Below are 144179 nucleotides of genomic sequence, written 5' to 3' on the forward strand. Positions count from 1 at the left end.
GTGTCTCGAAGGGAAATGAGGCATGACAATTAATATCAATGATTACATAATGTACATCAAATAATGAGACCAAAACTATGCAGCTGACTTAATTTGACTGCAGATTACTTGTGTAAAGATATACTTCTAGGTTTATCCAACAGAGAGACGTACAAGACCATTGAAACACTTAAATTGAACTGGGGCCAATTCAGGAATAGCTCTCTGTGCATTCAGATGAGATTACGATACAATGAGGGAAAACACAAAAGTACACTACACACTACCAAATATATATTTTCTTACATACAATTTTTGGGACATGATTCAACCCTTCACCTTGCCTTATCCAGCCTTTTCTGTGACACCTGTGGAATATAAAATGTTTTTCTACTATAACAAATCAAAACAAAGATGAATAAATAGCAATTACCTGGATAGAAGTCTCGTAAATACCTGCTGTGTACGGGAAATAAAAAACTGCCTGAGTGATGAATCGGAAATGATTTTTTTTACAAAATAATTTAAGAACGTAAAGTTCACATTGAAATATCAATATATTACCTAATTTTGAAATAAAGATTTGCCATCTTGAACTGTATATATCTATATATAAACGTCTAAATATGTTTAACATCACCAGAAGATGGTAAAATTTACATTGAGTATTTCTTATAACTGATATCCTTCTTCAGCATAAAACTTATAAAATTCTATGAACATAAAGCTCATACAACTTTATGAGCATAAAACTCATAAAGGTCAAGATCAAAACAGATTCAGAAGCTGAATCACGTCCACTGTGAGTGATTGTACCTTTATCAAAGGCACATATAAACAAATGATAAGGAACCTGAATAAAAATAACAAAGGGGGTCTTTTTATCAAAATTAAAAATAAAAATTAACGGTGGAAAACAATTAAAAAGAAGTCAAAATAGAGAAGTACGGCGTATTGATGTATAGCATGTAGTGCTCTACCAGCCTTAGACCAAGACCTAAAAATGGATTATTTTTTTCTCGTTTATTCCATCTAAAGAACTTGTGTGTAATTTCTCCATCCAAAAGCTTTCCCAAGACACTCTTTTACATTTTGACCAGTTTTTTATTATGTTTTATGATCGTTACAAGAAAGTTGTGGAGATCCTCCTGGGTGTGTCCGCCGGATCTGAGATGGCGACTTAGAGGGAGGTCTGGTTTGCATTCGTAGTCAGTGCGATGACCAGTCATACGCCTGTTGGAAGGCTGTTCTGTTTCGCCTACGTACTGAATACCACATCGGCACTGAGAAGGTATATGGTATTTTCGGTTTTGCAAGTCACGTCGCAAAAAATGGCAAATTGCTTTCCAGTGCAGTAGCTTTTAAAAGTTTTGGTGTGCAGTATCTGGTTACATACGTATATATATTGCATAAATATTAAATTGGATAAAAAACGCCAACGGAACAATTTTCTATGAAACTAAGCACAAATCACTGTCACTACGATTAAATTGGTTAATTTATTAGGTATATGTATTCACCTACACTTCTAGGTACATTCTAGATAGAAAATATGTGAATATCGAATTATTATTCACTTGTCTTTGCGTGAATAATTGTAACAGTTATATTGAACTAAATTATATCTATATTGGCGGATGTAATGGTCATACTTACATTGTTGTTCAGACAGGATCAAGTAAGGAAACGGCTGCCGTGCATATAGTAGCTTACCATCTTTCAATTTGCGTCAGTAAAATGATATCATTTATGTTAACATACAAAAGAGAGACATAGTTGACCATTCAAACAAAAACGTTTAAGATATTCTCCTAAAAGAAGTCTTTGGTTTATTGTACAGTTATTAACAACAGAGAGAGTGTATACACATAAGTATTTAACCTAGTTTACATTTGTTCATGTACAATATTTGACATTTAACCATGTCCTTTGCCTTATCATAAGCATGACAGATTATATTACTATCATATTTTGGAAAAGTGTATGCAAGCGTAGTATGTCTAAATCATTAGATCTTAGATTTGCACTGAATTTTTTCCTCAATTATTCCCACCTAATACTTTTTTCTTGACTTACACTTAGAGATCGATGGTAAAGGTAAACTACTGACCAAACTTTACGACAAACGTGATCACTTTTCATTCAGAATTGTCAAATTTCCTTTCATCTGTGGCAACATCCCTTCGGCTCCTGCGTATGGAGTGTTCATATCACAACTCATACGTTATGCCAGAGCTTGCCGAAACTACGCAGACCTTTTTGTATCGAGCTAGAACTCTAACAAATAGGCTTCTGGAACAGGGTTAGTTGCTACAAGATTGAAGTCATCACTACAGAAGTTTTATGGTCGTTATCATGAACTCGTGGATCGTTATGGTGTATCCATCAGCACCATGAAAACTGATTTATTCAACGAGTCATAGTTTTCCTTCCCTCGTTTGTCTACCCCGGACTTGACTTTTTATGAGCAACTCGGCGGGTGTTTCTAAAGAAGCAGAGGACGCTTACCCTACCGGTGCACCTGGTCCATGCTCCCAGTTTTTAGTGGAGTCCGAGTTCCTCATTTACTTTTGTTTCTTTGTATGTATGATTTTAGTTACTTTATGTTCTTTGTTGTGTATGTCTGTTGTCTATGTCTGGTCTTTGTCCCTGGATTACATTCTTTTGATTACCGATATAATCTTGGTTCCCTTGATTACTCTTGATTGTCCCCGAGGGTATCATTAACCCAGTAATATAATTTTTAAAATAAATGGTTTTAACAAGAGTAATGAAAGAAAAACTGGCTCGGACGTCGCCCAGTATAAAAAGGTCCGAGCCTGACAGCAGATCGGACACTCTGTTGTCTTGTAAGTATGTGGTGTCCCCAGATAGGAATCTTAGCACACTCACATAATGTATGGAAAGTGCCCCGACCAATTCAACTAAAAGTACCCAATCACACGTTCAGTCTGCTGACCATCTATACCAGTACAAAAATTCTGACTATTTTAAAATTGTCAAACCATGTTCCATCACTTTAAACGATATATTTGACTACAACGATGACGAACCACATTGTACCATATCAAAATGTTGTATTAAAAATTGCAAGACATGCAACATTCTTATAACCGACCCTTACTTCTCCAGTTCCCTTACAAACAAAACCTTCCATACACGAAGTCACGATGACTTAAATTGCAAATCAACAAACTTAATATTATTATTAGAATGCAACTTATGTGGTTTAATATATGTCGGAGAAACGCAAGAATCAACACTTTAATCAGGAAGATCATTCAATCCTCTCCACGAAAGTTCGTATTTTAGAAAAAATTTACCATCCTACGAACATTCCCGTTCTAAGTAAAAACTATCGTAGGGAAAGAGAGGAGTACTGGATACGAGGACTAGGTACTGCAATACCTTACGGATGCAATGACAACATCAAAAGTATAAGAAACCTTTCAAGCTAATATACTAATAACATAAATGTGATGAATTTATTTGACAAAAATCCAAGACGGGAAAGGAGTCATGGCCATCGCCACTATACGTCACCTAAGTTACATGATGTCTCCATAGATGGTCTCCTTCCTTTCATACAAAAACCTCTTGGACTTCATCACATTAGAACCAAACTTTATTCTATACCTCTCACTCTACTACACTCCCTTTACAAAACATGTCTTGACACTCCTGTTTCTGACCCCACCTCTCATTATACAGACTTGTTGCCATCATTTTGGATATTGGTTTCCACAGACTCTTAAACCAGTTTATGTGAAAAGTCAAGATGAAGTAAAACGATCATTTCTTCCACTACCGTTTGTCAACAAAGGTATAGATGCAATTAATTTGGCTAACATACTCCATCACAAAAACGTTAGCAACAAAATTCCCCCATATTTCAAAGACAAATCCATACCAATTATTTCATATTCTCATACTTCACCCATCGCATCCAAAATTTTCAATTATAAAAGGCTATTGCAGAACCTCGAGATTTAGGACTTCAAGGCTAAACCACCTGACTGTTCTTGCAAAACCTCCATTCAAATATGGTCCTTCTGGTCACGTCGTTACGGGATATTTAACCATTATCGAAAACGAATCTCTGCGTAATATCCTTTCTAAAGGTCCCAAGTACCGTGAACCACGCTCCATAAATTGGAATTATAACTTTAAAGTTCTTATGGATGCCGTCGAGGACTATGCAAGAAAATAGATAAACGAGAACAAGAAGACATTGATTCTCTGTCAGAGTGGTTAAAGGCCGTGAGGTCTTTAATTTTGAAACGAATGAAAGTTTTAAGTAGGTCAATGAGTGCCAAGGCTACATCAGTTTCCAAAGACCCCGATGTAGCAAAAACATTGTCTACTATACATGACAAATATGGTGTCGTACCAGCAGACAAAGCCCAAAACAACATTGTTTTTGTCTGCAAAATGATTTATATCCAATGTTTATTATCAGAGGTAGACGTAGAAAATAATAGCAGTGATCAGACCTACACTGCAACCACTCTCTCCAAAGAAGAGATTGTGGAAAACCATAAATCTGTGCTATCCTCTTTTGGTCTCTCTACCAAGGACGATGATTGTGATTTACCGTCTATGTACTGGATTCCTAAACTTCACAAGAATCCATACAAACAACGTTTCATAGCTGGATCTGCAAAATGTACCACCAAACCTCTTTCAAAACTTTTAACTTCTATACTCACAGCTGTCAAAGAGGGTCTACAGTCCTACCACAACACTTGTTAATCCCATAGTGGTATTAATTCAATTTGGATCCTGAAAAATTCGAAAGATCTTTTGGAGACATTCAGTTCAAGACTATTATCTGAATATAATAGCATTAAAACCTATGATTTTTCTTCTATTCCCCATACTCAGTTAAAATCCCGACTTAAAAACATTATACATTGTTGTTTTTCCAAAAACAATGGTACACCTAGATACAAATAGATAGTTCTTGATAGAGATTCCTCATACTTTGTAAGAAATTATTCCAAATCATCTTCCAAATATACAGAGGAATATGTTTACAAAATGCTGGAATTTTGAATTGACAACATATTTGTCCAGTGTGGTGGACGTGTTTTTCAACAAACGGTCGGCATTCCAATGGGAACAAATTGTGCTCCTTTACTTGCTGACCTATTCCGTCACTTTAATGAGGCTGACTTTATAGCTGATCTGATCAGAAAGAAAGAATATCGTTTGACTAGATCCTTCGATCTCAGTTTCCGCTATATAGATGACGTATTACCTTTAAACAATCCTATTTTCGGGGATTTGATACATCGCATCTACCCAAAAGAACTCGAGATAAAGGATACTACAGACACTGTGAAGTCAGCCTCATATCTTGACCTACACTTAGAAATCGATGGTAAAGGAAAATTATTGACCAAACTTTACGACAAACGTGATGACTTTTCATTCAGAATTGTCAACTTTCCTTTCGTCTGTGGCAATATCCCTTCGGCTCCTGCGTATGGAGTGTTCATATCACAACTCATACGTTATGCCAGAGCTTGCCGAAACTACGCAGACTTTTAAACTACGCAGACTTTTTGTATCGAGCTAGAACTCTAACAAATAGGCTTCTGGAACAGAGTTAGTTGCTACAAGATTGAAGTCATCACTACAGAAGTTTTATGGTCGTTATCATGAACTCGTGGATCGTTATGGTGTATCCATCAGCACCATGAAAACTGATTAATTCAACAGGTCATAGTTTTCCTTCCCTCGTTTGTCTACCCCGGACTTGACTTTTTATGAGCAACTCGGCGGGTGTTTCTAAAGAAGCAGAGGACGCTTACCCTACCGGTGCACCTGGTTCATCGTGTCATAGTTTTCATTTTACTCATTTTATATTGTTACTTTGTATGTATTATTTTGGTTACTTTGTGTTCTGTATTTTTTTTTCTGTCTTTGTCCTTGGATTTATTCGTTTGAATTCCGCTAGAATCTTGGCTCCCTTGATTACTTTTCTATCCATAATAACTTGCATTACTCAGATTACAGGATTCAAGATGCTAATATTTTAGAGGTGTTTTTACGGGTATGTAGTTTTGTCAATATCATGAAATCGACTTGTGATTCTTTATCTGACTAATGATGCAACACAATATTACTAGGGTGACCCGAATGCGGGGTATTGAAGGTAATGAAGAATTCTCACGCGCCGGCAACTTCGAGATTGAAATTATCTTTTAATATACAAAAACAAAAAGTAGAAGCAAATGAGTACAATCATATTACAAAACATGTAATATTTTCGGTGTTGTTACTAGGCAAAGCAAGGGAGATACTCTTACTCTGACCGAGTAGGCTACAGCTGGCAATTTTCTGAATTTACGTATATATTGAGCATGTGCATGTATAACAAAAAAGACCAAAAACGCCAATGGGAATTACATTGCTATTGCTATTTCTAAAAAAACCATGACGGAATAAAACTCAAGGCCTTAATTCCCCCACTTTTCGAAATGTCCCATAAGCAATAATACATGACCAAAACGTCACACTTTTATCTTTTATTTTTCATAACGCAGTGCATTGAAATTATAGCTCATAATTCTATTCATTTTTCTTCATTCTTATATAACTACATGTATCTACATTTTGTAAAATATTTTACTTGATAAATTGTCACTAAACTGTATTAAGGCCAAGGCGACTGTGACGATATATATGTATTGTGTATCTAGTCTCATTTCGAGAAATTACTGTAAACATTTTTTTAAACTTAAACTTATAAGCAGTAATTTATGAGTATTTGAATACTTATTTACTTCATCATAATTTTCAAAAAAGTACAAAATACTCCAGCAAATAGAATATTTACCGAATATAAAAAAGAAACTGAATAACAATTTGAAGCACATCATCTAGCTTACATAACTAATATCAAAGATATTCTAATAAGAGACAACCATAATCGGGACACGTGTAAATGCAGAGATTGATACAATCCTGTGGTGTTTTTTGGCTGTGATTCTTTGACTCGAAAATAACCATATGAAAACTATAATAAAATTTAAATAAAGCTTCTATTATCAGCTTTAAATATGATTAAAATATATAAAGTTATGTTATAATTCCATTACAATGTAATGAAATTACTAGGACAAGTAAAGTGTGAAAATACCTGGACTATGAAAAATTACTGGCTCGCTGATCGTAAGATTTCGAATTACTACAATATTTACGGTAAAAACAAGAGTTATGGTTCCGCGTTAACATACTTTCGTTTCCGGCATACGAACAACAATAAATATGATGGTTGCAGACGAATATTGTCAAAAGCGCAGATTAGGGCATAATTAGGGGTTATCAAAGAATGATATACAGCCCAAAATACGTTATCTTAATAGGAATAAACATTGCCAACAAGCGAGATCCTTGGGCATAACAAGAAACGCTCATGAAAGACGTCAGTTGCACGAACAAATTCCTGGACAATAAATAATGCAGGAGATACTGAAAATGGCATCTGAACAAGTTATAACAATGAAATACATTTGCACTACAAATCCGTACACAAAACGATGGATGATATTTATAAGAAGCCAGCTAAATGAGTTCCATTTTTTTTTTTGCTAGAAATATTTGAGTAGCTTTATGCTTAAGAATTACGCAGATGATTCTGTGATAATTTTTATGTTTAAATTTCGTTCTTAAGAATACCTCAGAGTACCGATATCTAACTATAAACTCGTTATGCCTTTTTGAAATATTTGAAAAAATCAATGAAGACATTTTTTAAAGTTATTCAGGAAGGTTACTCTTTTTATACCAATGCATCCTTTTGTATATGCTACCTTAGATAACGTTAATAGAATGTTCCATGTCCATGTTCCATGTTTCATGATTCTGTATCAAAAAATAAATGGCTCCGAACTAACTTACGTCATAAATGTACATAGTAATATTTTCATTTAATTTGAATTTTGCACGAGTCTAAGATAGGTTATTTTTTCTCATTGCAAAACTGATATTCAATATTTAAATGAATTATTGGTGTCAAATGAATGGTGTTTTGTTATCTGTTACCAACACCGACACTTGCCTTTCAAGTTGAAAAGAAATAATATAGCATATTATTTGTTTATCTGTTTTCCATTGGCAATTACTAACAAGCACAATCGATTCGATTCTAATGTTCACATAAGATATTGACTATTTTGTACTCCAAAGAGATGACATGGGTTTCACAAGCATGGTATTTCAAATGACTACAGTTATATCAATTTGGTATATAAGTATAGAGTGCATTTCCGACAACTATGTCTAAGAGATATCGCTGTAGATTACCAAATGTTGTAGTACTTATTTCATTGGTATTTTGTAATTCTTTCATATCTAACCTATAAAATATAAACAATGTTGACAATAAAATCAGTGAAAATTTCAAATTCCTCAAGGCCTTTTGTCATAGCTTTGTTTTCAATCTGTGATGGTATCAATTTCAGAGGCAACAAAGTCCTATCCATTGACATAAACAAAGTGAAAAAAATACATCCCTTCGTCATGGGTGTTGCTAACTTTTATCACCATTCTGGTGTTTAAAGGCAGCAAGGCAATGGGTGGTGGGCCCGGAATGGGAGCTAATCACCCTGTTCATAATTTTGCATTGATTTGCAACGGTTTTAAAAATCGTGTCCTGGGGTAATTTTAGTTTTTTTGTTCTTTGTCTGAAATATTCTATATCAGTGACCGAAATCAAACCCATTCATTTGATAAGAACATAGTTCAGTTAAATATTGAATATATAAATAAATACCAAAAAATTACAAAAATCATAATGTCAATTCTTTGTCATGTAAAGCAATTTTCAAGGTAGTGTACTCGGTAATTAATTTATTATCAATTTTCAAAGTTGGTGTATATTTTGGTACAAAAATAACGAATAACGCCTACCAAACATACCACGTCTTAGATAGATAATATCACGTGAGGAATAAATTAATAATGCTAAGTAATTTTTCAACTCGGCAAAAATAATGGAAACATTCACTGAGGGCCCACTACAGTTTGATATATTATATATTTCGAACCAGGCGTCATTCTATAAATAAGATCAATATTCCTAAAACAAGAAAAATATTTGATTCAAAGAATGATACGCTACTAATTATGAAATAAAAAACGAATCCTGAAAATTACAGGAGATTGTCCTTGCCAGAGGACATATAATATGAATAGTTTTTTTTTATATTATAGGGCATCTCAATTAGATGTGATGTTTAACTACTTGATGTCACCATAGACTTCAAATTAAACTTGAATTCCCATATTTCAAATATTTGTAAAAAAAAAAACGTTTTAAGGCAATTGTATGCTTTGATGTGAATGAACAAACATTTGAATCACATTGGCAAACTAACCATTTATCAATCGTTTGTTATTTCTTATTTACGTCACTATCCGCTGACTTGATATCTCCGTGGAGAGCAAAAAACACAACAACATTCAGGAACATGTTTTTCGCTATGTTCATGATGATTATGGCAGCTCATATAAACAACTGTATAGGAAAATCAAAATTGCCATCATTAAAAACCCATCGATTGAGAACAATTGCTTTGGAGACTTTAAAAATAGTAAAGGAAGAAAGCCCTGCCTTACTACATGCCCTAGTTATAATTAAAGAAAATGTATATAATTTTAGATATAGTAAAAGAGTAATCAAGGGAACCAAGGTTATAGCGGTAATCAAAAGAATGTAAAACAGCTTATATCCCTAGCCGAAGAACGATCAGGTATATCAAGTTACACGTAAATTAGGAGCAAGGCTCAGGAAAGCCCTCTTAAGTTTTTATGTCCTACAATTCCAGTTGATGTGATGGGGAAAATTTTTGTGTAGTTCTTGTAAATACCAGGCCTTTGCTGCCAAGACCATGATCTCAATTGGTATGCTTTCTAATTAGGTCCCTAACCTCGCCGGCAAATCGTCATGTTTTAGTTGAAAGCCCTTCAAGTCAAATAAGCCAAAAGAGTGAAGATGAATCTTTGTTTTCATCTCGACAATCTCTGGGAAATGGGGAAGTTTTTTTTTAAAAGGGGGCGTCAAATGGCGTCAATATGAAAGAAAGGGTTAACAAATAATATTGAAAACTACAAATCTAAAATTTCCATTTTTTTATCATCCGGTCTCCGTTTAAAAAATATTTTAGCTTTAGTTCTCTTCGTAACTGATATTTCATAAATATTTCAAGCCTTATTATTATTGTTTGTGTATGGATACTGATATTGGGTGAAAAAAGTAGGATTCAAATCTTCAATCCTATGAATTTCTAGCATAAACCATAAGTTTCTTTGAACATCTAGAATTCATAAATACTTGAGTTTTTTAATAATCTCATCATAATAAACATAAAAATTGGGGTCCATTAATTTCATAAATACCATAAACTCATTTCCCAAAAATATCCAATCAATCTCAATTAGAAGTTCAACGCTATAGGTTATGTTTAAGTAATTAGGTAGGATTTAAAACCACGCTTTTAAACTATGCCTGTTGCAAAAAAAAATCTTAAAGGGAGTGCCTGTCTATGGTGTCCCGTTTTAATATACAAAGACGAGGAGTTTCGGTTAAGTGAAAATTTTGGGTGTTTTCGTTTAGATTTCTTTAATCCTGAGCTAGCGTTTTGCTTTTTGTAAACAAGCAGGAATGTGTTTCAATCACATCAACAATGGACGCTTTGATGACCTCTATATTTTGTATGAACTCAGTAGAACTTATCATAAATGTGTTTTTTAACTGTAGGTACAAGAAAAGTTTAATTAATCGGCCTATAAAGTCTGTGATGTATCCTCTTTGTGAGATGATTGACCTACCTGGTGGTGTTTACGCCAATCATTGCCGAATTCAATTTTGTAATTTTTAAAGAATGCGTCCTTAACCAGAGTTTAAAAAAAAATATTCTACGTTTCGTTGTCTAATGCATTGCTTTCAAATATATAAAACGATGTTCATTAATCTTGCATTAGAGTCAAATTAGTCAAGCATTCTGTAGTGATAAGAGTTCAGCTGTCTTTCTACTTCCGATACGTATATATTGTTATCCAATACGTGAACATTTTTGCTCTCATCAACCTACCCTTTTAATGATATTTGACCGGTTCCTAATGAGACTGTTTCTGATTGACCTTTTATGTAGCTCGGAATGTCTCTCAATATTCCGGTTTGCATTGATGGGAGCTCATGCCGTAATTTAAACATATAATTTTTAATTGATTGCAACTGTACGGTGGTTTATATCTGCTTCCACTTTAAAGAGATTGATGTTTTTCATTGAGAAATGATATGAATGTTTGCATTTAATTTTCTAGAGATTTCATCGAAAACTACGATTACCCCATTTTAAGCCCTCCTATTATAAGGGGTGGTTTGAATTTCAAACCTGTTGATAGAAGAAAAATCATTATCCGTAAGGAGTTTGCTGTAAAGGTTCAAAATATGACCTCATATTTCATCACAATATGTTTTCTAGAAATTTTATTTCCATGCCGTTCTTAAGCCTTTTTCGTTTTTTCATGTGTACATTGAATATATTCCTGAAAATTTCTGCAATTACAGAATAAAGCGCTGTGATACATTTGCCAACCATGAAGCTTCATTTGTCGTGTTTAAAAATTCCTGTGAAAAGATTTGCGTTGTTTTTTTACCATTAAAATTAATGCAATTATAAATACATTGGGTAAAAACAGTAAAGTATGTACTGCTTGCCAAGTATTTGGATTTAATCTTTGATAGCATTTTAGCAGAGCACGTTAGTTACAGTTCTACGAGTATAAAGTCACCACAAAATTACTGACCGTAATAAATTACCCAGTTTACAATTAAACTACGATGTCATAAATATGTCTTCCAACATTATTCTGCTCATTATTAATTATTAATACAAATATTTGGGTTTTGTATATATGGATATGCCGTTTTTTTTTGTTTTTTTTTTGGTGCAATTTGAATAAGAGAAAAACGAAGATCACCAAGGCAAAAAATCAATCATGGTCACTTACCATGGTCAAAAATGGTCATTTATGGTTGAACATGTTGACTTAAATTTGAAAATATAAGAATTATTTTAATTATGTTCGGAAAGATGTAACATCATCCAAGATATAAAAGAATCTGTTGAAACTAATGTAACAAACTGTAACTAACTAAACAATTCAATTAATTTGGTTGGAAGGCGAACTTGGATTTCCCTACGACAAATTATATGAGAAATTTCAGACAGACTGAGTGATAAGTATGATGGATGTCAAACATAATGCTTCAAGAAAGTCAATTCAAATATTTAATCAAGTGACTGCAGGGCTGACATACCAGTGTGCTACCATTACAGAATCCCCCTAATTTGATAGCATTTTCAAATTCCTCCTCGTACGATTTATCTAGGGCTGTAACTTAGTACACGACATCTGGTAGTACAGGACAGTTCATCTAGGTGTTACTATGTAGGATGGAGGATAAAATTAATGATACATGTCACAACATATACATATTATACAACGTCTCAGAATGTTATGACTCTGTTGGCTACATAATAACACCTAGATGAACTGTCCGGTACTACCATATACCGTGTACTAAGTTACAACCCTAGATTAATCCTACGATGAGGAATGACCCGGCCAGCGAAAGCTATATTTTTATAGAGAGAAGTCGAGAACTGAACAGCCGAATAGGTCGCTAAACTTATTTTTCAGAAAACTATTTGATTAAAGGGATGGTATCGTCACTAAATTCAACACTAACATTTTTATTTGTGTAGAGTAGGTCTAAATTATCAAACAATCTGAATTAACATACACTAAAACCTGCCTAAACAGATCCATGACTATAACCATGACATTAAATTCTAGATCCCCAATGTACCGTATTCCTGTGTGATACTAACTTAAAATATGATTTCTGACTGCATTTCTGTCTTTACAATGTACATATAAAACCAATTGCTCCTCATTCTACTGTTTTGCCAGTTTTAGATTTGATATGGGCCATGTTGTCGTATTACTACCATAGACTTACTCAATCTCCGAAACAGAGGTCCTTGTTAGTACAGGGACGAAGGAGCTATCAACCTCTGTTTCGGAGATTGAGATTTTCTTAGTTTTTTAAAGAACCTCAATATCTGGCTGCTACCTTAATTGATTAGACAGAGTGCCGCAAAACTACCAAAACCTGGCTACAAATGATAACTGCAAGCAATGAATTAGAAGTGGAAAGGCAGATAAAATTTATCTGAACGTTTCAATAGATAAATTCATCGTAGATTTTAAAATTGAACATCATGAAAAGAACTATGTATCCTTCGACACTCATCTGTAAGTTTTAAGAATAACAAAAAAGTAAACAGAAATAAAAAAAATCGTTTTCTATGATCTATAAAGATGTAAATATCGTAGTTATAATGTTAAGTAGATTTTATACAGAAGTATTTCGTGACAAAATAACTGACTCGATTTCTTACAAATTCACTGACGTTTAAAAGTATGAAGAAACTAAAAACATCATAAATCAGGTCTTTTGTTATTTAACAGCAGAAATTCGTATTTAGGTCGTCTGCGAGCAAATGTTTTCAAACATTTTTCCAATAATCATAAACCTCTGCTTAAACCACTATCAAACACTTTGTATTTAATTATGCAAATAATAGTGCAAACTACTTAAATGATTTAAATGTTAAAAATTAATTTGGGGAATTAGATTGACTTTTTAACCTTCATTAATATAACTTGATAGTCATGATGTTTCTACTATTTATACTGCAATATAAACTCATTTAAGAAAATTGTCATGTTAAATTATACTCGACGTTACATACAACACATTTTCGAATTGAAGCTCTACTTTTTAAACCGTCGGGACTTACCGCTAGAGTTGTCTCTCTTTTATTTAATATGAAGATAGTTCGCATATATGCATGACGTGTTCGTACCAACGAGTCGCTTATTAGCTTAAATCATGCGTAACAAATCCTTACGGGAAAATCCCATACTAATATCCGCCATGTTGGTTTCTACGGGACGATTTGTTTACAAACGACGTTCGTAAGTTCCCGTCGAACTCCGGTGACAATCGTCTGCTTGATCAACTTCTCAGTATTGTACGTTGTTCGCGTAAAACAAATCCGAGATATCCGAAATAACACCGAAATGCATTCTGGGTTCTTCGGTTTTTGGACAAACCATTTAAACGTAAACAACATCTCCTAGCAACCCGATCACTGTAAACATGACCGACTGTTTACAATATAAATATTGGCACCGAGAATTAAAATCTGACCGGAATTGAACGATTCAATGTTTAGGGAGACGCTGTTTAGCTAAACGAATGAACAAGTCATTTAAGACAATTTAAACGACGGTAGGTGTCAATAAAGTCGTAGAAAATATTTTTATTCAAATTTTAAAAGTATCTTATTTATGTGACGCCGAGTATAAGTGTTCATTTAATAACCCTGTCTTTAAATTTATTTTCTCTAATTACTACTAACTAAAATGTATTTCTCAGCGTTTTAAGACGGGATAAATGCTTTAATTGGGCATACTCATATTAAATATTATTAATGCTTTCAATTGTTCAAGTGAAAATAATATTTATATTCGACTTCGAAATTAATGCTCAATACAGACAGGCGGTCGGTATTACAGTTGTTACTTTTGCTCAGTTGCGTTTTTCGTGGCCTTTAAATAACATTTACGCCCACAAAATTGTCACAAAAAAGGATGTTTTCAAGAACTAGGAAGTTTTCTTAGAAATCATCTTTTTAGTTAAACTCAATACATCCTTCATCGATTCACCTGCAATATAATTTTTTAAATAACAACAAATAATCAAATCTTAATCATTTAAAACTAACAATGCTTAAATTATGATTAAGTATAGTTTCAGGTCAGTTTAGGCGTGTTTTTTGTCAAATAAGATTGCATACATTTTTAGTTTTGTGAGAGACATTGAGATCGCATCAAGCTTTGTTAAGATTTAAAAATGAAATTAGTAGTCATCTCCCTGCTACATAAATGCTAATTGCAGAATTCGTCATTGTTTTTTTTTTTTTTTTTAATTGATATTGTTTTTATAATTATTATCATTATTATTAGTATTATAATTATTATTATTGAATTCTCACTGCTACCAAGTGAGTACCAACCCAGGAACATCCTCTTTTTGTTTGTTTTGTTTTGTTTTTGTTTTGGTTTGCTTTGTTTATATTGCAAAATTTAGGCAAAAGCCAGTAAGTGATTAACATGAACACGCCCTCATTGAAACACCCCTTTTTGTCTCTGTACTATTACATTTATGGTCGACGAGAATAAATATCTGTATCAAAAGTTATGGGTCCTTCCTTAATTAACGAGTGCAATACTTTTAATGACCAATTAAAGAGATTGGGCTATCTGGGGAAAAGGAAGATTTTTTCCGTAATACTTTAACTGTAATGTTGGTGCCATAATTGCTGCTTCACTCCAATGCCCAATTCTTGATATACCGAATTATTCAATGTAAAACAGTAACAACTGACAATCACGTTATATTTCCCCGGGCAGTTAACTACAATTGTAAATAACAATAAAAAATACAATTAAAAATAAACATATTTCAGTTGTACAGATAAATTTTGCGATGCGCAAAACAACAAATATAGAGCGTGTATGTTTTATTTTTTTTCTACATTAAGAAAAGAAGCTAGGCACCGTAAGTTTTGTACATATGTGTTAGCTCAAAAATCATTCCTATATTTGGGAACATCCTGGTCATGGATATATATATATGTGGCTGCTGGGTTCAGTCTCTTTTGGTGGAAAGTATAAATAGATCCATAAATGTAAAAGTCAAGGTACCTCTCAGAATCACTTTAAAATCTACTACCTTACATGCAAATTACAGAAATATACCAACAAATATCCACAGAATCACAAACTGTCTCTTTCCTAACGTGACATGCAGACAATATGACATACTCAACTATAGAGGATAAAAAAAATAATATGCACTACATACGCCATTCATTCACCTTAAGTAGAATACCCCGAACATAAAGAAATGATTACAGTTCCAAAAATGCAATTTGCTTTAAAACTTCACTGAGCTAAGTGCAAAGTTTTTAAACAAGTTCTGAAATCCTATCATAACGTATACTAGGTTTCCATTATAGTCTGGATTTTATAAATCTCCAAACTAGACAGATGGTACAATGTCAAGGTCGGTAGGTAAGAAAGAATCTTTTTTTGAGTGAAGTATGGCAATTATTTGTAGAATTTGAAGCATCTCATCTGTGAATCTTTTGATTACAACTTCAGAGTTGACAGACTTGGTTAAAAGTGTAGATTCTGTTGACTTCACAAGTGCCAATCGTTTATGGTTTCTTTGCATTTCCTTTTCACGAAGTGCAATGCATTTGAAGGATAGGTAGAACGGAGTTTTCAGGCAAGCATCTTGCAGAAATTGTTGGCCAAACTGTTACTTTACATCTTTCCTATTTGTTTTCTATTGGTACCAATCAGTAGTTGAACATGTTTATTGTATTCACTGTATGATACTACAGAGTATAGACAAGGGTATGTTATGTAGGAGGATGTACCGGGAAACGGCTAGTCTGCTTCTATGTAGCCAAGATATGGTTGGGATTTTCCGACAACAAACTAATTGTTGAGTAAGCAGATACGCAACTCAAGTGGTGATGAAGGCTGATGCTGGTTGTAGAAGCTCTCGCAGACTTCTTATACCGTTAACTTGTATCTGACAATGCAATGATATTCATTCCATATATAGTAGCTGTAAATTCATTTGCTGATCCAAGAAGTCAAGGTGTCATCTTGGAGTTCAGGGCTCATTATACTTTCCTGTTGTCTAAACTGACATGACAGTTGACAGCAATGTGTCCATACTGTCGACATCGCCAACAGATCTTATATTTATCTTGCTGTCCGGTCCTACTATATTGTTGATGGAAAACTGTACAGCTGGTTGGAATGGTAGATAAGAATCACAAACTCTGCATTTTATGTTAATACATGTAGCATGCTGCTGATTCTTGTTATCTTTCAAAGCTCTTCCTTCCTGGGAAAACTGCTTGACCTGTGCAGTTAATTATTGAATCTGTTCATTCTCAGTGGTTGTCATTGATTGTGTGACTTCAATTGGTTTCTTTTTTGGTAATGGCTTTAAGTTGTGTTGACTCTCATTGTGTCTAACAGCTCGGAATAAAGCGTCAAACTCAGTGATAGTACACTTCTTGTAGCGAGCTATGTTCTTCAGTTCAGGTCGAAGTCCATCGAAGAATATGGAAGTAGGCATATGGTTGTTTGATTCAGTAGAGTTGATATTTTTCCAATCTTTGGCATTCCTTAAAATCTCTCCTAATGTCCATGTTCCTATAGCTTCATCGTCGTACTGTTTTGTCGTATAGAATTGTCCAGGCAAGGTTTCTGCTGAATAAACCATATAATAAATGCTGTCAACTTTATCAGTGATATCATCAATGTCAGCTGTTGGACCAAGGCGTAAAAGGACTCTGCTCCCATCATCACGTAATTATCGAATCATTCCCATTCTGACGGTGCTGTAGGTGTTACTAGATGTCACATGACACTCCATTTCATACCACCATCCATCGTATTGTGTTCCGTCTTTTTATCCCCGTGTATTGGTGAAATTCGGGGTAAGTATTCATCAAGTATATCATCATCGATCACCTTGTATTCCTCCATCCAAATCTTGAAATCATCAGCTGATTGTGCTGTAGGCATGAGATCAACATTTTGAACACTCTTACAATGCTGCTGCTCTCATCCTACGAAAAGTAACGTGACATGGTTCTGTGTAGTTAACAGGTGAAAAGGATCTCTATGGATCAATCAGAAGAACAGAAAAGCCTGCTACCTGAAACCAGGACATGTAAAGATCTCTAAATATAAGTAACAGAAAAATCTGCTGTGCATTAAAGTAAGATTCAAGTGGATCTCCAACAAGGTAGCATGTATGCCTACAATAGATCAGAAGTATAAACCAGGTTAGTAAAAACAGGTAAATCCCAAGAAGTAATTTACTGCGTTTTACCATGGTTGGGTTTACCAATATGTGTGTAGCCAATGCCGGTCGAACAATTATATTAATATATCATGAAAGTACTATTATAACAATGTATGTAAAAAAGTAGGATGCTTGTATAATGTTTTTACTAAAATACAATTCTATATATAATAATGTAATGTGCAATCTGCCATCAACAGCAAGAGAGACCAATTTGATTCAATGAAACTCCCAAACATAAACAGCAACAGAACTACCTATGTAATTCATAATATCAGCACCAGTTATTTGAATTTGCAATGACCAAGAATACTAAGATAGCACTATACTTACTATTCCACTTACACATCAGGACCTTATGATTAATCAGTGTTTCACGTATTTTAATGTTAGTTGGTACTCTTCCATGTCTAAACTGTATTAAAAGATACCGACCTTACCTGTTACCATAATATCACAAATGGGGGCAGGGACGGAAAGTTATGAATATATTTTATATACATGTACAAATACACAAAATATGACACAGACATAACACAACAATTCAGTATCAATGAACAAACAACATATATAAGACTATAGTAGCCCAATTCAATTAACCACAGAAAATTTTACCAAAGACTTGACTGGATCCAAAAAAGAACGAAATGCTGAAGGAAAAATAACTTATTTAGTGTAAAAACTATGATCAGTTAATCTAATTTAACAGCAAAGATAAAAGCTTAAAGGAGATGACAATGTTATTGTGCAAGTCATAAATATCGAAACTAATCTGGTAACTGTTCATAAAAATTGAATTGAAACAAAATAATTTCCCTTTTTTACCAATTAATTGTGATTTATAATTAATGATTTGAGTTTCCCGCGTCTGTGGGCGCCACCATGATTGGTTGAGCTATGACAACACGAAGTCGGTTTGTAAAGTTAAAATAAATAGGTAATTGTCTGAGGAAAATCTAATGGCAACATCCGAAGAGTGTTCGTGTTTCCGACCAATTAAATATTCCTTTTTTCGTCATTTTTACAATTGTATGCACACCAGGGTTTGGTGATCAGAACAACAGTATTGCAGAACCATTTATGGAATATTCTTTGTCAACATATTAGTATGTAGTACATGTATCTGTACCAAGTCGACTTAGTGACGTCACGAGCTAATCGGAAGCTTTCGTAAAAGTCATTAGTGTTTGCTTATGATCTTCCTTCAGATAAAGGAGGACTGCAAGATGGAGAACCACATATATTTCAAAGATTTCGCATAGCCTTGTGCATTTTACAAGAGCGCATTTTCCATTAAAGGTTATTTATTTTTTTGTTTTCATGGGTATAATTTTTCATATCAGCCTAATTTAATGCAAAGTTGGTCTTTACCTTTATTTAAATAAGATACTATAAGTTGACACAAAATGCTAAATCACAAGTACAGGTAAATGAAGTCAATTACAAAATCAATATCAAACTCTTCTATTCAAAATATAGATATCCAACATACATTCTATAAATGATCGTGATCACTTAACATGTGTTCCTTTAAATCCTTAAATAATGAATAACATTTTAGGTACATACTTTCTATGATTAAACACTCGAGTTTGACAACAAATGTAATCATCTGAATGTGAATTGCTACCGTTGCGTTAATCGTCAGAATCTTTGTATTGACATCCCGATCCACCAACAAAACACGCTAGGCGCCAAAGAAACCGTTTAGCTCGGGTGTAGAATAAAAGAACTTATCCCCTTGCTTCATACATTTATTCAGTTCTTTATAATTAAACCCTTTAAAATAAAACATTTCATGAATATCACAGAATTCATAGTCATGAAATACAAGTAATGAAATAAATACCAGTTATTATAAAGACCAGTTGGTGCACAAGATCAAATTAACAAGATACAGCATATGACCTTTAATTGTGTTATTCCTCATGAACTCGTGGATCGTTATGGTGTATCCATCTGCACCATGAAAACTGATTTATTCAACGGGTCATAGTTTTCCTTTCCTCGTTTGTCTACCCGGACTTGTCTTTTTATGAGCAACTCGGTGGGTGTTTCTAGAATAGCAGAGGACGCTTATCCTACTGGTGCACCTGGTCCGTGCGCCCAGTTTTTAGTGGAGTCCAAGTTGCTCATTTGCTTTTGTTACTTTGTATGTATGATTTTAGTTACTTTATGTTCTTTGTTGTGTGTTTTCCATGTCTTGTCTGTCCCTGGATTACATTCTTTTGATTACCGCTATAACATTGGTTCCATTGATTACTCTTCCAGAATTCAATCAGCTTGAATACATTACATCAATTAATTTATACTATTCTTAACAATATATGGAATTGGGTTTACAGAAAACATCCACTAATTCCATCAGAGGTACACTGAAATTATAATAAAAAGGACACAGACAAATATGAGCCTATACCTATTATTTGTAAATATCATATAAGATAAAATGCAACCTGGCAATATAAATTACACATTGAATATGCAAATCAGAATCTAAATACAACTTACTATGATTATATGACTTTAACATATAAATAGACCTAAAACTGAAAAGGTTAAGGTAACTATCAGAATGACTTTTCAATTTATCATTCTACAACAGATGTATACAAACATATATCAGCCGATTCAAAAACTATCTTTCTCATAACGTAATATACAGGCCAAGGGACATAATCGCCTATGGGGAGAGAAAAAAATAGCATGCATTCCATACGCAATGCATACGCCTCTAGTAAAGTAGAATACCTACCACATGAAGAAATGACTACAGTTCCAAAACCGCTCTATGCTCTAAAACTTCTCTTTGTTAAGCTTCTAACAAATTATGTTACAGCATATGCCAATTTTTCATTATAGTCTGAGTATTACAAATGTTCAAACCAATCACCATTAACTATTTCAAATATCTCCACAACGTGAGAGCTGACCAATAAGAACGAATCATAAAATATTACGCAAGTGTTACATTAACCTTCAATTGCTAAACTGAACAGGTAGAAAAAAAACTGCAACCCAGAATTAATCATCAACTTACAAATCGAAATGAAATACTTAGCATATGATAACATAATAAAGAATATGTTCTATCCGGCAGGTAATACGTAATAAAACAATAAACCATAAAACATATCAAAAATATACCCTGTCACAGTGTTATGCTAATTTTTGTGTGTATAGAATAAACAAAATTCGAAATTTAGGAACTAGCTCTGAAAATAAGAAGCCATTCTATAAATAAAATTATTATTCCTAAAACAAGAAAACATTTGATTTCATAGAATGATTCGCTACCAATAAAAATAAAAGCGAATCCAGAAAAAATAGGGGACTGCCCTTCGTTAGAAGACATATGATATGAAAATAGTTTTTGATTAAGATGGTATCTTAATTAAATATGATGATGAAGTAAAACTTCGCGGTGTCACCATTGACTTCAAATTTAATTTTAATTCCCATATTACAAAATTATTTTAAAAAAGTTGCAAGGCAATTGAATGTTTTGATGCAATTAGGCAAACATTTGAATCGCATAGGTAAATTAACTATTTATCATTCTTTTATTATGTCTTACTTTAGCAACTGTCCGCTTACCTGGCATTTCAGTGGAGAGCAAAACACAAAGGAAAAGGTAACAAATATTCAAGAACGTGCTCTACGCTACGTTTATGGGGATTATAGCATCTCATATAAACAACTTTTTAATAAAAAATAAAAATCACCATCATTAAAAACCCATCGAATGAGAACAACTACCTTGCAGAAAAAAAGCTCTTCCTCACTATGTGGCATAGTTATAATTTTAGATATAGTAAAACAGCTTATATCTCTAGACCAAGAACGACCAGGTATGTCAAGTCGTCTTTAGGTAACTAAGCAGCAAGGCTCAGGAACACTTTACCTAATGCGGTCAGGAATAAAAGCCCTTTTAATGTTTTTAGTCCTACATTTACAGTTGGTATGGTGGGGAAACATTTTCTGTAGCTACATAATGCGTGCTAATTTTGCTTTTATTTGCTATATATGTATGTTCCTTGATATTTTATTTTACTGTTTACCTTCATACTTTGTAATGTATGAATTGTTTTCATGTATGTCTGGTGACTTATGTGTTTATATGATTGATTGATTGTTTAACGCCCGAACAGCAATATTTCAGTTATATTCAGGCGATAAACATAGAATGGATGCTAAAATGAACATGAAATGATGATGAAATGAAAAATGGTATGGGACACAAGGATAATAGTTTTGACAAATTTTTATTGCCACTAGAAATAGGGAGAGGTGGGTAGGGTCGGACAATTTAGCCTTCTATTGTTCCTACTCCGGGAGAATACCACAGAAGTGTTCTTTAACCTGCGAGGAACGTGGCATCTTTTCCAACACAGTGTACCGTTATGGTTTGCGGTCAGATTTTCCGTATTATGGCCTGACGACCCCAGCATGTTACATGCCATGGTTACCACATTCAACCGCCTGGGGCACACAACCCAGTTGCTCAGTGGGCAAAGCGCCCTAGACTCCGGCTAGGGTTCTGATGACTATTTAGTCGCCTTTTACGACAAGCTTAGTGCTGCTGCTGGTCTACTCTTTTAACACGTGGCTATGTATATGTAGCGTATGAATGTAATGTATGACGGATTAAGACATAAGTTTAGTTTATTATTAATTGTACATACATGTATGTGCCGACCTTTTACTTACTTACCTCAGTAGCATCTATACATAGCAGGCAGTAGTGCAGGTCTCCATTTCAAATAATAACATACTTGAGTATACATAGCAGGCAGTAGTGCAGTCTCTATTTCAAATAATAACATACTTGAGTTTACGTCGTAACTGTTACTTCATAACTAGTTCTTCTTATCAGTGCTTTTGTGTATAGATATGCAAAACTGCTATTGGGTGAAAAATAGTAGGATTTAAGACTTCAATCCTTTGAATTTCTAGCATAATTCATAAGTCATAAACAATAATGTAGGATTTTGTTGTATGAAAACCCGGCTTTTAAACTATGTCTGCTTACAATAGTTCTTTAATGGGTTGCCGGTCAATACTGTCCCATGATGATATCCAAATTCGAGGAATTTTCGATATAAAAATTTGGGGAAGCTGTCTATTTTTTTTCACTTTTGGCTATGATTTTATAGTAAAAACTTTGAAACATACACTCACTCAAATGCTTGTGAAATGCGGACATTTTTTTTTCTTTATTGGAAATGTCAGTTTTTACTAATTTTCGTTACGGTCTTCACGATTTCTTTAATCCGGAGCAAGCGCTTCAATTTTTGTAAACAGACAGATATACGTTTTACAAACATCAACAATGAACGCTATATCTCAGGAATTGATGACCTCTAATTTTAGTATGATGTCAGTAGAACTTCTTATGAATGTGTTCTGCTTTTTAACTATAGGCACATTTTTTACTTATCGACCTATAAAATCTATGATGATTCCCATTTGTGAGATGACGGGTCTCCGTGGTAGTATTTTCTCCACTGACACTCGATTTCAATTTTGAAATTTTTGAAGAATGTTTATGTGTCCTGAGCCAAATTTTGAAAATGATATTCATTAACCTTACACCAAAGTCACATTTGTTAAGCATTCTGTAGTGATAACAGTTTAGCTCTCTTTCTGCTTCCGAAACCTGTATGTCGTTTTCCAATCCTTCAAAATTGTTGCTCTCATCAACCTTTTTAATGATATTTGAACGGTCTCTCATGAGACTGTATATGATTGACCTTTTATGTAGCTCAGATTATCTCTCAATATTCAGAATTGCATTGAAATGAACATATGATTTTTTATTGCTTTGTAACTGTACGGAGGTTTGTATTCGCTTTATCTTTAAAGGGGTTGATTCTTTCATGGAGGAATGATGTAAGCGTTTGCATTCAATTTTCTAGTGATTTCATCGAAAACTTCGATTAACTCATTTTAAGAACTCCTTGCAGAAGGGATGGTTTGAATTTCAAACCTTTTGATAGAGAAAAAAAATCATTATCCGTAAGAATTTTGCTGGAAATGTTAAAAAATATGACCTTATATTTCATCACACTATGTTTTCTAGCAATTGTATTTTCATGCCATTCTTACGCATTTTTCTCTTTTGATTTATACATGAAACATTTTCCTGAAAATTCCTGCAATTCCAGAGCATGTTAGTTACAGTTATATGAGTATAAAGTCACCGCAAAATTACTGACCGTAGTAAATTACCCAGTTCATTGTTAAACTACGATGTCATAAATATGTATTGAGAGTTTTCCAACTTTATTATGCTCATTATTAATTTATTAACACATTTTTCTTGTGTTTGGTATATGTGGTAAGGCCTTTTGTTTGGTGCAATTTGAATAAGAGAAAAACGAAGATCACCAAGGCGAAAAATCAATCATGATAACTTACCTTTGTCAAAAATCGTCATTCATTGGTGAACTTAGTGCCTGAAATTTGAAAATATAAGAATTATTTGATTGATGTTCGGAAAGATATAACATCATCCAAAATTCAAAAGAATCTACTGAACATAATGTAACAGACAGTGACTAAGTAACAATTCAATTACTTTGGTTGGAATGCGAACTTGGTTTACCCTACGACAAATTATAAGAAATTTCAGAAAGAGTGATAACTATGATGGATGGCAAATATAATACAGCTCTTTCAAGACAGTCAATTCAAATATTTAATCAAGTGACAGCAGGGCTGACATACCACTTTGCTCACCATTACAGAATCTCCCCTCATTTGATATCATTTTCAATCCCCGTCTTTTTTTTCTTCTTTCTTTTTTTATTTTGATGAAATAGAAAGCACACACTGTGTGACTTACCTGTATTTCGGGGAATTCTGAACGTTCAGAGCCCAGTCAAGCCCGGATGTAGTGATTTTCAATCAGGCCTGGCTTAATTTCGCCGCTTCCTAAGGCATTTAAAATTGTAGACGGACAATCTGTTGTTGTCGTTGATTGTACAAATTGTCACCATATAGCCCAATCAGACATTAGCGTTTTCGGTTGCCATCTATAATTTCGAATAAAACATTTTTTGGACAATTTTAATTTAAAAGTCAGCAACAAAAATATTCTATGAATTGTTAAACATTTCTGCATCGACATATATCTCAGTGTAAATGTTTCCTGCGAAACTAAACGTGCTTAAAATGTAACTAAACGTGCTTAAAATGTTTTAAAATGGCAAGCATACTTGCCGATACTCTCTACCGATGAAAGATTCAACAGGATCAGGATCAATTACGATATGAGTTAAAACTTCATACTTGCATCAGGGGAAAGCTAATTACTTTTTATTTGGGAGAGGATGTTTTTTTAAACATAACTGTCATTTGTAGCTCTTTCAAGTCATCTCATCTTTTATTCCATTTTCGTCCATTCCTATTTTCGCTCGTATTTCGGGAATTGGAAATGGGCGGGCCATATACCATTCACCAATCAATATCATTAATGAGGCTTTGTCTTTTTATAAACGGGAGATGAAGGGGCAGAATTCGTGCAAGGTGAGTTTTTTATCTGACATAATTCCAGTTCCATTTGCTCTGAAATTAACATTAAACAAATCGAAAGCACAATTGTTGGTTGACCATTGACAAAAATTGGTAGAACTATTTAACCATGATCAACCCTGATCAGTTCTTAGTTGATCTTGGTCAATTCTTTGGGTCTATGAATAAATTTCTCAATCACTTGGTGCACACTTACTTTCTTGCGAAGCAAATTATTTTCAAGTGTGCACCAGGGTTCTTAACGTTATTTCAAATAGACAGAAAAAGATAACAGTCATTACTTATAAAACAAACTAGTTTTGAAATTAGTGAGTAAGTCATTAGAAAGTTTGATGAAGTTGCACTCAAATTACAAAATTGGTTGACGACATGATGGACAAAATATTTTTCTCAATCAGAAAGCGCTATACATCAGAAGTTAAATTATTTAAAAGTGTCACGATATTCCATATTAACAAATATTTATTCGTCAAATATATACATATGTAGTCTGTCAGACATTTGTGAAGTAAGCTACAAAAATTAAAAATTGCTTCATTAATTTTTTTTTTTTTTTTTTGATAAATTCGGATTTTTAAGAAGCAGTCCGCCTAAGAATCGTACAGTGTGTTATTTATCGATGTCAGATATTTTATCAAAATGTACTTTAAATCAGTTGGATATATTGGAAAAACAATAAATAATATGAAATGATGAAAAATATGTCCACCGTTACCATGGCAACGGCCACTTCTTAACAACCAATTTAGGGCCAATTTATCCCATAAACATCACAATTTGAATGTAACTTTTAATATCTAATGGTGGAAATTTGTCAAACTACATAATTATATTACTGAAGTGTGTCTTCAGGAAATCAATTTACAATAAAATACAAAGCAATCTGTATGGTTTAGATCTGCTTACCATAGCAACCAAATTTCTTATTTTTTTACATTTTGAAATATACGAAAAATGTTCAGACCCATTTTGCCAGCCCTAGAAAAGAGATATTATCCAAATGTATGCATGGATGTGTAGCAAGGTTTCTCCACGAAAATATATCCAAATAAAAAAATGTAAACTATTTTTGTATTTTGCTCATCTGGACCCGAAATCACCACCCATAACGACTTTTCTTGTTCTTAACGCTTTTCATACAAACATTGTCCAGACCATAATTTGTTGTCTTTTAACCTAGACTTCTAATATGTGGTATGTTAGTATATATGTATGTCAGAGCAGAATGTTGCGTACCAGAGTAGATGACCTTTGACCTTGACCTTTAACCTTAAGGTCAAATCACATATAAATTTTGGCATAATACTGTATATAATTTTGTCTGTGCCATCACTTTTTGGTCTTTTTACTTCGAAATCTGATCTTTGGCATTGAAGTATATCACACCAAGGCAGACAGTAATATTTTAGGTAGATGACCTTTGACCTTGACATCTGACTCAAAGGTCTAATATTAAAAAATGGAAAAATACTATACAAAACTGTCTTGGCCATAACGTTTTATTTTATTTTTTTTATTTTATTTTATTTTTTTTTGTCTTTTTACCCAGATATCTGATATTTAGTATGTAAGTAAATCACAGTAAGATAGAGTGTAATGTTCTAGATAGGATGACCTTTAAACTTTACCTCTGACACCAAGGTCAAATGTTATACAAAACTTTGGCCAAATACCATACAAAATTTTGTCTGGGCCATGATTTGTTTTGTCTTTTTACTTAGACATCTGATATTTGGTATGGGGTTATATTTTATTAACGCGAGGTGTCGCGTACTAGAGTGGGTGTCATTTGAATTTGACCTTTGACCAAATTTTTACTTAGTGTTAATGAGGACGGATGTGGTATGACTGATGCTAAATTGTTTTAATTAATTTCTGTATTTTGAGAGAATTCAATTAGACCCCAGAATAATATTTCTTGTTTTTGTTGATCTTCTCTTGACATGATATCCCATTTCCATTTTGTGAGTTTATGTTTTACTGAAATGCACATCTCCTGATCAAAATGTTCCAGGATTACATTCTTTTGATTTCCGCTAGAATCTTCGTTCCCTTGATTACTCTTATAAACATGAACATGTAGGTTCTTTTTTTATAGAACATTTCAAAATGTTTTATAATTTTGTTGTTTAAACATAATGTCACCTTACTGTGACTTACTCAATATGGAATTTGGTAGCAGAAATGTAGATAAGAACAATCGGAAAATCAACATATATATACACCATAGAAATATTACATATGGGTAATTAGAGGCCCAAGAGAGCCTGAATCGTTCACCTTGTTTACCATTTGCTTATTAGAAAAACTTAACAATGAGACAGGCTAAGTTAATTATAACTGAATAGTCAAATGTAAGAAATGTTTTTAATAGCATTTTATGACATGAACCAGAATTTTGCTGAAGGCAACAGTTTTTAAATTATTTCTCTATGTTCCGTTTTTAGTATAGGCAGCCATATATATTTATGTATTAAAAATCACAAGTAATTTCAATTAAAAATACACTAAAAAACTAATGTGCTTTATTTCCATTAAATGATCTTAAATAGTTTTAGAGAAGAAGATTTTCAAAGTTGTATATGTACATGTGAAAAAAAAAGAATTGTTTCAGGAACCGTAACTCTTTCATTAGTATACGAAATGTTTCGAAAATTTTGGAATTGGTCTATCTTATGATGTTGAACAATATAAGTTAACCCCTACAAAAATTTTGCTAAAGGCAACAAATTTTAAGTTATTTGCAGAAACTGCCTTCTGACTCATATGTTCTAATTTTGGTAACGGCGGCCATGTTTTTGTCACAGTTTAAAAGTACCAACAGTCATAATGTGTGGGATACCCGTAGGAACAAATACGACAAGTTTCATTGAATTATGTGTAGATAAGAAGATTTACGAAGAAAACTGGCAGAAACTGTTTCAGAAGATGTAACTCATGAACCAAATGATAAAGTGTTTTGAAAATTCCGGCACTCATGATGCTGAACGATATTACTCTGCAAGAACTTTGCTAAGGGTAACAACCTTTGATTTGTTTGCAAAAAAAAAAATTCTTCTGACCTCATGTTCTATTTTTAGTAACAGGGGTTATGTTTTTTTTTTTTCGTGGATAAAAAAATCCCAACAGTCGTTTTGTGTGGAACACTCTACAAAACAATTATGCAAACTTTAATTGAATTCACCACAATGTATTTTGAGAAGAATATTTTCAAAATTGTGCATAATGCCAAAATAGCTGTTTTAAAGGTCATAACTCTTTTATCGGTTGTCAATATCGTTTTCAGAATTTAGGCATGGGTCTGTCTTTTGAAGCTGAATAATATTATCCCCAGTCAGAATTTCGCTAAAGCAACGGTTTTTGAGTTATCTGCAAAAATATGCGTTTAGACCCCTATTTTCTATTTTTAGTAATGGACTTTAGGGGTAAAATGAAAATAATATACGCCTACCCGGCCGAAAATTGCTTAAATTGACATATTTTTCAATGTTAAAACTCCTAGAGTATTTATACCTCAGTCAAAAACGGTTTATTTGGTATTTTCAGTTTAGTATTATCACAATATATACTTCTGGGCTTCTTTTGATAAATTTTGCCGATTTTGTAGTAAGAATTTATTCACAAATGCAAAAAATGGGATTTTCTAATTTTCCGTAAAAGTCAGATAAATTCTATCAACAAGTTATTGCTCGACTAAAACGTCTCAAATTTGGTATCATTAGATATATAATGTTATTTTCTATATAACTAAACCACAAAAAACTAATTTTAATGAACACTTTTTTTTACAAAAATGGTAAAAATATTACCCTTACCCACAGAAAACTGGTCACAGTATCAAATAATTCTCATTCACATCATACCAACAGTGTAGAACTTATATTTTAAGCATTCATTATTAAGGTAATGATATATAAAACATATCTGGTCAAATCAGGCGCTTAGCTTTTCCCTTTAGGGTAACAGTTACTATGAAATCGGAAAAATGGGAAATTTCAGGATTTCAGATTTTCTTCTATATCCCCCGATATTGTCTTTTTTTTCAGAATACTGTAGTTTTTTAACAAGCTTTCATGTGATACAGAACATTAATATTATGTCTAAGCTTCAAAATAAGCCTAACAAATAAATATTTAATTTTTTTCATATCATGTTAGGTGGGAAAATGCCACCACTAACCATGAAAAAATGCCTTAACATGAATTCAAATGTTAATTTTTGGCAAATAAAGGGTGTACAATAGACATGTTGGGTTCTTTTGTTTTAATTAATGATGTATCTAACATGCATCATTTTTTTCAGTTTCAATGTAATAATAATGAGTTTTTTTATAAAAAGGGGAATTTTCGGAATTGAATATTTTCTTCAATTTCGCATATAATTGTCATACAAGGGTAACCTATAATTATACATTTCATCTTGCCGTAGCATTTAAGAATTAGAAAAAGGGAACTATTTTTATATATTATAGTCAACAAGTTTCTACTTATTACTGCCCATACATGAGATAGAAGTAAACATTAACTAAGTCAAAGAAATGTATAATATAGTTTACCAATACTACCCTTCGTTTGGATGCTAATTCGCGATCCTTAATGCATCAGTATATAACTTCAGTTATATGATCATGCCTTTTTTATTGATTGAGGTACATGTATGTTACCAGAAGTTCTAAATCAAGATGAAATTTTGTAACGGTGAAAACGTTTATAAAAGTTTTTGAAATCGGTGCTCCTTGGTGCCAAATCTTTTCTGTGAGGAATCTGTTGTGTTAAATAATATATGACATTTTATTTCAAATACGAGCAAAACAGACCTGTTAATGTTTGTACTGTAGGAGGGTGCTTTGGGAATATCACAGTCTAGGAATGGAAAATGAACAATAGGGAAAATCAATATTGTCGTCTTTGTGTATATACAAGACCTTAAGGTAATACTTGTATCCTAATCGTCAATAAATTTGAATACATCCAAACACCATTTTATGTGTGATCATTTATTTCCCATTTAGGGAAACTAGCACAACGACTGGCTATTTGTACATTCATTGCACGTGCCGTTAAAGAATAAGGTTATTGTGATGTACATTTTCCGTTTTAGCAACTCTGTTAAGATATTTTGGTTTAGTCTTAATTCTTAGGTATCAGAAATGAATTACAATTAAAACCTGGTCTGTCAATTGATCTTACGAATCACAACCAGGTTCACTATGAATTTGACTATCTTCGGATTAGGAAGTTGATGACGAACTATTGGAAAATCCACATGTATGTTTATGTCTGTCCTCCAACCTAGTTGAATAGGTAAAAGTATCAACTTAACTGATGAATATTGTAATATATTTTGTTTAAAACTACTTCAAATGAATATCTTCTTAATGGGAATTATACAAACATACATAACTATCAATCATATAAGTAGTGAACATAGTTATATGTTATATAGTTATAAAATACTGAAAAATACCATTACAAATGTAAACAAATGAACCGGCAAACGAAAAAAAAACTGAGACGAATTTTTGTTTAGCGCAGTTATTGTTACCACAGAAGAAGCCAAGCCATCAAAATTTAAATTAAATTATATGACATCCGTTTGATAATTCAGAAAAACGTAGAAGCTCATCAAACTGGATGGAAAAAGGTAATGTCTTTATTTAGTTAGATTCTTCCATTCGTCCCTTTAAACTCATGGAAAAGTGTTTTTGTATCAGATATCCCTATCACACTTCACCTATATTTTTACATTTTGATGGTTCCGTCCTAATCAGATTTCAATTTAATGCAGTTTTCCAAAAGTTTAACATTTATCAGAATATATTATCATTTCCGTTGTCATTCATTCAGAATAGAAAAGGCCAGCGATTAATCAAAGAGGGAGATACCAGAGGAGAAGATTAAAAAAAATGTGACCGTTGGTCGTCTTATGCGTACGGTTGTTACATAAAGCTGATTTCTGGCTGTCAATGAATTTACACAGTGCATTTTTGTGTTGAATAATATTGTCTTGTAGGTTTTTCAAAATGTTTGGATAGTCGGGTCCTTCTTATCATTCTAGACTCAATTTCATGTCGAAGGGGATCCAGTTAAGGACCTAAATCTAGTCTGCACTGGTACGGTTCCAGTTGAATGCAATGGGATACTTTTGGGTATACATTTTAAAAGCTAATGGAAACTGAACGTCGTTCTTATGTTCTTTTGGTCTACCTTGTGTCTAATGATCTTAAAAAGTTTTGTAAAGAACAAAGACTTGATCGAATATGTCAAGTTGAATTTATTGCGTGTGCAGATAATTTTTGAACCCAGTATCAAAATGATATTTAATGAGTTATTGCCAAGAAGATATTGCATTTTGCAGATGATCAATCAGCGATTGGAAACACTCGAAAACGGGTGAATACAACAACCAAGAAAAGTTTGTTTAAGGACTTGAATAACGGGCTTTATTAAGGCCATCCTAACATAACCGAAAAGAGAAGGCCTTTTACAGAATGGATGGCACACAATGAACGGAGTTCGGGAACAATGTATACTTGAATAATATTCAGAGTTGCTAAGAATTGTTTTTGTTTTTGTTTTTGTTTTTATTTTTTTTTTATTTATTATTATTTTTTTTTGTCTTCGCTAGACCAATTTTATATCCTCCCATGGTAGCAAGGGAGTGTTGGGTATTTCAAAAAGCTCTGTCGTCTGTAGCAGCCAATTCATTACTGCTACCAGTTTTGTTTTAATTGTCATTAAAACGGGGTAAAATTGTGAATAATATGGTCTAGCGAAGGGTTGAGTCTAAATCCTTGCTCGTGTTGTTGGGGATATGATGACGATTTCTTTTTTTTTTTTTTTTTTTTGTTCCACTGTTACATGTACCAGTGAATAACTGTTTATCATTCGGGATTCGGTGGTTTGTAAAAAAAAAACTGCGTCATCTGGTCAGATCTACGTTCCAAAAAAATCCAAATTCAAGCTGATACACGGCTATTGTAAACAAAAAAAATATTCATGTAGCCTACGTTATTAACTTACAAATTTAATTAAAAGATTATACGAATTTACATTTAATTATCATTGTATATGGTATGGTCGCATGGTCAATGAAGACATATCTTCCTTTGGAAATATAAAATATCGTGACATTTTTAAATAACCCTTTGAATGTGAAATGTTTAAATAAAAATGTTGAACTATTAGACTGATCTTCGTTTATCTCTTATTTCAATTACAACAAGAAAAGGCTTTGGCACATATACCAAACACAAAGAGAAAACTATCAATTTATGTTTATCATATAGTTGTTGAATTGATATGCATGTTAATGTACAATGGGTACTAATTTTGTGGTGTCTTTATCATTATATCATTGTAATTAACATGTTCTAATAAAATGCGAACACATTGATAAAGAATAGCTCTATATACGTGACAATACGTACGAATGGCCGTTCATTTCAAAATGGCGTTATTTTCATCTAGATGTTGTTTTCTATCTAGAGACTTCTTACAAGTATCTAGATACTTGACATAACTATCTAAATATTTCTCATAAGTATCAATAGTCTTCTAACAAGTATCTAGATACTTACAAACTCATTACAAGTATCTAGAGTCTTCTACCAAGAATCTAGATACTTAAAAACGCATTACAAGTGTCTAGACACTGATTAAAAGTATAGGTCTAGATACTTTGAACAATCATCTAAATACCTTAATAACTATCTAAATACCTTTATAACTCTCTAGATACATTAATAACATTTAGCGCAATTTCTTTGTTGCGTTTTCTTTGTTTTTATTATTACTATTCTTTTTTATTGGTCAATATGATTCTTCCTGAAAATAAAAAGGTGTAAATGTCGGCAAAACACATTACATTCAATGTTTAAGATCAGAGTAAGACGTAGACAATAATAGCAATTATTAGACTTATGTTGCTACCACACTCTCCAAAGAAGAGATAGTGGAACCAAAGGAACGAAGATTCTAGTAGAAATCAACGGAATGTAATCTAGAGACAAAGACCAAACATGGACAACAGAAACACACAACAAAGAACATAAAATGACCAAAATAATGCATAAAAGTAACAAAAGTAAATGAACAACTCGGATTCCATTAACAACTGGGAGCATCGACCAGGTGCACTTATAGGGTAAGCGTCCTCTGCTTTTCTAGAATAACCAACCAAAGTACTCATAAAATGTCATGTCCAGGGTAGGCAAAAGATGAAAGACAAACTATGACACGTTGAAAAAATTAGTTTTCATTGAATTAATTATGGCGACCAAAAAACTCATATTTTAATTTTATATTTACCTTAGTTTCCTTAAAACTGTAATCAGTTTTGTAAATAATGTACGTGAATATCTTCTTTTAACAATTATCAATTCTTATTCTATTATTATTCAATGATTAAGATAGACATAAGATATGTTTAATAAAATAAAACTAGGTAACTCTTAAATCAGTGCAATATTTGTATCATATCTATCTTCATCAAAGCATGCCAATCATTCAACTGAAACATAATGAATCAACTTGAAATAGTTAGATGCAAATATGAGATTCATACAAAAAATACAGATGATGTGTAGGGGTTATTACTCTTAATCTAGTTTTACATTCATAGGTAAGGTATTATCTTATCTTATGTGATTCAATTAAAAATTACTTTTTTAATATCATAGGCTGTTGGCGAGGCTTATGAAGCTGCTTAACCTTTAATGATAAAACTAGACGAAAATTAGAATATACTAGCACATGTTCCGTTCTTTCGTCTCTACTTGAGGTTCTTACTTAGGATTCCCTTGATAAGCTAAGCGAAGAGCTTAAAACTGTGAAGACAATGTCTTTTTATTAAAACTTTGCTTTTAACAATTGTGAGAACGTTACATTTTATCATCATTTCAGACATTTAACCTAATGTAAGAGTAATTAATGGAACCAATGTTATAGCTGTAATCAAACGAATGTTATCTAGGGACAAAACCAGACACGGAAAACAGACATACGCAACAAAGAACATAAAGTAACTAAAGTCATATATACAAACTAACAAAAACAAATTAGCAACTCGGACTCCTCTAAAAACTGGGAGCATAGACCAGGTGCACCGGTAAGGTAAGTATCCTCTGCTTTTCTATAAACAACCGCCGAGTTGCTAAAAAAATCAAGTCCGGGGTATGATGAGTGGAGGGTGCACGGGGGTTATCTCAGCCCACGTACTACATGTGTTATGCATCAAATCTGATATAATTCGAAACTTGATCATTACCAATAAAAGGCGACAAGCGCCTCTCGCTTAATAAAAATGGACACAATTTCATATAAAACAATAAAAACATTCACAACACACTCTGCGTAATGGTTTATTAAGCATAAATCATATTATAATAAATATGTGTTATTTACACTGACATAAAGTTGAAAGGATGTCATTTGTGAGAAGGACAATCTATGTCAAGTTTCAGATGCGGCAGCAGAGGCAATCGCGGAACAATAGCAGAGACAGCAGAAGAATCTGCAGCTGTGGCAGCGGCAGGAGCAGCATCAAAGATTTATGCAGCTATTGCAAAGTTAAACAAATTCATAAAGGAGTATTTCGCTATCGATGCTGTATTGAAATCTGCAAACGCAATTATTCATGCGGCATCAGGAGTATCAAAGAAGTTTCAAAGACTTGAAAGATACATCAGTGTATTGACGGAAATGGAAAATTAAATGACATCAATAAGTAGTTGGCTCAATATAAGAATGACACCGTTAACCTGGAAGGAATGTACATTTTTGTTGACTCTGGTGTACTGGGGAAGTTCATGACATTTTTGGTTGCTGTAAGTGCACGATATTTCATTGTTATGTATTGCATTTTATATGTTCATCTTTTAACATTATTTGTTCACACCAGAATGCACTTCCACTAAGTATATTTTATTAGGTAAATCTGGCTTCAAGGGTGCGCGGAATCTGTCCCATGATTGTGTTAAATCTTTAAACGTTCTTGAAGTAGTATTTCATGTTTTATTTTTACAATAACCAATTAGTTAATCCCATTCTAATATACATTTAATCAATAACTTATTGATATTTTTGATGTAAAATTTTCAGTTCGTGATCGCAAGAGAGATATTTATGTTGCGATGTTTTTTTTTTGTTTTGGTTTTTTTTTTTTTTTTTTTTTTGTTTTGGTTTTTTTGGTTTTGTTGTTTTCATTTTTTGTTTTTGTTTTTGTTTTGTTTTCGTTTTTTTTTTGGGGGGGGGGAGGAGCCACAGTGGGAAAAGAGGACCTTTTATTGTTTAAAGAAAAATTAACCTATAAATGTAACAACAAAATTACCGAACTCTAATCCGATCCATTATCAAGTCAAGTCGAATCCATAAATCTGTCAAAATAGATATTACACCACTGGAGTAGCTGGTACCGAAATGGTCCTGATTTGGTACAGGCACTTCAAACAAAATGGTGGGTAAAATATAGGTTTTACAGCGCGCCAAACCCAACTCTTCCATTGCGGCATGACTATACCAGTGGTGATTAAAAAGTATTTGCTTGCTATTGTCATAAAAGGAAAATCATAATTTAATAATAGATTATGTATGTCATATTTTATTTTTCTAAAAAGGTCAACACAAAACCTGATATGTTCATATCAAATATAAATTTGACTTCACCTACTTGCCTAATTTTTTTTATTAAAAAAGGATTTAGTTGCGAAGACTTTTTGATTCTTAGTAAGAAAATACATATTAAATTAATTTTGAATATATCAGGTCTGATTTTTTTAGGGACCCGGTAATCTGAAAAGAATAGCTACTGATGTCAGTAAACAAAGTGATGAAAGCACATCCATCACTGATACACAATTTGGGTCTATAAAAGGGAATCTAATTAAAATCAAAACAACATTCGAATCACTGGCACAGTACACAGCTGAGAAGTCCTCCATTGTTAAAGTATTGTGTTCATTTCCTTTAAGTATGGATAATGTGAATCACTGGAAGGCAATTCTTGAATATTGAATGCAAAACCTACATTTTCTTGCAAAAAAACTTGGTACCACAGTGACTCTTTAGTTGTGATTATGGCTTTACATAATGATGTTTTTAGGGATTCCTGCTTTGTAATTCATCTTGTAAACATTTACTTTTTATCCATATATCAATATATTTGGCGGCGATGTCTTCAACTCCTGATGTGACTTCCTATAATGTTACATGTAACTTGTTTTTAAATTAAATTTTACTGTATGTATTACGTTACTATTTTATGGTGTCCAAGTGTTCAATGCCTACCACAATTCAAGGACTTTCTAACCCTGGCTTGTAACATTATTTGCTTGTTGTTAAAGAATAAGGGTGAGACAACATGCTGCATTTTAATCCATTATTTTTCGATATTTTATTGTAAGAAATTCGTAATTTATGTTGTTATCACTATTTTACAGTATTTTTGCAAGGAATTTGAACTCCTCATCTCACTTTTATCGCACATTACCAAACTACACCGGATTAATCTTTAACGTTAATAGACTACTAAAATTCAGTTACAAGGTCATTATTGAAGGTTACAAGGAAATTAATTTTATAACATACCCGTTTTACGCATTTTCCGGTTTTTTTTCTATCTTAAATGAGGTGTTAAAGCAAATAATGCTGCTAAAGGCAAGTACGTAGTATACAATGACAACATCATTTACAAACTGTAAAGACTCAAAGGCTTATGCATCTAAATCTTGGTCAAACAAAACTAATCGAAAACAAAGCATGTGACTACAGGGTGCAAAATTGACATCCAATCCAAAAACTATCAGGTACAGATACACTACAAATATCCAACACTAAATAGAGTCGGCCAGGACATCAAGAAAATACCTTTCCATAATGAATTAAAAGTAATAATATAGTCCAATGCTCAGTGCAATTTACTCTATTTATTAAGTTTATGTTAAAATAATATAATGCTATCAGTGTCTTAAATATTATTTACGTAAATATATATGTTATGAAGTGAAAAAAAAATCTTAATATATGCATTTTGTAACATGCAGGTACATGACGTTACCACGTCCAGGTATTTCCTTTGCTTTAATAAACGGTTCAGGACAATGAAAAAATACAAATTTTAATGCCACTTTGTATTTAGCAAAAACAAAATACAAAACGAAAGAACTAATTTTGATGTTTCTTTTAATTGTATTTCCCCCTTTTTTCGCGGGTTATTTCTCAGCTCAAAATAATTTAACAAACATTTTAACACGGTTGAAATATCGCTTGACAGTTCTTAAAATGACATCGACTAACTCGATTGATAAAACGCGCAAATTACCAAAAACAGTAAAAAGGATGTTCTGTTGTTACATTTATTCGAAGTAAGTAGCTAATTGCAAAATGTCGTATAATTAAATGTGTTCAAATCATATTGGATTCCGTGTTTCACAGACAAATTAAGGAGGTAGACTTAGGGGAAGGAACACAACTCTAAGAAATCATTGGAACGTTTGTATTCAGCATTTTACATCAATCTCATGCAAGCATCTAAGTAACTTGGAATGATTTCATACTATTTCAAAAACAAAGCTTGAAATGGTTTCAATAATGTCAAGACTTATGTCCCTTACCCTAGGTCTACCTCCTTAAAAGAGTTTAAAAATTATGATGCTCTCATTGCATACACGATTGGAGGGGATTTGTAGTTAAGGTTTGTTAATGAAAACAAGACTGCATTAAACTGCATTTTTCTTTATTTTATTGTAAACAATCATGACGACAAATTACATAATACTGCAGCATGGACTGCTCTCCAACACGTAGGGTGTACATTTCGTTCTAGGTATTTAAGTCGTGTACAAGTGACGTTAGCATGACCTGCTCTCAAACTATCCGATATATGTATTATACATATAGCTCAGTCTTAGTCATTGTAATTTTTATTCAGTGATTTGTATACTGTTTTATCAACTATAAAGAAACGTCATCCTAGATTTATTTCTTTACAAGTACGTTGCAAATTTATATTTTCAACCAATGCACACACACAGATTCCTTGGATGGGGAATCCATTCTTATTTAGTCAACTTGATGTAAATTTAAGTTGGTTTTGAATTCCGTCATTTGCCCAGGTGCATACCAATGGTTATAGTCAAAGTCAGGCACGCACCATAGCTTTTTCAAAACTTTCAAAAATTTAAAAAGTTTCTTTATTGGATTATTCCGTTTTGTTATTATGTTGTGTATCATCTGCGGACATATTTAATTTTGTTTTTATGCAATCACCGATTCTTCGAGGAAGGTGTATCTCCTGAAAATCTGGATAATCTCTAACTGTTGCCACAAATGGTTTGGCTTGTAAACTGTACAATTTTGGTGCAATAGAATATCCCTGATGTGTAGAACAGGATAAAATGTCATGCAAGGATATTTCGTTTTTCATAATTATATAATCTTCTCTCTCCCAAACGCTAATATAAATGTTTTGCAAATTTTTGTTAAATTTCAATTTCATGTTGTAATGTATGAAATAAACTGTCTTAAATTTTATTATAATTGTTGACAGCAAAAATATGCCGTGAAAATAATGCCCTGTTTTGTAAATTTTTAAAGGTAGGGGGTTCTTCTCTTGAGTTTCTAAGGATTTGCAGCTATGCAAATGGTAACTCACCCCAAAGCTCAAATATAAACTATTGAGGACAGATATTCAAATTAACCGTTGAGAATTTACATGTTCATCCATGCACCTCATTACAGTGTAGCATTGTACTGAACAGTTTTGATTTAAATATGGATCAGTATTTATAATTTTCAGTATATGTTCAAAAAGGTGTACACTGAATACACAAGCAACACAATCTTAGTATACACACAAACAATGAGTAAACATTGAACATAGTACTACATTTTGCAATGACATGTATGGACATGTTTGATATGTGTACATTGTATTTGGACATGTATTTGGGAAATTATCCAAAGGCTGGATTTTTTTTTACAGGCAAACAAAGGGGATGGCTTTTGATTTTTCTGATATTCAAAATAAGAATCAGGAGATAGCTTGATTTGCACTTGATATGTAAGCAGCGTTTTCAACGTTGAAGGGTCGCATTATATTATAGGACGAGTTGCGACATTACAAATATAAATATCTTTAAATAACATTCTACTGGTTTCTATACACTTACCCTTATACGGTATTATTTAAAGCCTCTTATATTTGTAATATGCAAACGTAAATCATTATGTAGATCACCGAGGTGATTTATACAAAATACTTCAACAAATATTGAATAAAATTGTTAAATCCATAACAAAATCCAAATAAAGGACTGAACGCGGTGCTAAGTAAGTGCATTCACGACCAAATAGCCTTCCAGGTTTTTGTGCATTCGTTTCTAAAACTTTAATATATATATTACAAACTTAATGCATAAATTGAAAAATTACGATGTATATAACATTAAATATTGAGTTTTCTCCTGCAATAATGATATTCTTTCTCGATTATTACAGTTAGCTGAATAAGGGCTCATATGACCTCATTCGTTGTGACGATTTCATTTATTTTTTCAACAATAATGTTCATACCATATGAAAGCCTATACCCATAAAAGTTTAAAGGAGACGTGACGCCAACAAAAAATCATTTTATAAACGTTTACATTTATGGAAACTGTAGTATGTTTAGATACGAGTGAAACACGTTTTCTTATCAGATTATCGTTAATAAAGTTAGAGTGAGTTATTTGTGTTTTCACGACGACTTAATTAATATGCATAAATGAATACCGGAAGTAACTTTCACTTACCATATATGGAAGTGCAACGTCATTGGTTCTCAATCTCCATTTGGGTGCATTGAAAATGTATACTCGAGCCCGAAAAAATTAATTAATCTTCAGAATTAGCTTGTATATTTGATGCAGAGTTTTTCAATGATATGTGTACGAGTGCTGCGATAATCATGTTTAGAAAGAAAGTTCTTCGATTTCCTTTTCTGTTAGCTTGTCATTTTCGTTTGGCATATATTCCCACGTTGCGAATACAAAACTACCTTGCTAACTATTTTTAGAACAGGAGAGTACAACTTTATGGTGACACTCTGCGTATCGTTCTTTCTTTGCCGTTGGGTTATATCAATAAATAAGCCCATTATGTTTAATTATAGCCACGAGAAAGTGTGGACGCTTCTATCTTTATATGGTTCAGCGACTAGTGACTCAGATGTCGACGCAGATATATGACTTCGATATAATTGAAATTTAGTTGAATTCCATATGTCATACGAATTTTGAAATAAACCAATTTGCATAGAGAATTGGACACACTATATGGTTTATAATAGGTGACTCTAAGTGAGTTTATATTGTTTTTTTCTGGTACGGACAATACTTTCTCATAGGTCAATTAAATATTTAACTTAGAAAAAAAATAATAAGAACGCGAGGAAGCTTCAGCACGAAACTCTTATGGAATCTAAAATAAAATTTAAAAAATACTCAATTTCAATGACATCTCACATTTTCCGAGAAAATCACAAAAAAAATGATAAATTGTCCACATATCCTATATCCCCACTGTGGTTCAGTAAGTTTCATTTTGACAAATGACTCTGTCGAGATCACATTTCGAAAAGTTAACAAGTTTGTGCTACACCAACAGGCTTGAAAACAAATCTGCACTTTTTGCAAAATCTTCTCTAACTTTACTATTACGAATGATAAGTCCTAATCAGCCATTTATGTGTGATGTGATTAAGATATTGTGCACTATAGATGCGACAAAATATACACTTTCCAATTTCGTATGTATCTACTTGACACATTTATTTGTATGCAAATGTAGTATTGTTTCACGTAATCAACGCTAACACGCATCCTGTTTCGAACTTTGTAATGATAGGCATCCGTTGTCATGATGGGTATACGTAGTTAAAGTAGCACGATATACCAATATCTTTAAAAATAAGTTTGGCGTGATATCATCACATATGATATATGTTATTTCATTGCAGTGATGTTATCATAAATTGAAGTATTAAATAACATTTATTTATTAAGAATGAATGCATTTCATATATTATGTCATGACTTAACGATATCAGAAACCGGAGACTAGTATGAAATATATTTTTGACATATGGACTAGTTTTACCGAGCTTCCATCCGCCTGTCCCCTCGTTCCTATTATATGGATCATAGCGCAATCTTTAAATGAATTTCCATGATGTATTGTGATTATCTCTGAACTAAGGTCAGTTATGAGCACCGAACCGTCATTTTATCTATCTTATTGCGTTTTGGTCCGTATCATAATATTTTTTTTTCATGCTCTCATTTATTTGTTGTTTTTTTTTTATCAGACATAAATGGATAACGTGCCTTAACGGCTTCAGGCTCGAGATCGTACTTTTGTGGCCCGTCCTTATTTTGACAACATAAACTTTTAAAGCAATCTCTATTCAAAATAACATCAAAAGCTAGTATATACTGACATTCCCTTTTTACTGTTTTGGCAAATGCTTTGACATTATATAAGTGTATATCTGGCTTACATTAAGCTAAAGGAAATATTTTATTTAGCCATAAATACATTTTTACCACAAAACTGTGTGCGTATTAACATTATATATCATTGCTTCTTAAAAATAATGATTCCGTTCGATATATTTCCACTTGTATAAGAGTCAACGAGTTTAGAATAATATTGCTTTCAAATAAAAGATAAGGCCACGTGTCTGATATTTTTATTCAGCAGAGCATTATTGTAAGTGTACATTTAGCAGCCAAGATGATTGCCTAAAGATATAAGGAAGAAACGTTACTGGCAAACATTGGACAATAGTTACATATCAATTTATACTAAAATCATGTATTCATAGACTGATAATAATTCTCTCAACCGATGATAATTTCCTCAACTTTTGGGGCCATTAAAGATGGATTCCCAATGGAAAAGCGCCGGAAATGGAAACAAACTTTTAAAGAGTTGTCTTATATACATACATTGTTAAGATACATAAAATAGTTATTAACTAGGGAAAATTACGTTTTGTGTATCATTTTCACAGAGCAGTGAAAAAATCCCAACTCGGTCTCTACAATCATTAGTAATTACCTTAACACGACACTTAAAATTATTATTCATTATTTATTATCTGCTTACCAAGTTATTATATCAAAATTAGCACAGAATATCAGAGGTCATAATCAAATTGTTCTTTACTGATCATTTACCGGGTGACATCTTTTTGTCGATATATATATAGAGTCATTAAGGAATTATCATTTTCAGAGACTGTCTATGTATTAACCAAGCAGGTCATATGAGAAAATGTTACCCCACTAATTTGTTCCAATGTAGCCGGGGGCTAGGCGCTCAGAGCCACTGGGATGTATGCCCCAGGTGGTGGAATGAGGTACTCCTGGCGTGTTACATGCTGGGGTTGTCAGGCTATAATACGGAAAACCTGACCGCAAACCATAGTGGTGCACCGTGTTGGGAAAGATACCACGTTCCTCGCACGTTAAAGAACCCTGCTGTGGTATTCGATAGGAGAAGGAACCTTTGCGCTCCGCCACAGGAGGCTAAATTTCCCGACCTTACCCATCTCCCCTTTTTCCAGTGGCAATCAAAATTTGTCGACCCTATTATCCTTGTGTCCCATCCTTTTTTTTCATTTCAAGTTCATTTTATCATCCTTTCATGTTCATCGTCTGAATATAGTCGAAATATTGCTGCTCGGACGTTAAACCCCAACAAACAAACAAACAAACAACTTAGAATATATGTTTTATGTGTCTTCACAAAGCAACTAAATTATGAACATATCAAAGAGGGTTTTTATTGATGTTTTCTCTTGTAAATTGTAAACCAACATTCCTTTTTAGAAAACTCTAATAAATGATAACATATTTTGAAACCAAAAAAAACTGGTATGTACTAACAACAGTCTTCTATGGACATATTCGTAATATTTTCTATTTAGTATTAAGTTGCAATTGAAGTTTATCACTAATCACGTGGCGTTTCTTTATATTTTTTTTAAATTTTTTCTCTTATTTTCTTTCTATTATTATTCTTTTTATTTGGTCAATATAATTCTTCTACAGAACAATGAAATAAAACGTACATGTATCTGACTTGTAGAATGTAACACAGAGTTATTGTGAAAATGGCCGAATTCGAAGAAATCTTTGAAATCATAGAGGAAGCTGAAGATGGAATGAGTGAAGAAGCAGAAGAAGCGGAGGAAGCTATGACACCTGAAGAAAGAGAAGAGTTTAATGAAGAAGTTGCACAAGCAACCAAGGACGTAGAAACGTTAAAAGTTGATGCACAGACTTTTAAGGATATACTGTCCAGCACATTAGAGGTTCTCAAATCATTTGGAATATTTGTTGTAAAGAATGTTGCTATAGGTGCCATATTTTTTGGTGTCAATATCGCTTTGTCAAAACTTGTAAAACTATCCACAGATAAGGACAAGAAAGAGTCCTATCAAAGAAAGCTTGCCGTCGTAAAAGCAATTACTTCTCTCATTAAATCTGAAACTGATTTAAGCAAAGCTATTAAAGACTGGCTTGAGAAGCACAAAGACGACACTGTTGTTTTGGATGGTATACCATTAAAAATGGAAGCCATTTTTGAGACCCATCTAAAACCTATTGCAGATGTAAGTTCTCATATTTTGTATCATCATTTTTAGTAATTCAGGCCATGCCATAATTATTAACAAAAAAGACGTAAATTAAACTATATATGGTAAGAAAATGTCACAGCTAAATGTCGGGCTATATTCAAATTATTTCAAAAGGATAAATTGCCAAAGGTAACATATAGGTAGAACGGTACTATTTCTCATAATTTTAGGTTGGCCTTTTGTGTACCCTACTTAAGTAAATACTTCCGGACACTGTGATTGGATAAGTTGTTCTGATACCAATTTTTTTTTTATTAATTCCAGGCTCTAACATTATACTTTTAAAAATTGCATTATATTTTTTTAAAAACATTTTATATAAATATCATGATTTTTTTTAATAATTTATGTGTCATTCACAGAAAAAGGGGGGAAATTAGACCCCAAACGTCATCTACTGAAAATATCAAAGAATCGAGACGGTTTTTGATCTGACTTTGGTCACAATTTTAGTTAGGGAAATGAATATATGACTGACAAAAAGGCAATTTATAGCTCCGCCATTGTTATAGAAGGGTGAATTTTTCAAAGATTTTGCTATTGTCGCCTATAGGAAATAAATAGTATCGTTCTACATATATGCGATATGTAACTATAATTTGTAAGTTGATACATTTTTCCCATACCAAATAATCAAGTCTTATTTCTCTAATAGTTTTCCTTACATCTATCTTTCGATACGTTATATGCAGAAAAGTTGTTTAATTTATTGAAGTACATTTTTGTTTTATTTTATATAGGCTGTTGAAAAGGCTTATGCAGCTGCCAAACCTTTGATGGCAAAAATAGAGGGAAAACAATCTTGGAATATTCCTAATGCAGATGACATCAACAAACTAGTCGATGCCTCTGATGCCTACTTTAAGGCTTTTAGCGATCTGAGGACATTTGCATTACAACATACCAGCAAAGTTCCCGTTCTATCGTCCCTGCTTGAGATTCTTAGCCAGACCTCCCTTGATAAGATAAACAAAGAGCTTGAAGCCGTAAAGACAATGCCTTTCTATTGAAAGTTAATCATTGACTTCTTGTTTAAATTATGCTATATAACAAGTTCTTGCGCAATCAAATCTTATGTCATTTAAAATAAATGCTCAAACTAACGATTTTTTAATTGTATAAACTATATTAAAAAGTATGCTTAAATTGGTGTATCTTTAATTTCATTTTAGATAAAATGGGGAAATAGCATTCTAAGTGCTATTTTATTCGGTCAAAATATTAAATTTCAAACATTCCGTTTCATCAATATATGTTGCCACATTTTTAGATTCCTTATTTCCCAGCAATAACCTACACAATTTTAGTTGTAACTTGAAGATTGAAAATGCAAATTAGAGTTGTTGGCCAACTTCTTGATAGTAAAGATAAACTAGAAACAGTGACAAATGACCTGTATAGAATGATTAAGGTGAATTTTAAAAAAAATGCTTATTTTCAAGTCGCCCTTTTTTTTTGGAAAAGCCGCTATTTCCACGTTATTTAATTCCCTCTCTTCATTTTCCCGTTTTCAAAGCGTCTTTTTAATCGTTGCATGTAATACATGTAATATTTTAATTTCCTGCTATTGTAATGTGCATGAAATAAGAGCCTTTCTGTGGAAATAGACATTTGAAATAAGAAGTATCTTTATATTTTGGAAACACTTTTCATGTTATCAAATTCGTCTCTGTTTGTGGTGCAACATTTTATGCAACGTTTTGAAAGGTCAAGGCTACATCAGTCGGGGTATTTGTACGGCTTGATTAGGGGAATAGGTTTACGTATGCGTATAAAAGTTTAATGTACAGTTTTGTATATTGAAAATTTACTTCTTTGTCAATTATTTTGCAACTCTGACCTTATCATTTATCATTGACCAAAAATAGGTAATCAACAGGAAACGTATAACAACTTAAGTGGGAGGAAGGACACAATCTCAATATTTGTATATTGTTCGAAATATTGAATGGAAAGCTACACTATTTCTTTCTTCTGTTTTATGAGAATTATTTACTAAAGATTCAAGTGAGTATATGCCTTTACTTTGCATCCATTATCCAGCTTAATCACATTTTGTTCTAATTTAGCAAAAATTTCCTAATATCGTCGACCAGTTGTATTTATTGTACCGAAATATGTGCCGGGTTCTTTGATAATTTCTGGTTACCAAATGTTGAAGTTAAACTCCTGTAAAACCACATACCGTTATGGTTTTAAATTTGATAAAATCATCAATCCTTATTTTTTTCTTATTCTGCTTTTGCATTAATACTATTTTTTTTTTATCTAGATGAGTGATTCTTCTGTTATTCTCTTTTCTCCTTTTTCCGAAATAATGTTTTTAGAGTTAATGTTCTTGATTTAAATTTAAAAAAAAACAAAATATAATAATCACTTCTCTGGACGAACACAATGTTTCACCTTTCATGATCTCAAAGGAAGAAGATCATATTTTTATTCACACTCTATTAAACTGAAATAGTATTATTTGTACAAGAAAGTTTGTATCACATATTCAATATGAAAATTAAATATGTTCCCTGCAAAAGTTCACATTCTTCCTAAGTCAAGATTAGGGAAGCACATATACAAACTTAAGAATTCCAATAAATGCATTATTTCCCCATCAACTGAAACATTACGGGAAGTGTTCATATCGGACAAACTTAATAATGCATTCCTGAACTTTCCCAAAAATAGAAATGAATCTTCCATGCACGTTTTTTATTCTGTTATTTTTTTTTTATTATTATTATTTTTTTTTTTTTTTTGTTATTTTTTTTTTTGTTTTAGATTTAGAACCTTAATCTCTGTTTTATTTTGCGATTGTGAGGTAAAGTTGTATAACCAGTAACAAGTCTTACCAAAGTTCTCTAAGCCAAAATCACAAAAACAGAAAATTAGAAATAAATTATACTGCCATTTTTGTAAGTTTTTTTTAATCAAGTTGGAAATTTGGGGAAAAAATATGATATTTTGTTATGAGAAAGCTATTTGAAAATCAGAACGAGTCGGTAATAAAGTTTAGACACCTTCGTCAGTTAAATTCTTCTATTATTTAATAGCTATCGCGTATATAGCAACATATATGTCTATATTTCACCAACATTCAAACGTTGAAAACGTTACTGATATTCTGTTTTCACACAATAACTCTTTTATCCAGTGGCATGATATATTGAAAGCTCTGTTTTTCAAATATGATATTTTTCATTATAATACAATTAAAAAAAAGGTGTTGTATGCAGTTTGTAACCGACATAAACCAAGAACCTCAACTCCTCAAATCAGTACGAGAGAAAGAAACGAATACAGAGAATAAACTAATTGCCTGAAAAAAATAACCAGAAAACAATCCCGAAGGACGATGCTTTCAAAGATGTTGCTTAGCGAAGCATTTACCTTGGGCAGGCAAACGAGGCAATTCTAGGAGACGCGAAGTAGATCAATATGTTCTGATCGTTTTGTATCTGTAGCAATAACCTACACAATTTTAGTTGTAACTTGAAGATTGAAAATACAAATTAGAGTTGTTGGCCAACTTCTTGATAATAAAGATCAACTAGAAACAGTGACAAATTGTAAATTGCCATGAAAACGATAACAACACAAGTGGTTTATTGTTTTATCAACTTAACGAGTATATATAAGGTTTAAAATGTCTAATTAAGAAGAGGATGCATGTTATATTTCAACATGTGCACTTGAGCCCGTGTTATTAGTTTTTTCTATCTCTCTTTCTCTCACTTATGTTGCAATATGTTTCCTGTTGTTATCTTATTTCTAGTTGATGACTTTATCAAATACACTTTTTATCAGTTAAAATAGGAAGTGTACACTTACAACAGATCAGACTGTCAGAAAATACTTTTTAAACACATCCTCTTTGTTACACAACCATAATTGTTTTCTGAGAAAATCATCATATTGTAATATACAATATACACTGAAATAGACCTTTACTGTATACATATTGCCTAGATATAGCCATGAAGCACGAATATGACTTTCTCGGTTCTGGATGGTAGACAGATGTAAGAATGTCAATAGTGGCAGGGACAATTTATGCCATTTTTTTTATTATTTCAATATTAAGCAGAGTTTACATATCCTTGATATTTGTAAAATCAAGTCCAACTTTCACTTGAGTTTGTATTTCAAAGATGACGTTTAGAGTAATGGATCAACAAGTTATATACTCAAATTCACCTCAGCCTGTTTGCATTTTTTAAAATTATCTATTAAATTACACATAAGTTCCTTTTAAAAAAATGCCATTTAATTCATGTCGTTCAGTACTACAACTTTCATACAATTATTTCTCGTTCTTACCTCCATGATCGAAATATTTCCATATTTATTTTTTCTACGATAATTTTGCACTGAACGTATTGTTTATCCGCCATCTTGTTTCTATGGATATTTTGAAATGTTCCCTATTATCTCACAATTGAAGAGCTGAAATACCATGATTTCCCGCCATATTTCTGCTCTTTACCTTTAGTAACCAGAAGTTCCGAATGAAATTGCTGCAACTGATACTTAATATGAGACATACCACAAGAATTAGCAGGGAACCAGAAATATGGCGGCAAATCATGGTATTTCAGCTCTTCAATTGCGAGGAAATAGGGAACACGTCAAAATATCCATTGAAACAAGATGGCGGATAAACAAAATGTTCAGTACAAAATTCTCGTAGGAAAAAAATAAATTTGGATTTTTTTCAATCTCGTAGGCAAGAACGAGAAATAATTGTATGAGAATTGTAGTACAGAACGACATAAATAAAATGGCAAGTTTTTTAAAGGAATTTTTGAGTAATAAAAAAAATTAATCTAAAAAACTGCAAACAGGCTGAGGGGAGTTCGAGTATAATATTTTGATTCTCTGGTCTGTTTAACTGATATAATACATACAACACAGTGTATTCATTGTGTGATTAGTTTTATAAAAGGTCAGGTGTTATTGTTAATTAATAAATGCACGAAAGCATTAATTTTATCTTGTTTCAAGTCACTTTGATCGTGTAGGCTTTTTTACACAAGCACGTATTTTTTTTCAGATATTATAAAAGTCCCCGTAATCTTTTCAACAGAGTTCTAGAATGGGTATAGTTATTGGCATCATCATCGACGTCACTGTAACTCTTGCTTCCGCTGCAGCAGAGGCGGCGGCAGAGGCAGCTGCAGAGGCGGCAGCAGAGGCAGCTGCAGAGGCAGCTGCAGAGGCAGCCGCGGAGGCAGCAGCAGAGGCCGCAGAAGAATCAGCAGCTGAAGCAGCGGCTGAAGCAGCATCAGAAGCAGCAGCTGACACTACAGCAAAAGTGTTGGCATCTATCGCAAAGTTAAGCAAATTCATAAAGGAGTTTTTCGCAATTGATTCTGTTTTCAAAGCTGCAGAAGCGATTATTCATGCAGCCACAGGTAGCTCAAAGAAGTACCATAGACTTAAAAGTTACATTATTGTATTGTCGAAAATGGAAAATAAAATGACAGCCATAAGTAATTGGCTCAATGAACACAAAAATGACACCGTTAACCTTGAGGGAATGGACATTAAGGTTGATTCTGGTATATTGGGAAAATTCATGAAACCGCTGATTGCTGTAAGTACACGATATTTCATTGTAATTTATTGCATTTTAATTATACACCAGAATGCACTAATAACTTCTGATATATTAGTTAAATATTGCTTTAAGTTGTGCATGGAACATTTTGCATCTTCAAAAAAAAAAAAAAACAAATAACTTATGCCCTGTTTACATACGTTTTCTCTAAATTTATTGCTATGATGAATTCCAACATGAAGTTTTCATTTTGTGATCTGCAGAGTAATGTTTGTATTCCAACGTTTTGGCTGGAAGAAGTCCAAAGTTTAAATATCAAAGTTAATTCAACATGTGCATTATCGAAGCGCAAAACACATGGAGCATTCGATAAAAAAACTGTTATCTATACATGCATGTTTAGAATTAAATATATGTTTGAGATGTGGTAGTTTTTACACTGCTCCGTTTTGGGACACGTTCCTGTCAATATAATAATGTTCAAATGACTGTGTTTTTGATTACTACACTGTGGTACAATAAGTAAAACAAAAAACGGGAGTATTTATAATTGTAAGATTTTCAGCTAAAATAGAGCGTGCATGTCATATTTAAATCTATAGAGGCCAACAAAAAACCCGATATGATCACATCAAATACTAATTTCATGTCGACTACTTGGGCGATTTTGTTTTCAAAAGAGTTTGTCGTCAAGATTTTTTTGTGTCTTCTTAACAACATGCAGTTGAATTTATTTCGCATATATCAGTTTTTTTTTTCTCTTTTTAGGGTATTGGTAATCTGAAAAGAATAGCTGCTGATTTCGCTAACCAAATAAAGAAAACAAACCCATCACTGATGCGCAACTTGAATCTATGAAAAGGTCTTTAACTAAAATTAACTCAACATTCGAATCAATGGCTAAGTTCACAGCTGAGAAGTCCTCCATTGTTAAAGTATTCAGCTCATTTCCTATAAGCATGGATGATGTTAATGAATTGAAGGCGATTCTTGATTGTTAAATGTAAGACCTAAAGTTCTAGAAAAACTTGGTATCCCAATGACTCAAATTAAAGATATTTTCAGGATTTTAATAAGATAACTCAGATATAATGAACATGTAACATGAGCGTCTTGTATTTTATACACATAAAAGAATACATTCAACGTAATAAAATAATAATATAGTATTCCCAATAACAATAGACAATATAATTATGCATGGTTTCAAAATAATGCAGCTAATCATTTTATTTATAAACATACAAAGTCGTTTGTAAACCTCAACGTTACAAATTGATAGCAAACTTTCCGTTTTAACTAAACTTGGATATTTGATATAGTAATCTGGTAAAAATCTCTTTCTCAAACTGACATTCAGTTTGACATTTTCATTCAACCGAATTAAATATTTCTCTAAACCAAATTTCAAGATTCATAAAACTGTCCCCTAGAAGATGTTGAAATTTCGTTATTCCATCTTGCAATAAAATGATCTGATAAAATCTGCTTAAAATACATTTTTTGATAAAAATCTGATTGATTCACAAAGATATACCCAAGACCAGTATTGTTAAATAAAAATTTTATACAATTAACCCATTTGAAAGAATACTGATCATTAAGATTTAACAGAAGTTTATAAAGAATACTGCTTAATTTAGATTCATCGGACGTAAGTTTGCTCAATTAAGATGCCATTCTCATTTTTACACGATTTTCTAGTGGAAATCTTCCCAATGCTCCATAGACACAAAACTTTGGAGTAGTATTTCGTACTTTCAATATTCGCTTACAATATTTTAAATGTACTTGGTCAATCAATTTTAAATTTTCATAGCCCAAGACTTCGCAACCACATAATAAAATTGGTTCAATAATTGAATCAAACATTTTTAATTGTCAGTCTGTTGGAATATTTTTATTTTGCATACATCTATAAATAAAGTGTAAAGCTTTTTGTGATTGATTTATCATTTTCTTTCTAGTTTCTATAAAAGAACCATTATACTTGAATATAACACCTAAATATGAAAAAGAATCAACACGTACTAAATTTTCGCCGTAAAAAGTAAATAATAAATCATCATTGCACTTTCCTTTACCGAAAACAAAACTTTTTTAGAAGCGTTTACTTCCAGCTTCCATATATCACAGTACGACTGAAAAATATTTAAAGATCTTTGCATGCCTTCTTGTGATTCTGATACAATAACTGTATCGTCGGCTTACAAAATCACAAATAACTCAATACAAATATGAAGTTCACTAAATTTAGTTTTAACCGTATCTAACCCTTGACCTTGTAAACTTTTAAAATAATCCTCTAAATCATTCAAACATATACTAAAGAGAAAAGGTGATAAATTTTCACCTCGTCTGACACCTGTAAAACATGGAAAGAAATCCGATTCACAACCATAATATCTAACACATGATTCCTTGGTACATATTATAAATCACTTTGAAACCCTCCCCTTCTATATCATAATTTGGCAGCTTTTCCCAAAGACAAGACAAATAATCAAACGCCTTTTTAAAATCAATAAAAGAACAAAAAAGTTTCTCTCCAAATGCCAAATATAATCCCACCAGAGCATGCAATACAAAGTTGTTGTCAACTGTTTAGTAACCTTTTCTGAAGCCTGCTTCATTTTCTGCAATCAAATTAATTTCACTTGCAAGTGAACTAAGTCGCATGTTCATAATGAATGTGAAAACTTTTCCAAAACAGCTGATCAAAGTGACAGGTCTATAATTAATTGAATCTGTCTTAGAACCCTTATTTTTATATACTGGTATAACGATACCAGTTGTCCAAGACTCTGGTATGACACCTGAATCAAAAATTATATTAAATAGCTAAAAATAAATAGATATCAAATTCTCATCATAGTTTTTAAAAAAAAAGTATCGTTTATAATATTGTCTGGACCTGCAGCCTCTCCGTTTTTAATATTCTTGATGGCATCAACAACTTCTTGCTCTGTCATTTGAACATTTTTCTGCATATTTTTGGTAATCGTTATTTTTATTCTTTAGCCAATTTATTCATCTCGTCTTTGTTTTCGTAGAATTGTTTCTATTAAATGTAGTCCTAGCTTTGTTGAACATCTCTCGTTTATCTTTACAATCTTAGTTGAACCACGGCTTATTATGGTAGTAACCTTACCTTTATTGGTGCTAATACCAAACGTTTTTTTCTGCTGAAGAAATAAGTATTTGACTTAGAACACTAACAAGGTTGTTAATTTTTTCAGACGTCACATTTTCAACATTAATTTCCGCCAATAATTGTTCGATCGTCTGCAGTTGTTCGCGTGTGGTAGACAATACTTCCAAAAAACCTATCCAATTTAGGAGGGTTCAATGTTATTCTATCAGAACTATAACTTTTATCATTGCCTTGGTTTGGTGACATTGTGTTAAAATTAAAAGTGAAAAATAAGCTACTGTGGATATCAGAGAACATCGGATTGAAATCATCAACACCAAAATCAGAAATAAAATCAAACAGGATTGGTGAAACCAACAAATAATTCACAATACTTGAGTATTTACATGTTGCTCTACCTATGTAACGATCTGAAAAAAAATCGACCATTGCAAATAAATAAACTACATCTTTGCCAAAAGTTTACCATAGTTGTTAAGTCTACCCCTGTCACTACTATATCTATCTAAAGGAATGTTTTTACTCTCTATAATTTTAAAGGAATTATAATTCACTTCAAATTCTTCATCTTCAGGATTTAGATATTTTAATATTCTTTCATCTTCAACAAAAAAATCTCGACCGTTAGATGTTCTTGCATTAAAATCTCCAATAAGTGCAATTTGTACAGTGTCATTTGAAAAAAAAAATATTATATTATAGTTATTCATTTCAATGGCTTCAGATAATGACGTGTTTATAATTCTTGCATGCTGCGTAACTAGTTTTTATTATACCATACACCTTTTGTCCATCAATCCATATGTTTGGTGATTTTTCATTATCATGTTACAACGTTTTTTGTTCTAAATAAATTGTACTGCATGTATTTCATTACTACTCTATAAAATCCAAGTTTAAATGCTAACACCAATGCAAGGGCATTGTGACCCTGGTTTGTAACGTTATTTATTTAATACTTTGAAATAAATGATTTAGGCAACGTGCTGAATTTCCATCAAATTACATGATTTTTTTTATCTCTATTTATTTTGTAATCGCTATTTTACGGTATTTTCGCAATAAGTTAGAACTCCCCATCTCACTTTTCTTGCATATTACAACATTGGATTAATCTTTAACGTTAAAAAAATTACGATGCTAGAAAATGGAGCAGATATGGTAAAGGCAACAAATGTATAACCCCTATAAAAGAGTAATCAAGGGAACCAAGGTTATAGCGGTAATCAAAATAATGTAATCCAGGGACAAAGACCAGACATGGGAAACAGACATTCACAACAAAGAACATAAAGTAACTAAAATCATACATACAAAGTAACTAAGGTAAATGAGCTGAACATAATAAATACTTACTAAGATCACCAATAGGCCTAAGTTATAAATGACGTTATAACGTTGAACATTTATATGTACGAATTTTATGCGTTTTACGTTCTTCCAATTAAAATTTTATTCAATTACATCTGATTCAGGCAAATATATTTCATACATTGACAAAATCATTGACAAAATGTAAAGACTAAAGGGCATATGCACCCAAAACCTGGGCATGCAAAACTTACCCAAAGAGTAATAAATAAGACGAGACAAGACAACAAGCAAAACAAGTTTCAAATAATGAATCAAAAGGAACAATTTACACCTATACACATTTCAATTTACTCCATATTTGTACCAAGTTTTTGTACAATGCAAATGCTACTATCTAGATATATTCAAAATTATTTATATGACTATTTACACGAAAAAAATTAATATGATTTATAATTGGTAACATTTAGATGAACGACGTAACCACGTCTCATTATTTGACCGCTAGAGTAAACTGTTTTAGATGGTGGATAAATACGTGTGCCACGTATTTTTGCAAAAATACTGCAAATGTATTTAATTCCGTGGTAAAGTAAATTTCGCTATTTCACGGTGGACAGCAAAGCACAAAAAATAGTACCCGATTATAAATTTTATTAAAACACAATAAAACGATAATCATTTTGTGAAACCGCGAAAATTGAAACCCGCGAATATGGTCTTGAATCCGCGAACATTAGCAATTGCAAAAATTAATACCGATGCCTATAACAATTACTATTTCTTCACTACTTTTGAAAAACTACGTCGCTGGTTTAATTTCTTATAAGTTATACCAAATACTTTGAATTGATAGTCACTGCCCCAAAACAATGCTAATGGTAAATAAGAGATAAAGTGATGAACGGTTTTGCTTAGAATCAGAATAATTAATGTGTACGAGTAGGGTTACGTGCCAAACTGTGGGCTGATGTTTCTATGATCTAATACATTAAAATACAGTTGAGTATGTTTCCTTGAATATAATTTATTTTCTGTCCTTTCATATGGTGTTAAAAGAAGACCAATCAATTTCATAAGAATGCGTTCAATGAACTATAGAGAAACTGACCATTAATTCCATCCAATTTGATGTATTCATGACCTTAATAACATGAAAAATCTGAATATGGCAAACACCATGTTGAACAGAGAGGTTCTATTATCTGAGTTTAGCGAATGATCATGAAAAAGAACGTGTGGTAAACAGGGAAAAGATGCAATGAATGGCATTTATAATAATTACATTTACTGTGTATATCATTAAAATACACTTATCTTATTGGATAATCGGTTTTACACGTGATGTTTTTGTGTCAATGAAACACAGCTATTTACTAGGCAATATCCACATGTAAGTAGAAAAATTTTATTGATCACTGTGTATTGCCTATATTCTATGTTAATTTTAAAATATAATAAAATATAAATAATTATAGGGACATAAGGAGGTTTATCATTTAAAAGAAATTAAATTAAAGGAAGGAAATTAAAATCCACCATAGATTATATCAAACATAAGTGTACGATAGATTTTTCTAATGACAATCTTAATGACAACGATATTTGTTCATCTTTCAAATAAATGTGAATCATAATGATGGTAGAGAATATTCAAATGAACACAGTTCAAATGTGGAGTTTGAATAAAGACAAGTAGTATCGTAGTTTAATATGCAATGCATATATAAGAATATTACAACGTTGAGGGCACGCATAAAATCATTATGAATATAAAAAATACAATTCTGAATTAGATTTTACAAGAAAAAACAACAGTACAATGAAAAATAAATAAAAATAACTAAAAGACCAATACAATGAACAAACAATTTTAAAAAACACCAAAGTTTCAGAAATATATGTACAAAAATGAAGAGAAACATAAAATGGACGGGTGAATGCGCTGTTCTTGTGTGACACTGGTTTTACTTCCATAATAATATTAGGTCAGAAATCTTTTTGACCTTTTAATAAATATAAAGATACAATCAACAATAAGTATATTTTCTTCGTACGTTAGATCAGTACTGCCCATGGTAAACAGTGAAACATCCATTCTTAAAGGAATAAAGCGTAAACTCTCGAATAGTATAATACGGTTTTCTGTATATTTTTTGCTATAAAAAAATGGTAGACAATTTCAATGGGAGAACCGCAACTACACGCAGGATCAGCCATAATATGGACTCTGTGGAAATCGTAGTTAAGGAAAGACGCAGAACTGTTGTTCAAAAGTTTCTTACAGTAAAATGCATGATGGTAAAATTATTTGCCAACCTCTTATAGATTAACTTAAATGAAAGCAAGATAAAAGCAATTCTGAAGACTAGACAGAAACATTCACTTGGAGTCCAAGTGGTGATGTAATGTCACGATGTTATAAACTGATGTTATTCTGTTTATTGACAATGTCAGTTGATTCAATCTAACGTCATTGGGACTTGTTTACTTTTTCAGTGTCATGGCAGTAGCCTGATATTTAAAAAATCACCGGACTGAAGTTGGAATATAGTTTACTTTTCACTATTGAAAAGTGAATAATAAACTAGTTTACTATTCATAACTTGATAGTTTAATAAAATATTTCATCACTTGATGGTGCCATGGCGGCCGAGTATCTGCAAAGCTCTTGGCTGGAATGTTTTAACTACATACGTTAAGTTGTTCACATTTCCAGGCGGGTCACAAAATAAGGAGCATTGTCACTAATCTACAGTTTATTACGATTACAGAGAAAATACATGTTACAGGATGAAAAGTTATTTTGGCAACAGGAAATTTCGCAAACTCACATATGTAGTGCGCTCAAACAAATTATTCTCCAAACGCTCTTAAATTCCTTAATACGGATTGGATCCACATGTCACAGGTAACAACATCACAGACAAGGACTAGCGATAACTTCCTGCACCTCGGACCATTGTCCGGAACACGATAACTTCCTGTTAAGGCAAGTTATATTAACGTCAATAATTCACAATAACCTCGGACCATTATCCGGAACCTCGGAATATATTGTCCGGAATACAAATACTTCATGTTAAGGCAAGTAAACATCAAAACGTCAAAGAAACATCACCAACAATAACTATTTACGGCAAGTTGCTACTCTCAAAAAACAGTATTCCCCTTGCATCACTTGTTTCCAAAAACACATCCCTTAACCACATAAAAAAGATCCAATCTTACATTCAGTCTGTAACCGTATATTCTTCAACATCAAATCTCCAATCGCACATTCCCCTTTGCTCCTTCTTTTCTTCGCCCCCAAAAAACTCAAAGTCAAACCCGTAATATACTGTTCAACACCAATTTTACACCAACTATTAATTATCATATCGTACATAATTGACCTAAATTAAGCCCAAATTCAATACCAACTTAGCACCAATTTCCAATAAATCAAAAACTTTGACAACTACTTAAAAAAAAACATCCCACATGGGTAACATGATGCTGTACTTCATCACCTTTCCTATAGTAAACCCCTTAAAATCGTAATAAAGATAATCTTCTGGATATAAGACCCACGGTACAATGACTAAATCAAAATATGCTTATCTAGACATGCAACAAATTATCATGAAAATATACACCTCTACAATTGTAAGAAAATTGTATAAAGGATGTGTAAACCAAATCAACTTCAAACCCAGCCCTTTGTTTACTTTAGACATGGGTTTGGTTTATACGGGAAATAAAAGGACTCCAGAAAAGGGTTGTCTTTTTTTCCTTTTGCTGTCGACAGTTCACGTACTTTTGCATGCATGTTTGACATTTTTTTTTTATTTTCAAGAAATATTAAAAGGTATAAGAATTAAATCATTTGTTTTATAACTACATGGACAACGTCACAATGGCATTTGACAAATAAATTTATGGTGGAAAATGATTTTGCTGACCGTTGTAGCTATCTATCCACATGGTACGTGTCTGTATAATATAAGTTTTGACTTTTAAACGTAGCGTGTGATATACTCGTTTTTCAACCGTGCCAGCTAAAATAGCCTACTGAATATTCTAAGGCTTTGCATCTTATTTGAAGTTGCAGAGAGAAAATAAGGAAGATAGTTTACTTAATATAAAATGCACAGTATTTATTTATCTTATTTACTTATCATTTATTTCCACTGAGCAGTTAAGTTACTGGTAAATCAAAAAATAATGTCACTTAAATTAAAAAAAGAATTACATGTATTTATAAAAAAAAAGGTCAAACAAACAAACAAACAAACAAAACAGAAAGATTTTACCTTCTGCAGACTGGCTCATAATCCATGTCAACTAGAATATGTGATCATTTTTTTCAGTACTAGTGCATATGAGCTTTTTATGAGCAACTCGGCGAGTGTTTCTAGAAAAGCAGAGGACACTATCCTACCGGTGCACCTGGTCATGCTCCCAGTTTGTATTAGAGTCCGAGTTGCTCATTTGCTTTTGTTACTTTGTATGTATGACTTTAGTTACTTTATGTTCTTTGTGGTGTTTGTCTGTTTTCCATGTCTGGTCTTTGTCCATAGATTACATATTTTTGATTAGTGCTATAACCTTGGTTCCCTTGATTACTCTTCAAAATACTTCTGTTTTGAAGTTGGTTTATATTATTGTTTATTATACTGAATATAGTTATAATTTGATATTAAACAATACGGGAATTAATTATCTACAATATATAAACATAAACAATAACGAAGCTACTAAAAAAAGCAATTGATATTGTGTTTGCTTGCACAACACTTAAGTCGCAAAAACCTGCAACAAATCGGAATCAATCAAATTATGAAACCGCCATTGAATTTAGAAGGCAATATTTACCCTAGATATTGAATTTCATTTTAATCGAACTATGTTGAAATTTTGCCAATTTTAGTGGCCATTTTGAAAAAAAAATTGTTGATGCCTGTGTTGGCAGCAATTCCAGAACTGCTATTTGAGTTACTTTCATACATCTGAATAGTTCCAGTAATTTTAGATTTTTTTCTCATTTTGTTCAGGATTTATTCTGGCGGCCATTTTGAAATTTCAAAAATTGCATGCACAAACCTCAAGCATCCTTGATTTTTTAGCCGAGTTTGGTATGAATCGAATAAACGCCCTCTGAGTAATTACTCGGATATCTTTACAATCAGAAGATATTTTGGCGACTTACCGGGTTATATATTACTGAAAGTACGTCCTCATGTTTATTTATACTGCTGAATAAATGGTTATGTTCAACATCTGTCCATTTGGATATGTGTCAACTTTTTCCGTTAAAAGAATAAATGAAGAAGTCTAGCGCTGGAGTGCATGTTGTATTGTCATACATGTCGAATCCTGACAGATAACAACATATAATTTGCCTTGCGTTTTTCACAGATCTTACAACGTTGCGAAGTTTTTACACTATTTTACACTTCATAAAAAAAAACAAAAAACAAAAACAGATCGTAACATAGAAAATACATTACATTTCTCTATTTCTTTATGAATAATATATTCTGTACCAAGAGGTTAAAAGGTCGAATAATAGATTAACCAGAGTAATTACCCCGAAGCGTGTCGAGTGGCGTTGAGGAGTTATTAACATATGGGGGATGAGGTTTAATAGACCTACATTCACGGTCGATAGCCCAGGTAAAATAAGTGATGAAATGGAGTATCTTTCTGAATTGTCAATAATTAAAAAAAATAAAAGGAATAATCTATGAAGTTTGTGGTGATATTGCATGTATACATAATAACCAAAAGAATTATAGTGTGTCCAGGCTGTAAAGCAAACTCGAGCGAAAAACGAAATCTATGCAACCAAATCTGTTAGGTCTTTGAGTTAGTAGTTTCATATACACTTTCATAAACTCCATTTGTACATTCATCTTTGCACTTCATCAGGCCAGATTAATTCAATGATGTGCCCTGACCAATGCTGGCATATAAGAATACACCATAATTGTACGGTGTCATTTTGAAAAAATATTATATACGTTAGCTGTTTACATATCTACTACATTTGGTTGAGATTCAAACCTGGTTCACTTAAAGTTTAAGGACTTTATCGTAATTATCACCCGCCTATTGCAATGATTATGAATATCAGAAAAAGTTATTTCCATAATAAAAGATGAGTTTAAAGTTGATGGCAGTAATCTGTCAAGATAACAAAATCAAGTATTCACTTTTTGAAAGTGTGAAAATAATGTGCAATTCCTATCTCTTTATCATGTCCAATAAAATAAGAAATATTAAAATGTCAAAGCCCACCTTAACGAATATAGAAGTACTAGAAACTTTATGAAGCTACAATCTTTCCCGATGCATGTTTTGTGGACGGTGTCATTACTTGCCAATCACTCCCAAGTTATCATAGTTTTTAATACATTAGTTTTTTTATATTCTAAATGCTTATATATAATGTATTATATACACTTTCATAAACTCCATTTGTACATTATCCATTGCACTTCATCAGGCCAGATTAATTCAATGATTTGCCCTGACCAATGCTGGCATATAAGAATACACCATAATTGTACGGTATCATTTTGAAAAAATATTATATACGTTAGTTGTTTACATATCTACTACATTTAGTTGAGATTCAAACCTGTTTCACTTAATTTTTTGAGGACTTTATCGTAATTATCACCCGCCAATTGCAATGATTATGAATATCAGAAAAAGTTATTTCCATAATAAAAGATGAGTTTAAAGTTGATGGCAGTAATCTGTCAAGATAACAAAATCAAGTATTCACTTTTTGAAAGTGTGAAAATAATGTGCAATTCCTATCTCTTTATCATGTCCAATAAAATAAGAAATATTAAAATGTCAAAGCCCACCTTAACGAATATAGAAGTACTAGAAACTTTATGAAGCTACAATCTTCCCCGATGCATGTTTTGTGGACGGTGTCATTACTTGCCAATTACTCCCAAGTTATCATAGTTTTTAATACATTAGTTTTTTTTATATTCTAAATGCTTATATATAATGTATTATGTCGAGGATTAAAAAATATGAATTTATAATTTCTTTTAAAGTGTTAAAAACATGATTATACGCCAAGTAAATCGCTCCAATTTCGGGTTTATTTTGTTGTTGTAATATTTGCATTTTTGTCTAGGCTATATGATTGTTTTGGGTAGAATTCTGATGAAAAATAATACAACTTACTCAGAAGCTTATGTTTTATGTACTTCACTTTCTCCATTTAAATTATCAGGTTTCTTTTAAGGGTTCTTAAAAGAGTAATCAAGGGAACCAAGGTTATAGCGGTAATCAAAAGAATGTAATCCAGGGACAAAGACCAGACATGGAAAACAGACATACACAACAAAGAATATAAAGTTACTAAAATCATACATACAAAGTAACAAAAGCAAATGAGCAACTCGGACTCCACTAAAAACTGGGAGCATGGACCAGGTGCACGTAAGCGTCCTCTGCATTTCTAGTAACACCCGCCGAGTTGCTCATAAAAGGTCCGGAGTAGACAAACGAGGAAAGGAAAACTATGACCCGTTGAATAAATCAGTTTTTATGGTGCTGATGGATACACCATAACGATCCACGAGTTCATGATGACGACCATACAACTTCTGTAGTGATGACTTCAATATTGTAGCAACATAACCCTGTTCCAGAGGCCTATTTGTTAGACTAGTGCATACAAAAAGTCTGCGTAGTTTCGGCAAGCTCTGGCATAACGTCTGAGTTGTGATATGAGCACTCCATACGCAGGTGCCGAAGGGATGTTGCCACAGATGAAAGGAAAATTGACAATTTTGAATGAAAAGTCATTACGTTTGTCGTAAAGTTTGGTCAATAGTTTTCCTTTACCCATCGATTTCTAAGTGTAGGTCAAGATATGAGGCTGACTTCACAGTGTCTGTAGTATCCTTTATCTCAAGTTCTTTTGGGTAGATGCGATGTATCAAATCCCCTAAATTAGGATTGTTTAAAAATAATACGTCATCTATATAGCGGAAACTGAGATTGACTGAGATTACACAATGTACGTGTACCCTTACCGTGACTCGTATATCAAATAGCAAAAGCATATGTCAAAATAACAGTGAAAGAGTTATGGAAACATGTATGTTATTTGATCATGAGGTGAAAGTAAAGAACTCAATCGAGCAACACTCACTTTGGTGTGTTATACTCGCATTCTAAATATCAACAGCCGAAGTCAAAAGACACACAAGTTAATATATAACAACCCGGATAAATCTTGACCTTGAAGTCAAAGGTCATCAACACTGGCACTCACCGCTGTTATGTAAGGTAATTTACTCATAAACCAAATATTAAGACAAAAAATACAAAAAGGTTATGGAAACATAATTTTACAACCGTTGACCCTCGGTACAAAAGCCAAAGTCAAAGCTTTCAAATCTGGTATGTTATACCACCCTGTCTTGAGATTACCCATTTGCCAAAAATCAGGTCAATGTCAAGTACCAACTATAAGAAATCGAGATCAAAAGACAAAAAAGTTATAGCCCGGATATACATGTACTTTTGTATGTTATTTGACCTTTAGATCAAAAGTCATCGACTCTGGTACACTCTGCCTTGTGGTGATATACCCACATACTAAACATTAGAAGTATTTGACAAAAAGCAAAAAAAACGATTGCATGCGAGTCAACCTTAGCATACTCACTTTATAATATCCAAATATGAAACATTTTCTTTGTTGGCTTGTTAAACAGTATTGAGATATCGCAGAGACATGGAAAGTAGAACAACGTTTCAAGTCAGTATGCCAAAGCTGCATACCAAATTTCAAAATAATCCCGTTAGTAATCGCCAAGAAATCTGTTACAAAAATTGTCATTTTTTACCCTGATAAAATATCTCAGTCAGTTCGTTAAACTGGAAGTAGATGTTCAAGAGACCTAAAAAAGGAGGCGCAATTCAAGTCATTCTATCAAAGCTACACATAAAATTTCATATCAATTCCTCCAGTAGAAGCCGATAATATTTTTACCAAACGGTCGTGAACGGAAGGATTGGCGGACGGACAAAGTGATTCCAATATAGTTCCCTCTCCTAAGGTTATATTGTCATAGACGTCTCACGTTAAAGTTTATGCACACGACCCGTCTTTTGCACACGTTGAATAGTTTGCATACTGTATAAAGAAGATTATACATCAAATAAGGATGTTTGAAAATGCATATAAAGAAATAAAACTACCGCATAATAAGATAAACACACTACATTTAAATATAAAACTATCGCGTATAAAGATGCACCATGTTTTTGACAGAACATCCGTTCGATATTCAACTCTGTATGTTTGAGTGTTGTTATAAAGATGGATATTACATTCGTGTTGCGAAATGTTGAATTTGCGTACTACACACATTCTTTGGAAATATAAACTTTTTTTACATGAGTATTACCTTCATCTTACATGTTTTATCTATTTCTACTTCTTACTAACTTTTACTTTCATCTATGTGGTTTTATTCAAAAGTCCAGGGTAGAAAAGATAAAAAAAGTTAAAAATAATATTTTATCTGTAACATAAAAGAGGCATTAAGAAGCAAGCATACCTGAAGTATAGGATATGCAAGTAATTACAGTACAAACAGCGCATAAAAACAATCTGTGATCAAGCTTTCTTAGAAAAACTTCCAGGTCAACCTCGTTAATAAAATTGTTGGTGCCTAGAAGTACCAATGTCCATCTCGTCTGAATCAAATCCTAAACTGCAAAGGTAATACGTCATACTGAATCTTTAGAATTTAAGGCGAAGTACCGACACGTTGAACGATACATATGAGTGAATATAAGGACAGGTGTTTCAAAATACATTTAAATTGATTCAAGGGACTTTAAATCAAATCTGTCTTAGACAGGTTTTCGGTTTATATAGGATTTGGTTTAGACAGGTTTCACTATATGAATAGTTATCAAATGCTTAAATCGCTTACAAATTATATATTTTGACAGTGAGTCTTCTGGTGACCGTTCGAAACAAAATGGCGGCTAAAAGCAAGTGAATTAAATGTAAATAGATAGCAACATTTCAATCTATTAATAATTGTCGTTCGTATTCTAACGCAATATTACTTTTGGCACTTTCCAATAAGGTTGCATTTAATGTCTTACATATATATTTATATTCACGTTTATCCAACATCTGATAATTAGACTAAAACAACTGTCAATTAAGATTAGGAATAATGGGGTCCTAAAATTGGATATTTTAAATGAACCTGTCCTTTACCTTTTTCAATATAAATGTTTGATGATATATTTTAAGAAATGCTATTGATAAATAAAACAATATATTTCTTTTTTGAAATGTTTTTGTCACATATTTTATTTTCATTTATTTTTTGAAATTAATATTTTATAACATATTAAAACAATAAAGCTTGCATTTTTCACGTAGTAGTTGACGCGGAAATTGGGCTGAGATCACTGATGTCTTATAAGACAATGTCAGTTTAGATTCATTTAACAGAAAACAAACCAATGGTATATTTGCACCGACGACGCTCGAATAAATCATTCAACAATATACTATACTCATAGATGTAAATAAGTTGTAAATGGTGTTCTAATTAATGCTAAAATGTCCAATATTGCTACAATTTATTTGTCAGATACGACATAATTCTGATTTTGTACAAAATGTATTTTTTTCCACTGTTTTTACAGGGTTATCTCCCCTTTTCAATTTTAATTTCTTTAGGAAATTTGAACTGCTTATTTTGAGGTTTCCGCTCGTTAGATTTAGACTTTTTCTGTGTTTATTTGGGCTATACTACTATAGATTAAAACTTGAATATCTCCTGTTGCATTTTGTTTAGAATAAGGGTAAAATTGCTAGATTGACTAGACCACGTGACGTAGATTGGAAAATTAACCGAATCCAAAAATCTGAAATAGCAACTTTAGAGTCCCAGCTAAATACTGTGCAGGTTACACATAGCTATATTACACTTTTGCCGACAATATCATCCTAAATAACAGGGTCAAACTGTTGTTTAACCATATGTTCAGTATGACAAAATACTTCTATTTTATTTCTGGTAGTTATTCTTTATCTTGAACATTTGTGTCTGTTAATTCCCGAGGAACTCCTGAGTTTTATAATTTCTACTCTCAAAAAAGTGTTGAAATGACATGTAAATGTACTGCTAAAGAGTGTGACGTTTTGTAGGCAAGATCAATTATTTTATTATTATTATCATTTTAGCCAAAGAATAACACATCATCAAAAAATGTTAATTTTGTTTTGTTTTGTTTTGTTTTTGTTTTTTGTTTTTTGTTTTTTTTTTTTTTGGGGGGGGGTCATTTCCAATACCAATAACACCTAAATTGCATATTAAATTCACATGATTTGCATTTGACGTGAACAATATTTGCCTGCCTTGACTTGCGCGAAAAACAAGTGTCTACGTAGTACGATGATAGCATCATAACATTGTAGTAGACTGTAGTTTCGGGAAATGTTTGCATTTGAATTTTGACTGATATTTGTGTTACCATTCCTTGATTCCTAAAACAATCCTAATTTATCAGTCATTCATTTCATATCTTATCAATATTATTCTAAAGCAATTTATCTTTTCTGTTGTATTAGCAAACTAAAAAAACTTATATGTTTTAAGCTTACCCAATTTAGAGAGAGGATGCACCATTCTTTTAGAACATACCATTGAAACCAGTCCTTGTTATATATAGTCTGTAACTCTATGAACTCTGCAGTTATTATTCAATGCTAAAATCAATGGATCTGCCATCAGTCTATCTGATAAATAGTGGCTGATTGTACAACAGTATGTGCAGTCTGTCAGGGCATTCCGGATTTCTGATAGTTTACATGATTTCTAAGAGTTTTTACATTTATCACCCATATAAAGAAGCCATGAAATTTAGCTGGTGCTTATATTTGTAGTTTGACTCAAAATCTATTATCGGGCGTATATGGCCAATTCTAAATTGAAAGAATATAATTTTATCACTAATTCTTTTAGTTTCCTGTTTTAACACAAGAACTCACCTGATTATCAATGTTTTAACCGAATAAGATATCAATAGGTGCTTGAAAACTAATACCTTGCAAATAGCTAAATGTAAATATTGGATAAAATAAAATCACATATTATGTAATAATTAAGCAACAAATATGTTTCTTATACTTTAGAACAAAAGCAAACTCGAGTCTCCCAAGGGCCTCAATCACTCACCAGTTCATTTCTCGTCTATAAAAGGCAATAACTATAACACAGATTCCTCCTACAACTTCTTTTTAGTCTAGACATCATTTGCTAGCCTTATCATGATGATATTTTTTTATTATCCAAAGTGTCTTATAGTTTTCTGGAAATTAGCTAGATAAAGAAAACAACCGTAATTGTCGCCCTTTAAACCCAATAATGTTAATAAGAAGACGACCTAGAACTTCAACCTAACGACGACTTGTGTACGCCTTAGTGTATAAATAGTTTTATCCAATGCAATATTAATATGATGGGTATTTTTTGTATTTGATTACCACAAGATCAATGCCCTGTTCGTGGACCTAAGGTCCCCAATGGTATTCAACATCTTGTCTGACGCCGCATATATATCATAAATCATTTATCTTTTTTTTCTCCTGGTGATAAATTAGTTACCTCATTTCGATAGTTTTGAATTTTAATACTTCGTAAATACAATTTTTTTTTAAATTTAAATCATCCTATGCATTTCTTTGTAATGTTACTGAAGAAAGATTACTCCTTCAATAACATTTGCGATATTAATATGATAGGAATGTTTGTAGTTTTTTATATCTATCATGGTTTTCAAAACATTGCCTATGAATTGCAGAAAAAAGATTTTTTGCCTTTCATGGACAATAAATAATTTGCTACAACTTCAAACCGATATGATTATGAAGACCTTATCACATTGATTATTTCATTAATGATAGAATTTTTTTTATCTATTATCGTGTTCATGATATTGACTTAACAAGACTTGGAAAGGCAATTTTCTTCATTCTTTTTTCTTTATGCCTTAAGCCTTAAGATTAGTGGCTTATCTCGTTATTCTGTAAATAGACATGGAGGCTACATACATGCTTTTATCGGATCATAAATTGAAACGCAATATTCGTGCAGAATACCCGGAAGAACGTTCATGCCAACTGGCATCAGAAATTAATCAAGTAGTTCATTAGACAATTTTAGAAGAAAAGTTTTCAGACAACAACAACGGACGCCAAGTTAATGTAATTACTCACATGACCCTTATCATGCATGTTCACGTCCAATTATCTTTTTATTCTTGTTTACAGTCCTGTTAATGCTTCTAAATGACAATTTGTATTTTTAATGTATTTCATGAATCTTTTAAAGTAAACACCTTTTTAATCGCCTTAATACTACAGATGAGATTTTACTGTTTTCAACACGTGTACGGCGTACCAACATTTACAGTATCAATTGATATATATGTACATGTATTACGCTTAATCTTCTCAATACAGACGATTATTGTCTTTTAATCTACTAGATCGCTGAACTTAATATTTTTTGTGAATATTAAATGTATATTGATGTTTTAAGCAGCAATATGAGTGTAAGAGGTCATCATTGCATTTTATTTGAAAATTGGAGGTGACAGATATCAATATTATATATATAATGTGTCTTGTGGAATGACATGCACACTACTGTATGTTGTTGATTCTTATAACTAGCACATTAAAAGTCTGGTAATTGCATCGGACTAGTTCATAGAAAGGGTTGTTTGATTGATCAAGTCTTTTAAAACTGAAATGTAACAAATAATTATCATAGGGTGTTAGTATACAATCAATTAATTGATTAATTCTTTAGATGAACTCTTTTTCAAATAATCCAAACCAAATAGGGAAAGAGAAACCAATCTGGAGTATATTTGATTCTGATATTAATACACTATACTTGATATGACTTACTTCTTACTACACAGGAAAAATACTCCTATTACCTAAGTGTAGCAATTCAAAGGGATGTCACACGATAATTATGGCAGACCATGTGATATGCAAGAAGTAATGTACTTTAGCTAACGCTGTTTACATCCAATATGTATATCTTGCATATTCAGGGAAAAAGAAATAAAAATAACAGTTACTTTTTTTTTATTTGTGAACCGTCCTGCACATTTGTATAGAACAATCAATACTTATCTATGCTGAATTGAATATGAATAAACGTTATGATTAGGTGCCCTTTTAACCTATTTGTAATTTTCCTAAATACAAAGAGTTTGAAAAATGACAATTACTGAGATTGTCATCTAGTTAAATTCAAAATAGTCTTTTCGAATCACAAATTCACTCAGAAAATAAATGACATTATTGCTAGATTATAATTCAGTAAATTTTTTTTTCTGTTGTGACATATATATTTTATATCATTATACTTTGTATCAATTTGCTGAATTTTGACTGGTTTCAGTATATATTCTGCTTCATGAGATGGCTCAGGGGGTGATAGTTTATTGCCTATTACCCTCTCGTGAAAGCTTAACTCGTTCCGGTAAAAATTAGGTACCATTTCCGTCTTTGTCGGTTTTACGTTGGAAGAAGAATCAATATGCGCAACGTCCAATCAATAACTGATATAACATCGATTAATAGACTATGTATTTCTTTCCCACGTAGTCGGTTTCGCTTTTCATCCTTTGACCTTAAAAAACGCTCCTCCATGGAAATGCAAGTCACCCTATCGCTATTATGTTTCCCGATTGGCCAAATACTGATAACTTGAAGTGGCGTTGAAGAAAACTGTATCGACAGTTATGAACAAAATAACATTTTAACATTTTTTCTGCGTCGGCTATCTCTTTTAACGATAGTACTTGTTTAACTTATGATGACAAAATTAGTACAAATCTGCTTCCAAACATTTATGATTGTATATTGTCAGATAAAAAAGTGACTGAGCTTGGAACTTTTATTTTATTCAGTATAATAAAATAAATAACATATCACTTAGAGGGTGAAAAAGAGTTTGTTACCCCATGACATTGGGGTGACAATGACTTTCTCGGGGTAAGCTTTATTACCATCTTAGCTATATGTTATTTTTTTTATGATGGCATATCAGCAAAAACATTTTAAATGGTAACTCGTCGTGATATGAAACTATATATTTTTGTTGATATTACAGCCAATAAATATGAAAAGGGGGAAAATATTCCAGATTTTATGAATCTAGGAAGATTTGACGTAGCGTCATTTTCAAGACATATTAAAGCTGTGAACCCCTTTTGTAATAAAAATGTACTATAAAAATTAGTGACCTTTTATTTACATACATTACAACATTAGTTTAAGATAAAACAACACTATTATCTTGATCCAAAATTGAAGTGACGTCCCTTTTTATCCCATTACTGCGACTGATGAATATTAAAATATTTCTAATGCAGCAAGTTTTAAGCCCCAAACGAAGTGTATATGATTGTGTTTTAAGTATGTCATTATACGTGTTGAAAACACCTTTTACCGAACAAGAAATATAATTAATTTGTTGCTAAAAGGTTTTTAATGCATAGAAGTAAAACACAAATGCAGACATTTTGTAAGTACGTAGCTGTACTAATTCGTGACCCAACCAATTATTTTTCTCACATTTACGTCAGCCAGAAAAATAAACTCGCCTTAGTTTGAAGCTTCAATGCTTAATTTATGCACAGTCGTTAACGCAACAAAAAATCATTTCTGTGACTGATTCTGAAGTGAAAATATCAGAAGTATGATAAGGTCATAAAAATCATTTTACCTGTAAATCATTGTGTTTTTGGAACTCCATCTACCATATCAATTGAAAACACAACAGAGCCACCCTAAGGAGAAGGAAAATAACTAGAAATCATTGAGATTGAATCTATCTCTGTGGGCTTCACCGTGGCAGTTAAACCATATATATCAATTGAATTAGATGTAGTTGATCAACCTACATGCCAAAATGTCAAAAGCCCACATCAAAAGACAAAAAAAGTTCTAGCCTGGACAAGAGTTTGTCGACGAAAACTTTTGCCCTTGAGGTCGAAGTTTGAGGTCATAAGCCACTATCCATGGTACGTGACACACTATCTCTATGTGATCTACCCACATGCCATATAACATAAGCCAACATCAAATAAAAAAACGTTCCAACCTGGACACAAGTTTGTCAATCAAAAACAGAAATTTGATCTTGAGGTCAAAGGTCATATGTCAATATCATTGGTCCGCTACACTTTGTCTTAAGGTGATCTACCCACATGCAATATATTTAGTCAATATTGAAAGACAAATAAGTTGTAGCCCATACCCGATTTGTAACCGACGGCCGGACGGACGAAGTGATCACTATAGGGCGACCTACCGCCGGGGCTCTAATTACATAACAATCGGCATAAAATTCAGCCATGCCAATGGTAAAGTAATTCATGGTAAAGAAAACCCACAAAACAAACGATGCTTTTTAAGTCTACATTTGCTATACTTTAACATAACGATAATCATTTCTGCATTCATATCTGTATTTATCTCCCACTAAAATCAACAAAATGAAACCAAATCAAGAACGACAACTCGTGCAGAGTGCAAATTTCATGTATAATCTATATATTATTTATCTAAAAAGCGCGATAACAAAAAGAAAAACTTGGATAGATGATGTCATCAGTAACTGTTTCAAAACAAAAAGTTAAACTGAATTCGGTGGTGTTTTGCCATGCATGAATCACCTTCTGTCGGAGTTTTAGAAAAACTGCTACTTAATTCATCACAATATATATGCTTGACTAACGATTTGCCTCTTAGTGTTACTATACATGTCTAATCAAGCATACCACTAAGGTGTTATTGGTTTTTTTACTTTATTCAACATTCACGGAACGTATATAACGTTCTTTTCTTTTCTTTTTTTTTTTTTTTTCTTTTTTTTCTTTAAAATATAGTTTAAATTTTACAAATTGGAAAAACTTAAGTTTATTAAAGACTGATAGTTTCATTTCTTCTATTACAAAATATAGGCGTCCATAGTATGTTGCGTTTACTAGAGTTAGTAAATAAGGGTAATTTTTTACGTAAAAACCTATTTATTTTTATTTAATCCTGTGTGTCTACTAAAGAAATTTCATAGAACTCGTAAACTCCCGAAAACTCAATGATAATGGTAAGTAATATGAAATTAGCAAAAGATTACTATACAATCCATGCAGCATTTTTTGCATAATCACACAATGGGACTATTTGAAATCATAATAACGAACTTTTCAATGCATGTTAACAACAGTTACAAGGTTTGTTTTTGTAGTTTCAAAATGAATACACCATGGGCTGAGTAAACAATCTGTCGCACTAAGAATCTTTCTACTTCTGCGTCCATCGACTGACAGTGTCAAGATGCTATTATTGTTGATGAAGGAAACTAAAACATGGGAGTAATTACTAATCGTCATTGATATAGGACTATTTATTACAGAAGGATCATAGAACTCCCATAACTATTCCCCTGTTATAGAATAACAAGTTACTGTATTGTGTTCATTACTTGAAGTGTACATGTTTTCCCTATATACTGCTAGGTAGTACCAGTAGTGAGTACGCTTATCATGGGCGAGAGTTTTGAATGTCCTGAAATCTAAATCATAGTGGTGGGATGATGGTATTTTATAAATATCTCAAAACACGTTTCATTTAGCAAAATTATTACACGGTTTATAATATTCAGCATGAAATGTTGTGTCTATACCGAAATTTTCAAAATGATTTGTTGACCAATGTTGAAGTTACGGCCCCTGAAACAGATAATGTGTTGTTTTTCAGCTATGAAAATCTTCTCTCTGAAACCATGCAACAAAATTCAGTGAAAGTTAGCATAATTGTTCCATATGGTATTCTGCATTCATCCTGATTACTCACACCTTCCCTGAATAAAACTAAAACCTTCAGGTTAACCTGAGTAGGGACGAACGTGCTGATCGACGGACAAACGTACCTCTACACTATATGCTTCAAATTTCGTAGGCAAGGCATAATAATGGTACACTGAACTCTTTTCTTTTCTTAATTTTTGCCAAAATTGGAGGTGAACATCTTCAATATGTTAGCATGTACATTTTGTGTATACACTGTGCAAAAGTTTCATTACTATAGACTAAATACGTCTCCTGTTGGATAAAATCAAAGTCCCCGAAGCGTGACTCGCATATTAAATATCAAAACCCATGTCAAAGTTATCGTAAAATATGTGTAATTTTGTCATGAAGTCAAAGGTCAAGAACTCAAGCGAGCAACACTAACCTTGATGTTTTGTACTCGCATACTAAATATCAACGACCAAGGTCAAAAGACACTCAAGTTATTATAAAACAGCCCGGACAAATCTCTGTGTTATTTGACTGAAGTCAAAGGTCACCAACACTGAGTCACCACTATTCTGTAAGATTATTTATTTATAAACCAAATATCAAAATACAAAAAGGTTATGGCAAACACAATGTAACAAACAATATTTGACCCTAAGAACAAAAGCCAAAGTCAAAGGTTACCAAATCTGGTATGTGATACCACTCTGTCTTGACACTACCCATATACTAAATATCAGAAATCTAGGTGTAATTAAAGAAAGTTATGGTCAGGATAAATTTTCATAATTATGTTATTCGACCTTACGATGATAGGTCAATGCCAAGACTCTGATATATCAACATACCAACTATAAGAATCTAAGACAAAAGAGTTATAACCCGTCCATACATGTACTTTTGTTTGTTATTTGATCTTGAGACCAACACGCATCGACTCTGGTAGACAACACTGAGCCTTGTGGTGATATACCAACATACTAAATAGTTGAAGTATTTAATAAAAGGTCAAAATGATATTGCATGCGAGTCATCTTTAGTTTACCCCCACTCGTAATAGCCAAACATTTAACATTTTCTTTGTTGGCTTGTTAAACTGTATTTAGGAATCGGAGATACCTGGAAAGAGGGCAGCACGTTCACGTCATTATACCAAAGCAGCATACGAAATTTCAAAATAATCCCTCCAGTAATCGCCGAGAAATCTTTTGCGAAAATTGTCACTTTTTGACATTGAAAAAATATTTTCAGTCTGTAAACTGGAAGTAGATGTCCGATAGACCTAAAAAGGGTTTCAAGTCATTGCACCAAAGCTGCAAATCAAACTTCAAATCAATCCCTCCAGTAGAAGCCGTGAATTTATTTGTACGGATTGACGGACGATAGTGATAGTGATTCCACTATTGCCCCTCTCTTAAGGTTTAATTGCCTAGACGTCTCACGAGAATGCTTTTGCACACGTCCCGTCTTTTGCACGCGTTGACTAGTTTGCATACCGTATAAATACGTTTGAACATCAAATAACGAATGTTCGATAGCACATAAAGATGTTTGGACTGCATATAAAGTAATAAAACTACCGCATGTAACGATAAACCACGGCTAATTAATATAAAGTCACTACACGTAAATATGAAACTGTCGCGTATAAAGATGCACCCACTGGATATAAAGATAATACAAACTCTTAAATAGACGAAAGTATATCCGCATATAAAGATTAAAGCAACTTATATAAATCTAAAACAAAAAACCGCACTGCATACTAATATAATTGACCACATAAGACAGTTGTGGCGTTCCGTATTACAACGTAGGCTACATAGTCAGTCAGAGATCCATTCAACTCTTTTCTGTCTCCAAAGCGCTAATGTTAACTGGTGAATGATGTAAGTTTATGACGGATAATCCATTCGATATTCAATTCTCTATGTAAGCGTAATCAAGGGAACCAAGGTTATAGCGGTAATCAAAAGAATGTAATCCAGGGACAAAGACCAGACATGGAAAACAGACATTCACAACAAAGAACATAAAGTAACTAAAATCATACATACAAAGTAACAAAAGTAAATGAGCAACTCGGACTCCACTAAAAACTGGGAGCATGGACTAGGTGCACCGGTAGGGTAAGCGTCCTCTGCTTTTCTAGAAACACCCGCCGAGTTGCTCATAAAAAAGAGTTTTATTATAAAGAACTATATTACAATCTCGTTGCCAAATGTTGAATTTGCGTCCTACGGAAATTTGAAAAATTCAAATGAAACATAAACTTTTCAATAGGAGCATTACCTTCTAATCATCTAACAAGTTTTATCTATTTCTATTTCTTGCCAAATTTTACTTTCATCTATGTGGTTTTAATCAAAAGTCCATGGGCGAAAAGTTAAAAATAATATTTTATCTGTAACATAAAAGAGGCATTAAGAAGCAAGCATATCTGAAGTACAGGATCTGCAAGTAATTACAGTACAAACAGCGCACAACAACGACTGTGTCTAGCATTTTTAGAAGAAAAAAACTTCCAGGTCCCCTTCGTTAATAAAATTGTTGATGCCTTGATGTACCAATGTCCATCTCCTATCGATTCGAATCCTAAACTGTAAATGTAAGACGTCATACTGAATATTTGCTCAAATGAGACGATTCTTCACATTTGAATTTGTTTTCGAATTTAACGCGAAGTACTGACAGGTTGAACTATACATATGAGTGAACATATAGTGCTGCGGACGGCTGATGATTTTTCGAACTTTAATGGGCTAAGAGGGTATACGGCTGTATCATATGTCAATGTAAAGATAAATCAATGTATTTTTTTTAATATCATTCTTTTTTAACTGAAAAATGGTAGAGTTTTCTGCAATTTACCATTAATTAGAGGGGGTCAAAGATCAATCGACCCCAATACACTTTGATAAATGATTATAGTGAAATCGTTCATTGTAGGCAACGGAAAACAAGTAAACTATAAAGATAATATGTATAGAATTTCAAAAATGTGAAAAGGAAGTTTTAATCACAGAACAAAAATGTTCCTAAAATTGGTTGCATTTTAGTGTGTTTTCAATTATTAAGAGATAATGATACATCGTAGAAATGTATATCTGAATATTCTTTACTAAATATCAAATAAAATAAACACAATGTTCTCGATTCGATCTGCAACATGTGCTTTACGGTATTGTGTTTACTACTTGCAGTATATATGTTTCCCCTAAATACTGCTAGGTAGTACCAGAGGTGAGCACGATTATCATGGACGAGAGTTTTCTAAATCAGCTTGTTGTACACCGATTCTGCGAGTACAAATCAGAAAATATCTATGTGGAAAACTATTCCATCACATCTTCCTCTTGTCTTGACACGATTTATAATTTTCCTAGTTTCGATATTGACTTTCAAAATTTCATTTGACTGAGTTGTAGCTGCCATTTCTCCACCTCGTATCCACGTGACATCGGATGCAGTAGATCCAATTCCTACTTCACCAATGCGTTTTCCTTTGACATTGATTAGTAATAACTTATGGTCTATTAGATCGGTTATAAGGAATATCCCATTTCTTAGAGTAGTGCAACCTCGAACACAAATACCTGTAATGTTTGAGATCTCAAAGGAATTTACTGTATCCAATTTGATATCATCGATAGAATTTGAATAGGAAGTAACATCGGATTGCACATTCTTGTGATCCGGGAGCGATATTTTTTATGGGGATTTTTTTTAGCCAAATTGATGACAATCGGTAGTAATACGCTGAATGCTATCAAATGTACATTTAGTGTCACGTGATAGTTATTGGATCCTGGTGTAAATAAGGACAATAAATATTAGCATAGTGTCGACAAACATAGTTAGAAATAGAGTCGGAATATTCCTCATAAAATGCCAGAATTAAAAGAAAGATATACTGTTTTATTAAATGTATAAAAATAATTATGACTGGAGCAATAATATCGAGCATGCAATTCCTGTAATGTACCTACTTGTAATAGTGCTGACCTCTATGGAATCATTCCCAAATCTTTAACGAATATATAGTTTTTATACTGTTTAATGTGTCCCGCGTGCTACACATGACAAATCCTCACAAGCTAATTTAAGACACCTTCTATTTTTTTTAATGCAACTAAGCAAAATGCCAAATGCTGAAATAATTTACAAAATATATATCTAAGTAATCTATTGATTGGTGATGACCATTCGAAAGTAATGGCTGCTAGAAGGAAGTAAAATGGATAACAATGTTTAAAACAATGTTATCTTTAACCGTATCTCAATTCACGTACGTGTATAAGATAGCACTTCCATATCTAGTTCAAACAAACTTGATCACAAATTCGTCATTTGTTTTATGTTTCTGCTTTTGTTTTGTTTTATTCATGCAAATTGTTGAGAGAACATCTGTTTATACGGGTAAACAGAGTGGCCTGGCGATAACCAAGACAATGTATATGGTTCTTGAAACAATGAATTGAATGAATCTAGATTTTATTTTGTGTTTACCCGAATTTAAGCATTGTGTGTACCTCGTCAATACCTCAAAGTTTTTAAATATTCATTTTCCTTTTATGATTACTTATAGATTTGCTTTTTCTGTTTTGTTTACTTTGTTCTTGTTTGTTTTGGTCTTCCAAAGAGTACAAGGGACAACACAGAACATTAAGTAACTAAAATCATACATACAAAGTAACAAAAGCAAATGAGCATCTCGGACTCCACTAAAATCTGGGAGCATGGACCAGGTGCACCGGTAGGGTAGGCGTCCCGCCAAGTTGCTCGTTAAAAGTCAAATCCGGTGTAGACGAAAGAGGAAAGGAAAACTATGACACGTTGAACAGTTTTCATGGTGCAGATGGATACACCGTAACGATCCACGAGTTCATAATGACAACCATAAATCTTCTGTAGTGATGACTTCAATATTGTAGCAATATAACCCCGTACCAGAAGCCTATTTTTTATAATTCTAGCGCGATACAAAAAGTCTGCGTAGTTTCGTCAAGCTCTGGCATAACGTATGAGTTCTGATATGAACACTCCATGCACAGGTGCTGAAAAGTCATCACGTTTGTCGTAAAGTTTGGTGAATAGTTTTCCTTTACCATCGATTTCTAAGTGTAGGTCAAGATATGGGACTGACTTCACAGTGTCTGTAGTATTCTTTATCTCATGTTCGTTGGGATAGATGCGATGTATCAATTCATTATGTATAACATAGTAACTACTTTGTAAACAATGACTTCTTGGAAAACGGAAGCTGATTTATGCAAAAACGTTCTCGAATGCCAGCATTCTCTGATATGCCGACAATACCTAAACAATAGGGGCACACATGTGGAGTCTCTTAGGCCATACTTAGACCATAAATTTTACTATTTATTTCCCAGATTTGGCATATTTTTTTTTTCTGAAAGATTTTGACCTTGTTAACAGACAAAACAAGTACAAGTATTTCAGTGGCTAATAAGATTAAGTGCGCAATTGTGTCGCTTTCATCTAAACAATCATTTTAGTCTTCTGTCCTTACATGAACACTAAACCCTCCTGGGTTCCTATTTTAAGCCCATAAATGTTTGACGTACTGCATGTCTGTTGTAATAAAAAAAAATAAACGCCAAGTGGTTCGGGATCCTCCTGGAATTTCACCACTTTTAGTGGTACCTTTTCCACGAATTAAACGATATATTTCTTTAGATGTGTATATAATATGCGTTTAAATGTGTATAAATATACGTTAAACAACTATTTAACTTAAATAAGATATAGGTAAATAATTAATCAAATCTCCATATAATATATCTTAGTTTAGCAACAAAAGATATACAGAACCGATCTGCGCAACGATATGACGAATCCATACCCGCTGACTGATTTATCGCTCATGGATCGATGACCAGTGACCGATCTGATCGCAGTTTTGTTATGTAAAATGACAAATGATCTGTTTAAAATAAAAGAAATGTGAAATAAAAGTATAAATTTGTGTTTAAATCTATTGCGTTATGTAAATATGTGTAAATTTGACAAAGAAAACAACCGAAAACGCAAAACACATTGATCGCTCTGTGGTAATGTGATGCGATCACCGGTTATATCGATCCGTTTGACGGATCGATGCATGATCGGAAACTGATCGGTGATTGATGACCGATCGCAATTTGTGTTGCACGGATATATATATTCTAAGTTCATGTAAACGCAATAGTGAAAGGGTTAAAAAGTATTTGATTTGTATCCCGGCGGTTTGAAAATAATAATTGTTGAGGGCATATGTATTGGTGTATTTTTATAGCCTTACATCTAATATTGCAGATTTCGGATTTCGTTATTTACTACGATAGGAAAGACTTAAATCTTTTCTGATGCTAGAAACAATTTCACATAGATCATTTTGCCTTTCAAAATAGTTCATTTACAAACACTTTTCAATACTTTCTTATCACAATTACAGTAGTTATTTATTAGTTCAGATGTAACTCATGGCTTTTGAACTACAAACAGAGCTATCAGGCAGTTTTTCATTTTCTTTGCAAAACAGTGTTAAGTACCTATTTTACCGCCTCGGGGGTAAAGAGGTAGCACGCTCGCCATGTAAGTGCGCGAGATCGTGAATTGGGTTCTGGAACCGAAATGACATTCCAAATGCATCAAAATTGGCAGTGTCTACTTCTCCATCAAGCATGCGCTATTTAAGTGATAAAATGACAACGGTCGACTCGAAATCTGAACAAAGCGGCTGAGTTTGATGACATACCAACCTGTGGGTTTTTGCTTCTATGTTAGCTAACAAATAACAATCTAGTATCTGACCTATTAAAAGAAAGGTCTGTTCGATTCACCAAATGTTTAAGTCTATGAATAAATGAATAATATGAAATAAAATATTAAACCAATCGGGCTATCAATCAAATGAACTCACCTTAAAAGTGTAATCAAGAGAACCAAGATTCTAGGGAAAATTAAAAGAATGTAATCCAAAGACAAATGCCAGAGACAGATGGAAAACAGACGAACACAAGAAAGAACATAAAGTAACTAAAAATAATACATACAAAGAAACAAAAGTAAATGACCAACTCGGACTCCACTAAAAATAGGAGCATGGACCAGGTGCACCGGTAGGGTAAGCATCCTCTACTTTTCTAGAAACAACCACCGAGTTCTCACAGAAAGTCAAGTTCTGGTACGGAATAAACCAAACCAAATTACAAGAAAACGAACATTATCACATGATTCTTAAAACATTACAATTCTTTATAAAGCTTATATTTCGTTATACAGTGAGGTACTACTATTATCTGTGTGCAGTAATCAAGCTGTCACACTTGATAGTGAGGAAAGACACTGTGAACTTATACTTGAAATTGATGTACTTATCCAAATGCAATTTTCAAAAATGAATATAGCAAAGAAATGTTTGTTTGTATAGAAAATAAAAAAACAAAACAATCAGTTAACATTTTATTTGTGAGCTGTCATCCACATTTTCATGGAACTATTATACATCTCTCATATTCTAGAAAGGTATCAAATGAAGTTACATCACTTTCTATAAATAGGACTTAATGCTGCTGTAAAAGAGTATTTAGCCATGCTGAATTGAATATGAAACAAAGTTAGACATAACTGTTTTAGTATTGTTATTTTCATAAATAGAAAAAGTATGCAAAAGAAAGCAAAACTATTATTTTTAATTTTACTGATTCAAAATGCTGCTGCTTAAAACCTGGTGTAATACAAAATATTTTTCATAGTTAATTACCATTCAATTTTGTCCATTTAAATATAGCTTAATTCATTTTTTAAGTTGAAATTCTTATTAATAAAGCTTTTTCATTGGGTGTGCTTAAACAGCTGACAAAAGTGAAAGATATCCTTTTTTATCAAAGAAGGTTCAACAATTGACTAGCATGTTAGCACCAATTTGTTTAAGAAGGGAACCCATCATGACATGAAACAAAAAAACCAAATGTTACAGTCAATTATTTAATGGATTTGAGTTGGCGAAAAATACTAAAATTGAAAGAAGGATAATAAAACCATTGGTAAATCAGACATTGATGTAGAATGCATTGTAATCTATGCAATATTAATGGCAGCAGTATTTTCCCTCTTTCAAATCAAGCACAAAAATGGTAAAGAATGTTTAAAATTAATGAAGTACAATTGAGTATTTGAATGGCTGTGGAGTTAAAATAAGTACATAAGGTATGGTATATAATGTCATCAAAGTATATATTGTATAGTTTTATCTGTGAAGTATACCAACTGCTATTTGTGGGTATCATTACTCAATGATTTAACTTCCTGCCATTCAGCAACCCAAAAACATTAATGTTTGACTTTTTAATAAAAATTATTACCTACATGTATTTTACCTTAGTAATGGTTGATAAATATTACTTACATATTACTGACTGTGTCCAATTATTCAGATGAATGAAAATGTTTCATGACCTCTGATGAATTTACTTGATAATGTCAATTTTGAAAATTTCACATTGAGCCCAATTGGGTTAGAGGTGATTTTGCTGTCAAGATATTCAAAACTGGTTTAATCTTTTCAACGGAAACATCACAGTTGACTGGAACTAACATCAATGGAAATTGCTGATATTATTTAATATTATGACAGAAGCCTAATATAGAAAATATCGGGTAAAAAAACTGGAAAAAGAATTAAGTAGCTGATAAATTTACTTCTTAATTACTGTTCACTTAAACCCGTTAATTGTTTTTTTTTCCTCCACTTAATTAATGTTTACAGATATCCCTTTCTTCTCTAGTACTTTTTAGTAAGATCTTATTTTTAAATACATATTCTTTATTTCTTCATTACTGTTAATTATATAAATTTTAACTTCTAAACTGAAATTGAGAGAAGTACATTAATCAGAAAATGTTAACACATGCAACTTCACATAAACTGTTATGACATATAAATTATATATACAGCTGAAACCTGCAGCACTGAATCTGACATACATACAATACATATAATCTGCCTTCTCCTTACATTATTTCATCCTGTAAATAATGCTAGTTCATAACACAGAGAAGATTATCATTTTAGTATCTTAGTTTTGTGGAAACACATACAGAGCAATGAAGAAGACCTTTAAAAATACCACTTTAGTATCTTAGTTTGTGGAAACACATATAGTGAAATGATGTTATAACATTTTTGAAAAAGTGCCATCTGATATGTTAAAAGTAAATTTATAAATTATGAAAAATTTTGGCCAAGGATTCTAAAAAAACAACAGCTTCAATTGATATTGTATAGCAGGATGAAAAAAATAAATATTACAACAGTGGAACATCAATCTGCAACCACTTTATTTCCATTTTTTGATCGGTTTGTCACAAAATGGCATTATTTACAGAATATCAATAGTAAAAGACAGATAGTACCATGTTATATATATAGAGTAACAAATTGAATTACATAAATCAAATAATATTCTTCCTCGAAACACTCATGAAATATTAAAGTAACATAAATGTACATAGTCATTTAAAGTTGTTTCGGAATTACAGCAAATTCATTAAAAACAAAGACATTAACAATACCTATTTTACTTGCATGGAGTAAGGGTTTAATTAGAAGAGGATTAAATATAACAAATCTTACTTTCAAATTTGATAATTACTATAGCCTTGTTTTTTATTTATTTATTTGTAAATTTAAATAATAAAATTATACAGAAAATATGAATTAAATATCACTTAAAATCATGACGGATTTCTTTCCATGGTCAAAATATAATGAAATGTTAATTCAAAATGTCCTATCAAAATAAGTCGAAACTCATGTAATATGTCTACTTTAAAAAAAAACTCTCATTTTCATCCAATACAATTTTTATGATAGTTGACATTTCTAATAATGAAAAACACATGAATCAGATGAAAATATATACGAGTTATCTCCCTTGCAAAAGAGATTCTAAATTGAGATTCTTTTAAAAATTCAACCACAATAATTCACAAGAGAAACAAACTTGAAAGATAATGATTTAATAAGAAATATATTATGTGAGGAAACTGAATTATACCACATTACATTTTGGTATATTTGAGTCCATTTCGTATGACTTCATTTATGAGGACCCTGTATTTACATTCAGAATAATCATAGTTAACAATAAATGCATGAAAAAATTAATTGGGTCTTTACTGTCTTGTTCACTGGCGATAGAATTTTTCGCCTTTTCTTAACTAAGTCTGAAAATATTGTAATTATTTACAAAAATCCTGAAGTTATTCTTCAACAAACCAAAAGTCAACTGATTTAAAATTTTGATATAAAACAAAAAAAAAATATTCTGCTGATTCTCCCAAACTTTGAGTACAGACAAATACACCTTAACACCTTTTCATTTACATTAGTAAACAATAATATATAATGATCTCAAGAAGAGATTTTACATACAGATATAAGTAACCCTTACTATTGAATAAAAAACTTAAAAACACATTCAAAGATGTGCAGTACCAGATTAAAACAGAGACTGTCAAGAACAGATACTACTTAATCTATCAAATAACTGTGTAATAATAGTCATAAATATATTATTGCATCGTTAAATAAAGAACCATGCTAAAATATTGTTGCAATGGGCTTGTTTCTATGCAATTTTAATTTCCAAATTCATTTAAGACCATTTAAATTTTCATGAGTAAGAAATGGCTTTCAAATGGCATTAATATCATTACAAGGAGGTAGAACTCATTTAAATACAAAACTATGTAGTACAAAAAATATCTACCACATTCAATTGACAATTTGCCATACATAAAACCGAAATAAGAATTCTACACATACAGATTATACTTTGGTAGTTGCTGGCCATTGATGATAGGTTAGGGTACTAGAAACCCAATAGACTACACCCCTATGGCTAATTGGTTGACTGGGGACCAATGTTTCACTTTTTTGCATTACCAATTCTTTTACTTGATTTGAATGTAAGTCAGGTACAGGCAACACATCAGAAGCAACATGTTGTGAACAAATCCAAATAAAGTCATTTGTTCCATCCTTTTTTTTAATATAAATTTGGTAATTTTTTTTTTTTTTCAATTAGGAAATTCACAGTATTTACATGAAGGTATATGTAGATAATGAAGCAAGAAACAAGATTTTCGTCTTTTTTTTTTCCATAGAGAACTGGAAATATAGACCACTGTAAACCGTGAAATTTTCGCCACAGTTTTACTTCCACTATTTTCATGGTAAGCCTGTAACTGTTGTGATTTTTTTTTCTTTGAAAAACATTATATTACGATTTGACAAACAGTTGCGAATCTATGACTGTGCCAAAGTAGATTGATCACAGGAACTGTATGCTCGTCAAAATCATACTTATTGTTTTTGTGGAGTGAAAGTGGAGTTAATTCATACAAGGTTGAAACATAAAATTGTTCAGGTATAACATGACACAGTCTTGGTATTATAGGATTTATGATACAAAGTATAATATTTAAAAGTACATGTATTGAAATGGTGAGAATTTCTCTAACGATTGCTTAAGTAGAGCTTAAGCCTAGAGTAAGGGACACAACTCTTACAAATAACTGGAACGTTTGTATTCAGCATTTTACATCAATCTCAAGTAAGCATCAAATAAACTTAGATTGATTTCATTCTGTTTCAAATGAAACCTTGATAGGTTTTGGTGAAATTGAATGTGATAAAAGCATATCACTGATATCAAGAGTTATGTCCCTTACCTTAGGTCTACCTCCTTAATATGAAAACAAATTTCAAGAAAATAAAACATACATGTACATACAACTTGTGTTTTAAATACTCTCATTTACCACAATTCACCCATCCTATAAAAATTCTAATGGACATCCACTCACAACACACATCAAATAACAAAGGGGGGAATAAAAACCCAATCTTATCAATTAAATCTTGAAATCTCTCCCTCTTTTATCTTGTCCAATCACTGAGGACACAGTGACAACCTATTAAAGAATAAGTCTTGGGTCAATACTCTAACATAGGGCCACTCTGTAAAACCAATACCAGTACACTTCCTATCTTCAGATCTATAGAGATGCCTACTCATTTGGTCTATTGACTACATATGCACGGCAAACTCAAATGAAATTCTTTTCAATCTCCAATTAGCTAACAAGATAAAGAAAGGGACAACATCAAAAGATAAGTTTATAATAAGACTGATAAAAACCCAACAATGATATAAAACAAAAAACATATATGACTGAGCACATTGGATAATATTCATCTTGCAAATTACTATTATCTCCTCTTAATTTCACGAAAAAAAATACTGGCAAGTTTTCTATCTACGAGAAAAATTCCCCTACAGGAAGACAACACAAAATTGAACACTGGGTACACGAAAAAAAAAATCTTGACTAGCAAGCTGCCTCCTAACACCCCTAAGGTCATTGGTCAGACTAATAAGCTCAAATATAGCTCAGTTCTGGAGCTTGGGACTTTTTCAAAAAAGTTTGCTAACATCAGCAAGTTTTGAAAAATCAACAACACTCTATAATTGTTGATGTCTTCCAGTAAATGTTATTGAAATAATGGGATGATGGGATAACTCTTTGTTCTAAAGAAGTACATCAATTTTTAGTGTTCAAATTGAAAAATAGAGAGTAACACAGACCACAGGATATACCGCTTGACATGGAAAATAATGGCTGAAAATAAGTTTATTCTGAACCAACCCTATCAAGACGTTATCAAACTTAATAATGGTAAATGACAGGATCTGAATTATAATTGAATTACAAAGGTTTATTGATAGTTTCCTCTAAGTCAAGTTACAGAATGGAATAGACCTACTTTTATGGCATATCATTTAAACAGTCTAGTTTCATCATATTTTTTTGCATTCTTACAAGAACTTAGAAAACCAGAAATACTGAAAAGAAATTAATAATCATGTACATCAAAATATACCTGCTGCTTCATACTATTGAAATCCATCAAAAAAGGCAAAAAAAGTTTTATTTAAAGTGAATTTACCAATACAAATGGTAGTGTACTTCTATACAAAGATAAGATCCTAGTGGAAAGGTACGCTTCAACCTGCTATAGTTCTTAATCATACTTAAAGTCCAGCATTTTTTCATCTGATTTTTATCACCGTATTTACCAATTAAAATTCATTTGTATCAATAGCAAATAAACCAGATCAAAATATTTTTTTGATAAATGGAAAGGGGGGGTAACTCTAGTTGCTAACTGACACACATTTTCAAAGCACTTATATTTTTAAGAGAGATAGTAAAGATCAGGATCGAAAGTAAAGTTTTGTATACTTGAAAAAACACATCAAATAAAAAGAATAGGACCAATATAGTCACCTTATTTAGTAAACATTTATTTTTCATAAAAAAATAATGACAAGAGCCAAGCTTTGTAAAAAGTATTATGTACTGTGAATGTCATGAAATTTGATGGTACAAATAAAATCAGATATTTTTTTTCTCTACTACTATAACTTGAAACATTCATTCCATGTTTATTGAAAATACTCTGGTTATTAGTATCAATATTGCCCTATTCAAAATACACCTTTTTGGTTAAAACAATAAGAAATTAACTGTGTTGCTACTCATTCTCAAACATCATATTGTTTTTCTAAATAAAATTCATCTTCATTTGATTTTAACCAATTAAATATTGCTGTAATTCATAACCACAAATTTTCACAAAGTTAGTGATTTGAGCCTCAACACCTCAAGACATGTATACATTAAGTTGGTACTATCATAAACACCCTTTTGACCAATGTCCATGGAGCCGTACTGCAGCTCTACCTCATATTGAAGTGGGACTATTCTCACTTCTCCAATGGCATCTTTCTCTTTCTTTGGGTAAACACAAAAAAAAAGATAATACCAAGATCTCTTTTAAACAACAAAAAATAAGTAAGGAACTAGCAAAGTTGTCGATTATACTAGGGAAATTATAAAACCAATCTTGAGAGATGATGGTAGTTATCTCCCCTTCCAGACAGTTCTTCCTCTGGGTTCTTTCCCTTGAATCCTGAGCTTTGATATTAATATCACTGAGTGTCTATTACACCATACTACTATGGCTGTCAGTGTCCCTCTGAATTCTACAATGGAAAAACTTAATAATCAGCATATAAAAACATAATTAATAAATAGTTTTTATGACTAAGGCCACATCATAGCAGTAGTAATTAGAATTCTATGAGAAAATACCATGCCAGAGGCAGATTCAGTAGTTAATATCTAAAACTTTTTATGATACTCTATGCAAACGATACAGTTTTAGTATCTGAATCACAATCTGACCTACAGAAACAATTAGATATGTTACTTGAATATTGTATTATGTGGGAACTTAAAGTAAATGTAGAGAAAAGTAAGATTGTTATATTTTCGAGAGGTACAATGCTAAATAACTGTCATTTACGTATAATAACATATCATCAGAAATTGTGTCTGAATTAAATTAATTACGGGTCTTGTTTTCAAAGTTTTTCAGCCACTACAAAAAAAGCTCAAGCAAGCAAAGCCACTCGTGCTATGTACAATGTAATTTGTTAGGGTAGATCCCATAATTTATCAATAGAGTGTCAACTTGACCTATTTGATAATATAGTAATGCTGATTATGTTATATGGCAGAGAAGCCTGGAGATTTGGAAATAACACCGTATTAGAGGGAGTACATCATAAATTCTGTAAAATTTTATTGCACATGAAAAAGTCAACTGAAAATTTTTTATGGTCTATGGGGAATTTGGTAGATATTCTTTAGATATCAATGTAATACTTCGAATGGGGGAAGCTCATACAGCAGCCAGAAAAACTTCCATCAATATTATATAAACTTGCATTACACAAGTTTAATATTAAAATAGAATGGGTAAAACATGTTAGATCAATTTTAAATGGTTGCCGAATATCATTTGTATGAAATAGCCAAATGTTCACAAATCTAACTTGGTTGTATAACAATGTAAAACAAATTTTAATTGATCTGTTTCAATAAATGTTGGTATTCAGATATAAACACATCACCAAAGCCTTAAATTACTGTCTCTTTATGAATAGAATGAATTCGAGAATTACATTAATATTCTTGATGACAAAAGCACTGTTATGATGTGCTGATTTAGAACACTTAACCATTATTTGCCCATAGAAAAGGGAAGTTGGCAGAACATTCCTAGAGAACAAAGAAATAGTACTCTCTGCAATTCAGGTGATATCAGCAATGAGTTTCACTTGTTAATTGTTTGTAAAATTATGTAAAAAACGATAGAAAAAAATTTATTAAAAGAAAAGTGTATCTGCAGACCTAACGGTTTAAAATTCAACGAATTGATGAACACAAAGAATGTTTCAATGCTTGTTCAATTATGCAAATTCATGCAAATTATCAATAAAAAGAATCAATCTCCATGATAAATGTTTAAATGCTTTTAATAACTTACTTTTATACTCTATATTTGTATTATTTACTGTATTTATGCATGTCTATACCATTGTTTATATTTGGCTTATGAGAATAAAAGATATATAAAGAAAGGGGCCTGCACAAGTAATTTTTATTTGTACATAATCAATCATCCCCACCCCTGGATCTGCATATTTTGCTGATATTTTGTAATAAAAATTAATGAAAACCTTAAAGAAATAAATGAGGCACTAAGACAAATGAGAAGTTTAAGTGCACTTGACCCAAAACATACACAATGTATAACCCATCAAAGTGAAGCTGAGTAACAATGTTGATAGTTTGCATACAGAACAGATAAACACAAAACGGTAAAACAATACCACTAACCACTTGAGAAGGGATTGAATTTAAGGAATATTTCAACTATTCTATTTTAGCAAGTACCATAATAATCTAATAGCTAAATCTCAGTTTCATCAGTTATTTTGGTACTACACTTCTAAAATTTGCAACATCCCACAAGCAAATTTTAGCAAATGTAAATTATTTCTACTAGAAAAATGGAATTTTAACTGGAATTTAGCAAATTTAGAATTTCCCTTAAAACTCAATCATTGCTGAGCAATGTGCATAGTATACTCACCCTCTGTCTTCTAAATAATCTCTCAAGTAGCCCCCCTCTGTTTTCAGGAGGGGGTGGATCCTCTAAATCAGGTGATGGACCCCCTTCTGGACCAAAAACATTCAATTCTTTAAAACATTCTGTTTCTATCATCTGAAAACAAATGAAGAAATAATATTCACTGCACATTACTCCTGATGACTAACACATTTTCAATAAAAATCAGTGCTACTGTGAGAGAATTATTGTTTATATGGTACTTATTTTCATACTATGTTTAATGAGTTTGTCAAACTACAAAATTTGGTTCCCCATAAGAAATAAAATTCCATTAATTTGTATGTGGTTTTTGTCAAATCCACAAATTCAAGAATCTAATACCATTTTTCCCTAAACCAAGAAATTGGTTTGATAAATACAAGTACTTTCACAGTATTCAAACTAGATGTTGCATACAACTGGACTAATACCCTCTGCAGCCTGCTGAACCCTGTACATCTGGAGACCAATGTGAATATATCATTCATATTGGACACTTTATGGTGGATAGACTAAGCACTTTTGACACACTATTTTTTTTAGAACACAAAAACAGAATATGACTAATTCCTGACTATATGCAAATCTCCATATGATTATCTGAGTAGGGGTTGTGTATAATGCAGCAGACCAAGTTTTGCTGATTAATGCCTAAGTTCCAAAAGTCATCAATTCTACAATTTTTCTTCAAACAAAAATTTCTGACAAGATGCACATAACAATATGGCAATTTAACACCTAATTGAGTTCAGGACAATGCACGAGACCAAATTTTTCCTGATATAGTCCAAAAGCCATCTCCTACATTTTTTTGTCCAACCATAAATCCCTGACAATAAGCACATCTCCATATGATTATATACCATTCCACAAAGTTTCATTACAATTCTGCAAGTAATTGAGAAGCAATTGCAGACAACACATCGGACAAAGTATTGCTGAAAATGCTGTAGTTCAAATGCTCATCATTACTTACAATATTCACTTCTCAATATGGTAATTTAACACCCCATTACATCTCATAACAATCCTCAAATTATTTAGGAAAAGTTGTGGACAATGCTTTGCTAAAAAATGCTGGAGTCCAACAGCCGTCATTTCTACAATTTTTATCCAAACATAAATTCAAGACAGAATGCACATCTCCATCTGGTTATAAAACTACAAGCTGCTAAGAAAATAATTTGGACAGACAAACGGACAATCAGACAGACAGGGTGAAACGTAAATAACCCCATGAACTTTGTTTGTGGGGTATAATAATGAACATAATCTCTATCATCTCAAATACACATACCCATGTTTACCTAGCTGCTGGTAGAATATGAATAAGTCTAAGTCCAATAACCATAAAAAAAATTGTCGTACAAAAATGCTAGCATGAGATGATGAATTATATATCGAGTCAAACCACCATTATATATTTTTCAAAATTACTAGCCAGACTAAGAGGAGTTGCATCTACAGAGTTACGTTAACAGACAGATGGATATACAGACATATGGATGGAGGGACACATACTATAACAAAGTACTTTCCCCACACTGCATAAGGTGTACATACAACAAAAACAAATTCAAAGTCACTGACCCTAAATATTCTGATTAAACTTTCAGGAATATAAATAATCCACACCTGTCTAGCAGTAATTAATACCTTATTAGACAAAATAAATAAAGAACAAATCCATGCAATTAGCTTCCAATATCTAGTTATAGATATAAATACCTCTTGTTGCCAGGCATATGAAACACTGCCTGTATTGAATTTCTCATAAAACTTGTCATCAGTTGGATCAAGGTTAACTCCCTTCACTGTTGAAAATTGTTCTATATCTAAAACATCTTTACAATACACAGCACGCCTCTGAAATAGTTCATACAGAATGGTCAATACACTGAAAACTCCCATTCATAATTTATTAAATTGGATATGAAAAATTTAAGACAACTTCAATTAAAATGTTAACAACGAAGTCATTTTTGTACAAAAAAATAAGATTTTGATTTCTGACACTGACATGAAATCTAACAACACTGTTATAAAACTTTTAAACAGAGTAAATGGAATATCTGTTACCACTCCTAACTTACTGAAAACTATTCTAATCTGTAACCATTCCCAACTTACTGAAAATGGACTTGTTTTCCTGATACTTACAGCTCTTGGATGGTACAAACTACCCACTAACAATATATGCCATCCCCCCATTTCCCCATTGTCCCCATCCCAACTCCCTATTGAGAATTACCCATTCGCCATAGAAAAATCCCCATCCCCAAAATATTAAAATGGCAGCTAAGGGTTTTTAACATGAATTAAAATAAATTCTACATACCAGTTTTTAGTAGTTTGCAAAATAGTGAAAATTCCCAACAGAAACCATGTAAATTGTGGTCAAAAATTGCATACGTAGATGCCAACCCATTTTTGATACAATCAGTAAAAAAATATTGAGTTGTCTATAATTTGGCACTTTAGTCAGTCATCATCATAATAATTGAAATTGACATCTAAAATTTGTCATGGACGAAAATGTGCTTTGTTCACTATATGGAAACAATCAGATTTATATTAACATAGATCCACATCAATCGTGAAATCTGAACAAACTGCATGACCTGAATCACCATTGTGCTCACTTAAATAGTCTCTTCAAAGTGTCTAAATGATCAGAATACATCTTTGTAAACTGAGAACGGCTTGAACCAGAAACGATTGTAAATCCATAATCAGTAGACTGTTGACCATAGGAACGTATATTCTACCCAAAATTTGTAAAAATATCAGACAAATTGTAAAGATTGGTATCTACGTACACATTCCTGATAAAACTCTTACACAATTTTTCACTAACATTTTTACAGGAGCTTGTAGCACCTCAAGGAAGTACTGAGTATGCTCATAAAATAAGCAAAAAGGATCTACAGGTGATGCATCATTTAAAAACCTTTCACTACCAGGTTTGGTACATTACTTTTAAATGTAATTGATTACATCTTGAATACATGGAACAAAAAATGTCATCAATTACACTAGGATTACTTACAACTTCAGGTGTAATAGAGTACATGTGATTACTTTAATCAAAATAATCAGGATAAAATCATGATTACATATGATTACTAATGAAAATGTCATTGATTATAACTGATTTTGCTTCCCCAATCCCCGTTCACAACTGACGTGATCATGAAATTGGGGGTTCTTAAAATATGACATTCTAAAACTTCCTCAACTTACATCAGGAATAAAGGGGGGATCCTCAATGCCAGCCTCTAATCGTTTAAAATTGATTGTTTTGAAAAAAGGGTGGGCTTTAACTGCTTTGGCACCAGACTCTGAACAACCTAATCTGCTTCCTGGATCTTTCTGCAATAGCTGAAACATGAAAAAAGATAGTTTTCAGATTGTTAGATTCAGTTTTAATCAGGTACAAGAACCTGGTTATTAGTAGCATTTACATTTAATGTTCTTGAGTTCTAGTTTAGGCACTACTTATTTTTTAAAGGCTGTTACATTCACATGGACAAATTTGTGTGTAAAAACATAAATTTGCCATTTAATGTCTAAAATAATTACTGGCATCTATGAGAGATAATTTTGCAATGTGGGACACATCTTAACCCAAGTTTAAACTCAACAGGCAGAAGATGAAACTTGTAATACTGAGTAAAGTAGAAAATCAATACCTCGGAGTAGAATTTTTTTTAAAATTTCTGTTGAACTATAAAGTTTCTATTACTCTTATGTAACAGTCTTTCCAAAAAATGTGACAGGAAGTGATTTGTGCATGTCAAAAACCCACAGAAATCAAGTTTTATTTCTTATTCAGAATCATTTACATACCACATAACCAGTCTTAGTTTTTCATTTGGGTGTTGCACTTTTGAGATATATAGACTGTACATGAAATTACCATTTTGCAAGAGTCATCATTCATGATTTGGTATGATTTTAGTGTGAGATGAATGTATAGTTTTCTCAAAAGTACAGGTTTGAATTCAGAAAAGGCTATTGTGATAAAAACAATACATCATCAGAAACCGAAAAAAAATTGGTTCTTTGGTGATATTTTGTAGACCATGAATCACCAAAGACAGCATCTGGTGATATTTTGTAGACCATGAATCACCAAAGACAGCATCTGGTGTTATTTTGTAGACCATGAATCACCATAGACAGCATCTGGTGATATTTTGTAGACCAAGAATAACCATAGACAGCATCTGAATTTTGTATGACTGGTAGTTAAGTGTTCACTAAACTTTCAAAACAACTTCATGCAGTTTCCATACAAAGTTCAGGTTTCAAAGAAGAAAACTTACATTATTGTCAGGCTTAAGTAAGATATAAATGCTTAAATCCTGTCATAAGACTACCATAAGCAGGAGATAATCAACAGTGGGTCTTACCTGCTGACAAATATCACAACAGTCACTAGAAAATTTAGTTGAGTAAATTTCAGTTTCTTCCTTCACACGTCTGTCCACTTCCTCCCGCCGAACCTTTTCTTTTCTTGCCCTAAATGGACCCTGTAAAACCACAAATATGTATATTATTTCAAACATAAATAAAAGCTATATATATTAATTATTATTTGAAACATAAACAAAACCTATGTTTATTAGGTTCCTGCCTTCACATTTATCTTCTTTTGTTTTTTAATTTAACTAGGTCTTTATATACCCCAGCCCGAATTATTTTTGTATTCTTCAGTAACTGAAAAAACTGCCTTAAATGAACCATGAATAAACCAGAATCCTGTCTGACAAGATAAACAAAAATCATAAGTTATTTCAAAAGGGGATTTCCCTTAACTTCACAAAGAAGGGTCTCAAAATAGAACTTGCAATAATACAGCATTATTGGAACATTAAATGACACCCTGCCATGTTATCGTATGAAAAGGAGGATGGTAAAATGTTCAAAATGGCCTACTTCAAAAACATTTTTTTTTTTTATTTTGCTACAAAGTCAACTTAAACCTGTATTTTAGGGTATTTAACTACTGTGCAAAGTTTTAAAATATATCATTTATCTGTTCACAAGTTCTCATCTGGAAACTGTCATGGAAGGACAGATAGACTAAGAGCATGCAACTTTTCAAAGGATTTTACACAATACCTTGCCACTGCATGTGGTAGGGTATAAAAAATATAATTCAGTTAATTATAGTGACCATTTTATGAAAACATAAGGAAATATGATTCTCTACTAGGAATAAGTTCCCTTTTGCATATTTTATGAACACTTTTTCATGTGCAATTAAATTTTCTGTAGAACTATCTGAGTTTGTTCTATAAGATAACAGGGAGAATTGTTTGTGCATAACCTCAATTAAAAGGAAATTAAATAATAATACATTATCAGAGCATTTAACATTTTATAACTCTAATTCTGGCCAACTTATTTCTTGCACTCTGTTTAGTCCATTGAAGGAAAACTGGCCAATCCGTAATATTACAAGCAAAATTCTCATCGTTTCAAACAAGTGATTAAGAAAAAAGGAGTACTTACCTTTCCTTCTATCATTTCATATATTATACAACCTAATCCCCACCAATCAGGACTAAATGAGTATCTTTCATTTTTAACTACTTCAGGGGCTGAAAAAGAACAAAACATGCAATATTATGGCTATAAGCTGGGAATTTCTGGACACAACAAATTACACATCACAGCTTTAATTTCAATTAGTTCTTTTCCAATAAATTTCAGCAAGAATGTTAGAGTATTATACAAGACTAAGACAACTAGCATTACATTTTCTATTACAGCCGGAGTTCATCTTGGTTGAAATCTAGGTTGAGGAAAGATTGAAGAAAACTGGTTGTGTTTCGAAATTTTCAAATATTTCTAATGCATATAGCCAACAATACTTTATCATCACCAATGTTACATTCAATTTTTGTTTATTTCAACTTGACTTTCTACTTAAACATCTATTAATGTGGGTATTCTTAGAAACAAAACATGTACTCACACTAAGCAAGTACATAGACACAGGGCCAAAAAATAAATAAATTTCATTCCTTAAAAAATCCTAAGAAAGCAAATTTATCAGATCCAGTTACAAGTTTACATTCAGGGTTTGGAATGAAAAGTAGAACTATATTTCATGAAATCAGACCATTTCAGTTAAACTGCTAGATTTTAATTCTATCTAATTACACAGACCAGATTTATCAGGTCAACAAAAATGCAGAAAATGGCAAAATTGGAAGTTAACAGAAAAAAAACGAATCATAGTTGTAAAATCTGGATTAGAAAAGTGGAATTACATTTTTTAAAGCAGAAGAAAATAAGGTCTTATTAAAGATTTTAAATTTTTGACATCAGGGTTTTGTACAATTATAAGAAACAAGAAACAAACCTTGGCGGTGACCCATTTAATTCAAGTGAAAATACAAGTAAAAAAGAATAATTATAAAATCAGTTTAATTATCCCATCCCGTGAAGTCATTCAAGTGTCATCTGGCTTAAATAATCCCATGAAATGAGGACAAAGACCAGATGTAATTGTAAAAACAAACCTTGGCGGTGACCCATTTAATTTGTAAACATCTGTTCTTAAAAAAGGATAAATCATAAAATACACATGTACAAGGTAACAGTTCTAATCCAAAATTCTCAATCAGATTGGTCACGATTTTTGCATTAATAGAAACATCAGAAAAATTTCTGAATTTACAATAAGAATTCCCATTTTGCTCGCTTAAATGGAAAACAATCAATGCTGTCAGACTACAAATATACTAACCCATGTAGCCTACTGTTCCCACACGGCCTTTAATTGTCTCCCTTTCAGGGACCTCTTCAGCCAGGCCAAGATCTGATATTCTAACATGACCTACAAATCAAAATGAAATTGTATTAAACTCTAATTACTGTGAAGGTACTTATATTCGGGGAGACCAATTTTCATGGATCAGGAAAAAAACACAACTTCGTGGGTTCTTAAATTTGTGGTTTTGAAGTTTACAGTATACACATCAACGGGAATCCCTTATTCATTTGGAACCAAATTTCATGGTTTGGTCTACCCATGAAAACCACCAAAATTAGTACCCCACAAATAATAGTACTTTCACAGAAGATGACAAACAATTCTTCAATTTGCTTACTTACGATTAAACCAAAAATGTGTCAACAGGAGTTTAAAGGCACCTCCTTTCTGATGGAGGGGAAGTTAATTATTAATGAACTTAAAACTCAATAGCAATATATATCACATTATGGATTTTATGTTTAGTAAATATTTTTTATGAAATGTTACATAATGCAATCAACCCTAAAAAAAAATCAAACTCAATATTCTTATTACTTAGTGGTATTTGATGTATATTTTATTATATATAGATAGCAATGTTTTATCGAATGTTCCCAGTGAAATTAATTGGGATAATTCACAATGTGAAATCAATTGGGTCATTTTTTCATTCTTGGACTTTCTCCCATCAAAATGTCACAACTTTGATATTAATCCGCAGTTCACAAAATTCATGTCGAAAACATCAATAAACTATGAAGAAAATCTATATAATAAATAGGATAATCTATTGGGAATCATGAATAACCAAAATATGATCACTCATGCCAACAATGCTTGAGAATTTAACTCACGCACGGAACAAGTTTTGCACACTCATTAAATCTAGGTGTTCATTGGCACATGTGACAATATTTTGGTTATTCACTCTTTCCAATTGATTATCCTATTATTAATATATGCCCTCTATCTATAAAGTGTATGCTTTATATGTCACAAGATGACAAAAAAATACCATTAGAGAACAAAATAATCCATATAATCTGCTTACCATTGTCATCTAGTAATATATTTTCTGGCTTTAAATCTCTGAAAATAGAAAAAGTAACTGATTTTATTTAAACGAAATATGGAATAACATCAATACAAAGACAGTTGTATTTCATCAATATTGTTTTACAAATTCCTCTTTTCTTGTAGAAACCTCTTACAGAGAATATAATGACAGGATAGAGTTGGTCTTTTCTTGATTAATTGACAATCACACAATGGATGGTCTTAGGAGAATTAAAAGAATATTTGTATTTTCAGTGGGTGTTTCTAGAAAAGCAGAGGACGCTTACCCTACCGGTGCACCTAGTCCATGCTCCCAGTTTTTAGTGGAGTCCGAGTTGCTCAATTGCTTTCGTTACTTTGTATGTATTATTTTAGTTACTTTGTGTTCTGTGTTGTGTATGTCTGTTTTCCATGTTTGGTCTTTGTCCTTTGATTACATTCTTTTGATTACCACTGGAATCTTGGTTCCCTTGATTACTCTTTCTATCATTCCATAGGTTTGATTGAAAGTTTTAACCTCCTTGTCAATTGTCTAGTTAAGTACCTAAAGAAGCTCATCAGGTGATAGTCATTTAATCAAAGGAAGACCCTGTTGTTACCTGCTGTAAAACCTACGGACTCAACTTCTCATGAAATCTTTCTTCGTCAGTTTGAATTCATTTTGACCAAGAGTAAATTAAACACCTGCTGAAACTGGACAAATCCTTCAACAGGATTCAGTGTAAAAGGTTTCAGTATACATCTGGTTTCATTTCGAAATCAACAAGGGAAAGTAAAATGTAAAAGACGCAATTAAGTACTGTAAAAGTATTAATTATCGTAGTAAATATAAAATCGTGAAAATTGGTACCTGCAAAATTTAATTTTAAACAATATAACCCTTGTCAATTTTTAAACTGTTAATATATTTAACTTTGAATATAAAATAACTTGAGAGAATATGCAAAAATCTGCCATAAGAAAATTAATACTTTTACAGTATCACATAATATCCACTGCGCCATAAATATCAAATAAATACACTGAGAGCCATTACGTAAACATTTAAATAAGCTACAATTTACCCTTTATATAATATGAGGCAGGTGCAACATGTAAGAGGACAAAGTTGAATATACAGACATATTTAAAAATTTTCTTGACACATTTCGAAATCATGATAGTTCATTTTACCTGTTCATGCTTCTTGACACCTCTTATCATTAATATATGAGAATATGAGAATATGGTATTACTTAATGATCATACTTTGGACTTTCTGGCTAAAACCAGAAAGACCTACTCTTAAGGCATGTTGGAAAGGAAAAAAAGCATCTGAATTTAAATGATTATTGGACCATATAATAAATGCTTTTTAGTGAAGAAGATACAAAAATACAGAACTTTGTATGGCAAGCTCAAAAAAGAGTGCTTCCAAGTTATGACTTAAGGAGGTTGACCTATGGTAAGGGATACTCTTGAAATCAGTGATATGTTTGTATCATTTTCAATTTCACCAAAGCCTCTCAAGCTTTCTTTTGAAGCAGAATAAAATCAATCCAAGTTAAACAGATGCTTAAATGATATTGATGTAAAATGCTGAATACAAACGTTCCAATGATTTTAAGAGTTGTGTCCCTTACCCTAGGTCTACCTCCTTAATTCGCATATTATACTATAATGAGGACTTCGTCCTCAATGAATAAGAGGTGAAAAATAATATACCTGTAAACAATGCCCTTTGAGTGGAGGTCAGCTAGACCACAGGTAATCTCAGCTGCATAGAAAACAGCCCTTTCTTCTTCAAAGCCAGGGTTGCCCATATTGTGTATGTGGAATTTCAGATCACCACCATTCATAATGGTTAACACTAAACATAGTGCATCTTTTGTTTCAAATGCATAGGCTAAATTGACCTGTCAAAACACATTTCAATTTTAGCACGCAGTAAAAATTTTTAAATATGCATAATTTTTTTTATAAGGAAACTCATTTTGTAAATCATGAATTCTTTGTATAAACAGTATAAATGTACTTTCTGCATAATTTGATTTTTGTCTCAAGTGAATTCTGTTTATAGAAAAGTAGCATCAGTAACATTGTATGCATAAAGGTGGTTTGAAATATGAATGGCTCCAAACTGTTCTATCAGAAATGATGTGTAATTCAAAATTGATTGTTTAAGCATTTAAAGAAGACACAAACATGGTGTTTATTGAAGTGTTGCCTATTCCCTCTGACAGCAAACCTTTTCCACAATGTTATTATTTGAACACAAATAGCCCCCTTCCTTCATAGGCAAAGCCTAAAATCCCATTAAATAAAAATATAAGCTTTTACATGAAAACAGAATGTCTCTACAACATGTGCCTTCAGACATTCTGGAAGCAGCAAAATACAGTAATACGATCACACAATAACAATATACTTACAACAAATCTAGAGTTTATTTTTTGAAGAATCTGCTTTTCATTCAAAGCCATTCGTTCTCCATTTCGCTTCTTTATTCTCTTTTTCTCCAACTTTTTACATGCATACATTTTTCCTGTAGCACGAACTTGGCATGCACACACTTCCCCAAATCCACCCTTCCCTAGCACTCTGTACATTCGAAATGTATTCTTGGTAACTGGTTGCCTGAAACAAAAAATAAGTTTTTATTTTCAAGAATGAAAAAAATTCCTTAAACCAATGGCATATACATGTAGGCCACCATAGAAAGTAAGAGAGAATTTGACAACTTAATTTGATCAAAACATATTGCAATACTGGTCAATAGTCAGGACACTCCATGTTTGACATCATGTTACTTCTTTGTACAAACAAGCTTGTTTTCAATAAACCAGTACAAACCAAACTTCACCGTTTCTACATCCAGTCTGTCTAGTTTATTGTCTGAGATAACCCCACCACCCCCCCACCCCCACACCCCCGAGTATGAATCAATAATGGAATAAAAATGTGTGGTTCATGTGAATTGAAACATATAATGGAAAGCACCCCCAGTCTTGTCATTGATGTTAACATAATGTTTGTACAATTGTTTAGTGAGAGACTGATAAAAGCTTACATTTAAAGTGAGTACTACTGTGTGTTGAAGGATTGAGGCATACATTTTACCTGACCCCTCTTAAAATTAGACTCACTGGAGGTAGATATTTGGGCAAGGAGGCAATCAAATTCACAAAAAAATAATTTTTAAAATTTTAAGATTATTAGAATACAAAAATTGTCACAAATTATTTTGTTTATGTGCCTCAATTTATTTTTTGTGTACTTTAATGCCTTGAAAATTAGACCTCAAAAATGGAAGAGAGAGATCTACAACTAGAAACCTTCAAACAGAACACATAAAGGCTTGCTTGATTTTATAACATTGATGCTGAGTAAGTTTTCAAAAAAGTCATGCATATTCAAGCTATGATCAAACCATCAGCTATAAAATACACTGTAAGATCATTATTAGGGAACAAATACATGTAGCTTTATTACTAATGGGCAAAGCCTATAAAAAGATACATGATGCTGGAAATTATGTATTTTCAAATCAGGTGGGTCATTTTTTTTTTGTTTCTAAGTTCATGTAAATGTAGTTGTCAAAATGAACAAGCTACTTTAGGCACATTCATATAACAGTGTCTCACCTTTCTTTACTGCAGCTTTTTATTAAATAATATAAAACAAAATGTTAAGTCTGAGATTTTTTACAGCTAAATCAATGCTTCCATTCACCTCAATCCAACCTCTTTTATCCAGTTTAATCCAAATTATCAATGCAAAATTTCCATTCATGAAGGTTAGCCTATAAACTGCTTATAATGATCACAATGTGCTAATTGATTTAAAGATCATAATTTGATCCCTGCAAGAGAAAGCGTCATGATCACCATGTAGAGAGCAGATGTCTACTAGACTTGACATTTAAACAAATGTAACTTTAGCAAGCGTAAAGGTAATGCAAAAAAACTAGCAGCTTTTTCTTTTTTATTTTAGGACTTATAATCGGAAGGAGTGTTGAGCCACCAATAGCCCTTAGGAAAAGGTTTAAGGTTTAGTCTAAATATTAGTAATATATAATACTAATAGACTGTAATTGATTCAAACAACTCCTAGACTTGTGAAATTTAACAACCAAAAAATTCTATTTCCATGAATATGTGGTAGCTTCAGGGTAGCATTTGGGTTTTGACAGTCCAAGAATTCAGATACAAAAGAAAACTTTTCGAGGGTCCAAGAATTTAGATAGAAAACCTTTTTGATTTGTGTCAGTAAACAATTTTTTTATTTAGCCAAGGGCCCAGTGGCCCAGGCCCCTAAAATCTGCCTCAGGGTGTTGTAGTGTTCTGTTTATTTTTGGGTTCTAAGACATATCTAAATAGTCTGAAGTGGATGAGCGTTTTTTGTTATGTAATTGCATTATAACAGGATATTCTTTTTACTAGACATTGATTCAGATGATTTAGGACTTAACAAAAAAAAGTTTTCATATCATTTAAATTTTTTTTTCGGGCCACTGAAAAGTCATTCCGATTTCCAATTTTTGTAACTTTGGAAGTCTGAATGGCTCCTGTCTGAAAAAGATAACCGTGAAGGCTGAGTAAACCGGTCAAAAAAATAGTTACAAGTACATACACAAAATGTATATTTCTTCTGTAAGATGTATCTTGTTATAGGTCAACTCAACTAATTTTAGGTCATTCCTTATCTTATTCAAAGGTGCCTTGAAAACTGTTTTACTGCTAAACCAATCAAACAATAAAAAATAAAAGTTTCTTCCTCATCATTTTTCTAATAGTGAATAATATAAAAAACCTTAGCATATTTATGGGCACAATAAAAAGGTAATAAATGACATGAGAACTAAGAAATTAAGTCTTTAATTTAAATGGTACCAATTTTAGTTCTGTGAGTATTATGCCATCGTAATAAACCATGCCAATGATCTTAACAATTAAAATCTGAGAAACTGGATTAAAGTGGCCGTTACCAAATACACAGATCTTATGTACAAGTACAAGCCTAGTCATGTTTCAATTTAGTTTCATGAAGAAATTTCATGTTTTTTTTTTGTTTTTTCAATGCATCAATTATTAAAAAATCTGGTCAAAATACTGCTAATAGACAAAGAACAGTCCCAACCTTCAGATGTCTGAAAATGAGACAGGGTAACACCAGGACAACAATTTCACCCAAATTGTCCCGTTAAGTGAGCCCTATAGATTTGCCAAAACTTAGGTTTGTGTTACAGCATTGGCGACTTGATTGTGTAACTTATTAAATAAATAAATGTACATGTTGATTCACGAATGAAAATCATGCCTTGGAATGTAACCATGCTATATTCACATATTTACTTAATCAATATCTTAAATATACATGTACATGTAGTCCTGGCTGTCTTTTGATAGCTACCAAATGATTTTGGCATTTAACACGATTATGCCATCTTCTCCAAATGTTTGCTATTATTTTATAAACTAGAAAACAAAACGTGAAACCAACAAAAAACATAAAGTATCAAAATAGGAAGAGAGCACACATTAAAATCATAGGCTCCAAGTAGCCTGCATCACTCACCCATTTCATTTTTCCCCTTTCAAGGGCAATAACTCTAGCACTGAGTTGTCCTACAATTTCCACCCTATCACAGATTTTGTGAGCCTATCGTAAGGATCATTTGATCAATTTAAAGTTTTTCTCAATCTATTATAGTTTTCAAGATATTAGCTAAAATCTGCAAAAAACGTACATTGTAGTTTTCTGCCTTCAAAGGGCAATAACTAACGAACAGCCCTCCTACAACTTTGATACAATAAAAACATTTTTTAGGCCTTATTAGAAGGATCATTTCATCAATACAAAAAAAATTTTTTTCAATCTATTATAGTTTTCAAGATATCTGAAAACATTTCTCTTGCCTTTCAAGGACAATAACTCTATGAAGAAGTTGTACAACTTCAACCTAAGGGAGACTTTTCTAGAGCTCTCTAAGCATTTTCCAATGTCTATTAAAGGTTTTGAGAAATATGAGAAATTGGCTACTTCACCCTTGTGATCTGAACATAGTAATACCGACCATGTTTAATCCTTGATATTCTTCATCAAAACAATATTCAAAATAAGTCCCATAAGGTATGCTGGTGACCAAGTTTGGTAATAATCCACTGAGTGGTTTTAGAGGAGGTTTTTAAAGAAAAGTTAATGACAACAGATGATGGCAAACACCAAGTGATGGCAATGGCTCACATGGAATTAGGCCAGGTGAGCTCAAAAGAAATGAAACAATTAAAAAGTAGAACTCTGAACATAAGCAAAAGGATAATCATATTTGATTAACAAATTTCATACTTCATGTAAATCAACAGTACAAATGCTCAAGACTACATTGCAAATCCTGTTCATATTTTGGGAGATATTCTTTATCAGTTTTCTTGATAATAATTTTTCATACATACATGTACAAAATGTACATCTATATAAATATTTACATGTGAATTTTTTGGAAAATTTTGATAATAGAAATCAAAGAAACAAAGAAACATAAAATTAAGTGTGTATTTTTGAAGCAGTATATATTGTTTTCTTTCCCTGGACCTATGAAATAATTTTATTGCCAGAAGGAAATCAAACATTATTTTATTCATTTAAAATTTTTCTAGCTTGCCAAGTTGACCAGCATTGTTTCTCAGTCATATAAAAATCGCTCTCTTCACTTTCCCCACACTTGATTTGATTTGATGAAGACTGTGGAAGCAAATAAAACTTTAATTTTAGCCCAATGAATCAATTTGGTGAGGGAAGAACAGCTTTTGAGAGATAAATAATAGCTACTAAACACAGTACTTACTGTTCTAAAAATTTCCATTGTAAGTATCTTTTGAAATAAAATGATTCCAGAAACTCTAAGAACGGATCTTTCCGTAAGTACTCTGTAACAACTCTGAAAATACATATGTAATGACAAAATGACTCATTGCATTCAAAAGTGAATATTTTGATATCATCAAATGAACTACCATTCCTTTTGTTTTGGGACATCAGAAGGTCAATGTTAGAATTCTGGTTCTGTAATTGGTAAATAATTTTTGCATGAGTTGGTTTCATTTGTCTCTAACATAACCCAAATTTTAAGGTTAGGACAACTTTTTGTTAGATTATTGAAAATGGTCCTAAGGAGTATGATTAGCACTCAGAGGACACAAAACTTCCACACATAGGTATGGAAATCTATTTTATAGCAGGATCCACAATTCAAAAATTCAGTCTGTATTATAGGGTTTTCATATCATGAAACAAACTACATGCACATGTTTTCATATTCATTATAATTGAGACCTGCTCAATAAGTTCATGTCTATGAATATCTTTATTTAACATGAAATAGTAAAATGCAATATCATGAATGTCTTATTGTTTGTGGGGGTACAAATTATCATGATTTTGGTTGGTTTGACAAATAAAGAAATTTGATTCCTATTTCCAATTCATTTGTAAGACACAGCTGCCAAATCCACAAATTCAAGAATCTACAAACTGACAAATATTTCCATACTTAAACCAAGAAAATCGATACCCAAAAAATAAAAGTACTTTCACAGTATGGTTACAGTACTACTTTTAAATGCTGGAATCAATAAGAATTAGGAAAAAAATGAAAAATAATGAATCATGCTCATTAAAAACACAGGAATTTGACAATGTGGGCACATAGTTTAAAGTCTATTGAAGAAGAATACTTAGATGTATCAGAGGATGCAGAAAAGTGAGTTCATAATTTCAACAGAATGAAAAGGGGAAAAGCTAATTATCTCCCTTTGATAATGAAACGCCAAAATATTTCGTATCATATTTACCTCCAATTATTGACACTTAAAAAAAGAAAAGAATGCTGTTTCTGCATTTCAAAAAAAAAATTGCTTAAGATTTCAGGAAGAGACTTTTGTGTTTTTTTTTCACCATGATCCACCAACTTCCTGATTCTCACAAAGAACAGCAATTAAAAAAATTTAAAATACTCACTCTACACAGGAGGTAAAGAGGTCCTTATTAGCACTATTATCTGCAATAGCCTCCTTTATTTTTGAGACCTGGAGACCATTCAAATGACTAACATAGTCAGGAGACTGAAAAACAAAAAAACAAAAAAAACGAAGATATTAAATACAAAATGTAAAAATTAATCACATATAATCACAAGGCTTCCACATTTTTGGCTGGTGGTTTAGAGTCTATCCAGAAAGTCAATATGAGGTGGTTAATGGCTGTTTTCCACCATTATAAACAATGTGGAACATACACAAAAACTTGATATTACTAAGAACCAAGGAGGAATATATGATACATCATAATGCAATTCTATCTGGTTTTTGGTTACCATCCACAAACCCTAATGTCTTCCATGTTTTCACAGTGATTTTCAAACCCTTATTTCGAGCCTGAATTTCAGCCCCATTTTCTAAAGAGAAATATGCTCCAAATTTCCCAAATTTAAGCAGTGAACATGAAAATTTTATACTGCACAGTTAATAGGAGCTACACAATGTAGATATTCAAAAAGCATGGAAAATGGAGAGACTGTAAAAGCTATAAACCAAATATAAAAGACAATGAGAATACTCTCTACTTACATGAAATATGTATTTTAAGATAAAAAGCAGAACCCTAAAATTGATTTATCTCCCTTTGAAGTCTTCCAACGATAATTATATTCCTACATACATCAATGCTTTATACTACAAAGTATGCCTAACTTTCAAATAAAATTTCATCTGAATTATTTTATTTAGGAGTACACTTTAATACAAGAAATGTGGACTGAGGGATGAAAGACTACTTAAGATTCCTGCTAATCCCCATACTTTGTGGTGGGTACAAAAAAGGCATGTACCCTTGTACATTCAATATTGTATTTACAATTTTGATTGTCTGTTCAAAATGGTGAAATTAAAAAAAAACAAAAAAAACAGGGTTACGGTTAGAGAACTAATATCCTCTTAATAGCACTAATCTGTATTTAAAAGATGTAAAATTCTATCACTCATCTTCACAAGTTACAATGTTTGTAAAAACCCAATACCATTTGTATAAATGTTTAGAGCTCACAGCACTTACCCATATACAAGTAATAAACTACCTGATACATCATAAAAGAAATGGAGTTTTTATGAGGGTATTGATTAGGGGAGATCTGAGATAAACCATTGTGCCAGTTTTGCTGAACAGTGAGTTATATACATTGTACAAGACTGTAAGTGCAGCTTGACTGATTGTTTAGAAAGTAATGAAAATGGTCATTTACTTTTAGATAAAAATGTTTTCTATTATAAGTACAGGTACATGTACCTCATGTCAATAGGCATTTTCTTGACTACTGAAGAGGTAGTAATGGAGGAGATATAAATTTAACTTTAAGGATATTTTTATCATTTAAAAGTTTTTTTAATAGTGAATGTTCAAAATTAAAGGTCAATGGTTGCCCCATCATTTCTACTGTAATAATGTAACTGGGTGCAGAATGCAACAATATGTATCAAAATTTGAGAAAAACACTTCAGGCATTGCTATGCCTAGCATCATGTCACAACATGAGACAATAAAATATCAAGAGGAGTGAAAAATAAACTATAGGTACAACAAACAAACTTTGTCCAGATTGCAGATTAACCCAAACCATAGAGATCTATGGTGTGCATCCTATAGAGCTATTATCCTAATTCAATATAAGCATTTAATACTAATCATGAACAAAATCATCTGATTCCTGTGAAAATACTATTGTTACCAATTTTTTTGTGGTCATCGTGGGAGGCCAAACCATGAAATTTGGTTAATAACCAAAAAGAAGATTACCATTGATGTGTATAGTGAAATTTTCAAACCCACAAATTCAAGAATCCACAAACTTGCGTTTCTTTCCTTATCCACATATTAAAGTGCTTTCACAGTAAATCATAAACAGTGAAGCCTAAAACATCAGAACCCAAACTGTAAGCAAATCTTATAAAAAGTTATCCCCCTCTGTTCCCAACTAAAGTAAACTTGAGAAATTGAATCCCAAAATACATGTTTGTATATCAAACATGTACCTATGAAGCTTCTTTCAAAGCATCAAGTGGCTATGAGTGAAGTGCATTCTGAACAAGTGTTAATTAAATATCTGCCTTAACCAAGCCAAATATTCATTGGAAAACAGGTTAAATTCATTGTAGCAATATATGAATGATTATACACACCGATGTATCTAAATAATTATCAAATATACTTCTGGCATCTGTAACTCTCTTCTCAGCAGGGCTGACTTCAAACAGTGACTGAAAAGAAATATTAATTCATATTATCAACTGTAAAAAAAAATGATAAGGAAAATGTAAATCACTAATACTTGACCTACAGTTCACACCAGAGCATTTACATGCAATACTCTCTCCCTAAACCAATATACTCAGTTTACATTGTACAAGGTAGCACAATGATACATTTAAATGTAGGGGTGTAAGTTTGAGCCCTGTTCTTTTTGTTGGATTCCATTAAGCACACTGTGTTGTAGATTAGGGAGAAAACACTGAACTGTGTGTGAGTAATAACAGCTTGAAAATTCAAATGGTTGTACAGCAAAAATATTTCCTATTTTTGAATTCAGAGCTCTTCGTCTTTACAGTGAAAATACAATCCTGTTCAAATGAAGTCCAACTTCATGGTATTCACTGTTCAAGGGTATAAAATAGAAATGTTTTGCCAACCAGCTATACATGTACCAAAGTCAAGACAGAATCCTGATGAAAATAGAATATAATGTGATAACTATAATATCAAATGAGGAAAACTTGTCAACCAAAGCCATAACTCAATATCAAAATGGATGCCATTTCAATGTGGCATGTTTTTATTGCTGCAAATAGTCCAGTCATACATGTATGATCATTCAAAGCATATAATATAAACATATCTTCATTTTAGGTATACCGGTACTGTAAATATATTAATTTCTGCGGGTGCTAATTTTCCGCAGATTCTGTCAAATGAACATATTCGTGGATATCAATTTTTGATGTTTCAAAAATGATTACTGTTCTATTGTCAAAACTAAATTATGAGGGTACTATTTTTTGCGTTTTTTTTGGTCCACCACCAAAATAGTGATAAATTAGTACACTGCAAAAGTTAATACAGAGTATCTCTAATACCCCAACCCACTTAAAGACAACATAAGAGCATTATCATTTCAATGTAGGCCATGTATTGAACAGTACCCATTTCTTTTTTTTTTCTTTTTTTTTCATTCTTTTTTTGGTTAATGAATTTACTAGATTAAGAGAAAATTGCTCCAAGAACAAAATCACTTGGTCTGTAAGTACTTGTAATAAAATACTTATACCAGTATTTAGAAATTATTTACACACATCAAGACCAAGAACAAGGATAAAACAGCTTAACTTGTTCTTCATTAAATTTTCCGCTGACTACTAAATACTGGTACATGTACATGTATATGAAATATTTAGAACAAGCTATAATAAAGCAGTGCCAATTACATGTATCATTACTACCAAATACCTATGTAAATGAATTTAAATGTCACAAAGTGAACATAATATGACTTTTGGTATAGCAATTAGCTAATTCTATACTGTATCATTATATGAATAAAAGTCTGAAATTGGTTTAATATTTGTGCTAATAAAAATTGCTTGAATTTTTTTCAACTGAGACAAGAAAGAATTCCTTTGAAGATATTAGAACATTATCGTATTTTAATTCACTATCTTTCAATTTCAAGCAAAGAATACCATCCTTTTTTACAATTTGATTTTTTGCCAAAGTCTGCAAAGTCAACGAACCATTGACTATATTCTCATTATCTCCTTATTTCTGATGAGGTTATCAATACAAAGCTATGAAGAAACTGTATCACTGAAGAAGCTGAAATGTACCAATACACATAAACTACCTCTGCCAAAACATTCCTCTAACAGATTTATAGTCAATCAGCTGTCTCAATCATAGTAATGTTTTAATCAAATCGTACAAGAAAAATACTTGTAAAACATTACAAATTTAAGACATTAATTAACAGCAAATGAAATGGTTCCTACTGATTTCCTTGATAGTAGAATTATACTTTAATGATATGGAAACAATTTTAGAAACATTAACATGTTTAATATAATGAATACAAAGATATCTGAAGTATTTTATGAAATTTGCCAACTGCATGTTTTTATTTGCATGTTATTAGTAAGTACAAAATTTTGTGATTATAAATGTGTGTCCTATTATAGGACTCCTATACATGTACATGATATGAGATTTCCTAATTGACATCATTAGCTGCAAATAAATTAGAAATTCACATCTGCAGAACCTAATTTTTTTCTGAATGAGTTTGAAATACAAAATCTGTGAAATTAACACCCAACTATAAAACAATACATCTTAATTGCAACAAGCACCTTACAAATACACTTTATGATTCTAGAAACAGAGAGAGATTTCTAAAATAACATCCAAAATTAACATCAGTTGTCTCTAGAATGCTTTAAGTAGTGATGGAGATAAAAATTTTCTGAGGACCATTTTTTATGATCTTCTGAATTTCAATGGGCCTTTCTTCAACATTCTGGACATTTTCAGTCAGAATGTAATAAAAAGCACACGCACCCCCCCTCAACCCCAATCACTGTTGGGTGGGTCTTTTCATTCAAACATAACCAATGTATATGAACAAAATAAAGTCCTTGATTTCAGTAAGATATTAAGTATCAGTCTTTCTAAAAATCAGACAGAAGGTGATTCATGCATGTTAAAAACCCACCGAATTCAGTCTTATTTCTTGTTCAGAAAGAATTTATGATCACATAACAAGTCTTAGTTTTTCATTAGGTTGTGCTTTGGAGATAAAAATCATACAGATTGTACATGAAATTTGTACTTTGGAAGAGTTATCGTTCTTGATTTGGCTTTATTTGGTTGATTTCAGTGGGAGATGAATGTATGATTTTCTTAAAAGTGCAGATCTGAATGCAGAAATGGTTATTGTTCCGTGAAAGTATAGCATATGTAGACTGAAAAAGCATTTTTTGTTTGGCGGGGTTTTCTTCACCATGAATCACTTTACCATTGGCAATGTCTGAATTTTATGTGGACTGGTACTTAAAATTATCCTTTTAAGTAACAGAAACTTGCAAGCATGGTAAAATCCCCATTTACTGGGGAAAAATAAAACAGGTCTACATCAAGAGGTTCCTAAAATGTTTGAATCTACAAACACTTAAGAACAATTTGATTAGAAACCTTATGCCTATGATCCATCATTGAGGAACTTAAACCCTGACTGTTCTATTTCTGAGTAAAAATTAGACAACGAAAATATCTTTTTTGTGCCTATACAACAGACAATATGTATATGCCTCACTTAATGCTTAGAAAATAAAATTAACTATAAAATTTTACATTTAAAATTCATCTGCAAAATAATCATTGCAAATGTCTTGCTAGCTAGCTTTGACAACAAAGTAACAAACACAGATATTTCCCATTTTAAAATATTAATGCCCAAAGTATGTCTATAATGTAAAGCTATTCAAATGATTCAATTTACAAAAAATCATCGGGGGTTTTAAAGTACAATGTTGTCTGTATGAATGAGCATTACAATACATTCTGTTTTCTATTAATATTTTAATCTCTTGCTGTTCAATGGGAATAAACCAAAATAATTTTAGGAAAAATATCCAGAAAAAAAACATTAACCCAGCTGATGTCAGTAACCCCTAATACGCAACTACATGTACATTTACTTGTGAAACTTGAATACAAGAATGTTTGTTACATGTACATGTATATTTTAACTTTTTAGACCTTAAGAAACATGACCCATATGTTTCAAATCAACTACATACTTATCAGATAAACATTTGTACATGTACTTGAATACATGTATCCTTGAAGTAGCGATTCTATCAGTCTGATGAAAAATTAGTCAGGTTTACAAGGTAGATGTTCGATATACTTCCTCAGGGTAGAGAGTAGATATATAAAAACAGATTATATCATTTAATGATTGGAATCTATATGGTACATGTAGTACACAGATATAAAGTGTCCTATTTAAGTACCATTCTGTGTAAGAATCAGGCAATGGGTGGTACATCATTTTTCTCAATTTGGTCTTTTTTGCCTCAAATATATTCATTACATCTAGAAAACAACTGAAAAGCTATTTAAATTTATCCTGAAGCATCTGTGACATTAATATTTTTTGACTGCTTATATAGGGAAAGAGTGCAAAAAAATTTTCCCACCATTTCTCCATAGTGAATTTCAATTAAATTTGACCTATCAATACCTTAAAAAAGGCAAATTTTACAAACACTTTGATAGTTATTTCTGGTGGTAATCAGGTATAATTAATTGGTTAATGCAATAAAATTTCTGCGTTTTCTTCCTTTATGTGCCACATCTTGTACACATTTTGCCTGATTCTTAGACAGAGTACTTAACACTCAAACTTAATAAGTAACATAAATGTCATAAGGCCACCAGATTTTTTATCCTAGTTGATTCTTATGCTGTGAAATGAACATACCCTAATCCAACAAAAATGTACATGTACTAAAGCCAGAAATTTATTCAAAAATGGTGGTATAATGTGCTAGCTAAAGGACCAACAACAGATTGAAAGATTATGACCAAGATTTAATTCTAACCACAATACCATGTACATGTGTGTCCTTTCAAAATATCGCTTCCATTCTGTTTTCCTAAGCTTGTTCAATCTGCTTGTTTGTTTGTTTGTTGGGGTTTAATGTCCGAGCAGCAATATTTAAACTATATTCAGACGATGTTCAATCTGCATGATCTAAATCAGTTCTGCTGCAAGGTAAATGAAAAACTTTCCCATAAAGTTTCTTACAGATTTCAACCAAATTTTACAGTAACGTGTTGCATTTAACTTATGGTAGTACTGACTAAACTGCTCAGCAAAATGGCATAAAATGGTCTTTTGTCTTACAAACTGAAATTCCTTTAAAAGGTGGATCAGTGCACTTCAGAAATAAAGTAGTAAGGTACAAGAGTAACCCATTTACAATAAAATTGGTTCATAACCTACTTGCTCTCAACAACATACAACAAAATCATTAAGTTATTAACAAGCCTCACTTGAAGTTTAAGGGGAAAAAATTATGTTAAAAGGAGTTTTGTTTTTAATGAAAATATTTTTATTACGAGTCATATTACAATATCACTGTTGCAGTGGTGATAAGAACTGATATTTTGATAATAATAAAGAGGGGGAGGGACATCACTTTCTATTGATGTGGCATGTTTGATTTCATGGAATGGAGTTGTGGAATGGCATCTCAAAGTAGACATTTGAAGCAGCACTTAGTGTTGTGGAGTTTTTATAGTTATTCAAATCTGTCATTGACTTACTAAAAAAAACATGTAATTTTGTTAAAAAAATAACAAAGGTAGTGAGTATTTTTTTTCTAAAAACATAAATCATAAACTTTTTGCAAACAGTTACATCTGTATGAACCCTCATATAATTGCAAATCCACCATTTAATTTCATATCCAAATCACATCAAAACCATGTTTTCACTCCAAATTTCTACTCCCAAGACACCAATCCACACCTCCACTGTATACAATAAACTATGCCATTTTTTACACAGTATTTGGATAACCCAAATGATATCAGTATCTCCTTTCCATTGACGTAAGATGGGTAAGAATCTCTTTCACTTAACTTAAAGACAGATTTTTTTTTATGAAAGGATTTAAGTTTAAAATGCTTTTAGATTAGATGTTCACTTCAGTACATAAACCTTGATGTCATGAGTGGAATTCATTTTTGTGAACAGATTGAGATAATTATTATCACAGTTAGAAGAACCATTAGCCTCCAGTCTTAAGCCCAAGATTAGTAGTTTCATTTGGCCTAGTGAAAGTTTAATCAACTTTGCTGAGCCTGACCAGGTTATGAACTAAATTATTCAAGATAACTTGTCTTAAATGAACAATTTTGATCAGCAAAACACAAGGGATGACTTGGCTGAAAAGTAAAATTAGTAACAATATGACGTAAGTCTATGAAATTGCCCTCAAAAACCCCCTACTGGAAATACATTAAATTTGATTTTTCCACTTTCAGTAAGTTCACCGTATTACCTTTTTTTAAAAAATGCCCCTCATGTAGGAATTAGGAAGGAAATAAATCCATCTGAAACCCAAAAACCTGGGATTAACAGTGATTTTTGGCAATTTTGCATGATTTTGAAATGATTTGCTTTGGTAAACAGCCTGTATTCAGTGGTAAATTCAATAACATAATCACAATTTTTTGTACATGAACATGTATGTTTGAAGATTGGTTCAGTCACTATCCTTAATATCAAAATGACATTTATTTTAATTGCATATGTATGTGTGAAGATTTGGTTATACAATGCTACATGTACCTATATGCTAATATGTTTTTTATGTTTTGAAGTGTCAAAATACATGTATGTCTTATGCTTCATACTGAAGTTTGGCTCCCTTTAGATTTTTACAGTATGCTAAATTATGCTTTTATCAAAATTATCCCATTAGCTAACTATGTTATGACAGTTAATGAGCTGAAAGTGAAAGGTTGATTCCTTTCAAATACATGAAATTATCCGATTAATTTATTAATACCCATCAAATAAGCATTCCAGAAAGTAAGTATGACATTATTTTTTTTTGCTTCCACATTTCATGAACACTAGTTATTTGTAAAATAAGACAGATAACAGATAAATGTATACCGTTATACACTTGTGTACCTGTGTCACTGTCATACATTTCTATAATATTGTTTCCATACTTGTTGAGTATTACAGATTACTCAAAGCATACCAGACAGACAGAGTTCTATGACTTTTGCATTATACTTTTTTAAACAGTTTCTTTGACAAAAAAAAGAACTACAAAAATATATATACAACTGACATACAAAACAATAACTAGAGAAAGATGAAATGGAGAGCAATCATGCCCCATCCTTTCCCACCATGTCATATTTTGTTAAAAAGTGTCAACTCTCCTGATGGATTGATTGTGGAACTTGGTCTATATTTCAGTTTCCAAATCATTGTGCCACTTTCAAACTAAATGTTATAGAGACCAGGATTAGAGGGGGCCATCACATTTTAGCTGAAAAAGGCCCATTTTAATCAGAATTTTTGTAAGAACGATTAAGAGCAGCCCACTGAAACTGACCTATTCTCAAAATGTTAATTCTAACAACTGCAAGAATGAACACAGCATTTGAAATTGATTGATATAACTCTTTATTTGGATCATGATTAAATGTATGGCAATTTTCAGAGCTAGAGGCTCTAGAGAACCTGAATCACTCACCCAGAGAACTTGAAATCACGTGGTCATATCATTTGATCTTTTAAAGCTTAAATGGCCTCTGGTGGCCATCTTGTTTAATGAAACAGAACAAAAATTTTATCAGATGTTAAAATTGTCCCTCTTATTATTTCTGCCAATTTTTCCCGCAATTGGCTCAGTCAAAGCAATGATACAGGCCAAAATGAGTTTCCCCACATAGTTGGCAACTTTGAGTGGCTGCAGTCGCCCGCTGAGCTACCTGAGCAACAAAAAAAGTGGATCGTCTGTAGAAGGTAGTGCAGTCATTAACCCAATTGAATTTAAAAGCATTGGCACATGTGGTGTCAAAGGAGTTGATCTTTGAAAATTGGCCAATCAGAAGCTTAAATGGTTCTGGCGGCCATCTTATTTAAACATGTGGAACCAAAAGTGGATCTTTTGTAATGGCTCTTACATACATCACTTCTGCAGACTTCAGTTAAAATTGGTCAAAGGTTTTCATGTAGTTGAGCAAAATGTGAAAAGATGGACGCAAAGGGACACAATAAGCTCACTGGAACCTTTGGTCCAGGTGAGCTAATAAATTGGTCAAATACTTAATTCTGAACCCATTTTTACCTGCATTCCTAAAGGTTAAGGGCAATTACTGTTTAAATTCATCAGCCTTTATATCAAACTTACCACTTGGTCAAGAAATTTGATGGCTTTGGCAAGCTCAGGCTTAGAATTGCAAAATAATCTGAATAACTGGTTCCCTATAGGTTGTTGTTCTACTATGTACTCATAGATTATTTCTGCAAAACAAAAAAAAATATCTTTCAAATAGGCAAACAAAAGTATGTGTTTCCTATTACACCTTTTAAAAATAGAGTAGGTACACAGGGGTGAAACCAGAGATTTAGAAAACATGGGGTGCAAGCCTAGGTTCCTCAGAAAAAGAAGGGAAATGGGACATTATTTGCCATTTTTTTGTCAATTTTACACATCAAAAAGACAATTTTTTTTCAATAATAAGGGGCTAAAACGTAGGTAGATTTTTTTTAACACAGTCTATGTTAGAAGCATTTCGACTTTAACAGTGCTTTTTGAAAAATGACCCAACAACACTTCAGGGTAAAATATTTCTAGCTGAAAAGATAGGGTGTGTAGAGTAAAAAGAAACACACATCTTTTTAAATTTGGCCTAAACAAAACTGATATTAATACAAGTACATGCATTATGAAAATTCAGAATGGAAGTACATTTTTTGTATATTTTGAATTTAAGCAAAATATGTTCATGTGCAGTTATTTGACTCAACATGGTGTCTTTTGTTTCATTTCTACTATGATACTGTATGACAGCATTCTTAATTGCATGTAGCATTTGCAACAAACAATTCATTGTCTAGTGAAAAATTTGCCACAGAATGAAAACTGACATTACGGTCAACAAAGGACAAGGTTACTTGTCTTTCCAAAATATTGTGATTATGGTTGCATCTCTGTTTGACATTTCAATTTTTTGTTAAATTAAATTATTATTTCTTAATTCAATTGTACATTGTTTGTACGTGTACATAATGTAACTGTGCTCATAATTACCAATTTTTTCTTTAATGTGTAGACATTTTGAAATGTGAGGGAATTTCAGTATCTGTTTCCATTTCTTACTCTTGCCTTTTCTTTTTCCTCCTCCACCTGAAAGATGAAATTAAAGTTTAGACATTAAAATTATACACACAAGCACAATAATATGCTAATGTATACACAAATATAATATTAATAAATAATTTCCAGTACATGCAAAATGTGGATGTACCTGTATAAACAATATTTCAATTACTTTATGCCATAAACATGTACATCATGTATACATGCAGAAATGTTGAAATTTATTTTTTTTGTCAGACATTATATAATTAGGTCCAGCAAGAAAACCATCTTTGCCAGACCTGCGTTTTTTCACCAAATCAGAATCATTCTCGTAAAAATATGAAGTTACATTATTGTTGACTGATAACAACAGTATAGCACTGATACAAAGAGCAGCCACTTGCCTAAGTCCACTATTTAACCTCCTTCCAGAACAACTCTTATATTCAACTTTAAATTATAAACACCAACACCTTATTAATTCTTTACTGAATACTGACTGACATTTTATTTTTTAAAAAAATCATCATGTAAAATTCAAACATCTTGATCACTCCTCTGTAGAGTACTTTGAGAAAAGAAAAGCATTTGTTGCTTCATTTTGCCTTTCGTCTTCGTATTGGCTTCTTTCTGCTTTTTCAAGAGAGACCTTTTTTATACTGGGTTTTGCATCAGACACTCAGATACAAGCTTATTTGCCACAAAGCCATGCTGTTTTTCACAAACAATACAAAAATTACAAATACTGCCGGTGAGGACATTAAATCCGGAAACTGACTGATTTACGATTTTCAAGCTTGAACAGTAGGTAACAGAATGTTGTTTACTTACTTTGTTTATCAGGAAAATTTCAGTTTTAAAATTAAAATACATATATATATGTAAGTGTTCACTGAGAATAAATCAGTCAGACAGGATTCAGAACTTACATAAATTTGATTTTCACGGCCCAAAATGCCTAAATACTTTGTCAAACATTCGGTCTGGCACAAAACCAGTTCTTGCTGGCCCTTCAAATTTTTGGTCCATAGGTCCGATGGTTTTCAACAACTCTGTACATGTACATTGTATGTAAAACATTCTTGTGCACATATTTATATACTTTCTTGTACTGTGTGAAAAACAATTACATGCAGCAGGGGCCCACTTGCTAATGGCCCCCAAAAAGTTGGTGTGGGCTATTAAAATTTCAACTGTGATTTTAAAGAACAACATTGTATACATATTGGCTACCTAAATTTATGCTATGGACTATCAAGCCAAAATTTCAGGTTATAACCTACAATTGTTCATTTGTGTAATATCAATAATTACATTTGTACTTAATGAGTTATAAACAACTGGTAAAACTCAAGTTGGACTGTAAATTCAAACCTAGGCTGAAAAACGTCAGTAAGCAAATGACTGCATACATTGTAAAACTTGAAAAGCTGCATGTACATTGTACTAGGGATTGAACAAAAAATAGGGGGATAGCCTTCATGTAAAACTACATTTGTTAACATGTAAAATTCTGTTTTATACAGAAATAGCCACTATACAAATGTATGTATTTCTACATAAGATTGAAAGAAGTAGAAATTTTTGTGGACTACACCAGTGAGTGGGCCCCTGGTAATTTCCATTCTTTAGTGCATCTGAACATTACATGTACATGTATGTGATGAAGAAAATAAAAACAAAAATGTAAATGTATAAGGGATAGGAGAAAATTATCCTTATAAACCTGTATTCAACCAAATTTTTTAATTATCAAAATGCATCTTCTTTAAATGTACATTAGTACATTCATGTCTAATTATTCAAAGTGAAAAGATCTTGTGAAAACTAACTGAGGGACCTGAAAAAACAAACAATTTAACATTAAAACCTTGTCACCACACATGTAATTATACATACTTGTACATTACACATGTATGTACTGGAACAGCAAATGATATTAATGCATAATGCATAACATAAACCAAAAATTCAACAACAAAAAATGTCAATCACTGGGCATTGCAGCATGTAAATGACATTTGTACAATGTTTTTTTTTTAATTACATTCTGTTTTGAAAATCCTAGTACAATATACATGTACAAATGTACATGCAAGGATATTTAAGGATTTTCATATCTTCAAAGTCACAAGACATCAGTGGTCATCAATTCTAACATAACAAAATGTTTTTTACATTACATGTACATGTACATTCACATTTCGCACCTTGTCACAATACTGAAAGATATATATGTACACATGTCGATCTTTCTTAACGAGCAATTATGACTTACATAGATTGTTTCTAAGAAGCAAATGCTTCATCAGTCTAAATAATAAACATTGTACATTTAAGCATAGAAAATTACTTTCTATTACATGTACACATGTATGTCCAGGCTGAAATATTTAATACAGTTTAAAACACATACATTTTCATTTGTACCTGCATAAATAATTGAATGGCAAACAAAAATGTATGATAAATTCAAAATTTGCAACAGCATCATTGTTTTCAATACCATTAAGTCCAGTTTGTTAGTACATGTATACAAGTGTACATCCACATGTAAAAATGTGGCAATAAACATAAATGTCATTAATTAGCCATTCTAAATCTGAACAAATTGACTGAAGTTTTATGTCAAAATATCTATTTCAATTTTTTCCCCTCATAACTATGAGAAAAATGTTGCTGACAAGACAGTTTGAAATTTACAGAACAGGATCCAGCTGAATGACAGTCTGCTTGAATTCATAATGAAATGTGTATACCCATGGCTCGAGGATAAATTTTTTGTCTTTAAAATTGAGGGGGACAGTGCACAGATGCAAGTGCAACCATGAAGAATGAAATTGCATATATAAAATTTTTACAGGAAAGCCATTAGAACGGCAGTGTAAATGTAAACAATTTCATAACAATGAGATTCGTTTGAGAGATTTTGACAGAAAAAGGATGACAGCTCGAGTATGATACTTTACCCTCGCGTGCTTTTAAATACACAGTATTTGCGACGATGTTTTCCAATTCCATTTACTTAATATTTTGAGATAATGGAAATCAACAAGGGTCAACTGCGACCCTAATTGAGTCCACTAACTCGTCGTTTAAATATCCCTGGGTGTGGTAATGAAAACCCAACAATATGGCGAACATTCAGAAAATGAGAGAGTCGACTGATTTGATTGGTTAAAATAATTTCTGTCGACTAAATCGATGAAGGCAGGACAAAGGGAAGTTACTCGAGTTTGCAAAAAATCGATTTCCTAAGCAAATTATGCAAGGAATGTAAACATATGAGTTAATCACATCCGAAAAAATATCCTTTATCTCGACATGCTTGCAGGCATAACGGAAGTGCTTTCAAGGACGCCCGCACTTATCAGGGGTCTTCTACGACGTCCGCCATCAATACATCGAATTTTGTTAATGAAACTTTTTTACTTTAAATCTTATTTAAACGGATTATGTTACTGAGGAAGTTATAAGGCACAGGAATGTTTAAACTATTTCAAGAACTTAGCCGTGAAAAAATAGAAGCCCGATCCATTTTCCATTTGATACCATACCCAAGCTCCACGCAGTGGCCGAGTTCATCTCCTCTTTAACTAAGGGTCCACTCTATTGATATTCCACTGCAGATATTTTTTCACATTTCTAGGTAATAAATCTTTATTGGGACACTCAAACAATAAAGTACAACAAATGTTTCTTGTAAAAAGTACATGATTTTCAAATCCTTATATTATTGAGATCCATGAAAATGATTGATACTCTGTTATAATTTGTTGACGTAAAAATCAGAAGCTAAAGTAATATGAAACAATAGCAGTGTAAATGACAAATTTGGGGTGCCTTCTCGGAATTAACTGTTTAAAGACAGGTTTTCTAAAACATCAGGCACTTTTAAACTGCAAGGAATAGTAATCAGGCATGGTATTGTAAAAAAACAACAAAAAATGTGTACCTTTTTCTGCTCATTTTCTAATCGTTATAATTCTCAAAGTGCCAAATTTTGCCTTTTCTGAAAAACAGTCAGTTGGTTCAGAGGAGAGAACCCACTGCGGCAAGGACCTGGAATTTCCGGATAGATTAAAACATGCATTTTACGCCTCTTTATCATCACAAGTATTGCATCTATTAATGTACGAATGCTCTACTACCCACAATCAATAATTTTCCGCCAAGTTTCACCTTAAAATACGTTTTGCTAATCGGGTCAGTTTTGTGTACACGATGTATGGTAGTATGGGGCAGCTCATCTAGGTGTTGTGATGTAGGATAGAGATGTTAAGTTACAACCCTAGATTAATCCTAAGAGGAGGAATGATCTGGCCAGCGAAAGCTATATTTTTATATAGCCTGGCTGGCCGAGTGGTCTAGGGCGCTGGACTTTGTGCAGGCGGTGTTGCCATAGATGTCACAGCGGTACGAGTTGGAGTCCCGCGGAGGAGGCAACAAAAAAATTGCTTCGCAAATTGGACGGTTCTAAAATCGTTGGGAATCTTTTAGACCCTTCTATGCTTACGTTATCTTCCCTGTATCAATTTGATCCGATTGACCAGTGTAGCGAATAGTCGTAACATTCTGAGATGTTTGTGTATCTATATAAGCATGTGGATAAGAATACAATGTTAAACATTCCAGTGTACACGAAACAGATACATGATCAACACTATATATATTATATACAATATCACGTGAACAATTCAATGTATATAAAACAGTTAATTAAAAAGAAATGTTCATAATTTACAAAAGATATACTCTGGATACAAAACTGTGTACAATATACATTTTTTACCATAGCAATGTATTGTATCGGTCCCCGCTTTCTAAGAACGGACCGATAACACTAAGCAAGACATGGCGAACAAATCTATAATGATAAAAGCAACGCGACATCGGCAATTTATTTTTCCTTCCGAGTCGTAAGGCGCTGCGGGCATAGTTTCCGAATGCTCTTCTGTCCCTCCTGGGGGGTGCTAGTTACATGCAACACGCTTTTATTAATTTCCGAACTTTTATCACAATGGAGATCGAGCTCATAAATAGATGTTTTTAATTGGACTTTCCAGCGATTTCTAGGCATAATGGCATTTGGTCAAAATGGCACATGTGAAGTTAAAGTGGCACCTGGTTAAAATGGCACTTGGCCAAAATGGCACCTGTGTATAGTTAAAATTGCACTCATCTTAAATATATATTTAATCATTTAATAAAAAGTGCACTAAAAATAAAGTTACCAATGATTAAACAAAGAATATCAGATCAACATTTACAAGAACAAAATTCATAAACTTTATTTTTTTATAAAAAAAAAAAAAAAACCCTATAGGTCTGGAACTAGACCAAATTATATAGATGATTTGTCTAAACTGGCCGAGAGATCCATGATATACAAAATAAGAATTAGCTCTCATCAGCTTATGATTGAGAGAGGAAGACATCTCAATATTCCAAAAGACAATAGAATATGCCCGGTATGCCATATTAAAATTGAAGATGAAGAACATCTCTTATTTGAGTGTGATTTATACAATACACTAAGAGATGAACTAAAACTGAAAATTTCTTCTTTATACAAAAACTTCGATATGTTTAATGTTATAAAAAAAAAACTAAGTTTATTGTTTAACGTTTAACAGTAAAAATCCTAAATTACTGAGGTTGTCTTCCAATTTTATATCAGATTGCATGGGAAAAAAGAAACAAAAGTACTATCAATTGATATATAAATTGTATTTTCATAACCCTTTATAACTTCAATTCAGTAAGCTACATTTGTAACTATTATATATTATAGCACGTGTTCAATATGTTCAATTCATGTATTTTTAATATTGGTCAAAACCACTTATTGTAACTGTGCTAGAGCTAAATACAATATTTGTATTTATTTGTACTTAATAATATAAAAATGAATCCTCCGATATATTAATTCTTCCTGGTATTTTTTTTTTTTTTTTTTTTTGTAGGTTATTTATTTTGGATAGATATAAAATTAAAGTCTTTTTGCAAGACATATCATGCATTAATTGTGATAAAAAAATGTTTTATAATTTCACATGAATAAATTTCATTTTGTCCTTTCGATTACAATATTTTGTTCACATACTTTATTATTTTCATTGAATTGTTTATGAAAATGGGAAAATATATAACGCAGTAAAAATACTTTGTGAAATTAAATGAAATGGTAAAAAAAATAAGGTGTGAAATTTGTCACAAATAAAACCTTAATTAAAATACAGAAGCAAATATCACATTTATTACTTTGTAAATAATCTTATAAAACTTATAAAGTTTTCAAAAGTAATGTGGATATCAGGACAAATCAAGATGGTAATTGAAGTAGTGAAGTAATCTAATTAAATAATTATAATAATACCTGTATCACCTATTAAATAAAAAAAGCCATAAATCATAGGTACCTAATTAGCAAAGCCATAAACCATAATTCAATTCCCAAACTAGTTTATTAGGTTCATAGGCCAGAATGAAAATGCGCATCTTACATTTTATCATAATGATGCCCTAACGCTACTTTACACGACTTTTGCAATGAAAGCCTCGAATTTTCCATACAGATATTTTGCATACACACCAACAAACTTAATATTATCCACTTAATTATGAGCTGGACAAAATGAAAATCGGTACGTCTAAATACCGCTTAGCCCCGGCTAAGTGCACTTAGCCCTTAAAAGTGCACTTAGCCCCAAATATTGATTAATATCTATATTTTTGAAGGTTGGGATGAAAGGATATGTCATATATGGTTATATATTTGAACTTTGTTTAGAGATATTGTTATTATATTTTAGGAAAAAACGGTTTTTAAAACGGCACGCGCTGTCTGTGTGTCGGCAATTTCGTGTGCTATCATGCGTATACAAATTAACAAGTTAATCAAGCAATATACGGCTTGTCAATTAATTTATGATTAATTGTTTGTCTTCAATTATATGCAATAATGACCTATTCAATAGAATTGGCGAAAAATAAATGTGCACTAGCTTGGACAAATGGTCTTTGATGTTCATCTCATAAAAACATTTTAAGTTTAGACAAAGAACGATAAAGAATAAAATATAAAAACAGTCTTTTTTTGTCGCAATATAAAAAAGATTTCTTGTTTTGGCAAGATTTTTTTAGTAAAATTAAATATCATTTAAATATGGAACATCGGTATTCTGGACATTCATAGCGAGCGCATTTACAATATACAATATAAATTTCACAAAATATACGAGATGTGGCGTCCTTGGGGATCACCAACTACGTCCGTTGATTATGACATGGTCTTACATAGATTGCAAGAGGTATATATAAATATATATATATATATATATATATATATTAATTATTATTAATTTAGATGAAAGATTGTTGTTTCTTTTTTAGGTAATGCATTTATCACTTTCCGTATTTACAATATAAATTATGAAATTATAAGATATGGAACGAAATAAATATCTGAACAAATTCTGACCGCTGAGTATAGATATATCGCCCCCAATGTATCGCCCGTCGTCTTGTTGCACATTGGGAATTAACTCAGTAAGATTTATTTGATCATTGTTTCTTTTTTGTCCAGAAATATACCCCTTAAAAGAACGCAATGATCTGAATAACTTCTGAAAACTAAGTTTGATTTTTGTCCGATGCTTGACCAGTAAGACTTTGTTCTTTTATTCATTTCGTTCCTAGAACACAAACAAAACAGCCATCAAAGTATCCTGGACATTTGATAAATAAAACAGATACGAAACGAAATAAATATCTGAACAAAGTCTGACCGCTGAGTATTATTGCCCACATTCTATCTTACCGTCGTTTCCCCTCCGCCAGTAAGTCCACTTTGTACATTGAAAAAAATATCGTAAAAACTAAAAGGCATTGTTCTGTTCTTTATGTCGTTTTGGAAATACACACACAACAAAATCACCATGTGGGCCCTCTTAGCAGAAAGTCGGGATCTACCGTATTTGTATCATAGATCTTTTATAAAAGAATATCCAGATCGAACAAGATATATCTGAATTCTTATTCTTGCAACATCGTTTTCAATCATATAAAATGGCGTCAAGTTACGTGAAATAATAAACCATGCTCTGGTTACTTTTAAATAAATAGAAATATTTATTTTTTGTTATTTATTTCAGGCCTGCCAGTATGGAATCCTACATTTACATGATGTTGCCATAGCAGAGCGTGACCGCTTACCACCTTTTCAGCTTCCAACTACAGTGACTGCACCATCACGTATTGACGTCTTATCACAGACCTATCTACAACAGTGTAATATGCAAAATATTGGTGTCCCTTACTATGTTCAAGATAATGGTAGTTGTCTTTTCAATGCCGTTTCGGTAGATTTATCCGGAACTGAGACATTATCTACAGAACTGCGTGTCCGTACTTGTATAGAAATGGTTACAAAGAAAGACATATATACATCTATGCCTAATGCAAACAAATTACTATGGGTTTCGCCTAATTACATCACACCTACATTTGATTGTGCACATGCACGTGGTTGGTCGTCCATATGGACATTTTATGCATTAGCTGAAGTAATAGGTACAACTATCAAATCTGAATACCCTCCTTTAAATGGTGGGCAAGACATATATTACAAAACGCTTAATTTAGAAGCTACCCCAAGAAACAACATGCATCCAAATGATATGGTTACGATTTTATGGACCCGATCAACTAGTCATAAAGGTTCAATGTGGGTTGCAAACCATTTCTCACCTATTATACTGCACGTAGATACATGTACATCAATCGATTCAACAGATTTGCAATCTATGAGTTATGATTTAGATTTTCCACCACTATCTTCTCCATCAGCAACACCAATCAATATTATCAACACTTCAAACCCACAAGAAGTTCACATTGTAGATGACACTCCTGATAAACACACCGATTCTGCTGAGGGTTGCCCTATGGAAGAATCTGATACCGATTGTGATATTTTAAATGATGAAAATGATGAATCCGCACAACCTGTTTTTGCTTCAACTCCACTTCCGAATGGGCAGACACTTACCGCTTCTCAAGTGTTTCAGGCAGTCATTAGTGACAACAAGACAGTTGCAATAAATCATTCAATATAATTTACATTTACTTTGTTATTTACACCAATTAATAATTAGTAATAAAATGTGTAGGTGTGATAATCCTTCACGGTCTACTGAACTTGGATATACAGGCACGTGTCATTATGATATCTTAAAACACGTTTAAATCAATAATTGCTGCAGCGATACTTACAAAAATCGAAAAAAAACATCTTCATAATTCATATTTTGTCTATTGATACTAATATGCACACATAAGTGTTCCCGTCCCGGGCTAAGTGCACTTAGCCCGGGCTAAGCGGTGTTTAGACAGACCCAATGAAAATACGAACAAACCATGTGACTTTTAATTACTACATTCAATACTGTTTGATGTAATTTAAGACTTTGTCACTTCACTGGCGCGTTTGATGATTTTGAAAAGAAATTGATTTTATATAGTTTTACCGTGACAAGGTTATAAACACGCGTAACTAACGCAACATATTTGTTTTTGCTTTTAGGAATTTTCTTTCATAATGGTAAGATTGTGTGTGATTTGTGCATTAAAATTCAAGTACACCTCCTATTAATGTTTACCCATTTTAGCTTTCAGGATTTCGAATTTAATATCAATCAACAAAGCGAAGAAAACTTTACCAAACAAAGGCGACATTTCAAATTTCAGATTTTCAGTTGGTAAATTCGCGTTGTGTAGTACAATCACCAGTTGTGTTCTTTCACATTCTACAACTCCTGCAGTAATCTGGAATTGGCCAAAGTAATGTAAATGCGTTTTTCTACTGTACACTCCTAAGTTGTATTTCGTTAATGAGAAAGGGGTTAAAATTCAGTTATGGCCGATATAGTTGCAATTTTCTTTAGTTACTTAGAATTTAGGTTTGTACGTATTTTGTTTTCATACCCCGCCACACGAAGTGCCAAGGTATTATGTGATACCCTTCGAAAAGTTGCAAGTCCATCTGTTTGTTTCATGCAGATGATAACTCGAGAACGCATCAACATTTTGTTTAGTACTAAAAATACAGGTTAAAAATGTTCAATTTTCAGCAAAATCGAAAAATGCAGTTTTCGAGTTAGCCCATTTTGAACATTTGGCTACCCCCTTTTTTCACCATAACGTAGCGGTGGCGGGATATCACATAATGTTCAATTAAAATACCCCATTTTTTTAGCTAGATTTTCTTCGATTTCAGGATGACGATGTTCCAGATGAACACAAACAAAGTAAGTTAGTTGTGATGTTACGAATAACTCAAAACAGTTTCTAGTGACATGTTTTTGTTTTCTACACCGGACTTGACTTTTTATGAGCAACTCGTGGGTGTTTCTAGAAAAGCAGAGGACGCTTACCCTACCGGTGCACCTGGTTCATGCTCCCAGTTTTTAGTGGAGTTGCTCATTTACTTTTGTTACTTTGTATGTATGATTTTAGTTACTTTATGTTCTTTGTTGTGTATGTCTGTTTTCCATGTCTGGTCTTCGTCCCTGGATTACATTCTTTTGAATACCGCTATAACCTTGATTCCCTTGATTACTCTTTGTATTAACACCTATGATTTGAAAATCACACAAACAAAAAAAGGTTAGACTTATACAGCAGTTATGCTACTAGTTGATACCCGAAAACTATCAAATATTTCTATGTTCAGTGGTATTTCAATGGAGTTGCGTGAAGTCGTTTTAATAAACCGTCACTACAAACACAACAGATGCAGATTTTACTACCGGTAAGAGTACATGATTTAAGATTTTTTTATTTTTAAAAAATCCAACTTTTGCTATTGAATGTGGTGAAATTTGGTGCCGCTTACTTCTTTGGTGAATTCACGAGGTTCAGACCGTTCCCTTGTGTCAGAAATGTTATTTTTATGCTTTTTTTTTTGGGGGGGGAGGCAACAAGCAGACTAATGCGTACCAAGGTATTCCCTTCCGCTTCTGTCCAAAATCTCTGGGTCCGCGTCTTCATACTTGAATCATGCCATGATCGGAATGAGAACTGTTATTTGCATACTCTACTTTGTAGGACTTGAACAGTTATTCTACATGTACTGCCATCCTGACTCCGGACTTCTACCGAAAGAGGGTTTTATATCAGTCCTCCGGGGACTGCACATGGATCCAACCAATACATTTATAGAATCTATTTATGCTGAACACAACAAAGATGGAACTGGTAAGTGTATTGCCATGTTAAAATGTGAGGTCATATCTTATTGTAAACATTTGAGATTTTAAGACTCAAGTACATTCAATCTAGCTATACGGATACAGTATACGTAACTTTCATGTGAAATATAAGGTATCATGCATTTTACCCAAAATCCCGAAGATTTACTTCAATTAGAAGAGGTAGTTGCACAAAGTCTATTTTTCACAAATTACCTGTCATGATCATGGTTTCAGTTTTTAACCTTGTTAATGACAGGATTACTTTTTTATAATTTTATCATTGCGGAAGGTACATATCACTTGTCATGCACATCACCCTCTGTTTAACACACGCTAAAATCATCAGTATAACAGTTCAACAATACATAGCAGTATGACAGTGTAACATTTTACCATTGAATGTCATTGACAGGATGTGATATTCTAAATCATCAAGTTATTAACTGGGTTACCTTTGAACACTGAAAGTCACTGACAGGGTGTATATATATATCCATTTTTTTTTAGCGGAGTAACGATCCCCACCCCACACCAACCGACCACGACCACAACCATCAGGTGACAATCAATCTGAATCACAAAATTTTAAAAAGTGTAACGAGTCGGTATGACTTAGCGAAACTAATGGGTAACGATTTGTACTGTTGGCAACTTAAACAAAAAGGTACACTTGAAGTTACCAGATATACGTAGCTTCTGTTTGAATGCTCTTTTGTTAATATACGAAAAAACAAACTTAGTTATTTAATTTCCCTTTTCGTCAACTTAACAGATGATGGCATCAGCTTATACGAGTTCAAGTCCTGGATGAAAGACAGGTGGCAATCGAAAGAAGAAATAGAAAACCGACTTTTTTCATCGTTAGAAGTACTTTTCTCCCGGTATTCAGACAATCCATCACGAGACATGAGAAATCTAAAAATCCCTCTGAATGATCTTATGGACGCTTTACAAAATGCAGGGAGTGAACCTTTAAACAAAACAGAAGCAGATCTGATCAGAACAGAGCTTTCTGCTATCGATACGTCTGGGACAGGAATCTTAGACGGAAAAGGTATGATATAGACATCAGTAACACATAATGACGTGCGTGCATATATGTTAAATCGCTTTAATAAAAGTAGAACGTAGAGATTTGGAATTTATATTTCAGATCCGCGTCCGTGCCTGTGCAATCAAAAAGGATGTAGAGTTCAGTTTACACCCCTTTGCGTGGCTGCATGTTTTGGTGGTACATCTTTCTCAGACAATCGTCCTTCATATTGAGATTGTTATACTTCGATCGATCGATCGATCAATCATCACTTATACCGATTCCCTTACCTTATTAGTGTATATGCTCATTTGTACTGGTACGGTACGGTCTACTGTATCTCATTTTCTCCTTAAAGGTATAAATCAGACTATTCCTTAGCTTATATTCTACGGGGAATATTCGAAATTTAGTAGATACTTGTGTAAAGTATTTGTTTCCTTTTTTCTTTATTTTTTTGTTAGTAAATTTTCCTGGTATTTGTTTATTGTTCTAAAAATGTATCTATTTCCTGTATTAAATAAAAATAGAATAGCAACTTGATAAACAACAGCATATAAGATACTAGACTAATTCCTCGAAATGCACACGTATTCTTCTTTTTATCGAAACAATTTTTACTTTATTTTATTGATTTTTTTGTGATTGAGTTCATTTATTTTTTGAGACAGTAAACTTTTTAACCGAGTTTCGAGCCTCCATTGAGATATCTTTAATTTAACTTTAGAGGATATCTTCATACCTAACGAGAGATTCCGTTTCACTAATCCTAAAATTGCCGTACAGTAATTATATTCACGTCTGTTGATAAGTTTTGATCTTAATTGTACTCCTTGTTGTAGGCTAAATAGTTCCCTCTAGTTTTTGTTCTTTTTTTTTTTGTGATGCCATGTCTTAGTTGTCTTGTGATCGTTTCCCTCAAGTTCTCTGCTTCAGTATACCATTACCATTCTGTCAGTTAACATAGGTTTGTTGATATCATATTACATGTATCGTGTTCCTGCGTACGTATTACCATGATATCCTCATATAAGGTTTATATGCACAGAGGGTACTTTCGCTATTTCAAAGCTATATACCTCTGCCACACTTAGTGTTTAACCTCACTCCTTTATGCAAATTAGTACAGTACACCCGAATCAGCTATGCAGATTTGTAATGAGTAGTGCTCATGTCCTTTGATTTTGTTACATCCTGTACAGCAGCTAGAGCATATAAGCTAGCGGAGTGATGCATATTAAATCAGGAAGTGGCAATAGGTCTGTGGAGGATATTGAAAACAGCCATGTTATATAAATGCCCAACCAGGATTGCATTTGCTCAGTTTCCGAACATATTTCGTAGACAGGGTATACATTTATTTTTCAGATTTAGTAACATTTCTACACGGAGAAGACGAAACGCTTTCTGCACGGGACAGCGCCAGAAAAGGACTGTCAACAGCAAGGGCAGGAACAAGACCTGTAACCCGTACTGCTGAGATGGAAAGACAAAGCACGACGGGGGATCAGTATTGAAATGTGATGTTTAACTGTAATGTTCAAGTTGTGCATGCTTGAAACTTTTTATCGAATCGAAAATGCATGTGTTTTATTAATATTATAACATGGCTAATTGTTTTCTTTGGTTTGTACATGTATTTAAATCGATAAGCAAATCAGTCGTTAATTTGTTGATTGGCTTTGCATTAATAATATTCTGTCTTGTTTTCATCTACCTCTGTACACTGGGATTATCATGTTTTCGCCTACAAAAAGTTCTGCTTCGTGTAAAAATAATTTTGCTATCCACATTATATCCAGTATCACAGAATGTCATTTCCATTTAAAAAGTAAAAGAGGTAGAAGAGTCGTTTATTCTGAATGAATTTAAGTACTATTATTTAGTATATATTTCTGCCAAAAAGTTCATGTTAAACTAAAAAAGAACATCAGTCCTAATTTCCGTCGCTCTACTAGTTTCAACGATATTTTTTTTATTAAAGCAGAAAAAGTGTGTTAAGGGGTTGATTTGCACACTATATGACCGTTATCCTCTTTTTTCCCTTATGTTAACTAGATTTTGTAAGTCTCGTATTGTGACTCCGTGGTTTCACGAGAATGGGTCCTAGTCTACCATTCAAATACATAAAGATTTGTCATTTTCAGAGCGTTGAATTCAGTATATTAAAGCAAAACATATTTTCGTGTAAAAATACCAATAAAAATGACAAATATCCATTCTCCTTATGATAAAAGTGTTGAGAAATGCGTAAAATTGAAAATTTTGCTTTGTAATACAGCGTTTCGAGATATCAGAAGTAAACAATAAAATTCGAATTTCAATACGTTCTACATCAGAAATTCCAGTAAGGAAAATGAAACTAGAACGAGACTTACATACTCTATTGTATCTTCAAACGTATTTGCATTTGAATGACATATATTTATGTTACACAGTGCTAATTGATGATTAAAAACAATTAATATTTGGCCCGCGAGAAGTGCGTTTTGCCCTTTTAAATTCAGTTACTCCGACAGTAACAGAGAATAAAAGTACCAGTTAACAGCAAAAAATATGTCACCATATATCATGCTTCCAATCACTTTCTATGCATAGAGAGAAAAAAATGTAGATATTAAAATAGCAGTGGTATGATTGCCAATGCGAGAGTCATCCACCTTAAGTCTAGCAATGAACAATTAAACTTCTACTGGTCACCACACGGTATTCAGTGACGAGCAAAACCCATACCATTAAAGCAAGCTGTAAAGACTCAAAAATAAAGGAAGTGAAACTATTCATAAAATAAGACAATCGACCTAATCTGAACATAAAAAAAACAACGACAAACGCTGGACTACATGTTCCCGTCTTGAGACAAGCACATAAATTATGTGACGGGGTAAACATGTTTGTGAGCGCTCAACCCTCCCCCTAACTAATAGAGTCAAATTCAAAAAAAGTGATTAATCTGGTAACTTCGATGACCCCCTCAACATGCCCAATATATTCTCAGATATAATAACATGTATTAATTACAACTTGATAAACCTACAAACACGATCTTTTTGTCCTTGCTTATTATCACATAAAGTGGTGATGTATAATTCTTGGTCTTTGTTCGAGTTGTTGAGGTGAAGTTTTCATGCATAACATGAATTTTTCCTAACACACAATGTGTTTATGATTGATGTCAAATTCAATGACGGACACAACAAAAAAATTATTGCTTAGAATGTGACAAAATCAATTTGTAAGCCTAAGATCGCCGTATGATAGCTTTCGATACTTTCTGGAGTATCGATAGCTGTATATGGAGGAGGCAACTATTTCGCTGTACCTAATGTTTTTCTAGGCCAGCTTGCCCTGTGGTGTGAGGATTTCCTGGGCATTCGTAAGTTGACACATTTCACCCCGATGGGGCTGAATATATTCACCATATCCATTCTCCTTATATTTCATAGCGGCAGCAACGGGTGTCTTGTAAGCAGCATTAACAGTTACTTTCTCGAATTACCCGAGTTCACTCCAGTTTTTAAAGGGTTTCTGGTTTTCGGTTTGTTGTTTGTTTTTTTTTCTAGTGTTCCTTGCATTGTTTGTTTTACCGATTTTCCAAAGTTTGTACCTTCGATGTTGATATTTTCGTGACCTTTTTAACTTTAAGATGGTAAGACTTTTGTAGTTTTACTTGGCTTTGAAATACTTTCCATAAAATTCTGTCATTCGTTTTATACTTAGTATTTGTATTTCATATGTGAGTATACGATTCCCTTGAAAGGAGCTACAAATTTTGTTTTTTGGTGTATACGTTTGCAGGTATCATGTAATGGTAAAAAATTCTATATAAAACATGCAGTATACAGGATCGAATCCACAGAATTTGAAAAAAAAGGGTCAGAAAGGTTCTAGAAAAAGGATGTTCCAGGCTATTACTGTATTTGCCCATTTTTGCCAACATTTTGGACGAAAGTAACAAAATTTTTCAACAAGGATGGGGATCAGAACCCTGAAAACACCTGGATCCGACACCGGTCTATATCATCATTAAAGGCATGTGAATATATAAATACAATATAACATATTTAAATTATTGCTTTTTTATTCTTTCAATAATTACTTGAGTACTCGTTCCTGCATCGGAAAATCTAATCACCATGCTGTCTCTGAGACAACTCCGCCTCATAAAACTAATTATCAAAAGCCTACAAATATAAAGAAAGTTTGAAATTCTTCAAAGGATATTTGCGTTTATTCATTCATTAATTTGCTAATTCTGAAAAAACATAAGCCACGTTTCCACAGAAAACATAAACCCATATATTTTTCTTTGCTTCCCAAGATTTCATAATATTAAAAAAAATCGGCTAAACCAAATGAAAGCATGATTTTCCCCTCAAATATGATAAAAGCAAATAACGAAATAATGCAGTGAAAAAAAGCCACCAATCACATGTTTATTGAAAACTTTGGTATGCTGTACACCTGTTTCAAGGAATAACCTGTCAGCGGCATTAGAACCAAAAGGTAGAGGAGGTAGACCTAGGGTAAGGAACATGACTCTTGAAATCAATGTTATGTTTGTATCATATTCAATTTCACCAAAGTCTACCAAGCTTTCATTTTAAACAGAATGAAATCAATCCAAGTCACTTTGATGCTTACATGACACTGATGTAAAATGCTGAATACAAACGTTCCAATGATTCATAAGAGTTGTGTCCCTTACCCTAAGCCTACCACCTTAAATACCAATAAGATTCAAAAGACCGTTAAAGTGTTATCAAGAAGTACTTAAAACCATGCAAATCCGTCATCGATAAATTCTAACAGAGTATGTCAAAGGAGCAACACAATATAATTGTATCCCCGTCTTTAATATAAGGGTTATAGGGGTTTGAATATCGTGCGACAGCATATTTCGGTAAATGTATATGATACATGTATATAGTTCAAGATTAGACTAGTCTGACTCCTGGGCCGCCAGACGTAGCATCGTTCCAGTGGTTCTGAGTTCGAAAATATCATTCATATGCATATTTCAAATTTCGGTATGCTGTATACTATTCGAAATACTAAAGAAAGTATTCGATGGCTACTTTTAGTTTCTATTCAGTTTACCTTTATTTTGACGTCTCAATTCTAACCAGCAATTCTGTTTCCAGTGACGTTGAATAAGTTCAAGAAGTACAGACCTCCGAGAACTGAAATGATAAAATAATATGTAATTTGAGTTATTTAGAACGGAAATGTGCATGAATTCGACTCCACATTATGAAATTTGCGAAAAATAAAAAGGTCAAAATAAAGAATGTATTTAAAATGGAATTATCGAACTATCATGCTTGCTATATTTTAAGTTCTTCTTATGAAAAAATACGTGCAATATTCCGTATTAAACTTAAAATATTGACAAAACCACAACCTGCCATAATTTGGTCAACATTTACAATATTGATGACTGAGTATCACTGGAATTTGCGTGACCTCAAGTGTTTTACTGAAATTTGGTAAATCTAGGGTCGTAACTGTTTCATTAAATCGGTCGGAATATCGATAAAACTAGCGTTAAGAGTTAATTCTGAACCACACAATTTCAGATTTTGTTTGTCCTGATACAAGACAAAGATAATCGGATTGGTCTACGTACGGTAGTTGAAGAGTCTGGCTTGTCTGAGGGCCTGTACACTGTTACTGGCATATGAAACGTATTGCCCAGCTCCCTGCTGTACTGGGTAAGTTGATCCACCATATCCATATTGGACATATCGCGAAGTTACCATAGCAATGATGCAGGGAAGAACAAGGAGAAGAACGAGTTTGGTGTTCATGGTGATAGAATTGACTTCCTTTTCTGAAAGAAAATATATATACGTGCAATACTTTTTTGATGGATTCGGTATTTGATAGATTCAAGCATTTAATAGTAAAATATTTTCATAAGGATTTCAAAATGTGTGTTATTGGTTCAACATTCACGTTTTTTTTTAAGAAAAAGTTTGCAAAATTGAACAAAATAGTACAATTTATTTTTCATTTAATTTTCTTGTATTTGTTTATTTCACAAAAAAAGACGACTTGAACTATATTAAACGATCTTGCAGTTATTTTATATCAATGAATATAAATGAATGATAAAATGATAATTTAATGTTCAGAAACCATCTATGGTATTTTTTTCATTATTCTATTAACATTTGCTATATCAATGTACAACTTACCTGTAGGACTTTGATATGAAAGTGATCTGTTACATGTCCATTGCATGTTTATATAGCTGTCCACTTCCGTATTACCTAAACTCGTACCGGAACCACATGTCCAACAATCAGACGATGTTATGAATATCTGTCTGTTTTAACTGGTTTTCTACACGTAATCTTGCAGCATTCAGCAATGTATTTGTATGAGTTCAAAGCAGGTATAAGAAAATTACCGAACTGATAAAATCTATGCAATTGTGAAAAGAAATGACAATATCAACGCAAAAAACCGAAAAGTTGGAATCGTTTATGACAGCAGTGATCCTGACTTGGTATACAGGCATACCTCTCAAATTTATAAAAAAAAAACTGGATTAAGAAAAAATAATGAAAATTAGATTCTGAAGGTAAAATCGGAAGAAGCTATACAAGACTGGATAATTCAACTACTTTATAACGAGAGAAAAAATTCTGATACAATTAAAAAAAACTTCCTTTTTTCTCAATTCATATATACAGTAGCAATGTTGTAAAATCACATGCATTTCTATATTGTCACTGAAAACATATATTGGCGATCGGAAATATATTTGAGTTTGTGATCTTAAGCTTATTCATTTTAAATTTTATTGTAAATTCCACCCAATACTCTGAGGCGCATCAAACCTTGAAATATTTAGAAGTGAGTCGAATATCATTTTACGAAGATACCTAGAATGAGTGAACAAAATTATTTTATCAATATTTCAGAACTTACCATTCTAAGAGACAAAACAATTTGAAATGCCGTAATTTTCATTCATAAAAGGAGAAAGTGTTCCCATTTTAGTAAACTTTTTCAGATTAGAATAAAGCCATACCATTTTAATGATGGACGAAAATTTATTTAATGACAAAACACTGTTGGTTCTATCGAAATACGCACGATGTTTATCGGTAGCTTCACTTAAAAACAGATTCTTTTGTAACTTTTAATTTCGATTGTAATAATTGTAATATAACAACATTTCTTTATGTTTACACATTTAAGTATCAGCCAAAATACCCTGGAAGGCCCTGCTTACGTATCAGCCTTTCAAGGTTGGGCTTTCTGAAGTATGTTGTTTGAACTGTAAAAACACAATTTTTACAAGATTACAATGCTCGTATTTTGAAACCACTGGGGTGATGGTTGTGGACCACATTTCCCAGAGAATAATCCCTGGCCTTAAGAAAAAGTTTTGCATGTAAGGCTAATTAAACATCTGAGATATTTAAAAAAAAAATAGATAAGACAAAATGTGATGATTATAAACAGCTAATGTTGTAACATATGATGATGGGTTATAATGCTCATAACATATAAACATAATGACTGATATGCTTTGGGTAGTTTTTGAAACTTCAAATGATTTTTAATCATTTAGACTTTATGTGTAACAAAGGCGTTAAACATGCATATGTTTTATTAGTGCCTCTGTAATATAGTCAACCATTTACAAGTATTATTACCCAGCATTGTCGATTGTGTGCACAACGTCAATAGCATTATTATATACATATATTTAATTTATTATATTTTTTATCTCTTTGTTCAGTCTGTTCATTGCTTTTTTTTCTGTTTCTTTAATTTGAAACTACTTATTAAACCCGGTACAACATACACAACTTAGCATTTGTTCGCTACACGACCTTTATAATGTGCTTTTGGCGTGTATACATAAATATATTCATTGCCCTAATTAAGTTGGTTGTGCTGATGACAATATCTACACCTTCTAGCTAGATAGTGTCAATAAGCTAATAGATATGCTAAAGGTTTGTTCTGAATATATATATAAATTAATGTTGAGTTGGCAATACTGTTCTTCGGACTTGTTAAGCTTGCTTTTCAAGGTTCTTTCATTGAATGATTTGCTGAAACCCTAATAGATGTATTCCTTTTTTCTTACGTCTAGATAGACCCCGGCCGTAACACTTTATAAGCAACTCCATGGATGTTTCTGGAAAAGCAGAGGACTCTTACCTTACTGGTTGACCTTATCCATGCTCCCACTTTAATGTGAAGTCCGGATTGCTCATTTACCTTTGTTTTCTGTGTACGTGCTACTTTTGTTATTTTTTTTCAATTTTGTGTTTGTTTATTTTCTTCGTTTATTCGGTTTCTTTGGATTATCTCGTTTTTAATAATCATTCAAGTCCTGGTTCCGTTGATATCACTTTGAACCGTTTGGTATTTTATTTGTTATTTTATAGCACACTCTATAAAATCGTTATATTCAGCTGTCATATACAATGAGACCTACTCCCGGCGCCACAAACCTTAAAAAAATAATTAAGTCTGAGAATATTCTAAGCTTCCATGGTAACTGCAACGTCTTTAATGATGTCACAAACATTTAAGAATTATATCAGACTTAAGTAATTCTTCAAGTTTTGTAGCAATGGACCCTGTCTAAATGAAACCCTGAATAACCCGAAAACCTCTTTAAACAAGACACATTTTAAAGACTTTGATAAAAATTTAAATGTTTTTTAACCTTGGTTAACCTGACTCCTGTCTAAACCGAGCAGGTTTTTACAAGCTTTATTTTGAAAACAACTTGTCTTGAACATGCCTAGTCCCAATATTACTATACTGCATAATAAGTCTCGACTAAAATTAACAATGCAGAATCTATTTGATTCATTAACAAATGGACACGGCACAAATACAATTACATAATTATGCAGGTGTATTAAAATAAGAATAGTTTCCAATAAATTACCGGCATGCAAGCTCACTAGTGTTGACTGACATTTTTAAGTGAAAAATGAAATAGTAAAAAATATCATAACATATGTGATGCGTTATGTCGTGGTGTGTACCAATACAATAACAAATTAGCAAAGCATATGTGGTCCAACACAACCTCATGTGGTTTTTCAGGAAAAAAAGAATGTATGCAAGACCGACAAGAAAGTTAAAACAGACTTAAACAATAATTCCTTACAAAAATATGTACACCAGAAAAGAAATTATAAGCCTATTATCAATGTACTTACATTTCTTGGGCAATATGCATATTGAGGAACAGTCAATTTAGAACCGATTCTCAGTACGCCCAAATTTAATTTTTTTCCGGGGGCCTGCATCTATTTTAACGTTCGATTTATTCAACTCGACATTTTTGACAGTTAAACCAATTCACGGAAAAACGATATCTTTCAAAGCTCGCAATTACTCGAGTGCTTCAATGTGTAAAGTCTCTTGCTTTAGTGCGTTTGCTATCTCAGTATTATGAACACTATAAATAATTTTTCTGAGATATTTACAGAATGAAAATAAATTTGAGCATGCTTAGAATGTTGAAATGCTTATAAGCGGTAGCTACTTATTTATTTCATTGGATGGTTCCATTTTGCATTGTAACGGAACGTTACATCCAAATACTTTTGAGCTCTGCTGGCAGATTTTTTTCTTTAGATTGAAACTAACATCAGCAGTATTTACTTGCGAAAACATTAAACTGTCCGTTTAAATAGGGTCTAATTTGATATGCCATGTTTTAGAACATCTATCATAAGATGCTAGATCGTGATCAATGATGTTTTTTAAGCTTTTTTATGCCAGTTGCTGTTGTCCTCTTGGTTTACCTGAATGTCCCTCTCATCAACACATTTCTATATTTAATCTTTCAGGTTTTTAGTTTTAGTTTAATTCTCTCTCTCTCTCTCTCTCTCTCTCTCTCTCTCTCTATTTTCTTTGTCAAATCTTGTCATGTTTTTGTATTTTTTTATCTTAATATTTGATGTTTACTACCGTTGCGCTTATGTAAATTGAGCATGACCACGAGATGTTTAACTTTATATTAACCTTAACTATACGACTGACGGAAATAATTTTAAGATGTTTTTGGGTTTGTTTTGAAATGGAATGTAAAGTTTATTTATCTTCGTAAGTGATCCTTTTAATATCAGCCCATTGAATTCTGAAATTGTTAATGCATGTTCCGTTGTCTTCAAATAACTTGTCTTTCATTATCTTTATAATTTGTAGATGTAAACTGAACAATCTCCCATCCTTTCCACATACCATACACACAGTTATACCATATTTTCCCATCTTTTTGCAAGCAGGTAAATTGTATAAGGATGCTCGCTGCTCTGTTTAAGAATAATAAGGATTCCAAGGGTTGCGAAATCTTTGAAGTTCTTTCATGCTAGAACAATATATATTGCATTTGACACTTCGGATTTCTCTTGATTTTCCACAGGTTTTGTCTAAGTAGGTTTTAGCTATTGAAAACTCCAGAGAAATAACAAGCATTTTATGACAACTACTCAAATAACATTTTAAGGTGTGTTTAGTTAAGTTATGAAAAAAGTGAGGGTCACCGGGCAAGTAATATGTATGCCATGAAATGGATTAAATCAGAGAAATCCGAAATCTGACAAAAATAGCTGAACATGAGCAACTAACATTCATTTGTTCGCTCGGAGGATTTGAATAATATCTTGAATGCATGATGATGAGTGTTGAATAAGACAATACACATTTTATGTTTAAATTGTTTTATTAGATATTTTAGTTTTTGAACAAGTTTTTATAAATAATTAAATAAATAGCATCAATTAAATAATAAGTTGTCTATGATTCAGGGTGGGACTTTTGAACCATATCTTCCAAAGTGAGTATAATCTGAAAATGAAAGGAAATAATTATTAATGATTTTGATTGACAACATATGCAAATAATAACCATTCTTTTCAACAATTTCACACAAATAACAAATTAAAGTACTAATCAAATTTTTTTTTATAAAACTTCAATATCGAGCAAAATTTGAATTCCAAATATTTGTCTAGTTTTGGGTTATATCGTTGTCATAAATTTATTAACTTATTAAACACAGTGTGTATATTTATGTAGAATAGACGTAAACGAAACAATAAATGTAGAATTGTGAAAACATGATTTTTGCGCATTCATTGACATGCAACAACAATTATCCAAGGATAACTATTATTTTTGGAAGAAAACGGTTAATATTATTTAACATTAGCTTAACATTTGCTACGCACAATTAAAGGCGGAAAAAAATATTTCCCCCTTTCAAATCCTCACAAATTCTGGTTACGGACCAGAACAAAATTTGAGAATACTTACAAATAATGTTGTAGTTTTTTTATCGTTTAACCAGCAATTCTGTTTCCAGTGACGTTGAACAAGTTCAAGAAGTAGAGACCTCCGAGAACTGAAAAAAAAGAAGTCCATGTAAAATCCGTTTCTATAGGCATTGTATTGATCTTATAATACATTTGAACAATACTGAATTGAATACAAGTAAAAACCTTACAAAAATAACATGTATTAAAGTGTCATGCATAGTGTAAAATAAGAAATTCCACAGTTATAATTTTTAACAAAAATGAGTTAATGAATATGTGTATTGTATATTTTAGAATTGATTTGCTATCTACTCCCTAAATATTACAGATTTCTTTTGTTAGAGTTGTTTAAAACAATTCTGTAAAAATGTTTTTAATTGCAAGAAATATATGAAAAGGTAAATAAACGCTAACTATTCAGCCAAATGATACAGAGAGCTATACTATGTTATATTCTAGTCATAAGAATTACAAATATTACTTGCAAGTAGCCTGTTTATTTAGCGTGAATAACAAAATACGTACGGTAGTTGAAGAGTCTGGCTTGCCGAAGAGCCTGTACACTGTTACTGGCATATGAGACGTACTGTCCTGCTCCTTGCTGTGCGTGGTAGCCGTATTGGGCTGAGACCAATGCAATAATGCAGGGAAGTACAATGAGGAGTGCGATTTTGGCATTCATGGTTATTTTCTAAAAAAAAAACAAAGTTCAATATTAGTATGCAACAATTTTGTTCATTTACGTTTCAAAATATAGTAAGTGTAATAACTTTTCTTGCTCTTGACGTCAGCATATCGTGTGTATACAAATATCTCGTTTTATCCTAGTTAGAATCTTAAAACGTACAAAAAAATATTTAGCGTTTAACCCGCATGTTTGTAGACATTTTAAATATTTTTGCTTACCGTTACAACTTCTCAAAATTTTATAATTTAAAAACCGACCTTAATGCTTAAGAAATTGAACTAACCTTTGATTGTTGACTTCGACTGAAAGTGATTCCATCTTGAAAATTTCGCTAATATATAGTAAAACAAACTTCCTTGTTGCGCAATCGACATTTCCGGACGGGTATGTATTGAATACATGTACATGCATTTCTATAATATTTAACATGTTAACATGTGTAACATATCATAACACATGAAAGTCAATTTTTTTTTTACATATTTATTAAGTAACTTTTCGGTAAACGATTTTCTACATAAATTCACGAAAGTGAGAAATATATCATTTCAACACTGTGTATAAGAATTACATAACACTGAAAATGTCTATGAAATCTACAGATTAAATATAATAAGGAAAATTGAAAGACAAAAAATAATTTTAAGCGCTTGATGTATATGTGAGAGTTGGAAATGGTTTTTGAATTGCCAAGGATTTGTTTAGAAAGGGCGTTTGGCCGACGCAAGAACGCAATTGTGCGTTCCCTGGTAAAAAGCCATGGTGGTATTTGTAGGGACTACACAGTACAGGGATTCGAACCTGAGCACAGGGATCGATATGAAAACATGACTGTGTATCAATGTCAGCAGATAATTGTCTCTTCCATTTATTTCTTCGATTTTGAAACCAAATTTTGATTTGTGTTTCTGTCAGTTTCAGGGAGTTCGCCAATGCTGTCCTGTCTGCGCTTGATAAATAGCGCTTCATGTCGAATGTTGATTCCAATTGATATATTTGACTCCTGGAAAAAACTGTCCTGGTTTTCTTTTTTCTGATGGTTTGACTTTCTTCAATTGAAGATATCCCAAACATATCGAAATGATTTTCTGTGCTTAATAATGGTCGATCCTGCATACTTGGGATAGTAGACGAATTTCTCGGATTAGATAATTCTATATGCGGCCTGCTGTCGCTCCATAGCAACTCTGCAAAATTATACATCGTTATCAAAATTTTCAATAACAGTATTTTCATACTGAATAATAATAAATAAAATGTATTAATAGTAACAAATTCATAAGGTAACAGTAGAACAATAGGTGTAACATAGGAATTGTTTGTAGTTATTTTAAGAATTGGAAATAATAAAAATTTTGTCAATAGACAAAATTTTTATCATAGCCAATTCTTATTAATTAATTCTAAAGCATATTTATATCTTTAAACATGAGAAAAGTAGCACTGAATTTAACTGAATAGGAGTGTGTCAATATTTGTTTTATCCATGGACATAATACAAAATTGTTTTAGCCAATCAGATAACAGTATTTATCTCAAAGTAATTTGTATGATTATAGTGTAACGCAAAGATCAAGTTCTGAAAATAAAGCCGAAATCTGCACATATTTAAACTAACATATAAAAACATACTAAAACTATAAATTATATGGAAATTGCATTTATATTGTACAAATATATTTGTACAGTGTGGTATAATTTGGATTTTATCCATCCTCACAGTTAGGCAATATTTATACACTTGCATGACACAAATTAACCACTTCATCCGTCTTCTTTATTAATTTGTGACACTCATTAGTTACCCTTCACTCATCTCCAATAAATGTTGATTGCCGTTAACAAATTCTATTTCACACTTACTAACCATAAACGGACAATTCAGAAATTAATTGCATTTTATTGTAGCGATAAATAAAGAAATCATGAAAAGACAGTTTCATTGGCTTTTCATTGTTTCTGGTCAAGGCGTCAATTTCTTCAGTTATAATTAAATTTTCCTGTCCCTTTTAAAACTATAGAAGAAAAAAGAGGCTAAATAATGAACGCTAAATTAATGATAAAAAACAACCACATTCGTCTTTAAAGTATGTTTTGGAATAAGAACTTTGAAACAATTACAATTAATTTAATAATGTATACGATTCCTTAATGCTTCATATATTATTATTTAGACGAAAAAAAAAAAGATGGGAGAGAAATCTACTTTTCAAATATATCGGATGTTGATGAAGCGCTGAGTTACTTCAATGTTAATTTGATTTAGTTGTCAATGAGAACACAAACCTAAATGGGACACATTGCATCATGATACAGATAGGCTTACTTTCATAGTTATATAATTGACCACTGAATAATTTTAGAGAACAGTCATAAAGACTTCAAGACGGAAACAAAATATCTATACTACATGTAAAATAAATAAAAGGGATATACATGTTACGGTTTTTCTCCATCGATACAATAACTTTTTAACTTTTTTCCCTTTCTCTGTTTGATGAATGAGATCAACAGTTTTGTTGTTGTTGTTGTTTAGTTGTTGTTATTTGTTGTTTTTGTTTGGTTGTTTGGTTGTTTGTTTGTTTGTTTTTCTTCTTCAACAATTTAAGCTTTTTTCTAAACCATAATTTAATCACACGAGTGTTTTGCGAAATAAAAACAACTTTATGTTTACGTTTTCTTTATCGGTAAAAAAAAAAAAACAAATGAAATACATTTGTTATTTTTTTTTCTGGAATCACTTGATCGAATGAAACTTTTTTTTTTTTCATTGGAAGCAACATTCTATTCAAAATATATAAGGTTTCATTTACTCGCAAATTACTTTTATATTTCTGTTCCGATAATATTAAATTACTGCTTAGTCCATAGTGCAACTCCGTTGTTTAAAGTTTTGTGCTGCTTTTGACATGAACAAACTTATTATTTAAAAATTTAATATCGTCAATTATATACTTACTTTCAGAATGACTCACAGCATATTCAGCTTCATTATCTGCATTCCAGTTTGTCCAGGGAAAGACACTGTCATAACTTGGCTTTTCATAGCTATTGTCCACAATGTTGTGTTCACCAATTTGTGATTCTCCTTTGTTCGTTTTAACTTTTGTCGATTCAACTAATATATCACTTATAAGGAAAGATTTCTTTGGAAAGCGTCTTGGCACATCCGAAGTGTTTTCCATTTCTTGTGTATCCTTAACATTTGCTGAGCTACCTAATCATTGCTTTTATAACGCCGAATAATTTATTTAGACACATCAGTATGGAATTCCAGTAATTGGTTGCCGTTATAAGGGTTTTATGTTGATGATCAAGAATTGTTCGAAAACATTTCTGTATTTTTAATATGAGATGCATCGTATTCGTAGAACAAAAAATAAAACATTAATTGATTTTATTTTATGCTTCAAAAATAAACCAAACGAAGATGTCAGTTGATTAAATCATTGGAAATACACATTTTGTGTTTTGTAATTTATTGTATGTTAATTTTTTCAATTCTTTATATACCAAAAGGTACAATATTTATATGATTGGTATTTAGAAACCACTGGACCAATGACACTGCTGGTGGACCAAACATCCCAGAGGATATCCAACAACCCAGTATTCAGACTTGTCTGACCCCGAATCATGTCTCATATATTATTTTCCGAAAATTGTCGAAGCATAAAATTCTAATTTTTAAAAATCTGAGGTTTATTCCCTGTTTCAGAACCTCAAGATTGAGGACTTTAAGGCTAAACCATGTGACTGTTCTTGCAAAAACTCTTAATTCAAATACGGTCCTTCTGGTCACGTCGTTAAGGGAGATTTAACCATCATCGAAAACGAATTTGCGTAATATCCTTTCTAAACGTCCCAAGTACCGTGAAGCACGCTCCATAAATTGGAATTATAACTTTAAAGTTCTTATGGATACAGTGGAGGACTACGCAAGAAAATGAATCAAACGAGAACAAGAAGACATTGATTCTCTGTCAGAGTGGACATGAGGCCATGAGGTCTTTGATTTTGAAACGGATGAAAGTTTTACGTAGGTCAATGAGTGTCAATGCTACATCAGTTTTCAAAGACCCCGATTTAGCAAAAATATTGTCTACCACACATGACAGATATGTTGTGGCTGCAGCAGACAAAGCCCAGAACAACATTGTCTTCAAAACGTATTATATCCAATGTTTATTATCAGAGGTAGACGTAGAACTTACTAGCAGTGGCAAGACCTATACTGCCACTACACTATCAAAAGAAGAGATAGTGGATAACTATAAATCGGTGCTATCCTCTTTTGTCTCTCTACCAAAGATGATGATTGTGATTTACCGTCTATGTACTGGTTTCCTAAACTCCACAGGAATCCATACAAACAACATTACATATTTGGATCTGCTAAAATGTACCACCAAACCTCTCACAAAACGTTGAACTTCTATACTTACAGCTGTAAGAGGGTCTCCAGTCTTACCACAACACTTGTTACTCCCGTAGTGGTATTAATTCAATGTGGATCCTGAAGAATTCGAAAGATCTTTTGGAGACCCTCAACTCAAGATTATTATCAGAATATAATAGCATTTAAACCTATGTTTTTTTTCAACACTGTATACTTCTATTCCCCATACTCAATTAAAATCCCGACTTAAAAACATTATACATCGTTGTTTTTCCAAGAAAGATGGTACACCTAGATACAAATATATAGTTCTTGGTAGAGATTCCTCATACTTTGTCAGAAATAATTCCAAATCATCTTCCAAATATACAGAGGAAGATGTTTACAAAATGCTGGAATTTTTAATCGACAACATATTTGTCCAGTGTGGTGGGC

General features: G+C 32.2%; 5 protein-coding genes, 3 long non-coding RNA genes and 1 pseudogene across 36 annotated transcripts in view; 5 read left to right on the plus strand and 4 right to left on the minus strand.

The window, feature by feature from the left end:
* Positions 1-291, plus strand: part of LOC148621360 (uncharacterized) — a 99188-nt gene extending 98897 nt beyond the window's left edge. For all 25 annotated transcript variants that reach the window (XM_088575579.1, XM_088575580.1, XM_088575581.1 and 22 more), the window contains one exon: positions 1-291. This exon is cut by the window's left edge and continues 2618 nt beyond it. The gene's annotated coding sequence lies outside the window, so the exon portion shown is untranslated.
* A 17585-nt stretch (positions 292-17876) lies between these two features.
* On the plus strand, positions 17877-36810 carry LOC148621362 (uncharacterized). Of its 2 annotated transcripts, none has more exons than XR_015921171.1 (5): positions 17877-18005; positions 18884-18962; positions 21608-21659; positions 35025-35387; positions 36340-36810. XR_015921171.1 is itself a non-coding variant. In XM_088575611.1 (5 exons), exons 4-5 carry the CDS (start codon positions 35331-35333, stop codon positions 36571-36573), a joined length of 291 nt encoding a protein of 96 aa, XP_088431737.1. In that variant the 5' UTR covers positions 17877-18005; positions 18884-18962; positions 21608-21659; positions 35019-35330; the 3' UTR covers positions 36574-36810. The 2 variants fall into 2 exon arrangements, 1 of the variants encoding a protein (XP_088431737.1); XM_088575611.1 differs by having other exon boundaries at positions 35019-35387.
* LOC148621363 (uncharacterized) lies at positions 19491-41495 on the minus strand. 2 transcript variants are annotated; one of them, XR_015921174.1, is made up of 4 exons: positions 40353-41495; positions 24873-25062; positions 24446-24483; positions 19491-22929 (listed from the first exon to the last, which is right to left on the minus strand). It is a non-coding gene; the product is annotated as an uncharacterized LOC148621363 (long non-coding RNA). The 2 variants fall into 2 exon arrangements; XR_015921173.1 differs by having other exon boundaries at positions 19491-24483; positions 40353-41491.
* Positions 41496-41643: 148 nt separating this feature from the next.
* On the plus strand, positions 41644-45391 carry LOC148621364 (uncharacterized). Its single transcript, XM_088575606.1, has 3 exons — positions 41644-41796; positions 43693-44218; positions 44986-45391. The coding sequence occupies exons 2-3, from the start codon at positions 43718-43720 to the stop codon at positions 45253-45255; spliced, it is 771 nt and encodes a 256-aa protein (XP_088431732.1). The 5' UTR covers positions 41644-41796; positions 43693-43717; the 3' UTR covers positions 45256-45391.
* Positions 45392-45535: 144 nt separating this feature from the next.
* Positions 45536-51738, plus strand: LOC148621365 (uncharacterized; annotated as a pseudogene). Its single transcript, XR_015921165.1, has 3 exons — positions 45536-46252; positions 49293-49835; positions 50568-51738. The product of XR_015921165.1 is annotated as an uncharacterized LOC148621365 (transcript).
* Positions 51739-63824: 12086 nt separating this feature from the next.
* On the minus strand, positions 63825-76376 carry LOC148621366 (uncharacterized). 2 transcript variants are annotated; one of them, XR_015921176.1, is made up of 3 exons: positions 76143-76376; positions 65930-66034; positions 63825-64010 (listed from the first exon to the last, which is right to left on the minus strand). It is a non-coding gene; the product is annotated as an uncharacterized LOC148621366 (long non-coding RNA). The 2 variants fall into 2 exon arrangements; XR_015921175.1 differs by having other exon boundaries at positions 65930-75749.
* A 3231-nt stretch (positions 76377-79607) lies between these two features.
* LOC148621367 (G protein-coupled receptor kinase 5-like) lies at positions 79608-118218 on the minus strand. The gene is made up of 16 exons (XM_088575613.1): positions 118027-118218; positions 115007-115102; positions 114104-114216; positions 106289-106366; positions 104076-104179; positions 102904-102996; positions 98489-98693; positions 97782-97972; positions 96073-96110; positions 95013-95102; positions 93770-93858; positions 92665-92784; positions 91493-91630; positions 89978-90115; positions 88232-88363; positions 79608-86273 (listed from the first exon to the last, which is right to left on the minus strand). The coding sequence occupies exons 1-16, from the start codon at positions 118076-118078 to the stop codon at positions 86256-86258; spliced, it is 1695 nt and encodes a 564-aa protein (XP_088431739.1). The 5' UTR covers positions 118079-118218; the 3' UTR covers positions 79608-86255.
* Positions 118219-124544: 6326 nt separating this feature from the next.
* Positions 124545-128959, plus strand: LOC148621368 (uncharacterized). Its single transcript, XM_088575614.1, has 5 exons — positions 124545-124661; positions 125337-125367; positions 126167-126316; positions 127085-127366; positions 128714-128959. Exons 1-5 carry the CDS (start codon positions 124659-124661, stop codon positions 128860-128862), a joined length of 615 nt encoding a protein of 204 aa, XP_088431740.1. The 5' UTR covers positions 124545-124658; the 3' UTR covers positions 128863-128959.
* Positions 128960-138058: 9099 nt separating this feature from the next.
* On the minus strand, positions 138059-139694 carry LOC148621369 (uncharacterized). The gene is made up of 4 exons (XR_015920848.1): positions 139629-139694; positions 139183-139348; positions 138656-138743; positions 138059-138187 (listed from the first exon to the last, which is right to left on the minus strand). It is a non-coding gene; the product is annotated as an uncharacterized LOC148621369 (long non-coding RNA).
* Positions 139695-144179: the final 4485 nt, after the last annotated feature.

This window comes from Perna viridis, chromosome 3 (genome assembly GCF_037379345.1).
Source record: "Perna viridis isolate PV_CMFRI_1.1 ecotype Kerala chromosome 3, ASM3737934v1, whole genome shotgun sequence".
NCBI lineage: Eukaryota > Metazoa > Mollusca > Bivalvia > Mytilida > Mytilidae > Perna > Perna viridis.

Excerpts from the sequence above, each read along its gene's own strand:
- LOC148621364 (XM_088575606.1), top strand. The coding sequence starts at position 43,718 with ATGGCCGAATTCGAAGAAATCTTTGAAATCATAGAGGAAGCTGAAGAT. Across the intron at positions 44,219-44,985 it reads ATCTAAAACCTATTGCAGAT|GCTGTTGAAAAGGCTTATGC; the intron begins GTAAGTTCTCAT and ends TATTTTATATAG.
- LOC148621362 (XM_088575611.1), top strand. The coding sequence starts at position 35,331 with ATGTACATTTTTGTTGACTCTGGTGTACTGGGGAAGTTCATGACATTT. Across the intron at positions 35,388-36,339 it reads TCATGACATTTTTGGTTGCT|GGACCCGGTAATCTGAAAAG; the intron begins GTAAGTGCACGA and ends TGATTTTTTTAG.
- LOC148621368 (XM_088575614.1), top strand. Across the intron at positions 125,368-126,166 it reads TCCAGATGAACACAAACAAA|GACTTGAACAGTTATTCTAC; the intron begins GTAAGTTAGTTG and ends TCTACTTTGTAG. Across the intron at positions 127,367-128,713 it reads AGGAATCTTAGACGGAAAAG|ATTTAGTAACATTTCTACAC; the intron begins GTATGATATAGA and ends TTTATTTTTCAG.
- LOC148621367 (XM_088575613.1), bottom strand. The coding sequence starts at position 118,078 with ATGGAATTGGAAAACATCGTCGCAAATACTGTGTATTTAAAAGCACGC. Across the intron at positions 115,103-118,026 it reads GTATTTAAAAGCACGCGAGG|GTGGAGGAGGAAAAAGAAAA; the intron begins GTAAAGTATCAT and ends TTCATCTTTCAG. Across the intron at positions 114,217-115,006 it reads ACACATTAAAGAAAAAATTG|AAATAATCTATGAGTACATA; the intron begins GTAATTATGAGC and ends TTTGTTTTGCAG.